Raw genomic sequence first — 144,179 nt, forward strand, 5'->3', positions numbered from 1 at the left:
GAGAAACCCTTAACTTCATTTGAGTATAAATAAAACCAACTCCGATCATGGCAGGTCAGATTCGTTCGGACTGTCAGGATAGGACTATGCCCATCCTACATCTATCGAGTTCTCATTTAAAGAGTTTAGATATGTCCCCCTGCCCAAGGTAAGGCCTCTAAACTCCAATGTTTCCAGTAAGGGAAACCTCCTAAAGGTATGATCGCCTGGACGATCAAGTGTCGAACGTCCGCTTCGAAACAGTATCCACCTCAGTTCTACTTAATTCGGTAAACGATGACGAAGGCCACCCTGACCAACGCGAGTTCAAAGTTACTACATGGCAACCGTCCCAAAATCGAACATACCGGGACTATCTCAAAACATACCACATGGCGACCGTAACAGTCATCAAACATATAACAACTGACTACAGAAAGCATCAGAAGGATACGAAACGGACTTAACGATACCGACCCAACGCAATGCCCCCGGACAACGATAAAAATGGGCTCATGGAACGTACGCACTCTTAGCAAAGCCGGAGCCTTGAAACAACTTGATGACGCCCTAGCCACACTGAGCATGGACCTCGTAGCTCTACAAGAGATTCGGTGGCTAGGGAACGGTGTGCACAACAGGCGTGGTAAGCAATGCTACGACATTGACTACAGCTGCCACGACCGCCACCACGTGCTCGGAACGGGTGTCGCCGTAGGTCCCCGGCTGAAATCCGTAATCATAGATTTCAAGGCTATAAACGATAGGCTATGTACCCTGCGCATGCGAGGCAATTTTTTTAATATAAGCCTCATAAACGTTCACGCCCCTACCGAAGATAAAGAGGAAGAGGAGAAGGACCTTTTTTACGGCCGCCTCGCTAGAACTATAGATGTGTGCCCCAGGCATGACCTCAAAATCATCCTGGGGGACTTCAACGCAAAAGTCGGTAGGGAGCCAATGTACCGCCAATACACTGGCTGTCACAGTCTGCATGAGCACAGTAACGATAATGGTAGTAGATTGGTCCAGTTCGCCGCAGCGAACAATCTGGTTGTAGGAAGTACCAAATTTGCGCGGAGGGACATCCACAAAATGACGTGGGCGCACCCGGATGGCGAATCCTTCAACCAGATCGACCACGTGTTAATAAGCCGCCGACGACAGTCGAGCCTGTTAAACGTCAGAACTTATCGAGGAGCCAATATCGATTCCGATCACTACTTGATTGGCTTAGTGATACGTTGTAGAATCGCCCGCCCCCGCGCCAATGGGGGCGGAGAAAACACGCAGCCTCGGCTCAACACGGACTCTCGAAGGGACATTACTGTCCAACAGGAATTCAAAGCCGCTTTAGACGAGTCTCTACTACCAGAAAACAGATATGAAACTACGAGCGAGAGGTGGAACGCTCTAAAAACAAAAATAATAAACTGTGCAAGAAATATACTCCCACCACGTCGTGGCAACACCAAATCTGGCTGGTTCGACGATGAATGCAGACTAGTGACCGAACGTAAGAATACTGCATACCGAGCAATGCAGCAACGGCATAGAACGCGGGCATGCGCAGAGGAATATTCACGGCTCAGACGCGAAGAGAAACGAGTTCACCGCTCCAAGAAGCATGCTTTGGAAGAGCAAAACATGCGGGAACTCGAGCAAACCAGAGAGGCGTACGGACCGACACGAAAGTTTTACCAAGCGATAGCAGGTCACCGAAACAACGTTGTATCTAAGGTAACCTGCTGTCGCAACAAGGATGGAGATCTGGTTAGTAACCAGCCAGAGGTCCTCTCGCGGTGGGCTCAGTACTTTGATGAATTACTCAACGACCAGTTAAACGAACAGCTAGAAGCGCCACTAGCAGATAGTGTCATGCTACTGCCACCTAGCATAGAAGAAACACGAAAGGCTATCCGTCGGCTGAAAAATAACAAGGCACCCGGAACCGACGGAATTGCAGCTGAACTGGTCAAGAATGGAGGTGCACGACTAGAAAACGAGATTCATCAAATTGTTACTGAGGTGTGGGATAGCGAATCGATGCCTTGTGATTGGAATCTCGGCATCATCTACCCCGTTTACAAGAAGGGAGACAGGTTGGACTGCAACAACTACAGGGGTATTACGGTGTTGAATACTGCCTATAAAATATTCTCCCTGATCCTTCAGGATCGCCTTGTCCCGCACGTCGAAGAGATAGTAGGAAACTATCAAAGAGGATTCCGAAACGGAAAATCAACCACTGATCAGATCTTCACCATGCGGCAGATCTTGGAGAAGATGGCTGAATACAGAAACGACACATACCATCTCTTCATAGATTTCAAAGCCGCATACGATAGCATAGCCAGGGTAAAACTGTACGACGCTATGAGCTCATTTGGAATCCCGGCCAAACTGATAAGGCTAGTTAGAATGACTATGACCAACGTCACATGCCAGGTGAGGGTGGATGGAAAACTCTCAGGACCTTTTGCTACCACCAAGGGTCTGCGCCAGGGGGACGGGCTTTCCTGTCTCCTAACTTGGCGCTAGAGAGGGCCATCCGCGACTCGAGGGTGGAGACTACGGGAACCATCTTCTATAAGTCAACCCAGATCCTGGCATACGCTGATGATATAGACATCATTGGTCTGCGGCTCTCCTATGTACCAGAAGCTCACCAAGGGATTGAGCAGGCGGCAGAGAACCTCGGATTGCAGATAAACGAGGCAAAGACCAAACTGATGGTGGCAACATCAGCGGACCTACCAATAAATAATTGGAATCTACGTAGGCGTGATGTACAGATAGGTGAACGCACTTTTGAAGTCGTCCCAGAATTCACCTATCTTGGGTCAAAGGTCAGCAACGACAATAGCATGGAAGCTGAGTTGCGCGCAAGGATGCTGGCTGCCAATCGGTCATTCTACAGCCTGAAAAAGCAGTTCACTTCAAAGAACCTGTCGCGACGGACGAAGCTGGGACTATATAGTACCTATATAGTACCGGTACTCACATACGCCTCTGAGACATGGACACTGTCCAAATCTGACGAAACCCTCTTAGCCGCGTTCGAGAGGAAGATGCTCAGAAGGATACTTGGCCTCGTATGTGCGGAAGGACAATGGAGGAACCGCTATAATGACGAGCTAACCGAGGTGTACGGCGACCTCACTGTCGTACAGCGTATCAAGCTCGCCAGGCTGCGGTGGGCTGGCCATGTTATACGCATGGAAACGGACGACCCAGCCCGTAAAGTCTTTTTAGGCCGTCCACAAGGACAGAGGAGGCGTGGTAGGCCCAAATTGAGGTGGCAAGATGGCGTGGAGGCGTCCGCCATTAAGGCCGGGATAAGGGACTGGCAGACGAAGGCGCGAGACCGTGAGCGGTTTCGGACACTCCTGAGGCAGGCCAAGACCGCAAAGCGGTTGTAGCGCCGGATAAGTAAGTAAGTAATCTTTCAACACAATGCAGGAATTTTGACATTTATCGGTGCTTTTACCGGTAGCCAGTGAAAAAAAATTACAACGTACCAAAATAACCTAAAAACTGTAACGATCCAAGAACCCACGGTGGATTTAAAAATATCAGGTGGTGGCATCTAGAGCATTTTGACAATTCGTCACATGACGTAAGGTCCCCAGGATTCAAACTTTGTTTACGTTTAATTAAATTTCTTCGTATAATTTATCTACCCCATTTTTTCGATTGAATGTTCTTTAAACATATACTTTGGGATTTGAGAGTTCGTATTTAACATTAAAACATATGTTAGCGTGTTATTTCATGTTATTCCGTTAATTTATTCTAAAATTCATTGTTTTTTTTTCGACATTTTTGAGAATAAAAACTAAGAAATCGTTATCTTTTTTTCAATTTTCACATTAATTTCTCATTATCCACGAGCCGCATCGACAATTTAAATGAGATTAGACGTCTTACTCACATAATTTTACATTTTGTGCATAAACAAATCATCAAATCTTTTGTTAATATGTCTCATTTTTTCGATAAATTCAATATACTCACAAAAATGCTCGTAATAACATAGACATCTTTTCCATTCTTTTCCGTAAACTCCCTCAACTATGGCGACCCCCCAGGTAGTTTTTCACGGGACATTTTTCATGTCATATGAGCGAGACAGCCCAATGTAAGGATATCTCTTTCTTTCACGAAAAAAAGCTTCGGACAAAATTTAAATGGCCAAAATTTTTGACCACAGACTCTCTCTCTCTCTCTCTCTCTCCCGGTGCCTTCCCCTGTCCTCTCTTCCTTCAGGTCCCTTCCTCTTATTTGCGCGCGCCGCTCGCTTGCGTGTGATAGATCATCAGCTGATACTGGTATATGGTTGGGCTGTAGTTGTATCTTAAATTGGCGATTGGTTCATATACATGTAGTGTATTTGGTTTTACCTGTGACCTTGACGATGCGAGAGCCGATGCATTCTGGTGTTGAAGCATTATTTGTGCTTTGCTGGTGGTTGCCGTTCCGTGCCGTTTCTGATGCGGCCATTTGATCGCCATGTCGATCAACGGTTATGAAGCCAATTTCAAACGAGCGAAGGTGAAGGAATAGTTTTGTACCAGATTTTTTTTATCATGTGTGATATTCCAAAATTGATCTCGACCCGATGTAAGCTGGTTTTAACGGCCGTATGAGATTATGTATTCATGTGTTAAAAAATGTCGCAATTTTTTTCTTTCCTTAGTTTCCCGGAAAATTGACCCACAATTCAATACGATTTGACTATTTTAATTGATTCCTCATACAACGCATGGAAAGAGGTAAACTGGCTTCACCAACTCATTTATCTCCGCTCCCAACCATTCATCACCCGAACCACCCATAACCTCATCATTCCATCCACATGCAACGACATTTCCCTCTTCTTTAGCAGCAAAGGTCTCATCCGAGATTCTACTAACTGCTTCTTTTCATTTTCCTTCTTCTTCTACTTGTCGTACCCATCTACCTGCTCATGCCAGCCAATGCAAGCTTTAACGTCTTTTTAGTACGGTCTATATGAGGCTTCAGACTATGACATGATATAGGCATGATATTATCATCCTTTGTGTATCTTTTATTCACAACCCTTAAATCTGAAATGCATCCAGATACCTTTCCTTCCGTGTTCGCCCAACAATAATACAAAATGTGCGACAAAACGACACATAAACGTCGTTGTACACCTCCTTGGTTTATTTCTTTACTACATGATTATAAAGCCACATACATAAGCGCTCGGCCCTCCTACCATCAGCGGTGCCTGCTTCTCGGACTTGAACCACTCTACTCTCGACGTAAAAACGCCCAATGCCTTTTTATATTCCAGCTCCTTAATCTCCGGTGAGATCGATTCCCCGGCATTACTAGCCAGCATCAATTTGTTCGCTCCCTGTCGGATTCTTAGATCTAGTTTCCATCTCCGTGTACCGCGTACCCGCAACAACCATAGCCAGGGACACCCTATTATACGTATGTCCCTCGAGTTCGTGTTAGAGTGTTAGAAAGTGTTAGATTTGTTCGATTTTATTATGTATATTTCCACGTTCAAGGAGAAATTGCGTCTACGTCACATTTAATATTTGCTTATAACTAGAGGTTTATTTATATATCCTTAATTTAATTATAAGGTTGCCGATTAGACACGATGGTCCGTCGGTTATATATGAAATAAATAAATAAATAAGGAAGAAGAAAAAGAAAGCCAAATCCAAAAACACACGCGGGAGGGGGAGGGGGGAGAGAACGGCCACTCTCGGTTCCGTGTCAACATCCTCACTGAGGACATCACACGCTGACAGCGCCTTTTTCAAAGGTGAGCCCTCAGGATCGGGCCGTGATCTTTGCACATCCATTTGAACTTGTCACCAACTGATAATAAAACGTTAGAAACGGACTCTCTCACCCGCAGGTACCCATTTTCTGCCATCTGTTATACATTTTTTGACACACCATGAACAGCTTCCTTATGTCTGTCTTTGCGAACGACGATCACGGACAGGCGAGTATGGTGCGCTACAAGTTGGTGGATCTGATACCAGCTTAATCCAATGTAATGATAGACTAGCAGCATCCTTGCTGTTGGGGTTTGTAAAACACAAGACGAGGCAAAGCGACATGCGCAATCGAAATGCAGTCCGCAAAAATCCAGACAAAATCAACTAGTGAACGTGCATACGAACCTTCTAACAAACTAACATTATGTCATCATGTTTATTCCCCCTTTAAAAATGCATTGTGTTTTATGAGAATATAAACTAGATTTATTTTTCTTAACACTTTAAGCGCCGTGTCATATAAATTCGCATGACGGCTTTGTTCACCGCTCAGCTCTGTATCTGACGCTCACCAATTCTCTTGATAACGAATGAGGTAGGAAAGAGAGAACGAGAACGACATGTGCTACGACGCTTATCGCAATGAAACAAAAGAGTGATAACAATCGCACGAGAAACTGTCGCTCTCATCGCTCTCTTGCCATGCGCTACGTGCTCACTCAAAAACTGTGACGTCAGGCTGGCGGTCAAAGTGTTAAATGTAGTGTAAAACCCGCACATACGAGTGGAGGCCCTAAGCAGTAACACAAATGTAAATATGGTTGAAGCGTCTAGCAGGGAAATGTTCTTAACTAGAGAAGGATTGAGTAGCAATTTTACTTGCGAGCGGAGGGTGGGTTCCATTTTTGGGGTCCCTCAAGACCACGAGGCAAAATTAGCGTTTATTCCGCCCCTTCAAACGCACGCGCATTTCAAAACACTTTTATTATTATTATTATTATTATTATTATTATTATTATTTAATCTTCAACGGGTCGTATGGCCTAATTAAAATGTAACAATTCATTTAAAAAAAAACATAACAAAAACAAGATTTGCATCGCAATTCACTGCGGCCACGGAAAAAGCCGGAGACGTTCCTTGAAGCACTGAGTCGAGATGTCGAAGTCGAAGCAATCCGAGACAGTATTGAAGACAGCCGACATGCGGAACATAGGGTCAGACCGACCAGCGCTGGAACGGGGTTGAGCGAGCCGTAAGTGTTCGGGATGGTGCATAGATATCGACTCGATGCAACAAAGGCGGTGAGTCGATAGAGCCACTTAGCAATCCAGCGATGAAAGAAAACTGTGCATTGCGTCTTCTAACCGAAAGAGGTTCAAGGCCTAGAAGACGGCACCGCGTAGCATACGGAGGAAGATTATTGCGATCCTGCCAGGGAAGTAGGCGTAGGGCATATCGCGTGAGTTTACGTTGAATCGCCTCAAGTCGACCAATTGAAGAAGCAGTAGTTGGGCTCCAGACTACGCACGAATATTCCAGAACCGAACGAACGATACAGTTGTAGATAGCTTTGATGAACATGGGGATGCGGAATTCATTTGTTGTCCGGATAACCACGCCAAGTAATTGATTTCCTCTGGCTACAACGTCATCGATATGCTGTTTAAAGTTCAAACTAGAGTCAAGCAGAACGCCCAGGTCTTTGGCATGATTCTGTCGATTAACTGCAGTGCCGTCCACGAAGTAGGTACCAGTGACTGGGCTCCTGCATCGACTAAAAGACACACAGTAGCATTTCTCGATGCAGATAGTCAGTCCATTACGCTTGCACCACGAACAGAAGATTTCGATGCAGTCTTGCAGGAATGTACAATCACCTGTGTTGTGAATAGGCGCACAATTTTTTGCATCGTCGGCAAACAGACTGCAGACACTGTCGTTAACATCGTTGATGAACAGACTGCAGACAGCGAGGGTAACATCGTTGATGAACTATATGAAGAGAAGCGGGCCAATATTGCTTCCTTGTGGCACACCCGAGCTGCTGACTATTTCTTTGGACATGTGCTTATCAATTTTCACGATGTATGTGCGATTAATTAGGTAAGACTTTAGCCACTGTACGAGCGAGCAGGGAAATCCTAGCTTATCGAGTTTAGCGAGAAGAATTGCATGCGGAAGAGAGTCGAATGCTGCTTTTAGATCTGTATAAATTGCATCGACTTGAGCTCCGGCATCAATTTGGCTAGTGCAATAGGTTACGAATTCAACCGGGTTCGTGGTAGTCGACTTTTTTGGCACGAATCCATGTTGATACGGGCTTAGGTAGCTGCGGCATGCATGTAGCAGATTTTTGTATATCACTAGTTCGAACGCCTTGGCAATGGCACACAACGATGTAATACCCCGGTAGTTGATGGCATCTGTCCTGTCGCCCTTTTTGTAAATAGGAACCATCCAAGATTTCCTCCATGTTTTGGGAAAGTAGCCATTGGCTAGCGATGCAGTGAACATTTTTGCAAGTATAGGTGCTACTGTCGTTTGACAGCGTTTCAGCACGGTGGAAGGAATTCCGTCGGGTCCAGGAGTGAAGAAAGGCTTTAGTTGCATTAGGACTGATAAAACGATCTCACTGTCGATGAAAGGAGTACTCATGTTAATTGCGCCAGCCGGAGTGTTGACGAGAGCAGCATCAATGGTATCGGTATCATTCATGGCCGGTGAAAAGCAATCTGCGAAGCGATCCGCGAAGAGATTGCACATTTCATTAGTGTTGGAACTTGTTGCTCCTTTGTACGTAATGGATTTCGGTGTATGCGTGGATTTTGTTTTGCTCTTGTAGAAGCGCCAAAACGAGTCAGGCCACCTGCAGAGGTTACGTTGAATCTTACTTAAATATGTGCCATATCGAAACCTGTTATAGCTGCAGTATAAAGAGTGCGTGTCAAAGTAGATCGAGCGAGATCTTTGGCAGCGGCGCGTTTGGTAATGACGATAAGCAGCTCTTTTTACACGAGTCGTTTGAGTGTGCGGTCCGCCCAGGCCCAAGTAACAAAATCGACATGCTTTCTCATTCTACCCAATAGATCAGTAAACCTGAGAGAGCGAGAAAGCATGTCGATTTTGTCGCTTGGGGGGGGGTTAGGTTTAGGACGCTGAACTGGGACGCATACAATAAAGGCTTGCAGCATAAAGGACCAGCATGAACATACTGCTTCGTCAAGTGAAACAAAGTTGGAACAATGAAGGCTATTGTTAAACATTGATATCATGTCGTTCAGTTTCATATAGTCAGCTTTAGCAAAGTTATAACGATAAAATGCGGTTGTCGTCGAGTTTTGTCGAGTCGTCGAATTGCGTCGGGTCGGCGAGTTAATACGTATATTGGAGTCAAACGCCGGATGGTAGGAGTCAAGAGATACAAGCGGAAAAACACTTGGAAAGACAGGCGAACACGATTTAGCTGCAGCATTGTTAGCGTAGAGCAGGTCAAGCATGCGTCCGTGCGAATTATTGATGTGATTAAGTTGCACTAATCCGTTACATTTAAATCCATCCACAAAGGTGTTGTTGGCCAGTGAGCGCGCAGTTGGTTCATAATGCGTGATTGATGAGTATGCTGGCGAGGACGAAGGTTCAGCTGTGGACCAGCTTATGCTAGGCTGATTGAAATCGCCAATAACAAACAGCAGATCCGAAGGCTTCAGTGTGAGAGTGAAGCCGCTGATACAATCATGTAGAGAGCGAAGAGTCGATATCTCGGAGCTAAGCTGCAGTGGAATGTATACTACCATGACGTACAGATGAGCGTTATTGCAGGCGACGCGCACACAAATATACTCGAGAGAACGATCACGGGAAGGTAATTTTATCGACTCGTATGCGTTAGAAACGACTAGCAAAACACCACCACCGCGAGACCTAGAGCCGCTGAGAGAGCGATCATAGCGGTAAACAGAGAAGTTGTTGTTGAAGAGAAGAGCAGATGGAATGTTGTCAACAAGCCAAGTTTCCGTGAGGGCGATGAGATCGAAGTCAGCCTCCGAAACAGCTCGGTGAAATTCTTTTGTTTTAGTACGCAAACCTCTAACGTTTTGATAATAGCAGCTTAAATACTCTGCGGTAGCGTTGTCATTGTGGCGGTTGGATAAAGCGAGTATACGGTAAGTCAATTGAGCTGCGTTGTCAGAGCATGAGGCTGGGCGTGTTTGTTGCGTGCATTGAGCGGAACTTCGTCTAGTTGAGAAAAAAGCGATCGATTGTAGACTGGTGCAGGTGCGGAGATGAAGCGCGGTGGTTTTGGGGCGGTCCGGAAACAAGTGTTGAGTTCGGTGCTTCCAAGGTATCATTCACCGGGGGGTGATACTGTTGTGATGATGTTGTTTCAAGACCAGGTGGAGTAGACGTGCGTGCGACTAAACGGTGAGTCGTTGATGTTGTGCGTGTGGTGTAGCGGTGATCAGTACTAGTTGCTGGTGTGCGTGTTGTAAAGCGGTTTCGGGTGGCTATAGGAGATGAGGTTTGGTGGTCGTGTTGACGGGATGGAAAAAAACTCACGTACACCGATACCGATGGGCCAGGTGGATGGTGTGAGTGCCGCATCTCGAAGGATAGCCGGGACTCTCACTTTGAAAGCCAATTCATGCTGTCCACACTAACCCCTCTTCTCAGCAGGCAATACGCTATAACGTTTTCGGTGGCTAAGCGACGCTTTACAGAAGCGACCACTTCTTCCACAGTGACGGCCGTTGATAAGCGGGATTGGCGGATCCAGATCCTATCTGTGAATGGCTCACGAGGTGCAGCTTGAAGCGGTGATGATAACGGATCGGTTCCCACCAGTTCATGCGGTTGTGTAGGTGCCGGCTGGACGGCAATCGTGGTATTGGTGTATGCGTTTGGCGATGACGCGGCACAAAGGATGTTACCGCGACTGTTTACAATTCTGTTTACACCAGGAGATGCCGAATCCTCGATTACGCGCCTCCGCTTTCTACCAGTAGCCGGTCGAGGATCAGGATTCCGAATGTGAGGTGTGGATGCAGTTTGAAGGAGTTAAAAACCACTGCGAACTTCAGCGACGATAGGCTCAACGAGCTTGCCGATAGCTGCTACAGCTGAGGTGAGGGCGGCTTGGAAACCGACCTGGGCACCTATTTCTTTTACCGAACGGCAGCGCGGTTTTTAAGAATGTTAATGCAGCCAATGCAGCTCCAGTGCAGGTCGAGATTGGACAATACTGCGTCAATCAGCTCGGGGGGCAATTTGCAACAGCCGCGGTGGAACGTAGCGTCACAATATGCACTACTGATGATGCAGCCGGTGGCCTCTAACGGTTCAGCACACGAGAAGCAAATAACCGCCATCGCGAAATCACGCGTAGTCACAGCACAACACTGCTAAGCCGAGCAGGAAAAAACAGCACGAAACCACAGTTGCGGTGCAACTAAACAATTCGCCAAGACGAAACGATGATGTGAAACAGTTTAGTAGTCCGTAGAATAGGCAACAATGCGATGCGACGCAGAAAACACAAGGAAATTACTGAAAAATCACGGAGCGCGACGGGAGTGCGGCCGAACAAATTAAACGTCAAACGTCAAAACCTTTACCTAAAAATAGGCATATCGATTTATGCCTTAAAGCGCACTTAAGATTAAACTTAACTCGTTAACATCAAGTTTTTTTTTTATAATTAACACAATAACACTATTAACGTGATGTCGTGTAGATGTGCAGAAGTGGGTTCACGTTAGCAATTTGCCACTGGAGATGAGTGTTTGTCGCCTTTCTGGGGTTATTCAGTGGCATGTTGGTGCCTCCAGCGAGCGGCCGTCGATGAAATCGATACACCTGAGAGAATATAAAACATTTGTTTTAGAGGGAAGATAAAACAACAGATCTAGATGTAGCGAAAGTGCATCTAGATGGAACTCACTTGTGGATTTTTTCTCCTGCCAGGAAATTTGACCGCAATCAGTAGTGCGGTCGGTTCGGTCCTGTTGTTGCTGCAGCTATTGTGAGACAGAGGATAATAATCCGAAGGGTTGAATTCCTGCCCAGAACGTTGTGAACGAGCGCTCGACACCGTCCAGCGGCGCAATCGGGACACCCGGTGCCAGCTGGGCTTCTAGCGTGTTGTGCTAGTAGAGCTTGCTTCGTCGCCGTACAACTTCCGGAGGATGTTCTTAACTGGTTCCTCGTTAGCCCACGTTCCAGGATAGAAAATTGGCTCCAAAAAAGGAATAAACACCATGATTAGCATCCTAGACGCTAGCTTCGCCAAACAATGTTCTTCTTCTTTCGTGGTCCGCTTACAACTTACCGAATCATACACAACGCAACACACAGTCGCAAACACCTGCGGCAGGCCCATATCGTTTCTGCATTATATCTGCAAGTTAAAAGAGGCCATAGTCTATTAAAATAGTGTTTCTTTATCACGATTGTCGAAGGATAACACTTACCCGCTGTCTTGTGTTGTGTTGTCCAACACACCACTTTTCTATGCCGGTACATGCACGTACCGCTTCCGACGGAGCCAGCACGCATTGGGGCGAACTTCTACCACTTACTTTAGCTAAAATGGCACTTCTTCTTCTTCTTTGGCTCAACAACCGATGTCGGTCAAGGCCTGCCTGTACCTACTTGTGGGCTTGGCTTTCAGTGACTAATTGATTTCCCCCCATAGCAGGATAGTCAATCCTACGTATGGCGGCACGGTGTATTTGGGGCTTGAACCCATGATGGGCATGTTGTTAAGTCGTACGAGTTGACGACTGTACTACGAGACCGGCCTAAAATGGCACTTACTTACGTAAAATTAAGAACTTAATTATTAAAAAACTTACCACACTTGATCAGCCAACAACACTGTTTACGTTTTATTACACTTCTTTCTTCTTCTTATTAGGTTTGATGGAATAATATTCTCCTATGTTTTCTGTCATACGGAGCCATAATCAGAGTTTTGACCATCTGTTTATAGGAGGGGGATTCAAGGTCCATTCTCCTTTTCTGTGTTCTCTTCTTTGGTTTACAGATTATGGTTGATTTCTTGTGGCTTTTGATTTTTCCGTTAATTATATTTGTATTTTTTCCTTGTATCGGTTTGGTTTATGTATAAATATTATTTGTTTGTTCGTTTATTCATGCATTCATTCAATTGTTTTGCAGAGTTTTTGTTTTGTTATTCAGTTTTTTTTATTTTTTATTTTTTTTATGGTGAAAAACATTGTTGTACTTGTGTATAAGAAAAAACGTGGTTTTGTTTTTGTGATTATTATATTATTTAACCTTTTTTTGTGGTTTTTTGCTTTTTTTATCTACAATTGGTTTGTTTGGACTGTTTGATTGGAGTTGGTTTTGAGCAAGTTAAAAAAATATATGTGTATATATGTATGTACATATATATATAAAATATATTTTGTTTGGAAGAATATTTTCGCGAGAGATCGAAACTGGAAGTTGAAATATTTGTGGTAATTGATGTGGATTTCCGAGCAGGGTTCTTTTTGCATCTTGTTTCATAAAGCTAGTTAATGGAAGGATGTATTTGGATTTCCCTGGCTTCGTTTGGGATTTTTTTATGTATAAGATGCCTGATATAAAGTATAGAAGCTGTTTTTTGTTTTATTTATTTATTTTGTTTTTGCTTCGGGAGTGATCGTTTCCCTTTTACACAGTTATTACCTTAAATGATAATTAACAGTATTTGTATAGGTACGTACATGGATAAATATATTTTAAATGTTTATGGCGGTATAAATTCAAAAAGATATAGAAATATAATATATGAACTTAAACAACTATGTTGTGCACATATGTGATGCCAAAATAGCAAAAAACATGGGGGAGTTCTGTGTTGTTTACTGAATTTTTGGAAAGTAAATAATAGATAAATAAATAAAATGAATTATGAGTTAAATTAAATAATCGTATGTATAAGTATAATGTGGTAGTGTATTTTTTCCGTTGTTACTATAGTGTTATGTGGTTTTTTGCTATGAATTGTAATATTTGTTTACATGTGTTCCCACTTTTTCTAACCAGATTTTATATAACCATTCAGATTTTGTATGGTTATATCTCTTTCACGTTTGTATTTTTGGCATTCGAAAATTTTATGTCTTCCTGTTTTAGCGGTCTGGCATATATCGCACGTACCGTCATCTGTTATTTTCATTTTGTGTAGCCAAAATTCAGATAGGTCATGTCCTGCTAAAATCTTGTTTATTATTTTTATCTCGTTACCTTTTAAATTAATTCCTTTGTGCCACAACTCCAGTCTAAATTCTTTTTGGAATTCTAAGAATTTTTCCCCTTTTCTCTTGATGTGTTTATGAACCATTTTTGAGTGTTTTTTTTCCATTTCGTTTCTAAATGTTTGGATAGCGTCTGTATATTTTATTTTATTCTGTATTGTGGTTGTTGAGAGAGTTCCCTTTTTCGCTAGGTCGTCGGCTTTGTCATTTCCATCAATTCCCACATGTGATGGGATCCAAAAAATGTCTGCTTGTATTTTAGCTGCTATTTTTAGTATGTTGTACAAGATTTGTTCTATTTTGTTTTCTATTAATGCGTTCTGAAGAATGTTACAGGATGTTAGACTGTCGGTATATATAATGGGATTTTCTATTTCATTTTCTTCTGCTATTTGTAAGGCTTTCTCTATACCGATTAGTTCAGTTGTAGTTATGGATGTAGTATTTTTTAAGTTGTAGCTGTAGTAGTGTTGATGTTGTTTGTTTTTAATGTAGATACCTATACCCGCTTTTTCTCCTGCAATACTTCCATCTGGGAAAATTTGTGGTCTATTTTTGTCGTTTTTGTTAATGTTTTCTAAAGTGATTTGTTTGATGGTTTGGGCGTTTTTGTTGTTTTTAGATGCTATATCTAGTATGAGGCTTGTGTTTATTTTAATTTGTGTTGTTAAGTCATTATTCTTGGCTGTATACATATTTTTTAGTATATGTATGTCTTTATCGTATGTTTGTTCTTGAAATGTTTTTTTTTCTTTTTGTATTGTGTTCTGTGTTGTTTGTTTAATTGTTGTCTGATTGGTCTAGAGAATACTTTATCTTTGTCTAGTTCTTTCCTTACGATAAAATGGCTTCTGACATGGAACGGAATTTCCGATGCTATGGCGTGTAAGGTGTTGAGTGGGGTAGTTTTTGTGCATCCTATCGCCTTCCTTATTGCTTGGTTTATTAGGGTGTTAATGGTTTTTATGCTGTTTTTCCTGCTGTTTGATATGTATGAAGTTCCTGTTTCTAATATATTTCTAATTGTTGCCCGGTATATTTTTAGGCTGTTTTCTGGACCTAAGATGTTTTGTTTGGCGCTTATTATATTTAAGAAATTTAATCTTGTTGTGGCTTTATTTCTTATGTGTTCTATGTGTTTTTCAAAGTCTAGTTTTTTGTCTATTATTGTGCCCAGGTATTTGTACGTATTTGTGTTTTCTATGTGTATGTTTTTTATGTTGAGCTGGATATTGTGAGTGTTATTTCCAAAAATAAAGAATTTAGTTTTATTTATGTTTATGACTTGATTCAATTTTTCAATTTCCTGAGTGAAGGAGTTTAGACTTTTTTGTAAGTTATTTTTGAGTTCGTTTTCGTTTTTTCCACTGCTAAGGATTACAAAATCATCTGCATATTGGATTATGATATTTTCCTGGGTGTCGTTTATGATTGTGTGTATGTCTTTGGTGTAGATGTTAAAAAGTGATGGGGACATGACGTCTCCTTGAGGTAATCCGTCAGTCACTAACATGTTTTGTATTTTTTTGTTGCTTTCTATTTGTAGATTTCTATTTCTGAGAAATGAGTATACCCATATGGTAATTTGTAGTGGTATGTTTACTGCTATCATTTTTTCAATTAGAATTTTTGTTGTTACTTTGTTGTATGCTTTTTCTAAGTCTATAAATATTGCACCGCAAAATCTGTCCTGTCTTTGGTTGTGTTTGATATGGTTGTTAAAAAGGTTTATACATTGGTTTATCGTTTTTTTATTTCTGAAGGCCAGAGAGTTTTCTGGTAATATATTTTTGGTTTCTATGAATTTTTTTAATTTTAATAATACTGCAGAATTTAAAAATTTTATCAGGGTTGGTAATAATGCTATCGGTCTGTAATTATTGGGGTTGTTCACGTCTTTATTCGGTTTAGGTATTGCTATTATTTTAATTGATTTTAAATCTTTGCTTATTTTTCCTTTTTTCCACATGTTATTTTCATCTTGTATTATTTTCTCTAATGCTTCTTCATTTATGTGTTTCAGCATTTGATATGTAATTTTGTCGTTTCCGGGTGCCGTATTTTTTTTTCTGTTTAAGAATTTTTTTCCACGAATCTTTATTGATTAGTTCATTATCCATGGGAAAAGTTGGGTCTATATGTAGTCTAAATCTAGATTTTTTGTTTTTAGTAAAATTAAGGTTCATAAATATTTTTGCTTGTTTTTTTTCATTGTGTATCAAGTTTGATTCCTTATTTTGGATGTTGTTGTTGCTTATTCTTCCCAGTAAATCCCATAATTCTTTAGTATTTGAACTAGAGTTAATATTTGCTGTGTTTTTTTTTCTGTTTGTTTTATTTTGGCTCGTTTGATTTTTCCTTTGAGTATTGCTATTTTTTTTCTTAAATCGATTGCGTGTGTAATATTTCTAGTGGTATTAAAAATTTGTCTGGCTTCATTTCTATCCTGTAGTGCCTGTCTTAGTGTACTGTTCCACCATGATTTTGAACGAAATTTTATTTTTTGTTTGCTGTTAAATATTATTTTGTTGATTTTTTTGTGAGTTATTTTATGTTCTTAACATCATTTCCTTTCAACGTTTTGATGTTTTCTATTACTTTGTTAATATTGATTATAGTATTGTTGATAGGTCCAGTTTTTTGATTTTGTATTTCTATTGTTATTATTTTGTGGCTGCTGGCTCCGATATGTTTTTCCAATATTTCTTTTTTAGTGGTTGGGTAGATGTCTTTTGAAATAAAGGTCAAGTCTATTGCTGTTTGTCGTTTGTTGTGGTCGGTGGGAGTGCAAGTGTAAGTATTATTTTTTAGAATTATAAGATTTGAATTATCTATTTCGTCTAAGATAGCTTGTCCTTTTTGGTCGATTTTATCGTCTCCCCAAAAAGTGTGGCGTGCATTAAAGTCTCCAGTGATTATGATTTTTTTATAGTTTCTAGTGTTATGTATTATTTTTGTTATTGTATGTTGAATTATTTGTTTAGTGGGCACTTCACTATGTAAATTGAGACTATAACTAAGTTTCCTTCATGTAGTAGTATGGCTGTTGTTTGAATTCCGTCTGTTTCGTCTGTTAGGCTTATTTGTTTGTATTTAATTTGTTTTTTGACTAAGATACAACTCCCACCATATCCGTTATCCCTGTCTGATCGTATTATGTTGTATCCTGTTATGGTAATTTTTTTTATCTCTTTTAAGCCAATTTTCTTGTAGACACGCTACGTGAAACTTTTCCTCATGTAGTATATGATTTAGTTCTTCTCTGTTTCTTCTCAGGCTTTGTATGTTAGTTTGGATTATTTTTAAATTATCCATATGAGTAATTATATGTGTTCAGTGTATTGTTTTTGTGGGTATATAACATGTTCACCAATTTCTAGATTTTGTACTTCTGTGTCACTGAAATAAATTTCATTTTCACTTAAGTTTGTATTGTTGTTCTGATTTTCGATTGTTTGTAGTTATTCTGTTTCTTTTTGTTCAATTTCGTTATTAATATTTGTTTCCTGAGTATCTCCGTTGGAGTTTTTATTATTTTCATCTTCTTCGCTTGTAATTTCTAAATTTCTTTTTTGTGTTACGTTTGTGTTTCCTGTTACTATTGTTGAATATTTTTCGTTTGTGTATTTGCGTGGTACTAATGGAACTGTTTCGCGTCTAATTTGTCTTGCTTCCCTCATGGTAATACGTTTCTCTGTCTGTATTTTTGTAATTTCCACTTCATCCTTCCATATCGGACACTCTTTGTCTAAGGCCGAATGGTTTTCTCCGCATTCACTACATTTAAGTGGGTTATTGCAAATTGCGTGATAATTTTCTCCACATTTTGCGCAAATTTTCTCCCTAGAGCAATTATTTTTTGTGTGGCCAAAACGCATACATGTCATGCATCTCATCGGATTGGGTACAAAAAGTTCTACCCTTTCCGTGAAATATCCTATCTCTATATTTCTGGGCAGCACTGTAGTTTTAAAGGTGATGATGGCGGTACGTGTGTTATATGTTTCCCCATTTTGTCCCTTTCGCTTCATGATGTAAACATCGGTGACTTTTTGGGGTCGAAGACCTTCTAAAAGTTCTTCTTCCGATAAAAACTTGCAAGCGTCACATCTGATGATGCCTTTAGTGCTGTTTAGAGTTTTATGTTCATATATGTTCACTTGGATATTATCAGTACCGTGGTTAAGGTTGAGCTTTTTTAATTTATTTGCTTCGGTTTGGTTTTTTAGGCGCATAAGAATTTTACCATCCCGTAGCATTGTTGTTTGCAATGGCTTTCCTCCCAACGCCATCTCGGTTGCTTTCGCAAATAGAAAAGGATTGTATTTTGCCAGGCTTTTACCCTTGGTATCACTTTCAATCACCATAAATACCTCTTCAGTCCTGGACGATTCGTCGAAGTTGAGGTTGATTCGCTCCCCTCTTATTTTCCTTTTTTTCCTCGAGTTCCTATTCGGCGGTTCTCCCAATATACTGAAGTAGGACCCGAAAGTCCTGCTTCCTCCCGGGTCCACGACCCCCATCTTCTTCTTTGCACTTAACCACTTTTTTTTCTTGTACTAAGCAAAAAAAGTTTAACACTTTGTATTATTTTTCGTAATTTTACTTAATTTTACGTAAAATTAAGAACCTAATTATTAAAAAACTTACCACACTTGATCAGTCAACAACACTGTTTACGTTTTATTACACACACAACCTAACTTCTACAGTGACAGCAGCCGCAGAGTACCAACGCAACGAAAGGTGTCAGGCGAAACGTCAGACGATCTTAGGCGAGGGGTAGGAAGGAGATCAGTGGTGAGGGACGTGACGGGACGTGAGGAAGCGAGACAACTAGAAAAATTAGAGCGAGAGGTACCTCACCAACCCTCGCATAGTGTGCCGGGGAATGACCTAAGGATTAGGAATCGGGTTCCTCATCATCGCGATTAAAACAGTAGCATCACGACAGCGAACGAGACAAGTTAGAAACTTTTTAAAGGTGTACAAAAAACCGCGAGAAAATAAAGTTTCCACCCAAAGCGAAACTCGGCGTTTTAAACATTTTTGATCCCTATGAGAAAGTGATTACTTATTGTTACGCGACTAGTTCGAGAGCTAACACTCCCCACTTCTCGTATATAAATCCTATCACATTGTACCCTTCATACATATTGGTTTGTTGGATCGCGTCTACTTATTTTTGAACATCAGTTCTAATTTGGACTCATCTGTCCAAATACCAGTTTTTCAACAATCTAACGATATATCTGCATGTTCTTGATCATATTGAAGCCACTTGGCTTTGTTAGTCTTGCTGTAGCTCGGGCGAGGATCTTGAGGGACGCCACATCTAACGGACATTAAATTAAGAAAATGGCAATGTGATAGCTAGGGGGTGTTTATCTTCAGGAGTAGCGGGAAAACTGGTGTGCATCGGAAGTAAAACTATGGCAGATAGCTATTTAAACATCTTTAAAAAAATGGGTTTTGAAAACTAAAAACATGTTCCTACAGGCTAACATCTTAACACACACAATCAATACAAACATATTTTTCAACTCGTATCGTATAAAACACCTTGCATGTCCTCCATAAAGTCTAAATCTTGGTGCAATCGAGAATTTGTGGCACATTATAGGTGCGAAGGTGGATAAAACTGGTGTAACAAACAAATAAATTTAAATTTAAAGCTCTGGATAACGCTTGAGAATGATGCAGATACAAAAACTAGATGCAGAACTAAATAAACCTTTTAAAATAAAATAAAACACGCCAAAGATCCTCGAACATGTAAAGAATGCCAGTGGATTGCATATAAACTATTAGTTTTATGTTCTTTCGATCGCGAAGGTAGTCGCATAAAACTCACGCGTTACTAATAAACTTAATAACGTATATATTCAACTTCTCTTGGTTACAATTGGTCTTGGCTCCGAGCACGCTTCCTTGTTGACCGCTATTTCTTCAGTGCGCGCTGGTGTTTGGCGGTCAACGTCCGTGACCGCGCAACCGATGACCCCCGGATCGATCACACGCATACATTTACGGATGACCCTTTAACTCGGGCTCATTTCATGGATGATCATTTCGTTGCACCTAAATTTGTTGGAACTTCATTTTATTTGATTTTGAACTAATTTAAAAATTAATTATTTCTTTCGATGCTATCAGGATAAATTATTGCCCAAGAAATTCAAACTATTTTTACAAATGAAGCAACAAACAAATCTAAACTCCATACAGAAAACCGATAAAGTTAGGGGTATCACTTGTAAGTTCAGAAAAGCATCAGTATTTCAGTTAGACGACAAATGTTTTCTTATAGTTGAACAGTGTTCAATAGCATCTTAACATTGTTTATTTAGGCTCGAAAACGGAGAAGAACGTAAAAATAATGCATACCGAGCAATGTAGCAACGGCATAGATCGCAGGCATGCGCAGATGAATACACACGACTCAGACATTCATCAGAGTTCATCGCTCCAAGAAATAAGCATGGGAATAGAAAAACATGCGGGAACTTGAGCAAACTAGAGAGGCGTATGGACCGACACGAAAATTTTACCAAGCAATGGAAGGTCACCGAAACAACGTTGTACTTAAGGTAACCTGCTGTGCCTGGCAAAGTCTGACCACCACCTCCACGCGGTGCCGGGCGGGGTAGGAGTTCGTCCTAGCGACGGGCTCTGAGCTAACGGTGGCGGTACGCTTCGGGAAGTTGATGCAGAACAAGCTACGTACCAGGCTAATGTAGTGGACGTAAAGCTATGACGATGGCTATAGGTCTGGCGAAGAACTCAAACTGAGGACGGGTGAAACCTTCTTGAAACGGCGTGAGGGTTAATGAGTGATTTGTCCCCGTCCTAGTAAAACCTGGAGAGTCTTCAGTAGCGCTCTTCGTTTGTTGTCAGCCTAGTAAACCGACAACTATAGGTACAGGTGAGCTTTGGCCCTACTTAGCCCTGCCTGGCTCTGAGCTCACACCTCATAAGGGTAGTGAGCCAACCCTCGAGTGGAGCTCCCTGATCCAAAGCCAACCACGGGGCATCAACAAGGGAACTATAGTGTCGAACAAAGATAGTGGATTGAAGTTTGGACCCAATAGACATGGAAGCAGGAAAACTAAAGTCCAAGAAAAGCGTTGAGGATGAAGAACACGAACGACTCATTGATGAGTTCATATCGAAGCTCAAAAAGAGCTACAAGAAAGGCTCAATGGCACAGAAGGATGGAGTACCAACCTCCAAAAGTCTCCCATAAAACCCGACTCGAGCGCTTCAGACATTACGCTAACAATCTGGCGATTGAAGATCTGCATGGTGGCATGATCGCTCAAATGGTTGAGTTTTTGGAGTTAATGTTCAAGGAGATAAGCGAGTTGAAGAAACAACTCAAGCTGAAGCAAACCCGGGAACCGAAGTTCAAACGGCACAACCAATCGAGCTGGCAGAAAACGCTCCTTTTCTGCCTCAAACACGAAAAAGTCGAGTCCCAAAAGAGGCTCGCAAACAAGATACCAATGCGCGTCCAAGTTCCGCGCAGAGAGAGAGAGACCCCAAAGAACAGCGTGGATCAAAACAAGAGACCCAGAAAAAAGAAGCAAAGACCACAAGTAAGACCCGAAGCGGTGGTCATCGAGAAGTGTAAAGACATCGATCTGGCGAACGTACTCAAAAAGCTCACCCACGACGAATCCCTCAAAGATGTCGGCGACCAGGCTGCCAAGGTGCGGACAACGCAAAATGGTGACATGCTGCTGGTGTTAAAAAGAGGCAAGGAAGCGGTGCAGGTGGAAGCAGGCATAAACAATGCCTTGAGAGACAAGGCGAGTGTCAGGTCACTTGCGCCCACGGTGATGATCGAAATCGCTCGCCTAGACCGAGATAACCGTTGCTGAGGAGATAGCTGAAGCCCTCAAGCAACAGCTGGCGATCGGCGTTGACCACATGAACATAAAAATCTGAGAAGGAAGAACAAAAGGTACACAAAAAGCAACATTCAGAGTGTCGTTGTCAGCGAAAGACCGTGTCCTTAACCCGGGAAAGCTGAAAGTTGGTTGGTGCGTATGCAGCATGAGAGAAGCTACAGCCCCGGTGAAGTGCTTTAAATGCTGGAAAGTGGGCCACAAGGGCTTCGAATGCACAGGCCGAGATGGAAGCAAGCTCTGTATCAAATGTGGTCAGGAAGGGCACCAGATCCGCGAGTATGAAAACGCTATGGTGTGTCTAGATTGCCGTGGGGAGATGGTTGAACCCCACTACAGAGGAAGCTACAGATGCCCCAAACCGGATCTCCAGAAGACAGCATCATGGTTAAGTTTATACAACATAACCAAAACCATTGTGGAGCGGCCTTTAACTTGAAGTGACAAACCGCTTGTGAAAGAGAAGTTGATGTTTTTATTGTCGCCGACCCTGTTAAAAACCAACGGCATAACAACAATATAGTATACAGCGAGGACCAGTTGACAGCAATCATTACATGTGGAAACTTCCCTATACAAAAGATTGTCAATAAGACATCGAGAGGAATGCTAGCCCACCTCTACGGGAGGCATTCTCGTCGTAAGTGCTAACGCCCCACCAAACTGGACCCTGCAAGAATTCGAGCAACTGCTAGACAATATTGTTCTGACCGTCAGTGGATCATCGAAATTTATTGTAGCAGGAGACTTTAACGCATGGTCGGCAAGCTGGGCAAACACCCTTGGAGCTAGAGGAGAGCTACAGCGTTTGAGAGGAGATAGACTACTAGCAGCCTTCGCCGGATTAGAGATGGTGATAATGAACGACGGTAAAGACACCTTCGTTACGCCAGAACGGAAATCAGCAATTGACCTAACGTTCGTGATCGATCTCTAATGGAGATAACAACATGGGAAGTATTGCCAGTCTGTTTGAATTCAGACCATAAAGGTATTCTCATCACCATTGGCCAAGAACAAGTCCATAGTATGCAAGGCAATGCAAAGAAGGGATGGAAGACCACCCTTTTCCACAAGGAACTATTCGCTGCGGCATTAGACAGGGTCCTTCACGAGATGCGAGTTAACACGCCCGATGACCTGGTCATAGCCCTTGATAAATTATGCGATGCTACCATTTCCAGGCTAAAGAAAACTTGCAAGTGGAGGGGCGTCTACTGGTGGACGTCCACGATAGGCATATATGCGTAAGAAATGCAAGACCGCAAGCAGAGTTGCCCAAAGGGCATACAGCACTCCCGAATTCCCAGAACGCAGAATGGAATATAAGCTTGCAAGAAATGCGTTGAAGAGGGAAATCAAACGGACCAAAAAAGGGACTTGGTATAAGCTAGTCAACATGTCTGACACCATCCTTTATGGCGAGGTCTACGTTATCCTGAAGCGCATGGTTGGAGGCAATAGAGTGCCCAAAGAACTGGACCCTGAAAAACTCAGAACCATCATAGATGAACTATTCCCGGATCGCTCTGTCACAACCTGGCCATCATACCAACCAATGACTGGCCAACCAATGACTGGCCAACCAATGACTAAATCATACCAACAAACCAACCAATGACTAAATCAAGTAGCAGCAAGCGAAGAGACTCCCCCTGAACGTGCGGGAATCAGCATGGATGAGGACAACTCCTGACATGGCCGATACATTGACGTGATCCATTCCCTTCGGAACGTGCGGGAATCAGCTGAGATGCCAAAGACCACACGCACGCATGTCTCTTTTCTTTGTTACCTCGACTTACGAGTAGAGGGACCTTGATGGTGAGCTTGTCTGCGGTTGTTATTCCCGATGTGGCCAGCTGGCTAATCACCGGACTTTGACATTACACTAGGACAGGGGTCTCCAAACTACGACCCGCGGGCCTATTTAATTGATTTGTATACAAATAATCTAAAAATGCGTATTTCAATTTGCAATACGATGCAAAAGGCCTCTAAAAAAACAACTTGAGCGATTTAAAATTCATATTGCGCTTGTGAAAAATAGCATCGGTGCGGTGAAACAACAACTTTTGACAGCAAAACTGCATCTTGAGCTTCTGAAATTGTTTTGCTGACATTCGTTTCGGACTTGTAAAACCCTGTAAAAACGTAATATTTCCTAAATATAATGCAAGAAACGCACTAAATAATTGATTTGTATACAAATAATCTAAAAATGCGTGATTTAATTTGCAAAACGATGCAAAAGGCATGTAAAAAAAAAACAACTTGAACGATTTAGAAATAAAATTGCGCTTGTGAAAAATAGTATCGGTGCGGAGAAACCACAATTTTTGACAACTAAACTGAATTTTGAGCTTCTGAAATTGTTTTTCTGACAGTCGATTCTGACTTGTAAAACCCTGTATTAGGTGTAAACAATAATTTTAGAATTTCCAAAATTTCATTATTTTTCCTCAAAAAACAATCAAATTACACGGTTTTTGTGTAGTAAAATTACAATTGTCAGAAATCTGCTCAAATACCTTGTAAAATTCTCATGATTCCTACAAGAGTTGAAAATGTATGACTTACAGACAAGAATAGGTGCGTGAGAGTCAAAAATTGATGCGCACTTTCCAAAATTAGGAGGCAACGATTGTATTTTATTGCTTTCCCTGATGGTTAAAACAGACTACAATTTCTATAGAATAGAGTGTCGTTTTAAATTTATCTTATTGATATGTGTTCCACTATTTCCAATATACTAAAAAACTTCCTTCTAAATGCAACGATTCAACGAGTAGTTTTGTATAGTGTTGACTTGATTTTATTCGAAAACCATCAAGCCATGCGTAAAAAAACTGTTTAGAATAGTAAAGGGGTCTATTACTTGTAGGGGAAAGCGGTGCAAAATGGGCATGTTAAGCAGTTTACTGAATATTCCTTTGAATATGCCATAAAACACAATTATTCTTGCATTATTGTATACCTCTACCATTTATCTATGGATTAAAATTGCCAAATAGAATGAAAACAACTTACAATCATGAATACAATGTAAAATAAAAGTTGATATTTTACGATAGGCCATTTTGACACGCGGGGTAAAATGGACATTGCCCTGGGGCAAAATGGGCATATGTAAACAAACTGTGAAACGTCAAAACACTGGGGCAATATGGGCCAAAACAACTGCGCCTAGGTAATGGCATATGCTTTTGCGCACCGTTTCATGAAATGTATTTTCGTTCTATCTTTTGTTTTGCTATTCAAGAAAGCCCTTAAAATTCTTCCAAAAATATGTTATCGAAATTAAAACAGTTTTTACACGCTTTAATCTACAAAATCGAAACTTTCCAAGCTGTGTCTGTCACCATTATTGAGGCGACAAATATAACACCATAACCTCACCAACCGCCATTTGTCAAAAGCATCTGCCCATTTTGCCTCAAGCGTTACAGCCCATTTTACCCCACGTGAAACATTTTTGTATGTTTTGTTATATTAGTAAAAATATGCATTCAATCGCTTTGCTTTCTTCAGACAAATTGTACAGAAATATCATATCTTTAAAAATATATCATGTAAAACTTCAACGCATCCCTGTGACACTGGTTTAAGCTTATTTTCGAAGTGGCAAAAATTACATCAATATGCTATTAAACCTTATTTTGCATTTTTCTTGGTTATTTGTTAAGTAAGGGTTATGAAACATACATGGTGTTCATAGAACACTCTAATGAATACATTTTGAGCATTGGAAAGTATCTTTGTAGTGAAATAATGCTTAAATAGAGGGTGCCCATTTTGCCCTACATGCCCATTTTGCCCCACTTTTCCCTATGTGAATTGTTCCTAAACACACGAAAACTAATACGGTTAAATGAATCTGTCAATTGGAAGTGGAAAACTTGGAAAGTTGGATGATCAATATATTTTCATTTGCCATTTCTTTCTCTATATCCAAAAGGCAGATAGCTAATGCTACCCAAGGAACAAAATCAACATGAAATTCTGTTTTTTTCCAACAGATCGTCGAAGGCTAAGCAAGAAAGCATGTTGAGTTTGTTTCTTGGATAGTGCACTAATCATTCAAATATTTATTGTTTGACAATACGACAGAAATTGCTTTGAATGAAGTTATGACACAGTTTATTGGACACATGACCATGGACGTACCTTTACTCCAACGTCAAATACGGTTGCAAATTTTCTCTCTTATATTTTATAGCATCGATTTCAAGTTTCGTTCAAAATATACAACAGGTCTGGTGGATTGAATATAGCTTATTATTAACTTACAAACTACATTTCCTTTTTCATAACTTATCCTGTATAAGTAAAATATCAAGAAAAAATCTGTTGATAATGTATCTACGAGTCTTCCGATGGTAAACGACGGGTCTTAATACGGGTGACAATTGTCCCACTTGCATTTTTTTTTAGCTGGTTTTGTGTAGTTTTGATCACAACATGCCTTTCTGCTTCGATTGTTCCTGTAGTAGTTTGACCTCGATGGTATTTTGACTTGTGTGTCGATAGTGACCATTTCGTTTTGAACCGAGCCTCACACATGGCACATACGTAGGAATCCTGCAAAGCGAAATGTTTGGCCTGCCGGTGTCGCTTCATAGCATTCATGGAGCAGAATGTACGTCGACATTCCGGGCACTTATGCAGCTTTTCATCGGAGACGATTTCAATTTTTTGTAAACTCACTGCAAAAGTAAGAAGAATATACATTTATATATATATATATATAAAAAGAGTGTTCAAAATAAATAAATTTCAGAATCAGCTGCGGAAAAAGAATTTTATTTTTGGGAAAATTAGTAATTTAGGATATGTTTGTAGTATACAGAGCAGATTCCTATGCTATTTATTGAAATGATTTGAAATATTCGCCCTCGGCATCAATAACGATCTCGATCCGGCTCCAAAACTTGAACCTAGTCCAAGCGGGCGCCTTTGTAGCGGTCAAAGCGAACATCGATGGTGTAGTGGGTGGTAAGAGGAAAAAATTAAATCAGGTGATGATTACTGTTCTGTTCGCAGCATTGTAGCAATACCTCGCTGATACGGGGGTGGATTCGAAGCCTCTAGAAGGTTAACATAATCTCTCCTCCTCCTACTCTTACTCAATTCGTCCCCGTCGCACAGAACGGTAACATGCCTCTCAATTATCCAAGCTTGGGTATACGGGGAAACCCAACCCCTTGGGCGGATGGGTTGCATGGCTAAATTGAGAGGGGGGTAAATGATGGATCAAATGATGGAAAATCAAATAAAAATGTTCACGCCCCTACTAAAATAAAAAAGGTATAAGATTATGACTTGTTTTACGGCCGCCTCGCAAAAATCATCTATACGTGCCCATCATCTCAACATCTTCAAGGGAGACTTTAATGCCAAAGTAGGTAGGGAGCCAATGTACCGCCAATACACTGACTATCACAGTCTGCATGAGCACAGCATCGATAATGGAAGTAGATTGGCCCAGTTCGCTGCAGAGATTGTTCGCTCGTCGGTCGTCGAAAGTACCAATTTTGCGCGCAGGGACATCCACAAGATCACGAGGGTGTCCCAAGATGGAGACACCCTCAACCAGATACACCACGTGTTAGTAAGCCGCCGACGATAATCGAGACTGTTATTGGGCATCCACACTAGTGATGAGAATAGTTCCGAAAATTGAGGAACGGAACGAACCTGCCAATCTGGAGAAAAAGAACTGAACGCGGAACGCAGGTTCAAGATAAGCTGCCCTGATTAAGCTTTTTTCAGTGGCTCACTTCATGTATGGATAACTTAAAAGTATCCATTGAATATTGTTTAATTGGTGCATCCGGTGCACTACCGGAGAGACAAATTTAATTACACTACAGCGGTGAAGAGAGTCCAATTTCATTGCGGTGCACTACCGGAGAGTGCACTATAATTGTCCATAAGAATAGCGCTATTTCACGGGCCAATAAACGGTGTTCAATAAGTTATTGCGGAAGGCCAAACTTGTGGTACACGTCCACGACCACGTACAAAGATCTAATGTTAAAATTCAAGAGCGTTCATTGAAGATGCATGCGCAACGAGCAGCTTAGCACCCAACACATAACAATTCATTGATTGCCACAATTCAGTCAAAATAACGCACCAATTTAATAAGATGTACATGGCAGAAGAAAGGCAATTCATTCATTACGTTTACCAATAGCACAGGATTGTCCCTTTTAAATTTTGGCGATCAACTTCTCACCTCACCAAAAATCTCTATCCTTTTCTAGCTTCATGGCGCTGGAGTTTTACCGTTATCTCTGTGATAGTGTATGACTTGGGCTGTTATCACTCACATAGACAGAATGTGTATGTGTATCCATATTAGAAACGAGCAAAAGAAAAGAGAACGACGTTTTACGACAAATCTAAAAAAACGCTGAGAGAAACAGGTTCAGATTTCACCTGCTTCCTTTATACTTGGCAAATCGGCCCATCGTATGAAAGAGGCCCATCGAGCGTTCCAGACCGGATCGAAAATAACGCTGAGAGACACGGGTTCATATTGAACCTGGATGATTTGTTTACAACAAACCGACTCATCAAATCAAAGATAGTAGAATGTCGAGCGTTCTAGGTCGGACCGCAAAAAGCACTGAGAGCAACCGGTTCAGCACAGATCACAGAGAACGCTGATAGCAGCCGGTTCAGATCGGATCGATAAGATCGTTCATAGCAGCCGATTCAGGTCGGATCGCAAGGAACGGTGGGAGCAACAGGTTCAGATTGGACTTACTTGGGTTAAAATTAAGAATCGCGATCCGGACGCTTGCATGTTGGAACGGATCGCACCTGGCAGGTTTGAAACGCACCGCGAATCATTAATCCACACACTTCGGGCTAGCCCGCTATATTTTTTTTCTTTTTCTCAGTTTAAAATAACTGAGTCAGTTTTCGTCTTCGATCTGCATGGCAAACCCTAGCCTCCTGTCATACCGTACTGTCAAAAATTTAACAGCCGCGCAACTAATGTAAACAAGGCATAAAGCTATCCGGTTGCGTAGATTAAAGTAGCTCAGTTCTACCAATCAACCTACTTTTTCTTTTGTTTAAAAATATTTAAAATAAGTTCATATGCGTTCAAAATTATTTTGTTTCGATTGGCATTAATCTAGCTCGTAAACAAACTGAATAATTCGACTGCTTTGGAAGAGGCAGAAATATCGCGAGGGACAAGTAGCACTGTTTGAAAAATTTAGTTACTTTTTGTCACTAGAGACGTTGTCATCTGCTATTGGAAAGTCTTTTATATGTACCGAGCTCGTGTACCTTACCGTTTCGTAAACTCCATTCAAAAAGGAACAGTACAGTACGTACGCTAGCCCGAAACGTGTGGAGGCCCAATTAAATATCAGAACTTATCCAGGAGCCAATATCAATTCCGATCACTACTTGGTTGGCCTAGTGATACGCTGAAGAATCGCCCGCCCCCACGCCAATGGGGGCGGAGAAAACACGCAGCTTCGGCTCAACACGGACTCACTAAGGTACAATACTGTCAAACAGGAATTCAAAGCCGCTTTAGACGAGTCTCTACTTAAAGAAAACAGATATGAAACTACGAGAGAGAGGTTTTTTTAATGCATAAAAAAACATAATAAACAGGCAAAAATTACACTCCCACCACGTAGTGGCAACAACAAATCTTGCTAGTTCGACGAAGAATGCAGACAAGTGACTAAACGTAATAAATACTGCATACCGAGCAATGCAACAACTTCATAGAACGCGAGCATGCGCAGAGAAATAAACACGGCTCAGACGCCTCGATGCCTTGTGATTGGAATCTCGGCATCATCTACCCCATATACAAGAAGGGAGACAGGTTGGACTGCAACAACTACAGGGGTAATACGGTTTTGAATACCGCCTATAAAATATTTTCCCTGATCCTTCAGCACCGCCTTGTCCCGCACGTCGAAGAGATAGTCGGAAACTTTCAAAGAGGATTCCGAAACGAAAAATCAACCACTGATCAGATCTTCACCATGCCGCAGATCTTGGAGAAGATGGCTGAATACAGAAACGACACATACCATCTCTTCATAGACTTCAAAGCCGCATATGATAGCATAGCCAGGGTCAAACTGTATAACGCTATGAGTTCTTTTGGAATCCCGGCCAAACTGATAAGGCTAGTTAGAATGACTATGACCAACGTCACTAGAGCGTCGATGGTGAAACTCTAAGGACCTTTTGCTACCACCAAGGATTTGCGCCAGGGGGACGGGCTTTCCTGTCTCCTATTAAGCTGGCACTAGAGAGGGCTATCCGCGACTCGAGGGTGGAGACTACGGGAACCATCTTCTATAAGTCAACCCAGATCCTGGCATACGCTGATGATATAGACATCATTGGTCTGCGGCTCTCCTATGTACCAGAAGCTCACCAAGGGATCGAGCAGGCGGCAGAGAGGCTCTGCAGAAAAACGAGGCAAAGACCAAACTGATGGTGGCAACATCTGCGGGCCTACCAATAAATAATCAGAATCTACGCAGGCGTGATGTACAGATAGGTGAACGCACTTTTGAAGTCGTCACAGAATTCACTTATCTGGGGTCTAAGGTCAGCAGCGACAATAGCATGGAAGCTAAGTTACGCGTAAGGATGCTGGCTGCCAACCGGTCATTCTACAGCCTGAAAAATCAGTTCACCTCAATCAGTCGCGACGGACGAAGCTGGGACTATAATAGTACCTATATAGTACCGGTACTCACATACGCCTCTGAGACATGGACACTGTCCAAATCTGACGAAACCCTCTTAGCCGCGTTCGAGAGGAAGATGCTCAGAAGGATACTTGGCCTCGTATGTGCGGAAGGACAATGGAGGAACCGCTATAATGACGAGCTAACCGAGGTGTACGGCGACCTCACTGTCGTGTAGCGTATCAAGCTTGCCAGGCTCCGGTGGGCTGGCCATGTTGTACGCATGGAAACGGACGACTCAGCCCGTAAAGTCTTTTTAGGCCGTCCACAAGGACAGAGGAGGCGTGGTAGGCCCACATTGAGGTGGCAGGATGTTTATTGTGTGTGTGTGTTTGCGCGCGTGTTTGTATGTGTGCGTGCGTTTGGAAACCCCAAAACTATTTGATTCTGATGCGTACATTTTCATCCGCTGCGGCTACAAAGTCCATGCATTTTCGATCTCGCTACCTGAGAGACAACACAACCATTGGCATTGGCATCTTTGCGATCGGCTCTGCTGTTGGGGGTATTAAAAAGACACACGATCTAATCAAACGTGCGTGTGATATATTGCACATTTATTTCTAATTAAGCTAGCGGGTGCAAGTGGAAACAACATTTTGAAGTGAATCCATACAAAAGAGGATTCTGGATTTGTTTATTACGGTGCGCGTATGGTGCTGCACCTGTCCGTCCAGAATTTGGTGGCTTGTTGGTTTGGAGTAGTTATCATGACGCCGATTGACCGGCAACGCCTTGGAATGGGTTCGGATCGGTAGGTTCATGTTTTGGTCGAGTGCATTCCGTGCATTTGTCGCGCCACAGCAGTAGACCCGGCAGCACCAAAGTCAAAACAAAAACCTTCCCCGGGTGTGGACTAGTGATGGGTAAATTCAACAAAAATCCGGAATCGCTTCCGAATGACTCCGCCAAAATTGGAAGCGGTTCCGGAAGGTAGGTGCAAAACTCCGACCTCGGAGCCGTCCGGAGCCGTTGGAGCCGTCGAAGCCGTCCGGAGCCGTCGGAGCTGTCCGGAGCCGTCGGAGCTGTCCGGAGCCGTCGGAGCCGTCTGGAGCCGTCGGAGCCGTCCGGAGCCGTCCGGAGCCGCTAGTCGGCAACTGGAGCCGTCCGGAGCCGGCGGAGCCGTCGGAGCCGTTGGAGCCGTTGGAGCCGTCCGGAGACGTCGGAGCCGTCCGGAGACGTCGGAGCCGTCGGAGTAGTTGTAATAGTCGGAAGTATTCTGAAGCGCATTAATTTCTCGATATTAGTGATAATATTAGTGATAGTCTTCTTCATTTATTGATATGAAGTTTTTTGTGTGTTTTTTTTTTTTCAAAAAAAAGCCAAAAATAACTGTTTGCTCCGTATATATAGCAATAGAACTATGACGGGAGGTGGGTTTGATAAAATACGAAACAATGTAACGTAATTATGGCAGTTTTGCACGGTTGTTTACATCGACTAACGTGTATGGTTTAGGTCGCACTTGTTTTTTACCGAATAACATGATGGCACATGGACAAGACAAAGAATATAACTATCAATCATCCGTCCATCTTTTATGAAAATAAAGATCAATAATAGTTTGATTCATAGTTTTTCCTTATATATACGGAGCAAACAATTGTTTTTGACTTTATTGTTTAAAGAAAATACAAAAAAACTTCAGAGCAATAAATGAAGAAGGCTATTCTTTTACTCGTAAGCTGTTTTTTTAAATGAAATCATCGCTGATATCGGGAAATTAAAGCGCTTCAGAAGACTTCCGACTATTACAACGACTCCTACGGCTCGAACTGGCTCCGTCGGCTTCGACGGCACCGACGACCCCAACGTCTCCAACCGGTTCCGTTGGCTCCATCGACTACGACGGTTCCGACCGGCTCCGGACGGCTCCGTCGGCTCCGTCGGCTCCGGACGGCTCCAACCGGCTCCGTCGGCTCCAACTGCTACGACGGCTCCGACCGGCTCCAGCTGCCGACTAGCGGCTCCGGACGGCTCCGGACGGCTCCGGAGCTCCCGACGGCTACGACGGCTCCGGCCGGAATCGACGATTTGAATTTTTCGGAATCGGAGCCGGAGTAGCAATGCTCGGAAGCGATTCCGAGCCGTGGGTGCGATTCCGGTTACCCATCACTAGTGTGGACTGCTATGCTAAGTTCTTCTTCTTCTTATTATTATTATTATTGGCGTAATGGCCTACGCGATCATGCCGGCCTTTTCAGGACTTGAGTACCGCGTAGCCGGATAGTCACCTCTTGCTACGGCGGACGGTTCATACGCGGTTAGAACCCACGACGGGCATGCAGATGTGCGGAATGATGGCGTTGCCGCGCGACCGCTCCTATCCAGCGGGTAACTTGCATACTGCCACACTGTCTCCTGCTCGATGCATACGCTGCAGGCAGTGGGAAGGATGCACCTCCACGATAAAAAAACACCGTCATGAACCAGCGGTGGACCTAACGGTAGCCGGACTAGGCGGTCGCCGAAAATCTCTAGTCTGTAGTATGCCGTATGTCTACAAGTGGACAGAGTATTAGCGACAAGGGCCCCCGGAAAGATGGTCGTTGGTGCCCCGTGGCTGGAGAACCATCTTCATTCTACCACCCCCCCCTCCCCCCCACCCCACCACACATGCCGGCAACAATTTTAGGGCCTGTGACCGATGATCGTAGGGGTTCCATGGCCACCCCCCCCCCTCCGCCTGCAATTTAAGTATAATGTTCAATCTATCTCCCAACAGCTGTGTGCCAGTACCCCCTGCTCCCGGTCATCAGTTACCATTTACAGGGGCCTCAATTCGTCTTTCCGCCTTTCATGAACACCTTCCTTTCTTTGACCTATGGATCATAACATTCCGGAAGAGCATACATTCGGCGACAGTTTTGCATACACACGCACACTCACAACCATGCGCAGGATGCTTAGCATATCTATGTAATCCACAATAGACGACAGCAAAATCTTAGTGCTAAGCTTACTCCTTAACACGTTCAGCACGATTGCATGCCCCAGGGACTGCCAGTGGACTTTCCAGTATACCGGTTCCACAATCAGCTTGCGTTCTAGATGCCGGCGGAACGGTAAGCTCATGAAAATCAGCGCCGGACTGAACGTGTTAATGCGAATTAGGGTTCTGCCCGTTGCACAGCAAACCCTCCTGCGTAAACTAGCGATTCCTTAATCATTTTTATATTGCAGTGTTTGAACTCATTGCGATTTTTTGGTTTGATTTGTGAAAATGCAACTTCATCGCCGCAATGTTTGTTAACGGCATTTTTAGGAGCCACAACAGCTCGCGAGCATTGACCACACGCGAGAAAGAGATGGCGCTATGGAGGGAAAAAGCACGGACGACGGCTGCCAGCGATTGGCCGTTTGATGCACCAACACATCCAAACCTTCGGCAGCGCGCTCAGGCGAGGGGTATGAGGCGGAGCCAGGGACGGGAAGCTCGACGAGCTGCTTGACAAATTTGCCGTTGGAGGGAAAAGGAAGGCATGATAAAATTCTCCGAACGGCATGATTTCTTCCGTCGCTTTGCACAGCGGTTATAGAGAGATCGGTCGAAATACACGTGTGAAGCATATCTGCTAATTAGAACTTATTGTAAACCACACTATCAGCTATTGACACATTGTAACACACTGCGGAAAGCCAAATCGCACTATTGCAACACATTCATTATATTACATCAGCAAATCAATCCATACAATAGCAACATACCCAGACCATACCGTTCATAGAAAAACCCATTGAGACATTTATCGAAAACAACCGAAACGCACAACATAAGCAATTCAAGCGTTACTGCAGCAAAGTGGACAAACAGAGAACGCATAGCAACTTATTGCTAAAAGCGCAGTGTAGGCAATGATCGACGAACGCACTCGTTCTTTGGCTAGAACAGTTTATATTTTCCACAACCTTTGTAAAAACACTAAAAGCGCACCATAGGCACATAATGACAGACACCTCACTCCGATACAATGTATAAATTGCAGCTCATATCAATAACCTTTAATTAAGACAAAAACACATTCCAAAACCAAATGTACGAAACTTATTGAGTATAAATAAAACCAATTCCGACCATGGCAAGTCAGATTCGTTCGGACTGTCAGGATAGGACTATGCCCATCCAACATCTATCGACTTCTCATTTAAAGAGTTTAGTTATGTCCCGCTACCCAAGGTAAGGCCTCTAAACTCCAACGTTTCCAGTAAGGGAAACCTCCTAAAGGTTTCTATGATCGCCTGGACGATCAAGTGTCGAAAAGTCCGCTTCGAACAAAGTGTTATTCTACCTCGATACATGTCAGCGAAACACTGACCTACCGCGATGGTATGCGTTGATCAGTTGTACCGTATGTACGCTCATCACATTACATGGCGACCGTAACCATCTCCAAACTTACTACACGTGCTTTGTGATGTACCAAGCTATGTGCTAAATAAAAATGAATTACAGTGATTTTGTTTTAATTATTAATTATACACCAATCCATAACAATATAAACATCAAGGAAACAAAACATTAAAGAAGAATGGATGATTTCCCTTCCAAAAATTGGTAGTCAAACCTCTGATTATCAGGCCTATTATATTGCATTCGACATTCGAGAAGATTCATTCGCACGTTCATTTTATTTATTTTGTTATTGTTTTCCTAGTGACGTTCCCCGTCGAGTAACCCTTCGACAGATTCGAAAAATGAAGTAAAATTCGGTACCGTATTGTTCTAACAGGAAGGCACATTCAAGGGATTTTCTGCCGACAGCTCAAGCTGTCGGGAACGAGCAAATCAAACCACACAATGTAAGCCAATGTCTACGTTTTTAATAAGGTTTAACATTAATTTATAAACACTCTCATCACTCATATTTACCCCATTGTCAACAAAATTATGGAGAGAAGATTTTAAAGAAGTGCTAAATCCATTTGTTTACGCTCATTCCGACCGCCGGTTGCTTCAACCAACTGTCAAGCACACAGATGATAGAATTAAAATGTCGACGAAACCTAAATCGATTCGAATGGTGAAAACGATACCTATTTTCCTCCCGCTCGTCTCGAGTGCTTTCATTCGAGTAAAATTATAGGCCTGTATACCTTCTAAAAGCGGATGGTATAGGAGGCTTCAACGTACCAACTTTATTAAGAAGAAGAAGCTTTCGTATTTGAAAACAATTCACATTTGTTTTTTAATTAGCTACCAAATAATAAAATGTTTTTATACAATGTAATTCTCTCATATGTAGTTTATGCACATACACAGTGAAAGGGCTGCAGTGATGAAGTGAATTAACCACTGACATTAAAGCTAACTTCGTCGAGAAAAACCATACCACTATCAGAAAACTGGTGAGATAAAGCGTACAGCTGCGTTGTATACTCTTTTCGTTCTTGCACTGTACTCAGATTGTGTACTTTTTCTTCTTTTTCAGGCTTTCAGTGACTTACGGATTACCCCGCATAGCAAGAAAGCCAGTCCCACGTATGGCGGACTCCGTCCATTTCCAAAGCGATTCAAAACGCTGAAAAGTAGCGAAAAGAGTAGCTTATGAAGTAGCTTCTACTTCCCATGCTACTTTGGTTGCCTAGATTCAGAAAAATGTAGAACATGATGCGCGTTGCGTTCCGAACCTGCCAGGTGCGATCCATTCCAGCATGCAAGAATCCGGTCCGCGATCCTTATTTTTAACCCAACCAGGTTCAAACTGAACCTGTTGCTCCCACCGTTCTTTGCGATCCAACCTGAACCGACTGCTATCAACGTTCTCATTGATCCGATGTGAAGCAGCTACTCTCAGCGTCCTCTGCAGTCTGTGCTGGACTGTTTGCTCTCAGTGCTCTTTGCGATCCGGCCAAGAACGCTCGACGGAGAGAGTTGCTCTTTGATTTGATGGGCCGATTTGCTGTAAACAAAGCATCCGGGATCATTTTGAACCTGTTTCTCTCAGCGTTCCTTTCGATCCGTTCTGGAACGCTCGATCATCGGCTCTCTTTCATACGATGGGCCGATTTGGTACGTACAAAGGAAGCAGGTGAAATCTGAACCTGTTTCTCTCAGCGTTCTTTTCGATCCGGTATAGAACGTTGTTCTCTTTTCTTTTGCTGGTTTTTGTATGGAGATACGCTTCTGTGTATCCTGTGTATGGATACAGCGCAAGTCATATTCTCTCAATTTCATAGATAACGGTACAACACTAGCGCTTTGAAGTTAGAAAAGGATAGAGCTTTGTCATGAAGTGAGAAGCTAATCGCCAAAATTTTGAAGAGACAATCCAGCGCTAGCGGTAAATGTAATGAATGAATTGCTTCTCTTTTGCCATAAGGATGTTATTAGTATTGGTGAGTTATTTGGTCTGGATTGTGGTGATCAATGAGTTGCTATGTGTTTGGTGCTAAGCTGTTTCGTTGCGCATTCAATAAACTCACTTGAATGTTGACATGTTTAATTTCTTTGTGCAAATAAAAACTTAGGGTGCTCGACACGTTAAGCCTTCTGCAATAATTTATTGAACACCGTTTATCGACCTGTGGAATAGCGCTATTCTTATAACCAATAAAAGTGCACTACCGGACAAATGAAAACCCCGTTAGTGCACCGTAAAGTACAATGTCAACCCTACGGAAACAACTTAACACTCTATGTATTTGTTATAGACCGATGATTCGATGCTGGCTGGTTCTATTGAGAAATATTAATTCAACAAGTGTAGTGTGGGTTGCAAAACATTTCCAATTGAAATCATTAATTAGAAAAATAAAAAAGAGAAAAATGGTCAATATTAGTTTAAAACAAAAACAACAAAATATCTTGACCTTTTAATATAAAATGCACTGTACAGCGGTATACTTAAGTTTAGCGTTTTTACTTTAACAGTAGAATAGTTTTACACATTCAATAAACTGTTATTTAGCTTTGCTTGAATTGAAACTGTGTGATTATTGCAAATAAAAGATGTTACACAATATTAAATGAATACTTTCTAGTTATCCATAAATAAAGTGAGCAACTGAAAAACGCGTAAACATGACAGGTTATCTTGAACCTGCGTTCCGCATTCCGTTCTTTTTCTCCAGATTGGCAGGTTCGTTCCGTTCCTCAATTTTCGGAAATATTCCCATCACTAGTACACACACACGGGGCGATTCACGCTTACGTTCTTGTTTTTGAGAGTGCACGGTGAGTTTATGTAATGTGTGCGGGAAGTGGAATTAGAAACAGAGACAAATTTCGCTGCACATAAACACACATACATTCTAACTACACTGGTTGAACTGCAAATACATAACATGGAGAGAATATAGTTAAGCGCTCGCGCATGAATGCAAGCAAGAACGATGTATGACATAGAGGGAGATACACGATTATATTGCTCCAGGCTTTCTATTTTTATCCCTTTATGTGGTGGTTTCAGTTTTTCTTCCTCTCGAGTTGTCAACTCGCACGACATAGCAACATGCTCGTCATGGGTTTAAGCCCTGAATGGATCGTGCCACTATACTTAGGACTGACTATGGTAATTAATCAATCACTGAAAACCAAGCCCACTGGTGGTACAGGCAGGCCTTGATCGACAACGGTTGTTTTACCAAAGAAGAAGAATATTTTTGACAATTTCTTACACAATTGTTTCACTAGGCTATTTGCCTGCCGGTTTGGAAGACCGATACCTCAAATAAAGCGCTTGAAACAACGGACAGTATATTTTCATTCCCGATTGGATTCACCATGATTTTGTTACATTTAAAAATAAGTGAATTTACGAAAAAAAAAGAGCTTTAATAAAACAGCACCAAGCATAGAATCAGTGCGAGACACAAACTGTGCAACACACAGTTATTGGCTAGCTAGATGATAGGAAGTACTGTTATTGTCGTTTGGTATTTTTCTATCAAACTCAAGCTTAGATACAAAAAATCCTGCGATACGAGTAACAAGACATGACAATTTGGCTGTCAATTTTATTTATTCCATTTTATTTTATTTTATTTATATATTTTATTTATTTATTCATCCTGTTTAATGATTTCCTGAGTAATCACACTATCACAAGTAATCAATAATTATTTATCATTCTTGTCGTTTTTTTTTAATTTAATATTTAATATTTTAAACAATAACAATAACTTCAAATACTAGTATCGACTTGGACAGAAAAATATTTTCCGGAGCATATTGGGAATAAGCAAATCGAATTCCAATTTCCAGAGCTGTAGTTAGGCCGGTGGCAACGCTGATCGGATGCGATTTTATCGGATGAGATTTATATGGGATTTGACTGATAACGTCAGACGTGCGATTTCGTCGTCCGACGTTATCTGCCAAATCCCATATAAAAATTTGACAGGTCGTCCGATAAAATCGCAAGCGAAAAAGCGTTGCCACGGCCCTTATCGGTCAACTACATGAAAGACATGAAATTTAAATGCCAAAAGTAGGTGGAATATCAAGGACTGTGTAGGAACAAGGTCAAATATTAGCCAAAATCGGTTATTGGATGCCATTTGACAGCAGAAAGCCCTTTCAAATTCATCAAACCCACGAACATATATATCTATTAAAGGTATACATAATTTTACTGTAACATTTATAAACGAATAGATAATTTTCTTGCTTTTACCAGCACGATTCATCTTTAAAATCATAATTAAAATTTGAATCGAAAGGGCTTTCATATGTCAAACTGCTGTAACGATCTTTTGGCTACTTGTTAAATCGCTCTACATTACTTGACCTCGTTCCTACACAGTCCTTGGTGGAATATAGAGGAGATGTCTTTGTAGATGTTGGCAGGTTGCCATTTTGAGATTCAGTTTGACAACAGCCGTCGAAATTTGTTTACGGGCAGCAGTCGCACTGTAATGAAGAAAATGCCGTAAAGTACAAAGTGTGTTTTTTTTTCTAAAGCCTGGATGGCCAAATGTTAACACTTTAACACGTTGTCTGCCACCATATATGCCCACTGAACTGCCCCGTCAGGCCACGGAATCACTCTTTGAAACGAATGCATTTGCTTTTGCATTTTTTCTCTTTTAAATCAAATTCATCAATTCTCTTTGTTGTCTCAGTCGCTCCACAATGTCGTTTGTTGGGCTAATTCCATGGAATTTCATTCTTGGAACCCCCCCCTCCCCTCCCTACCCTTCCCTTTCTTTACCTCTCGCAAAAGTTGGTGACATTCCGACTCCAACGCTTTGCAACGCTTTGGTGACGCGCATGCAAACGATGCTACAACAATGACAGGCAAAGCATGGGCCGATGAAAGGCACGTGAAACTGTGAAAAGATCGTTTACGTATTGTCCAAGCTGTCCCGATCAACCTCAACTTTGTGAAGAGTGTTTTAAGATTGTGCATCAAAAGTAAAGGATGAATAAATGAACTCCAAGATCTTTTAATTATTGTTCATTCTCATTCTCATTTATATTTATGAAAACATAATAGAAACTCATTTTGATATTTGAATCATTTTTTTGAGAAATAATAACCGTGAAAGAAAAGCATTGTGAAAGAACCGATCAAATACGTGCAAATTTATCTTTTGTAACACGTCTTTTACAATGTGTAATGTGTCAGCCACTATGTGGCTAACGTGGCCCGATCGGAAAAAAACCCGTCAGCTACTTAGTGGCTGACGTGGCAGACAACGTGTTAAGCGCCGCGTCACTTTATGAAATTACTTTAACACTTTATGAAATCGCATGACGGCTTTGTTCACCGTTCAGCTTTGTATCTGAAGCTCAGCAATTCTCTTGATAACGAATGAGGTAAGAAAGAGAGAACGAGAACGACATGTGCTACGTCGCTTATCGCAATGAAACAAAAGGGTGATAACAATCGCGCGAGAATTTGTCGCTCTAATCGCTCTCTTGCCATGCGCTACGCGCTCAATCGAAAAACTGTGACGGCAGACCGGCGGTCAAATGGTTGAACATAGCGAAACTTCTTTTATACTCTTTTTGAGTGACAGTACTTTCCATCGTCTAATAGGCCTATTCCTGTGTGATTCTTCAGAAACTGTGCGCCAGCACAATCACTGTGCGTAAAATGTTTAAGTACATTATTGAACTGTTAATGTTTTACAACGGACATGCGTTTAAAATTTTCACCTTGTTATTTCAATGAATTTATGATCATACTTTAAATTAATGTGCATTACTTGCAAACTATTTGTGGAATCTTACCCTTGTGGCCGATTATTCATATAATCTATAAAAATACTTAATTTTCCAGTTGAAAAAAATGGGCGTTTTGTATTGCATCATGGTACAGGTAAGACGTGAAACAGATAACAGTGCACCAATGGAACAGTGTCGTTGTTTTAGTCAATGACTGCCTGAGCGCCGCCTAAGCTTAAACATTTCAATTTAAGATTTTTCGACAAGAAACACAATGGACGAGCAGAAATCTAAGTGTACTGGATGTAGTGATTGGCAGAGGAGATCCAACTAATTTGATCTAATCATTCTATAACTCTCTATTTTTTTTTTTTCATTTTAGCGATGATCTAGTGTATTTGAGCGTGGAGTTTCAATCTGTCACCTTAAACAATTTAAAGATACATTGCCGGACAGACTCTTTTAATTGGTTTTTAAAATTTATTACAATAGAAGGAAGGCCATAAAATACGCCTCAAACAGTTTCATATAAAGAGTTTATTTTTATTATGACGCCAGCTTTTTGTACTACAACTAACCCTTCAGATTTAAATCAATATTCATCAACTAGTTTTTTGCCTTTTTGCAAGCAAATGAAAGCAATATCGCAAGATTGATTGAACAGATTGATATTGTAAGCCTTAAAATCGGTAGCGCATCTGAGATCTCGCACGATTGTACCAAGCTGTGCTAAGCTGGGCTTAGCTGGGCTAAGATTAACAGTGGGAGCCTTTCCGTTTGAAGCTCGTAGGCTGAAATTTCAGCCTGTCAGCTGATTGCATTGTATAGCAGTTTTCGATCAACTATCTAATTGAGTAGAATATACAGGTGGGCTTATCCCAAGGTGTATGAATTCTGCTATATCGCTTCTGCTTCTTAATGAAGATTTTAAGAGTGTTTTGAGTATTCGTCAAGCCTCCAGAGAGCATGTTTAAACAAAAATTTTCACCTATCCTTTGAAAAAGTGATATTCAAATTTGATTATAAAAAGCCACCTGGACTACATACACTTTGATTCTGGATTCCATCACAAGATCTCTTTAATGCACCTTGGGATAAATGTACCTGTTAAACATTGCGAGGGTTGCGTGTGGTATCATCTACTCGAGATCTTATAGTATATGAAATAATCTTTGATTTTTGCTCATAAATTATATTTTTTTCGGTGGTATTCATCGAAAAGATCACTAGTTCTAATTTTGAGGATATTTGCAAAATAAAATGTCAAAATTCAGCTGTTTTGTATGCAACAAATCGCACTGTTATACCTGCTCTGGGGGGCTATAATTATAACTGCTAAAAATAGGGGTGAAAAAACTACCAAGGCTCGCAAGCTCTTTAATGCGAGGGCTCTGGGGCAGTGAACTCGTATGGCGTGCGAGCCCTCGCGCGCCCTCGCAAATCGCTGTCAATTGCATGGCGGGTAAACACCACCTTGTTCTGCCATTTTTCGAGCAGCTACTCGAATCTAATTCTAGCTTTGAGGCTAGAATAATCTAGACTGAAAATTGCAGGCTAGTTTTTTGTGTGGTTTTCTATGGAGTGTTTACATGATTTCAGCCTCCAACTGTCAAACTCCATACAAAAAACTGACTAGAATCGTGAAGGGCCCCAGTATCAGTAATATAAGTAACAGTAATATAATATACATAGCAATGGTGGTAATTGAAATTGAAATGCTACTGAAGGAGCTTTAGGCACCACACCAGATATTCCTAATTATCAGATATTTGATAAATTAAACAAGTATCAAAACCGTTAGGAAATATATTTTGTTAACTCTATGGAGTTGTCTGGTCTATATTATGTTGCTTTATGTTCTCCTCCCGAGGTTGTTTCGACTCGTGAGTAATTCTTACATGTTCACGTAAGCTATATTTGTTCTTAAATTGTTTCTTGCAGTGTTCACATCGTTTTGGTTCGAGGCGGCTATGCTGAGTGCGCACATGACGCCAAAGATTGCTTGCAGTGATTACCAATCGACAAATTTTACATCTCGACCATTTGTTTTCGCTAACAATATCTAAAAGTAAACAAAGGAGAAAAAATATTGTTTATAGAGAAATGAGCAACAAATTGAGCACACATTGAGAAATACAAGCAAAGAATATTATTTCTGTAAAAAAAAATATCTTTTATAAAAATGGCTTGTGTATATACTTATATGCTTATCGTACCAAGCAGATATTTTGTTCGCAGAGAAACTTTCAGTGCTTACTTTGAAGTTGAACCTTTAATATGAATTTATCATTTTTCTACGAAATTTAAATTAAAATAAATAACAAGTTCGAGCATAGGGTGCCGCTTTTAACGATTATTTCTACAACTTCCTAAAAGTTAGTCAACAAAAATTGCAAATGCTGCCATTGCTCTTTTACACTTATTTTTAACTTATTAATACTAACAGGCATTGTCACTGTACGTACTTTTGTCTCTTACCAATTTTTGACGGCGTGTCACAATTATTGTCTCAAACTCGCTAAACAATGCGAGGGGTTCGTGTAATATCTCCTGCTAGAAATCTTTTGCAATCGTTGTTTTTCTTTGTTATTTTCATAAAATTTATTTTCTTGCCAATCATCGTCGTGAACTTTTCACTGGTTGCAATAACTATACTCGCTAACATTGCCAGCATTTCTAGTAGTAGGGTAATTTGCCAACTGTTACACATCGCCCAATTATTGCGCACTGCGTGTAAGTGGTTGTGTATCCAAATATTTGTAAAACATTCATGAAAGTTAGCATTTTTCCTTAAACATTCAGTTTTTTTACAACATATTCCACTATTTTATTTTTTTTACAAGAGCGCTTTTTTGATTTTTTAAACACAAATGAAAATATTTTGACTGCTTCCGATCAAAACGTATAGGATTTCTTAGCAAAACCGCTAAGATTGTGCCTCACAAAATAAGGTAAGGACAGGAATTGGATGAATATCGATAAATTCGACCAAACAACGCTACGAAAAAATCAAAGAAGATGATTATGTAGCTGAGGAAACTGTGTACAGTACACAGGAATCGCTACAGAAATAAGAACCATTCGATGGGGTTATTCGCAATTGGGCATTAAAACATAACCACCAAATTAAGCTGTAAATGGTACAGGCTAACGATATTAAGTAAAACAACGGACTACCGCTGTCAAAAGATGCGCGCACTTTGCTTAAAATAAAAACATGTGGAAAAGAAATATACCCAATAGCAAGGAGAGATTTTGGGTTCATAGGGATACGATAAGCTCTCAAGAATCACTAACGACAAGAAAGCATTAGTATTAATATTTTGACGGCCACGCACACCAATGTGGTGCGATAAACATTTGTTTACGGCCTAGCAAAACAGAGTGAACATTGAACTAGCACCGTTATAAAAATTGAATTACCAACTTAACCGCAAATTAACGCCAAATACGTTTCCTTAAGATACTGACTTAAATTTATTTAAAACCAGAATATTTAACTTTTTTACATAAACTTGCTGAGGTAAAGGCCATCGAAGTACAAACTTATTTTTTTGTCCGAACTTAGAGCTATTTTTCACCTTACCTATACCAAATTTTGTTAATTATAGTGTCGTGGGAAAGGTTTCTACACATAATTTTTAGCTGTGGCCTGAAAGAATGAAGCCTGAAAAGGATTCAAATTTTTGGTGAGGTAAGAAGTTGATCGCCAAAATTTAAAGAGACAACCTTGTGCTATTGGTAAGGCAATGAATGAATTGCCTTTCTTCTGCCATGTACATCTTATTACTATTGGTGCGTTTTTTTGACTGGATTGTGGCGATCAATGCAGAAGCTTAAAAATATCCGAGCTTGAGTGATGATCAGCTCTCTGGCGAGCTCCTCCAACATGGAGGGGAGAGCCTAGCTAGAGTGCTTCATTTGGTCATAGACAAAGTTTGGGAGATATAAGAACTGCCCCATGACTGGATGACCGGTTTCTTTGTACCAGTCTTTCAAAAAGGGGAAAGGGTGGACTGCGAGAACTACCGGGGCATTACCATTCCAAATGCCGCCTATAAAATCTTCTCTCAACTTCTGCTTCAACGGTTGCTACCCTTGGTTGAAAACTTTGTAGAGGAGTATCAAGCAGGCTTCATGGAGGGACACTCGACAACTGTCCAGCTGCTCCGTTAGTACAACTGTAGAACACATAACGTTATTATTGACTTTAAGGCGACATATGACAGCATTGACCGGCAACAGCTGCAGATGCTAATGAAGGAGTTTCGGTTCCCAAATAAACTGATCAGACTGTGTAGGGCGACTAATAACATCGCCGCAATGCCCTTCGCAGACCACTAGCGTATGGTGGAACGAGCCATCAGCACTGCAGCCGAACACAAGATCGGCCGCTTACCACGTAGAGAGAAAAAGGACTGCAGACGAGCACTATCTGAGAAGAATGCAGCGCGCGCCCGCATGCTACGGCATGAAACCCGTCAGAACGTGGAGATGTACAGACGACTGAGGAATCAGCAAACCCTGCTCTTCCAGGCCAAGCGGTGCCGTTTTCAATAGTCAGTCGAACAGCTGTTGGAGCAGCTTTCCCAGTCGGGGACACACGCTTGTTCTACAGGAGATTGAAGGAGGCACAAAGCGGGTTTGCTCCTAAAATGCGGAAGGTAATCGCCTGACAGACGGGCGAGAGGTGATCGAAAGGTGGAAGTGGTACTTCGAAGGACACCTGAATGGAGCAGGTGCAGGAGAGGCTGACAACCACCACAGCAGCAGCACAGCAGCGACAGCATCGGCACAGACGACGAGGTGCTCCTGAAATCTCTGGATGAGATTGCCAGCGCCATTAAGCAGCTTAAGAGCAATAAGTCTGCTGGCAGCGATGGACTGGCGGCCGAGCTCTTCAAGATGGGGCCTGAGAGGCTTACCGTCGAAATGCATCGACTGAACGAGAAAATCTGGGAACAGGAGGAACTACCGGAAGAGTGGAAGCCAATTTTTTACTCCACGAGAGATCCTCCAGAGAGCGCCAGATCCCTACGATTGCACTACGATTGTTAAGAACCCATCCGAAACGCAAAATCCACAAAAGCTCTGACAGCTCTACATTTTGATGTGACCCAACGCATTGTCCAGCGAAGGATAACAAATGATGAAACGTAGATGATGAAACGTGACATGCAAACAAGACAACAGTGATTGGCGTATAAACTAAGACAAAAATAAAGACAAAATCTTAGACAATTCGAAGTGATTATTATGCGAATCGTTTTTATTTTTCGACTATCGTAGAATATTGCACTTGGAGTTCGTTCTAATAATTTTATAGTGAACAAAAACTTATTAACTGTGATTGCCAAAGACAAGTAATGAAATTCTTGAGAGAGAAAATGCGAGTAACAGGGTTAAGGGTTACGTTTTATTGGTTGGTTACCATTACTTTTTTGGTTGGTTACCATATTTGTTTATGCGTTCTCACCATTTTTTAGCATTTCCCAGAATTGTTTGGTTCAATTGTATTGATATCCAATCGGACGATATCAATCAACTATGTGAACGAACCAAAAATCTACGGGATACGATGAATAAATCGTGAGACGAGCCCAACAAATTGTAGGAACTGACCAATAAATCGTGGGGAACCCTGTAACAGTATGAGGTTAGCAAAAGCCACGTTATATGTTTAGTTACATCGTTGTCACAAACCGGACAGCAAATATGGACGAGTGCCATCCCGCTGTGCAAAGCGACGGAAGAAATCATGGCGTTCGGAGAATTTTTCCATGCCTTCTTTTTCCTTCCTACGGCAAATTTGACAAGCAGCTCGTCGAGCAACCCCGGAGCCAGGGCCGCCTCATACCCCTCGCCTCTGCAGGCCCGTCAAACATTACGAGGGTTGCAAGTGGTATCATCTGCTCGAAATCTTAAGATATTTTAAAAATATTTTAAAATATTTATTTTTTATTCATTAATTATTGTTTTGCTGTGTTATTTGTCGAAAAGATCGCTATTTAAATTTTTGTGGATTTTTTCAAAATAAAATCTCGAAATGTAGGTGTTTAGTAAGCTAATATTTGCAAGATTATACCTGCTCTCGGGGTGCTATAATTATAACTGCTAAAACTAGCGGCGAAAAAACTGCCTAGGCTCGCAAGCTCTTTAATGCGAGGGCTCTGGGACGGTGAACTTGTGTGGTGTGCGAGCCCTCGCGCGCCCTCGCAAATCGCTGTCAATTGCATGGCGAGTAGGCTCGCAAGCTCTTTAATGCGAGAGCTCTGGGGCGGTGAACTTGTATGGCGTGCGAGCCCTCGCGCGCCCTCGCAAATCGCTGTCAATTGCATGGCGGGATCTTACCAGGTTAGCCGCCCCCACATGTGCACAGCCAGAAATTTAGCAGCACCCATACTACTTTTCTGCAATAATTATGTTCCGATCGCGGTTAGACAATCCAACCCCACGTTATTGCAAAGTTGAACTTTCGGAACTCCTCCTACTCTTACTCTTTAGTGATGGGCGCTTCGGGGCGCACCAACGCTTCCGAGCCGGTTCCGAATCAAATTTCCTTTCAAACAACCGCACCGACAGCCCCGGAGCCGGATGGTTTTAAAGATATTTTGTAATAGTATATGCCGACATGCGCCTTAAATTATATTTCACATGTGGCTTAGTATATAATGCATGTTTTACAAATTATGAACAAAATCGGATCTATTTGCAAGAGTTTTGGCTGCATCTACGACTCCGGAACCGATTCCGCACCCACGGTTTTAACACAGTGGTCCAAAAAAACCTATTTGTGAGGTTTCAATCGAGAAAATCCGTACATAGCCGCCGAGTAAGTCATGTTCAAAGGAATTTATCAAAAAAAAAATTGATATGTTTTGAACATTGCTAACAAATATAGGACAAACGAATGCCACACAACATCATGCATGTCAATACTGCAATTACATCGGGTTTTAGCTTTCATACTTGCGAGAAGAATATTCGTTTTTTACGCTATCTATCTATCTTTTTACGGCGTCTTTATTGAACCGTTAGTTCGGAACCGTTGGTCCGATGCCGTTGATTCGCCGCCGGCGACGGAGCCATTGAGGCGGAGCCGTAGGTGCGGAGCCGGCTTCGGAGTTGTTGATGCGGAGCCGGCTCCTGAGCCGTTGGAGCGGAGCCAGCTCCTGAGCCGTTGGTGCGCTCCGAAGCACCCATCACTAAAGAGTAAGAGTAGGAGGAGTTCCGAAAGTGCAACTTTGCAATAACGTAGGGTTGGATTGTCTAAACGCGATCGGAACATAATTATTGCAGAACGATGTAACTAAACATATAACGTGGCTTTTGCTAACCTCATACTGTTACAGGGTTCCCCACGATTTATTGGTCAGTTCCTACAATTTGTTGGGCTCGTCTCACGATTTATTCATCGTATCCCGTAGATTTTTGATTCGTCCCCATAGTGTATTGATATCGTTGTGTACCGTTCTGATTTATGACGTTGTGTAGCATTCGTTTGTCCCGTATTTGTTAGCAATGTTCAAAACTTCTTCTTCTTCTTCTTCGTTGGCTCAACAACCGTTGTCGGTCAAGGCCTGCCTTTACCACTTGTGGGCTTGGCTTTCAGTGACTAAATGATTTCCCCCATAGCAGGATAGTCAGTCCTACGTATGGCGGCACGGTCTATTTAGGGATTGAACCCAGGACGGGCATGTTATTAACTCGTACGAGTTGACGACTGTACTACGAGACCGACTCATGTTCAAAACTTGTTCTTTTTTTGATAAATTCCTTTAAACATGACTTACTCGGCGGCTATTTACGGATTTTCTCGATTGAAAACTCATTAATAAGTTTTTTTTGTCCACTGTGTTAAAACCGACTCCGGAGCCGTGGGTGCGAAAGTTTCGGGAAAGAAATGCATAAAAATTTACAGTTGTTAAAAATTAACTATTACTATTACGAATCAAGGTGATTATGGATTGTTAAATAATAGGCGAGCCGTTTTAATCGAATATACTTTAACCATCAAATACGAGCTTCCTATACGGTTCTGTTGACTAACAAAAATAGTTTTTCTAATTGTTTAATTCTTAAAACATTATTTTAAGTGCAAGTGCTACAACACTGTTAACTGCAATTTTATCATTGTATGTAGTGGTAAAATCATTTTAACATTAATTTTAACGACAGACCCTAGCAGATTTTAAATGTACGATCGTCAAGAGCTTGTTCAATATAGTATGATAATCGTATTTTTTATAAGCAAAATAAATTTTAAAAATTAAAAAAAATTGAATCCCAGTACTGTTGTGCCAAAATGTGCAAACGTTCTCCCTTTGTTTACCATAAATGTAGGATTAACTCAACTGACCATACCAGCAATAGAGCCAATTATGTGACTCGAGTGACAAAGAAAATGTATTAAAATGCTGATTTTCTACTATGATCTGTTTTGCAGAACTCGATTTGTCTCTGGTTTGATATCCTTGATGATGATCCTTGTTAGAGAACTCGATTTGTCTCTGGTTAGATATATCTTACCGAACAAAGGAAATTTTACCATTACCATTTTACCATTTTACCATCTCAAACGGAGACCGTTTTTCGTCCGACAGCTCTTCGTCAGATTAAAGCTATCTAAAACGTATTATTTTACGGTTTAACTATTAATATTTTGCATGGTATTACTTTCAGAATGTATTTTTTGTTATTCTTTTCTGTAAAAAGAGTAGGAATAACAAAATGCAGACAAAGTAGAGAAACATAACAAAAGCGCTATCATGCATGACATCGTCAATAACATTTAAAGAACCGCGAAACAGACCATGGAGAAACATGAACAGAGCAACACTCGGCCGCTACGATAAGCGATAACGTTAAGTTTCGATAACGATAAGTTAAGTGTAGATGCGTCTCAAGGCGGCCTTATCGGCACCGGCGGCTAGAGTGTGGGGTTCCATGATCGGAAGTGATGATGATGATAAGTCCCACCTCTTACCCTAACACAGGTTTGAGAAGGACGGAAGTATCCACTTGTATGGGTGCGTGTTTCAAATTTATGTTGTCTTATATATTTTTTCTAATTTGTTTTAATATATCAAAAATCTGATCATCATCATCAAGCTCAAGACGACAAGTGCAGTTGTACATAACATAGTGGCATAGGATTTCTACACCAATACAACATTACACAGTTTGTTTAACATATGCCACACACCTACGTTTGAAGTCGTTTGAAGAAGTTTGAAGTGAAGTAGTTGCTCCAATTCTTGATTTCTCCGGGTAATCTATTATACCATCGAATCCTCTTGAAAAACAAAGAGTTTCTGGCACCATGTGTGCCCTGTGTTTTTTTTTTTTTGTGACGTTTGACGTTTAACGTAAAAGTCGCATTCGCGTTTCGCTCAGTATATTTTCTTGAAAATCGCGCTGTTTATCACACTATTTTCCGGTTTCTGTATAATCACAGTATTTTAGAACACCGTTCCATTATCGTTCAATAGTGCGTTTATCTCTGCTTACCAAAAAATTCGCGTAAATTTCGTTTTTCGGATCGCATCTGAGTTCGCGCGTCCTAACCGCCATCGCTCTTGTTGCTGCAACGAAAACCTGCACCGCTCCCGTATAATGTGGCCCGTATTTGCAACGCCTGCACTATGGAAATTGTGGAGGCATCTATCAGCTGCTGCCTGTGCGACTCTCCATTTCACCATTGCTGCACTTCGGTTCCTGCTGATCTGTTCCTGCGCATTGCGGAATATAAACAATTACCAGCGGCGGACCTAACGGTAGGCGGACTAGGCGGTCGCCATTCTATAGTATGCCGTATGGACAGAGTACTAGCGACAAGGGCCCCCGGAAGGATGGCTGATGGGGCCCCGAGGTTGGCGAAACATTTGCCCCCCCCCCCCCCCCCCCCCCGTCAGCAAAAATTTTAGAGTTTGCGACAGATGATTTACGAAGGATTTGATTTGCGAAGGGGGCCCCGCTGAATCAATTGCCACCCCCCGTCAGCTAAAATTGAAGAGTTTGCGACTGATGATCGAAGGGGGCCCCGACGGCATTTCAAGTTTACTGTTCAATCTCCCAACAGCAACTTTAGTGCCGCTACCACCCCCCCCCCCCCCCCACATTTACCATTTACAGAGGGCTTCAACTCGTCGTTCCGCCTAGGGCCCCCGATACCCTTGATCCGCCACTGACAATTACACTGGTGCTGTGTAGGCTGCAACAACGTATTTATTTACAATCTGGCTTCCAGGCGGCAATAACAACAGTCGCCGAAAGCATCAAGATCGTTTAGGAGCCATTGACTAATGAAATTAAAACTGGGTTTGCACGGATGAGCCAGCTCCATCTAAAAACTCCACGAAGTAGCCACCCCCCTGCTAAAATTCGTCGCATAAATCGGACAAAACGTTTGTTCTCGGAAGTCGCCATTGACAACCGTACGTTGTTTACATTTGGCGCCAGACCCATCAACACCCAAAACAATAACAACCAGAACCAACATATTAAGCCGATAGATGATATGTATCGCAAAAATCGAGCTTCACCCATGATCACAGGCACAAACAAAGATACAACTACATTTCCGATCAAAATAGTCCCCGCTCAGTCTACAGTACAAAAGTGCGCATTGTATATTTCCCGGCTCGCTCCGGATACATCCAGTGACCAAATAGTACAAATGGTCAAACAAGCTTTGTCCATTGACGATGTCACTGCATATTGCCTTATACGACAAGGCACAAACAAAGCAACACTCTCATTTCTATCGTTTAAGGTGTTAGTGCCTCTTACTCAACGTGAACGCTTGGTCTATCGGTGCGTGAATTTGTCGACTACCGAGCTCAACAACCAGGTGCAAATTTTCGTCTACCGCCAATGAGACTTTCAACACCTACAACCCTATCTACAGCGCAGGATATTCTATCACCACAGCTGTTGGATCACACAATACTTTCAGCACACACTCCACGCACTTCACCCACACCGCAAACCCACTAATTATCAACACCGATAAACAATTTACACACATCACGCACACTCGCACGCTCGCTAATCAGCTGAACACCGCATATGAGCCAAATAACGCCGAAACAACTTTTGTTGATAATTTACGCACTCACCTGATGATTGTTCCTTCAACAACAAACAACTTTACCACCACTGAAGCAGTCTGTAGTAACGGCATCTCGTGCAGGCTACTTAACGATCGTGAACCCAACACTACGCAACATCAGCAGCACTATTGCTACAGTACAGATCCTACACTCACACAAACGTACGACGGTCATGTCATTCCTGCAGGGGTTGCCTCCTTAAATAATACTGACGATTTGTTATTTTTATATCAAAATGTAAGAGGACTAAAAACTAAATGTCATGAGGTATTCGATTATGTTTCTACTACTCATTACGACGTCATTATCCTGACTGAAATATGGTTGGACTCCTCTATTAACTCGTCACAGTTGTTTCCGGACCATTATATCGTCTTCAGAAAGGACCGTAATGACAGAAATTGTAGGAAAACCAAAGGTGGTGGGGTTCTCATAGCTGTCGCCTCACATTTGCGAGTTATCTTATGTTTTACATCAGACACTGTCGAGCAACTTTGGTTAAAGATTTACAGCATTAAGAAAACGTATGTTATCGGCGCAATGTATATTCCTCCTGACATAACAAATAACACGTCGGTTATTCACACAATCTGTTCAACTATTGACGACGTAGCGTGTAAAGCTAATGAAATGTGTTTGTTATTCGGGGACTTCAATTTGTCAAACCTGAATTGGATACCCGATGAAACAAATCCACTTATGCTCCAAGTTGACTACGAAAGCTCGAGGATCACGGACAACTGTCGCATTCTTCTTGATTGTATGAATAGCAACGGACTGTACCAGATTAACAAAATTCATAATGCGTCGAATAACTACCTCGATTTGATCTTTGTATGTGACGATATCCTGCAACAATGCTCTCCACCGGCAATAACACCCTTCCCCATAGTTGCTATTGATTGCAATCATCCGCCTATAGAGCTATACCTGCCGAACAGCTTAGCCAAAGCAGAACATCATACAACATCACATCAAGAATCAGGCATGCTCGACTACAGTAGCACAAACTTTTTGATTCTAAATGATCTACTGCAATCCTCTGACTGGTCATTCCTTGATGGAAACCCGGACGTAAACCATGCACTCGATATGTTCAATAGGAAATTTACGGAACATTTATCTGCTTGTTGCCCTATAAAACGTCCACGACAGTAGGGTAATGCTCAATTACGCCGCTTAAAACGAAACAAATCTTCCTGCTATCGGTTTTACCTAAACAGTGGAACGCAACAATCGAGATTGCGGATCATCGCTGCACACAATGTATATAGAAGCTATAATAGACAACTTCACTCTCGTTTTTTGATTCGTATACAGTTCAGCTTAAGAAGAAAACCGAAAAAAATTTGGAGGTATGTCGACACAAAACGGAAAAACAGCTCCCTGCCAGCTATAGTTTCCTTTAATGGAACAACTTCGTGTACTAAAGAGGAAACCTGCAATTTATTTGCCAATCGTTTCATGAGTTCGTTTGCCACTGAAGCTCCTGGCTTCTCATTGAATGCTGCTCTCATCAACGTGCCCTCCGACGCTGTCGATGTTAATGTGCGTGACATAAACATTTCCTGAGATTCTGAGCTAAAGGCGCTCAAGCAGGTCAAACCATCCTACAACCATGGACCTGATGGTATTCCAACCGCAGTTCTTGCCAAATGCAGCGAAGTTTTGGCCGGACCTCTGGTTCGTATCTTCACACTCTCGCTCAAAAAGCGTGTGTTTCCAGCAGCATGGAAATCGTCCTACATGTTTCCTGTGCATAAAAAGGGGGATAAGAGCTTAGTGGAAAACTACCGTGGCATTACTACTTTGCCTGCAGGTGCTAAGGTTTTTGAAGTTGTCGTCCAGAACTCGCTCTTAAACTGTTGCCGCTCGCTGATATCAACACGCCAACATGGGTTCTTCCCTCGCCGCAGTGTGACCATCAATTTGGTGGAGTTTGTATCTCACTGCCATGCTGCATTCGCTTCGGGAGCCCAGATGGATGTCATATATACCGACCTTAAGGCTGCCTTTGATCGGGTGAATCATCGCTTGCTGTTGGCGAAGCATGCTCGTATTGGATTCTCTACCCTTTTAGTGGAATGGTTCGAATCTTACCTCACCAATCGTCGATATCGCGTCAAAGTTGAATGTATGACATCTAGGGAATTCGTGAGTTGTTCAGGCGAGCCACAGGGTAGTAACCTTGGACCCTTGTTGTTTTCTCTATTTTCCAATGACGTTACTACTGTAGTAAGGGAATCTGAATGTTTATTGTATGCGGACGATCTTAGACTTTTTTTTTCCTGTGAGGTGTTTTGGTGATTGTCTTGTCCTGCAAGCATCGATGGACTCTTTTCCGACTGGTGTCTGAACAACGACCTACAAATTTCTGTTGATAAATGTTTGTCCATGTCGTTTCACCGTTCTAATTGTCCAATAGTGTTTAACTACTGCATCTCCAGTACACAATTACAACGACACAGTGCAGTAAAAGACTTAGCAGTTACTCTTGACCGTAAACTTGACTTTCATGTGCACCATAACGAAATTATTGATAGAGCGAACATAATGCTAGGATTTATACGCAGCCAGTCGAGAGATTTCTCCGACCCACATTGTCTTGTCGCACTCTACAAATCACTAGTCAGATCCATCTTAGAATACTCCTCAGTAGTTTGGTGCCCATCGTCGTCGTTATGATCGAATAAGATTGAGTCTGTGCAGAAAAAATTCACCCGTTTGGTCTTACGGTTCACACCCTGGCGTAACGTAGCAGCGAGACCTAGTTATCATGCCCGGTGTTTAATTTTTGGACTCGAGTCTCTCGCTACTCGTCGCAAAACGGCGCAAATCTTGTTCATGAAAAAAATCATCTGAGGAGAGATAGATTCACCGGACCTTTTAGCTAGAGTTAATTTCCACGTACCTGCTCGTATTTTAAGAAACTTTAGACTACTAAGAGTTTACCAAAATAGACGTGCATATAGCGACAATGAACCTTTGACTGCGATGGCTATCAGATTGAATGCACATTATGACTCTTTTGACTGGAATTCCCTAAGTTAACCTGTTTTTCTTGCTGTGATACTCTGCGTTATTTATTTTGTGCTGATGTTACATTGTACCGTGATGCTTTATGTTGTTATAAGTTTAGTTTATAAAATCAGTGATAAGGCCAATGATGGCCAATCACTTAACATTTACAAATAAACAAATAAACCATGTGAAATGAAGTTGGGAACCCTTAGCTCATTTGCGCTGCGTTCCACCAAATACCCTGGCAAAAAGCCTCTCAAAAGATTAAATATGAAGGTCATGGTTTGATACACCATCCTCTGCTGCACCGACATCCGTTGAAGAATATCTAGCATAAAAACAGACGTCGTACGTCGACCGCGAACGGCGATAGTCGTTGACACAAAATTTTACAAAATGATACTTTTTGAAGCATCGCATTCTAGATACACGCTTTCGTTCGACAATCATGGAAAAAAATATCATTTGACACGGTGATAATTTTTTGTTGTATTCATTTGATTGCGATTTTCCCGGGATACAAGCAATTTAGGTCATGTTGAACGCAGTTGGCTTTGCGTTTGTCGTCCTCAGAAAATCAGTGGCGTTAGTGAACAGAACAAGCTTATTCTGAGTGAAACAAGGTAGTAAAGAAACACATTCCAATTCCAATATTGTTAAATAAAAATGTCAAAAACATCGGGAGAAAAGTGGAAACTCCGTGAAATTCTAGCAGAAGGTTGTGTGGGTTTCGAAAATGGACACTTCGTTTGTACTATCGACGAAGTAAATGGTTGTAAATATAGGCAAAAGAATGAAAAATATGAGCCGGGTAATTTTATACGCCATATACGATCGGTGCACCCAGATTTGGCAAAATCCCGAGGATTGCTGCAAGAGGACGGTGAAGTCCCCATAAAGAAGAGGAAAGTTTCCAAAGTTCCGGTAGCCATTGACCGGCAAAAGCTCCTGGAAGGTATTTAATATATTTCATTTTTTTTCTGTGGCGATTACGTCAAATAATATTTACTCAAGCTTTATTAATAACAATAAGTATTAACTAAATGTTATTTAAATATTAAACGCTCTCTAAATTGTCGTTTCTAAAGGTATGATGAAGCTAATATATTGCCATAACGTACCTATGATGTGCGTCGAATGGGACGGCTTAGGGTTGATCCTGAAACCTATTTGTGATGCGTTGAAGATGAACCTCAACCGTTCTAATATTGTTTGTCATCTTGGAGCTGCTGCTCGAAAAATTCGCCAGGAACTTACCACAATTTTGAAAGGAAAACTCTTATGCTTGAAAATTGACTGCGCAACTTGTCTTGGACGCCACATATTGGGGATCAACATCCAATATTATTGTGAACTACAAAAGGATGTCGTCATTTATACAATTGGTAATAATCCTCATTCTCAAGTTAATCTTTTTAAAAACACGCATGCGAGTTGCAGCGAATTTCATGTTTTACCTATCGTGAAAGTTTTGATGAAGTATGAATAACACTTTGTTTAAATTAAATTCAATAGGAATGGTTGAGCTGAATAATAGACACACCGGAAAATTTTTGAAAAGAAAGATCCTAGAAATACTCAATCAATACGAAATTTCATTGGAACAGATTTTCACGGTGACCTGTGATAAAAACTGCGTTCGAACATGACCGCTGCCGTTAAGCATCTTCAATCTGATGCCCAGGTCATGTTCAACCCACTTGAGGACACCCACAAGAAAACTGTTCACTTCCGAATCATTATTTAGATTTGACAGAAACCATTGAAAAAGAATTTTACCAGTATATCACTCTTGTAAGATGTGCCGTTCATATCATGCAGCTTTCGGTAGTAGATGTGGTCAAGACATTCGATGGAGAGATTCGTAAATGTACTGCAGTATCAAATAACTGCCGGAAAATTATGTACAAGACTGTTTCCAACAATGAATCTCTCCCACCGCTCTATTCAAAAACCAGGTGGGGAGGAATTTTCGAGATGTTGAACCATTTTTTTAAACAGGAGGATTTCTTCAACGAACTGGGTCAGCAACATTCGGAATTAGGTGAGATTTATTATATAAACGAAAAAGTTTTTCAATACCTCAACATTTCATTGTTATTTTTTTCAGATTTAACAGAACAATGGGATTTTATAAAAGAATATGTAGCGGCGTTTGAGCCTGTCTATATTTCAACAAAAGCCATGCAAGCCAAACATACATCACTGAACGATTTTTATCTATCCTGGATGAAGACCATTTTGAAAGTCGGTTCAATTCCAGGAAATCGTTTCGTTGAACCGCTTACAAAAGCCCTTAAAAATCGGTTAAAAAATCTTAAAGAAAGTAATTACAATTACTTAATGTTGCCAGCTTAGCCTTTACAAACTATGTTTGGGACACAAATTAAAGCAGTACAAATCGAGTTGTCTTATGTGTTAGGCAATAAGTTGATACATGTGACGTGGATCCAAGATGACCACAAATAACTCAATATTTAGATTAATTTTGTTTTCATATAATAATTATATTTACGAATAATTATAGAGCTTCATCATGCTCCGAATGCGACACTAAATAGCTCCAGTGATTTTGATTTGTATTTTACTGAACTTTACGGAGGATCATTGCCAGAACCAAAAGCTGAAGAAATACAAACGAGCGCGAACAAGATTCTACGGCAGCTGATATCAATTGACGCAAAAGCCCATCAAAACTCGCATTTTGATGTTTGGAATTTTTGGTTAGTGCGAAAATCCACTTATCCCCAACTATATGAAGTAGCGACATTACTTTTGTCAGTACCATCAAACCAGGTATCATTGGAGCGTGCTTTTAGCGCACTTGGTTTGGTTTTATCTGATAAACGGACCAGAATGAAAGAAGATACGTTGGAAAACATTTTACTGATTAAGCTGAACCAGCCCTTGCTTGAACAAATTCTACCTGATTTATATGAATGGAATAAGGAAGATGTTTAATTACGTTAAGGGGGTTTTAATTGGGGTTTACATTACACCTAATCTAATGAAAAAATATAACAGTATAAGTATAACAATAATAAAATAAATAAAACCATTTTTTAATTGAATTGGCCTTTGTTACATAAGAATTTAATTGTGTAGGAAATCTTTTTCAATATCGGCATCATAAAATAAAAATATTCCGAACCCTCCTAGAACATTTTTTTAACCGGCAAGTCCAAAAAATGCAAATGTAAGCTTAAACTCACGCTAACATTTAATTACAACTCATTGATATTTTAACAAACCACATTGAGACATTTAAAAGATAAAAAAGAAAAATCAGATAAGACTGAAAAGCTCAGAGTTGAAAAACTTCCATGTATTCTTTTTTTATTCCGGGCCATGGTGGCAGGATATCTTGGAAGTGGGTGCTGTTTGTGTTAGGCAATAAACTACCAAGCAGTTTTATAAGCAACATTTCGAGGATTTTTGTACCCAAGTTCCTTCAAATTCCAGTCAATAAATTGTTTTGTAATGCCTGAAAAATGTATCAATCTGTAAAATTGATGAAATTAATGCTATGTTAAAAGCTTACACTGGAAAAGTTAAGAGAAATTTTTTTTTAATTTTATGTGAACACCTACAGCCGACATCACATTTCAGCGATTTGTATCGAACAAAAAAAATGTCAAATGACATTCATTCTACTCTTTTTGCAATCATGTCATCGCAAAAGCATTGATTGTTATTGCACAAATGATTGTCACTCTTGAAAAGTCGTGTCATGGTAACCATGAATATAATGAACCAAAAATGATTTTGACAGCCGCTTACTGCGAATATCATAAAAAAATATCGACAATTAACAACACTGGTCAGAGACTCTGCTTGCTTGATGTCTTTGTGCGAGATAAACAAAACAGTATAATCGGCAAAAAGATTGATCTCACAAGACTTCAAAACCTGTTTCATAACATTGATATACATTATAAACAGAATTAGTCCAAGAACACTTCCTTGCGGAACTCCAAGGGTATATTCTATAGGCTCTGATATAGGCTTTCCAAAAACTGTTCTCTGAGTTCTGTTTTTTAAATAATTTTTGAACCAATTGAGCTCCTTCCCCATAATACCAAAACGCCTTAAGGTCAACAGCAATAACAGTCTATAATCTCAGTAGTTTAGTGCGGTGCTTTCCCGATAAAGTAGTTTTAGTCGTTTCACATGTCATTTCATTTGTCTAAGGTGCATTCATGTTAGGTTTCATAGGTAAGGATTCATATTGCCCTGGAATGGAATATTAGTATCGTTTTCTCAAAGGATGCAAAACACGTCATTATCGAGTCATCTCCAGTTCGCTGGCGTTCGACAGTTCGACGTCTCAAGTGAACGAAACAAATTGTAACGGAACTCAAGGCTTATGTAACGACCTTGTATAATACGAATGTTGAATCCGTACGTTATTAATGAGTTTGTTTGAGATATATCCGTTTGATTTAGCTAATTGGCATTACAGGGTTTACCAAGTCACTTTGCGATGTGAGCTGCACAATTCATCTTACTTGAGACGTATTTCTATTCTGACGTGCTACTTCATTTGGCCCGAAATAATTTTCTATTCCGCCGCATTCATTTTCATCCATTATATGAAGTCTTTTCACAGAGGATGTTAGCTGGAGCCGTCCGCGATGTTTACATCTTTTTCAAAAATAAATTTTTGGGCTTTTAGTGCTGATTTATGATACAACTATGTTGTTTAACAAAGAATAGAAGTTTACCTTTGCTCCGCTGTAGCATTCTAGTCAAAACATGGGTTATTCATTGAGTTATTAGCAGATTTGACTGAGCAGGTTCAACTGCTAATATCTCAACGAATAATCCATTTTTCGGCTAGAATGCTACAGCGGAGCAAAGGTAAACTTCTATTCTTTGTTAAACAACATAGTTGTATCATAAATCAGCACTAAAAGCCCAAAAATTTATTTTTGAAAAAAATGTAAACATCCCGGACGGCTCCAGCTAACATCCCCTGTGAAAAGACTTCATATAATGGATGAAAATGAATGCGGTGGAATATAAAATTATTTCGGGCCAAATGAAGTAGCACGTCAGAATAGAAATACGTCTCAAGTGAGATGAATTGTGCAGCTCACATCGCAAAGTGACTTGGTAAACCCTGTAATATGGCGTTCTTTATTCCGGACGTCACACGAAGCGTAAACTTTGGCGTAAACTGGATTTCAGCCATACAACCTTATAATCTTTTGACAGGAAATTTACGCTCTCCCATACAAATATAGCGTAAACTTTTTGAGTTTACGCCTCGTGTGACGTATGTATATCACTCAGAGTGCGATAGATCTTATGTTGCTGTGGGTGATTTACCCAGCAGAAACAAAAAAAGGGGCAGTCTATAACAGCGGCAGCCTTTCGATTTTGCTTGAAGTTTATTTTGTCTATATCTGTAAATGATGTACGAGCACTTATTACCATGTGCGCATCGCACACTAGCCACATGTAGAAAACCTAGCAATTCACTCCGCATTATCCGCATATCTTAGTGCACTGATGTGTGGTCTTGCCCAATAATCATATTCTTAAAGCAAGGTATCCAAGCTCGAATTTAGCTTGGAGTATGCGTTTTATGGAATATCTGCCACTATTTGTTCTTCTTAATTGTATTTTATATTATTTTTTCACTCAAAAACCCTCTAAACATTATGAAGGTACATCTGAACAGTACATCTTAGCTCGTGGACTGTTTGATCTTGTTTGAAGGTACATCTGAACAGTACATCTTAGCTCGTGGACTGTTTGATCTTGTTTAGCGGATGACCAAAACAAGCAAAATAGAAAAAATGATACTATAAAAACATTTATTTTACATCATAAATAATGTTCAATCAAATTCATACAAAAACTGTACAACCTTGGTTGATTTCAATGCCCATCTTCAGCCATGAATTGATTTGCGTGCTTCAACTGGTAACACGAAACATATGCAATAGATCGCAAATGTTTTATGCAATATTATTCGTAATATGTAATATTATTCGTATTAACCAGTGTATCTAGTAAACTGTATTTGGCTGATAAGATGAGTCAACACTGTGTCATATACAATACCTGTTACAATCGATAATACACGGTGATGACCCCTTGTTCAAAGCATAAGGGCAGGTAGCAACCAAGTGGCAGGATAAGACCTTAATGAGCCAATTATGATATAATTTTCTCGTGCTTCAGCTTCATATGTCGCTTGAGATTGGCCGTGCGTGACAAGATTGCCCCACAGATAGTGCATTTTGTGAGACCCCTGTGTATATGCTGATGCATGGTGAGCGATTTCCAGGCGGCGAAGCTTTTGTCACAATCTTTGCACTTGTATCTTTTGGTTTTCAGTTTTTGTTCAAACACTTCTGCAAGAGAGAAGAGAGGAAAATGTCATATGAGCTGCTGTAAAGGTATTGGTATTGCTTGAAATGTGTCTTGAATTCGTTTTCAAAGACAAAAATTGTAACATGGTGGGATAATGAGTCTGTAACTGAAGAATATAATGTATTCTAGGTGTGTGTGTGTGTATGTGTGTGTGTGTGTATGTGTATGTGTGTGTGTGTGTATGTGTGTGTGTGTGTGTGTGTGTGTGTGTGTGTGTGTGTGTGTGTGTGTGTGTGTGTGTGTGTGTGTGTGTGTGTGTGTGTGTGTGTGTGTGTGTGTGTGTGTGTGTGTGTGTGTGTGTGTGTGTGTGTGTGTGTGTGTGTGTGTGTGTGTGTGTGTGTGTGTGTGTGTGTGTGTGTGTGTGTGTGTGTGTGTGTGTGTGTGTGTGTGTGTGTGTGTGTGTGTGTGTGTGTGTGTGTGTGTGTGTGTGTGTGTGTGTGTGTGTGTGTGTGTGTGTGTGTGTGTGTGTGTGTGTGTGTGTGTGTGTGTGTGTGTGTGTGTGTGTGTGTGTGTGTGTGTGTGTGTGTGAGAGGAGGGGGGGGAGTTACAGGACTTTTATTCCAATTTACAAATGTTCGCCATATTTGTTTTAGCAATGTTCGGTTTGAAAAGATCGATTGTCTTTCACTAACAACACAAACAAGTCATGCCGCTTTTGTTTGGAATTCTACAATTGTCAAATTCCAACGAACAAAGGGCAGATGCAGCACGAATTGGTTTATAAGAAGGAAGCGGCACTTGAAGACGAAGTAGGTGCAACAAATCAAGCAATCAAAGAACCGGAATCAAAGGCACTCATTGGTCGGTGACCAATGGAAAATAGTAATAACTAGGCCCATTCGGCACTGCTTGGTTTATTTCTCAAGCGTTTTTTAGTGTGGAAATAGAAAAGTAATCATTGTTAACATGTTCTTTTAGTTTTTCTTCCATTATAACATTTGACAAAATTTTAAAGAAATTGTCATTTGATTAAGTAATTTGTCACATTTTTCAGACAATATGGATGACGAAGAACATTAAGCTGGAGTACCCGAAATCGCTTTCGGTCTCTTTCCAACATCTGGTAACATTTTAAGCGTTACGACAAATAAATTCGCATGACAGCTTTGCTCACCGTCCAGTTTTGTATCTGACGCTCAGTGATTCCCTTGAGAATGAATGAAGTAGGAAAGAAAGAACGAGAACGACATGTGTTACGCCGCTTATCGCAATGACACTGTTGCGACGAGTCTGGCAACTGTTCGATGTAATAATAATAACGCGTATTGATGACTGATCGGTGTAAAAGATAACACACGGATAGGATACTTGATAACACAAGGATAATGCGAACGAAAAGGATAAGGCGGATGTACGGAAAGAAACAGAGTGCGGCGGCTCTTTTCTATTCTAACCGTACGACGAGCCAGAAGTTTTTTTTACTGTTTCACCGTTAGTTAAGCTTTCGGCAATAAATATACTTTGTAAAGATGTCTGGAAAGTCGTCGCGTTCGTTTGACTGTTGCTCAACGTAACAGACACAAAAGAGTGATTAGAGTCGCACGATAAATTGTCGCTCTCATAGCTCTCTTGCCATGCGCTACGTTCTTCTTCTTCTATTTGGCGTAACGTCCTACGCGGACTTACCGGCCTAAACAGGCTTTCGAGACTTAATTCATTACCACGTGGCGGGATAGTCAATCCCTGCTACGAGGGGACGGTTCATTCTGGGCTTGAACCCATGACGGGCATGTTATTGAGTGGTCCGAGTTGACGAATGTACCACGGGACCACCATGCCATGCGCTACGTGCGCACTCGAAAATCTTTGACGTCAGGCCGGCGGTCAAAGTGCTGATCCATTATCCCGGCCTAATTGGCGGAAGTCTTCACGTCATCTTGCTACTTGGGCGTCTTCTTCTTTTATGGCGTAGCGGTAACGTCAAACGGAGACATGCTGGCCAATACAGGATTTTGAGATTTATTCAGTACCACGCAACCGGATAGTCAGTCCTTGCTACGGGGGGATGGTCCATTTGCCCGCATACACACGACGCCCAGTGGCCTGCTGATGCCCGAATGCAGAGCCGATAGCATACGATTATATCTTCACCATTAACGTAAGATGGATAGGCTTATACCACGAACGTACCCGTAAGGTATCATCAGGATCTGAAGCAGACATGTCAAACATGCGGCCCGCGAAGGCTTTCATTCCGCGAAGAACTTTTGCAGTTAATTGAATGTAATAGGTATTGGTTGTAGATTATAAGATAAGAAAAACGGTTGTATCAATGATTATACACTGAGGAAGAAGGTTTCAACATTTAGTCTTAATAGTTCGATTAACGAAGAGTGAAGTAAGTTACAAATTGTTGCTTGTTTGAGAAGGTATTCGCGAAGATGGCATGTAGCATGTATTTTAGTAATTATTTCCTGACTTTATCTTCAAGTTGCTCTCCCCACATTTTTACCCAGTTTCTGACTTTGAGGTTTTCTGGGAAGTTCGAAATCCATTTATTGTTTAACGTAACGTAACGTTTTCTTCACTTCATTTATGAGGGTACACTTGAGCTATGTTTCTACAAAAATATCTAGAAACCAAACACTTTCAAATGGCGCGAATTGTATGAGGTCAACTGAAAGATAAGAATCTCTTTTCCTTAACAAAATGGCCATGTAACTAGCCAACATTTGCCAATGTAGTGCCAAACCGCCCCGTGGGGCTTATACTGGGTTAAATTTTATTAAGTTTATATAAAAAGCATCCTGCCTACAAAAAGGGCGACAGGCTAAACTGCTAAAATTTTCGAGCAATCACGTCCTTAATACCACCTACAAGATTTTGTCCCAGATCCTGTACAGCAGAATTGCGCTCCTTACTACAAATTTCGTCGGCAGCTACGAAGCTGGGTTTGTTGGAGGCATATCCACCACCGACCAAATTTTCACTCTACGGCAGATCCTCCAGAAGTGACGACAGTGCCAGATCCCTACGCACCACTTCAAGGCGGCCTACGACACCATAGACCGGAATGAGCTATGGAGCATCATGCAGCGGTACCATTTCCCTGGGAAGTTGATCCGGCTGTTCCCAAGCGAGTCAACACGCTCGAAAGTAGTAAGGAAAGTGGAAAAGAAGTAGCCTTCTACTTCCCGTTCTACTTTTGTTGCTTAAAATCAGAAGAATGTAGAACATGTGGGTTTCAGGAAAGAGCAAAAATGAGTTTTCGCGTGTACACACACACACACACACAAAACGACTCACTCACGTTTACGCGTTCTTGATCTACGCCCCTCCCCCTTTTCACTCGCCCCACAGATCTATTTTTAGATCATTACACTTCCATCGACGGCGGTCGATGTGACGATGTGTGTCGTCGCGTGTGTGTTGTCGATTTGGTCAGAAAAACTTTTTCTTTCACACCAAATCTCTGACTTGGAGTGTCGGCGTTCCGATTGAACCATCGCGACATTGATCAGTGCTCGCGGTTAAAACGACCTTTTGTATTGTGTTGTACGTAGCGTGCGCGCCAAAATTTTAAGAGTGCGCGGAGAGTGAATGTGGTTTTTTGGGGGTGGGGGAATGAGATACATAGACAAATTTCGCTACACATTAACATATACATTCTCACTGCACGGGTTGAACTGCGAATACTCAGTTCTGAGAGAATATACTCGAGCGCTCGCGCATGAGTGCAAGCAAGCGCGGTATAGAGGATAGAGAGAGACAAACGATTATTTTGCTCCAAGCTTTCTACTTTTGTCCCGTTGGGTTAGAGGCCACCATGAATGGAGTGCAGTGCAAGGTGAGAGTATCGAACTTGACGTCGGAATCGTTCGAATCTCACAGGGGTCTGAGGCAAGGTGACGGACTCTCCTGTCTGCTCTTCAACATCGCCCTGGAAGGTGCCAATCGAGGCGCGGGGCTAGACAACGACATCCGTGGCACGATCCTCTACCGATCTCTCCAATTTCTTGGCTTCGCGAATGACTTCGACATCATCGGCAGGACAACAGCGAAGGTGTGTGAGGCGTACATCCGACTCAAACGCGAAGCAGCAAGAATTGGATTGATAATCAATGCGACGAAGACGAAGTACCTGCTTGCCGGTGACTCAGAACATCTGGGAAGCAATGTATTTGTTGACGGCGACAGGTGGGGTAAAGGAGTTTTGCTATCTCGGGACGGTCGTTACTAGGCATGTGTAAAATGAACGAGAATCGAACCGTTCGAACAGTTTGGTAAAGTGCACGAACGAACGAGATTCTTAAAAAAAAGAACGACCAGGACCTTTAGAAGAAACTGACTACACCGTACGCGTTCGAACGTTCCATTCAGTGTTCCACGGCACACATACATAAATGTGATGAACAATGAAACGTTCAAAATCGTATTGCTTTCTCGCTCTTTCTCGCACCGTGCGAACGGTTCGTCAGAGATCAAAATGTACTCTGTCGGTGTTGAAATCGCACCCATACAACTCAATTCCTCGAACGCCGTCGAATTTGTCCAGCAGTGTTCGATACGTGTGCTGTTGGTGTGGAAATCGTATCTATACGACTGAATTCGTCGAACGCGTTCAAACTGGTCCATCAGTGTTCGATCTGTGTTCTTTTGGTGTGTAAATCGAACTGAACTGAATTCATCGAACGCGTTCGATCTGATCCGTTAGTGTTCGATCTGTGTTCTGTTGGTATGTAAATCGTACCTACACAACTCAATTCATCGAACGCGTTCGAATTGGTCCAGCAGTGTTCGATCTGTGTTCTATTGATGTGTAAATCGTACCTACACAACTCAATTCATCGAACGCGTTCGATCTGTTCCGTTAGTGTTCGATCTGTGTTCTATTGGTGTATAAATCGTACCTACACAACTGAATTCATCGAACGTGTTCGAACTCATTTGCGTTCCATCTGTGTTCTGTTGGTGTGGAAATTATACCTATGCAATTCAATAGATCGAGCGCGTTCAAACGGATTCGTCATTGTTCGCGAATGAACTGAACAGAATGGATTGTGCTCATCATGTTGATCCATATTTAAGTAGTTTTTTTTATAGAATCCTTGAGTGTGTACAAGGCATAGGGTACAATAAATGCTGGATACATTTTTGCTCGTATTAGTTTTTTACATGCTAGTTTTTGGTCGGTTGTGCGATAACTTGTGTTGACTAGACAGCAGATGGGCCGAGTGTTTAATATTTTTAAATTATTGGTTTCAACCGCAAAATGAGTACTTCTTTAGCTACAGTATGCGTCTTTGGTGGGTCAATGAAAAAGATAACGAGCGTTCTTTGTGAATAAAAACCCTATGAAAAAAAAAGAACGAAAGAATCGTCGTTCACGTTCGGTTCTTTTTGGTGAGTGAACTAGTTCGTTCGCGTTCGGTGAAAAGAATCGTTTTGCCCATGCCTAGTCGTTACTTCGGACAACGACATAAGCAGCGAAATCCGGAGACATTGTTCAGGGGAATCGTGCATATTATGGGCTTCACCAACTGCTGAGATCCATTAGACATCAAGCCTGCACGAAATGTGAGAAATATCGCACATTGATTCGCCCGGTGGTCCTCTATAGACACGAGTCCTGAATCATATGAGCGAAGGATGCAAACGCTCTGGGCGTGTTTGAGCGACGCATCCTCGGGACCATCTTTGGTGGTGTGTTCGAGCATAAAGCGTGGAGGAGAAGGATGAACTACGAGCTTGCTGAGCTGTACGGCGAACCGAGCATCCTGACGGTGGCGAAGGCTGGTAGGATACGATGGCTGGGGCATGTTATGAGAATGCCGGACTCATGCCCCTACAAGATGGAGTTCGACAGCGAACTCGATGGCTGAACCAGGTGAAGCGAGACCTGCCGGAAATCGGGTTTCTACATGGATGGGAGGCTGTACCCAGGGACCGAGCATCCAGGAGAACGATTGTTGACCGGGCCATGTCACACCGACGTGCTCTATCGTGAGCAGGCCAACAAGAGAGAGAGAGAGAGATAAAATGCTTCGATTGTAGCTTCCTGCTTTAGGGGTTTATGTTTGGTAAGTTTAAAAGAGCTCAAAATGAGAAAAAAAATTGAGTAGCACGCTTAGCAATATTGAAATTATCAAGACATCGAATACGACAAAACATCAGCCGAAAAGATTAAATCCGGTGTTTTCCTTAATACGCACTGTGCAATGGAAAGTCCTTTAATATATAATAGAATGATGTCAAAAACTCGGCAATACTCTCTTCAATGTGCTTCATGCCACCTTAAGCTCTGTTTACAGGTCGAGGTAGAGTGTACGTGAAATTGCTTGATTATTTGTTATTATTTACATTAAAATCTGACAAAACAGTCGTTCTGTCGCCGAGGAATAAAGTTCAAATCAAAATCAATTTACAGATTTTACCATACTAGCCAGCTGTTTTGTTTGAAGTTACAAGCTTAGTGGCTGAAATCATGTTAACATTCCACACAAAAAAAAAAAACACGTAAACATTAGCCCTAATTCACTAACCAGATTTCAGTTTTCAGCCTTAAAATATGTCAATAAACGCCGGTTCGTTGCAAGCTCAGTTTCGCTCAAAAAGGTATGATATTTTTTTCTTAACCATGAATATTGTGTCAAAAGAAGCTTGACATTGGGTGGAATAGCAAACCGTAACGACTATCGTTATCGTTAATTTTTGTATGGGTCTCCTAGCAACATACGATCGTCAAATTATAAACGACAATGCAGCTAACAACAGTCGTTAAGACTGTCATCAGAGAAATGTCAAATACGAACAAAATTTTCGAAAAGTTCGATTGACGATCTTTAATAGCCTAGCGACAGTCGTTAACCGAATTGACAGCAATTGAGCTGTCGTTTACTTGAAAACATTTTTATTTTTATTTTCCGATTTTTTTAAATTACAAATCGCGCAAAAAAAATAAAAAAATTGTCTTAAAAAAAATTGGAAAAAGCTAAAATATTTTTAGACCCTTTTGGTTAAAGTTGGAAATCTATAAATATTTAAGAATTCCAGCAACTAGAATCTGACCATCCCTCCGCTCATTAATACATTTTCATCACGATCTTTTTGCAATTGAGAGTCCCCTGCATTAATTATGGTTTCGCCCTATATTTTGTTGATAAGTCATACCCGCCATATCAACGAGGCAAAATTCACCATGCGGCAAATATTGAATAAATACGAGACACACATTGACTTCAAAGATGCATATGATAGCATAGCCAGGGTAAAACTGTACGACGCTATGAGCTCTTATGGAGTCCCGGCCAAACTGATAAGGCTAGTTAGAATGACTATGACCAACGTCACTTTCCAAGGTAAGGTGGACGGAAAGCTCTCAGGGCCTTTCTCTACCACCAATGATCAGGGCCAGGAGGACGGGCTTGCCTGTCTCCTATACAACTTGGCTTTAGAGAGGGCCATCCGGGCTGGAGAGTGGAAACTTCAGGAACCATCTTCTATAAGTCAACCCAGATCTTGGCATACGTTGATCATATAGACATCATTGGTCTGTGGCTCTCCTATGTAGCAGAAGCTTACCTATGTATGTAAGAACGCTGGCTGGCAACCGGTCATTTTACAGCTGGGACTACCCAAGCTCCAGACCGCAACACACGTGAAGGATGAACCCATGCAAAAAAAAGCTAAAAATAGAAATGATTCGGATTCACTCCCTCCGCTCATGTTCCAATTCACGCTCATGCTTCATCATTGATGCTACCAACCACATCGCTAGTTCTACTTCGAATCACTTTGCCAGTTGCGCCACCACATTATTATTCATGATCGTGCTATTTACTGGTTTTGTTGTATGAAGAGGTAATGATACTAAATGAATTCAAAGAAATAAATAAAACAATAAAAATAACAGATTGACTATTAAACACGCACTTCTAACAATGAGTAAATGGGTCTGAAGTTATCTGAAGGAAATAAAACTTCAAATCATCAATGAAAACAATAAAAATGGAATTGAACTCAGGTCGACCATGGTACAAATATTATACCATTATCATTGGACCATAACTACTTCATGAACATAAATCGTTATCTATCAGTTTTGAACCCTTCAAATATAGTACAATGAACAAAAAGATGTGTAAAAGTTCATGGATGCGTGTGATAGAGTAGGGCTGATGAATAAAAATTTATTATCTTAAAGTTTATTATCCCCGAAAAAAATCGCTTGGGTATATAGCACCTATATAGTACCGGTACTCACATACGCCTCTGAGACATGGACACTGTCCAGATCTGACGAAACCCTCTTAGCCGCGTTCGAGAGGAAGATGCTCAGAAGGATACTTGGCCACCTATGTGTGGAAGGACAATGCTATACGAGATGTAGGGTGACATCACTGTCGTGCAGCGTATCAAGCTTGCCAGACTCCGGTGGGTTGGCCAAGTTGTACGCATGGAAACAAACGACCCAGCCCGTAAAGTCTATTTAAGCCGTTCACAAGGAAAGAGCGGGCGTGGAGGACCCAAATTGTCTCCCATTAAAGCTGGGATAACGGATTGGCAAACGAAATCGCGAGACTGTGGACAGCACTGTAGACTTGTACTGACTCAAACGATTCATTTCACGGCGCAACCCGAAGTCGGATGCGAATCTATCGGAATCGATTCCGACCCACGGGTACAGCTTGAGTGTAAGGTTAGAATCGAAATCAAATTCGACCCGTGGTACGGCACATTCGGTGCAATGAAGCATAAGTGACATCGATCTGTTGGTACAGCGAGTTCTGGTCGGGCCTTGAACCTACATTGGCTTGACCAAACCTTAACATAACAGGCGAACACCACGCAGTAGTTATAACGCCGGATGAAGAAAGTGGGCAAATAAGCTACAGCTACAGGCTGCGTAACGGTTACAGCTTCGCACAACATTTCATTCAACAATCGTTTCTTTTTCTCCTTCCTCTTCTTCTTCGTCACATTAACTGTCGCTAGTCAAGACCTGCCTCTACCACCAGTCTTGTCTTTCAGCGACATATATTTTTAACCATTGCAGGATAGTCCCAATGAAAAAATGATTATGTATGGAGGCACGATCTATTAGAGGCTTGAACCCATGATGGACATGTTGTTCGTTTGAAAAATGCTAACACATGAATCTACATTCATAAATACACAAATGCACAATAAACACACCTCAATTTAACTGGAAAACAAACGACTCTTTGCCTGCTACGATTGTTCATTTGACGATGAAACACTGCAATCGAACAGATGTCTTTTTTTAAACCGTCGTTTATTTTGACGACTTCCATCAACACTTTCTTTGGTAACCTCTTAATCTTTCTCTCGAATAACTTCCCCTGAATCTTTTGAGCAACTATACATTATGCTTCTTAATTTTCCTTAAGGCATCAGTATATTAACATAAAAATCAACAAGTTTTCGGTAAAATAGAGTGGGGACAGGCAAGGCGAAAACTTAACGTCAAAACACGTCGGGGAACCGTACCCTAGCTTGAAAAAATGATTTCGTAAAATTACCAAAATTCATTTTGTTCCTAAACCACATGTGTTGTGATCTATTTTGATTTCGGACCCTGGATCAAGAAAAAATAGGGTAAATGTACCAATACCGATGTGTTTTAATGCATTTAAAGTGTGAGGAAGGATAATTTCTGAATATTTTAACACATAGCAATTGGAATATGTTTTATCTACGCAATCACAACCATTTTTATCATGAAATACATCAAATTTACGAAAAAATACATATTTTTGTGACTGCTTCGTTGTACCTATAATGGTGGTATGGTTCCTATAGTCGTCGTATTGTGTTCCTATAGTGGTGGTAAACAAAGATGCATCAAAAACAGTGTATAATATCAATGAAACTTAGTTTCGAAGCTGTTTTCGTATGAATATCAAGGATTACTGCCATAATATAGGTTTCTTGCGTAATTTAATCGTAAAAAAATGTATAAATTTGATCAATGAAACTATTGACTAAAGTACTGCATCACACCTGTCATCAACCTACACCCGGAAGAGTGTGCTTGATTTGAAGTCAATTTTTCATTCAGCCATATAAGCGAATTTTTGCCTGTTTTTGGTAAATTACCTACATAAAACTCATTTCTGTTGCTTATTTTAGTGAAAACAGTACGACATGTCAAAAATATCCTCGAAAAAATCTAAAACGACCTGTTTTTATTGACTTTATAACTATAACCACTATAGGAACATGCCTGTTTTGTGTACCTATAATGGCACTATGGTAAAAAACACTCAAAAATGCATAAATATGGTCAAAAGGCAAATAATTTTAGTAAAACAATAACATTTCATAACAGTTATGTTAAAAAACTAGTAATTGCGTGGTTATGTGGTCATTTAGAATTCTAACAGAAAAATGAGTTTCGTTATGAAATCCTAAGGATTTTGGAAAAAATGTTGACTCATTTCACAAAATAATGAATTTTTCGGTCACTAAGTAACGAAATGGCCCCATTTAACTCTTAAACCCTTTGTAAAAGGCTAAAGAACATTTCACACTAATTTAAATAACTTAATTACTTGTAATTTTCCGTATGAACCGCATTTTAGTGCAATACCACCACTATTGGTACTACCACCACTATAAGTACATTTACCCTATTTCTTGAATATATTAATCAAGAGAATGCCTTTCAAGCGCACAACTCTTGAATCGATCGAGTCCCTACTATCCAAGATACTATGAGTAAACCAATTAACTGACTAGTAAAGTTATACGTTAAAGGAATTGGCAGACGTGTTAGTGTGTAAAAGCTTGGCTACAATTCACTGTACTTGATGAAATTTCGTGGTATCTGTGAGCGCTTACTGAACCATCAAAACGTGTTGCTGCAAAGTACAGTATAACAACTGTATCAATCAACATAAAACATGTATGAATATGAACTGAGGGATTGGCAATCATTGTGCATCAATAAAAAACTCAATTTAAACGAAATATTTCGTCATTTTTTAATCGCTACCAACTACTGAAAAATCAGTAATATCCGAATTGCTTTACTGGCACTTCAGTAAACAAGCTGTCATTTTGGTGAGCACTCGACATTACTGAATGATTCAGTAACATTCAAGTAAACATTATTTTTACTTTTTACTTTTTTTACTTAACTTCAGTAAAATTGTACAGATTTTTTTAGCTTCAGTTCAAAAAAAAAATCTGTAAATTTTTACTAAAGTTCAGTAAAAAAAGTTATCTGTGTAGGTTGAACAGGTTTTTTTTAACCATATAGGATACACCATTTTTATGGGCGCACTGCAAATTATTAAAAATAAATAAAAATCAGAAAATTTCAATAGGTTGTCACGACGGCAAGCGGAATAACACACCTTTTTCGAGTGCATTGGGACAAAAAAGTCTCATCAGCAGTTCTTTTCATTTCATTTTGGAATGATAGTTACAATACAAAAGTTAAAAATTTGTTATAAAAAAATGCTTTAGCATATTATTAAACGCACATGCACATACGCATACACACGGACACGTTAATGGTGCGGTACAACAAAAATGCCCTTTTTATTCACAACGTAACAGGTTAATGACGATCACAAATAACATTAAACTCACGACCTGTGTTGTACCGTGAGGTACATTTTACCCGGTATTTATTTTTTTGGGTTTTTACCGGGTTTTTACCTTTTTCGTTTTTACCCGGTTCAATATTAGATATTTTCGATTTGATTGAATGTTTAATGCTTTTTATCTCTTATATTTGAAATATTCCTGCAAATTGTTTATAAAATAGGCTTCTCCATATTCCTTTATGCAGTTTGAACAAGTACAAGGTTTCTTTGCCTACATATTTAATAAGTGTTGTTCTATTGCTAACGAGACTATCATTCAACACTTAAGGCCGGGCTACATTGATCGTACTCGCAAGTGTTGGTTCGATTTTCACTAGCGCACCTGGCCAGTCGCCGACTGACCGAAGCATTTTGCCAAAAAATTTGGAGCCGCTCAAGAAAATACGTTATTTTTCCATGTTTTTTTACTTTAACTGGACTGAAAAAGCTTTTTAATTGATATATAAATATGTTGTGCAAGTATTTCAGCCGTTTTCGCATCAAAAAACGGTGAAAAAAACTAATAAATTTTGAGATTCAACACGACCGAAAAAAGCTTCCACCAGCCGCCGCCAAATGTGCAAGTGAATGTCCCCTGGCCTTTATTTTTTCATTGAAGATGTTGTGCAATCAGATCTTGGTTTGTAGACGATTTGTTCGATCAAAACATCTAATAGGACAACTTAATATTTCACAAAGTTTTTAACATCTTCAATCAACAAGAGTAAATACTATTTCTTTGAATTGAGAACTATTTTTTTAAACAATAAATTGAAACACAATTAATAAAAACGTTTCACCCGGTACATTTGACATCTTTAAATTTAAATCAAAAAGAAGGTAGGGGCGTCCCCGTCGTACAATCGTCAACTAGAACGACTCAATGATATGCCCGTCATGGGTTCACGTCTAGAATAGACCGTTCCCCCCGTAGCAAGGATTGACTATTCGGCTGCGTGGTAATTAATTGAGTCTCGAAAGCCTTATAGGATCTGATATAGGGGTTTCTGATAGAACACAAGACCGCAAAGGACACTTTGATGAATCGGCGAGAGTCAATCGCAAGAAACGCATACGGGATCTGCGGATTTGTATCGCAAAACTGCGTCACACTTTTTAGACACATTGTCACCTTTTAGTGACATATGAGGCCCGATTATTAAACACAAATTGTAAAGACAAGTTGTCAAAATCGGAAGATTTGTATTATGACATCCGTTTGTGTTGTGTGTTGGAAAAATAAAATTTGACGAAACACAAACTCACAAGCACACTGCCAAGATAGGTATTATGAAACACAAACGGAAATTCAAAATTGTCAAACTGCTTTCCGTCAGCTTTTTGTCACGGAAAGCCGCCAATCTCAGATTGTTTGACCGACACAACACAACAACAGAGTTGTTACTGGTGCTTTCATGACAAAATATAAGTGTTTTATTTCAGAAATAATCAAATTTTATCATTTTAAACAAAAATATGTGTACTGCCATATCCATACAAATGGCGATAAGCTGGAGACACTGGTAACATGCTGCTATTTTGGGTTAAGAAGCTGCTGTTATTTCCTTCCTTTGTTGTTCTTCGATGGTAGCCGAAAGATGAAGGGCTCACGCACCCGGTTTGCGTTCAACAGCATTGGATTCCAGCAACTTCTTCAGTGAGTGGCTGCTTCAACAACCAACAGCATACGCACATGAAATTATCACATCTAACTGCATACACTTTTAGTTATAACAAATATTCGGAGGGCTCGATCTCCGCCAGAATGTCAAGGAAAATTTCCTTCGACACACAAATTTTTTTCTTAAATCTGAAATTAACAACCACGAAATGAAACATGTATAACACGGTTTGCACAAATGATCCGTATGCTTAACTGACGCTTGGTTATTCTTCACTGCTAATATCTTCATTTACGAAGTGGGAGAAAAACATTTCAAAGTTTTAAACAAGGATTGTTAGCTTGATAAACGATCGTGTCTTAAATAAACTTGTTTACGTTTTTTTATTTTGATTTTGAACATTTTGACACATCGACAAAGGCTTTGACACAGCTTTAACGAAAGAAAAAATAAAACGAAACTTGTGTAACACAAGAACGGTTTCAAAATGCATATCTATTTTCCGTTTGTCTTGACGCACTTGTCTTATGTCATTTCCGTTTGTGTTTAATAATCAGGCCTATGGTCTGACAGCAGGGATTTTTGAATTTATGATTTTGGGCGCTTACTGGTTGAGTTTTTGCTAACTGTATTGGCTTATTATTTGTTTGTAAGCGAAGTTATTATTCAATATTCAATATTCGGGTAGAAGATTGAACCTACTTCTCGCATTCGGGTCAACCCGGACTAGCTATACCCAGAGGTCGGGCTAATCCTACTTTTGGATGACCCGATCCGAAGTTGGTGGTGCATCTTTGGGTTGGAGTCGTTTATGGTGTCTTGCACCTACCGGAATCGTTGCATAGACTGAACATAATGTACCTTTCGGGTCGACTCGTGCGACTACGGGTCGCTTACAGACGGCTCCAGCCCTGTAGGTTTGAATTTGAATTGATGACATCACTAATAAAAGTGATTAAGCGCTTCATGTTACGAGTTGTAATTTTAATGTTTTCTATGTTCTACATTTAATATATGTTCTACTGGAATCACTTGCACTTCGTGCATCCATGCTTGGCACTCTCACTTCAAATTTCCTTTGGATACCATTCCATGTCATAGCCATGTCATAGATACCAATTACATCCAATATGTAAAAACTCTCATTAGCTGTTGCGCGATTGAAAAAAAAACCATATCCACCCAGGAAAATATGGTTTTTACCGGGTAAATAAACGTCGATTTTTTCCCGAAATTGAAAATACACGATTTGGTACATCCCACAAGCTCACGACACCTACGAATAAACGGATCAGGGGAGCCAAAGCGAGTGCGGCGTTCCTCCACGTAGAGTAGCGATCAAGCTCGGAGCGATATCGGCAGGACTTACATGTTGAGCTTCGAAAAAAGCACCGGCGAATCGATCCGATTGTCAAAAAGTCCCGCGACAAACAGCCTCTGAGCGCTGCAGCTCAGTTGCTTCAATGCCTCGATGCCAAGCAACGCACAGCGTCCCTCATATTTCAGTTGGAAACTCCAGGAGCGCGTGAATTTGCGCTGGATCGACTCTAAACGAGCCAAGGGGGGGGGGGGGGGGTCGAGCAGCTGTAGGCCACCATACCACCGAAGCGTATTCTAGCACTGGCCGCACCAAAGCGCAGAATAGTGTCATGATGCAGACCGGGTCAGTGATGTCGCGTGCTTTTTCATTAATCATACACTAAGGGGCACGCTTTCTCGCAAACGTAACGATAACACACTTCTGTCTATTAGACGCACAATTCAAGTCCATTCAAAGAGCACCAAGACTGGAAGGCACTTAGAGTGGCTTGAAGGCGGAGTTGGTCTGACAGGACAATGATAGGCAGCAACAGCTTCGCGTCGTCGTACAGCACGTGGCTATCAGGAGGGAGCAATCGAGTTACGTTATTTTGAAAACTGACGAACAGCGGCGATCCAAGGTTACTCCCCTGCGGCACCCCCAAAGAAGCATCAGGGGCCTCATTTTTACGCAGTATGAGCGACCAGCAAGATAGGAGCGAAACCAGACCAGGAGCTGCACGGACAGGTCATACGTCTGGAGCTTTGCGAGCAACAAGGTGTGTGGAACACTGCCGAAGGCCGTGTCCAGCGCGTCGATCTGCGAGCCGGCATCGAAGATCATGTGGCAGAAGCTGACGAACTCAGCCTGATTGGTGGTGGTTGAACGTATTGGTACAATTACCCGAGTCATTTTCAAAATAATGTATACAGGGTTTTGAATTACTTAAAGAACAGTTAAATCATTTATGGTAATGTTGCAAGCATACTTTGGGAGTTTGCAATCATATAGGGATGTGTTGCAATCGACTAGGGGAATTTTGCAAGCATACTGTGGAGCTGTCATCAGACTGTGGGTACCGCCATTCCCCTTAGAGATTGAACTATTCCTTTACATGAACTTTGAAATCCTATATTTTCAGTCTTAAATATTTTGCGCAGGTGTATTGATTGTCCTTCTTTCTTGATTCAAATATTTCTATCTGTAATAGATAACGCACAGCACATGACATTTCGAATGTACAATCTACAATTTTTTTTTATTTAACTGCACTATTCTTCAAACCCCAGGAGGATACATACAAACGGTAGCAAAGTTTGTAAATGGCAAAAAATTATTATTCTAATAAGCTAATTCAGGTTATGGTTCCAAAGCCAAAATCAGATTTTTACTGATTGTCAAATGAATAATCGTTTTTCATTTTTTGCTTTTTAGGTAATACAAAAAAACAAGTTCTGCATATTATACATGTTTTAAATTTTTCAACGGACGATAATAACAGTTATAATTAACGAGTTTCCCGAGGATTTTTTTTATTTTTCCTAAATGTTTCAATTGCAATGCTTTACTTATCAGTTTTGAATGTTTACAGGATAATCCAACGCTCTTCAGGTGGATTTGAAACCCACAGTAGTCACAACTATTAACATATTTTTCAAAAACAATCTCGTGCGCGATGAACACCGCTATCAACATTGAGAATTGACTTGCCAACAGACTAAGCATATTTTTACTCTGATTTCATATTTTTAAAGTTGAAACGAGCATCTAGCTTCAGTGTCACTTGGTGGATTTTGTTCAAGTGTATGCGCATGTCGTAACTGCGAGAGAAAGAACGCAAACAAACCGGACACTTGGTTTTTCCCGAGTGTAAATCCTTGTGCAGGGTCAACGACATCGGGTGCTTGAAGCCCTTCCAACAGATACTGCACCGGAAGCGAAGTTCTGTATCTGGAAGTTTAGAGATACAGAGAAGAGAAGAAATAAAGGAATGGAGGCATCGAAGAAGCGGATGAAATGGAATGAACAGAGAAAGCATCAATACACAGAATGTCGACGGCGATCAAGCGACTACTTCACTATGCCACTATGACTTCACTATCAAGTTTTATTATGAATTTCATAATATATTTTGACCAAAAAACAAATCCATATCAGCGTCATGTACTCAATTGTGGTGATCAGAGCTGATACTCAAACTTTGTGTGACTTTTTCAAGGCTTTTTTGGCTGTGATCATAAGTCTCGAGTAGCACTGTATTCAATGTCTGTCAATGTTATGCTCGAACATAACACTCGCGAAACATATCTATATCATTTTCACATCCCTGAAACAACATACCTCTCCAAACCCTTAAAATTCAAGCTCCGAACGGACCGTGCCCTCATACGTAGGACTGACTCTCCTGCTGTGGTAAACAATACAGTCGTTGTCACCAAATTTTGATTCTCAATTATCAATTCTTGACCGTGCGCATTAATTTTTGACTGTGAAGCACCTATTTTTGTCTATAAGTCATCTATTTTTGACTCTTGTAGAAATCATGGTAATTTAACATGATATTTGAGCAGGTTTTTGAAAATTTAATTTTACATCACATAAACAATATAAAAACGTGTTATTGGATTTTTAGAAAAAAGTACAGGGTTTCAAATCATATAAAATAATAATTATATCACTTAGAGGAATGTTGGAAATCGGCAGGGAAATGTTGCAAGCATGCATGGCAGTTTGCTATCATATAGGGGCATTCAACCGGGGGAATTTTGTAATTGGAATTTTGTAGATGATTTATTTTATTGTCAATGATGTCCTAATGTTAGCAGATGTTTTAAAAATAATTTGTCCTATCACTGACTCTAATTCGTGTTTCTCACTTCAGTGTCTATTAAACTCTTTCGCCTGTTGGTGTTCTGCAAACTTTCTCTCCATGTGTATCGATAAATGTGCGTGTATATCTTTCTCACAGTCTCCCAATGTGTTGTCATGTAATTATTCATTAAATTCTGTTATATTAAATCGTATTAATGTCATTCGTGATCTTGGAATTCTCCTTGATGCAAAACTGTCATTTAATCAACATATGGAGCGTATCATTAACCGTACCAATAGTGTGTTATGAATGATTTGTGCTACAGCAAATGATGTGCGTCATCCTATGAGCCTCAAAGCCCTTTTCTGTAGTTTAGTCTGCCCTATCTTGCCGGTCTCGTAGTACAGTCGTCAACTCGTACGACTTAACAACATGCCCGTCATGGGTTCAATCCCCAAATAGACCGCGCCGCCATACTTAGGACTGACTATCCTGCTATGGGGGGGAATCAATTAGTCACTGAAAGCCAAGCCCACAAGTGGGTACAGGCAGGCCTTGACCGACATCGGTTGTTGAGCCAAAGAAGAAGAAGAAGAAGAAGAAGAAGTCTGCCCTATCTTAGAATACGCGAGCATTGTGTGGTGCCCAGTTAGTCCGGTGTGGATTGTAAAGATTAAAAGCGTTCAACGCAGATTTGATTTTCATATCCTCCCTCAATCCCTTTGTTCCCTCATCTTACAGTTTTTTGACTCCCTATTCGTTTCCCCATCCTAGCTCTATCATTCTAGTTGTGTTGCATGTGTTACAAATTACTTGTTGCCTAGTACACGTTTTCAGGTTAGATTTTAGTTATTTGTTTGTTATCATTGATTTTACGTTTAAGTTAATAAGTTTCCCTATATTTATCCTCTGAGGTAGATATTTGTATCAAAATAAAACAATACAAAAATAAAATGAAATGTACGGCATTCAGCACGACTGGCAATCAATACTAGAAACACTGATAAACCACTATTCAGAAAAAAGAAATAGTCAAACGTTATTACCTGAACTTTTCAATGTTAAGCAAAATGCTTCCTTAGAATCCTTCTATAACGATGTGATTAAAATACTAATCCAACTTATTAACAGTGTACAGTTTGATGTAAGTGAGGTAAGTGTGCGTGAGGATCGGATTGCAAATTACCGTGCTAATGCACTTCATGTTTTTTTGAGTGGAATCCGGGAACCTATCGGCGGGGTAGTAAGATCTCGTAAGCCTACCACTTTACGTGAAGCGTATGATGCGTGTATTCAGGAGATCGGCTGTAGAAAGAGAACGAATAATACATCCACACGATCGATAAATTATTCGCTCCCAAATACTCGTCCCTTTTTTAATATGGCAAATGCAAACACTAATACTTCTACAAGATCACAAGATGTGTCGAATCGCGCCGGTGCGTATTCTCAATAGACACCAATGGAGTTAGGCTCAGATAGAACCAGACAAAGCCTTGCTCAACACCCTTCTCACAACTACCAGAATATAATGTTCGCTCCAACCGGTCCCCCGCAATTCCACGCAGAGGAATTACAGTATACCGATACCAATTTTTTTTCCCGTCGCTCACCCACACAACGAACCGTAATAAATAAGAACTATTTATCCTACATCACGGTTACACACAGAGAAATAAAAATGAAATTGTTGGTGGATACGGGTTCTAATGCCTGCGCCTAAACGTATGGTCCAAAACAGCCGAAGTCATACAAAATCATGAAATTGTCTGCGCCCTTGTGTTCCGGCGTCCTCGTGAAGTTTACCGAGCCGTACCGAACAGTTGTGTTCGATAAATATGTGTGCGTATCAGGTAGCAGCATTTGTACTGCTTACCTGCCGTATGCCGCTGTGATACCGAGCGAGACGCATAGACAACGCATCAAAAGGACATGTGTAGCCGTGAGGAAATTTTTCTTTTGCCTTGTCCTTGCCTTTAGATCCTGATGAGTGAAGCATGCATACCTTTCGGGTACGTTCGGGGTATTAGCTCTGTCCCTCTCATGTTAATGGGTAAGATAGAATCGTATGCCATCGGCTCTGCATTCGGGCGTGGGCAGGCCCGTGGACGCTGTCTGTTCGCACACAATAAGAATTATATTTCTCCTACGAAGGCAGAGCTATTTGTGAAAAAAGCCTGCAATCCGTTATGTGTTCATGATGTGAACGGCATTCACTACGTAACACAGTTTGTATCACTTTCACTGTTTGAAAATGGTAAATCATACCTATCATACCTTTACATACCTATTTTGATGGTTTAATAGGATATGAAACGTTGCAGGAATTAGACGCAGAAATTTTTTGTTCAACCAATACACTCAAAATTGAAAATAGAATTATTAGCATGCCCATGAAGTACCCTGACACTCATACTCTAGCGATTAACGGTAATGAGGAAGTTACGTGTGAAATCATTACTTCTATCCCAAATGGAGATACACCGCTGGACATAAAAAAAGGCAAAAAAGATATGTTTTTTTTTGTTTTTGACTCAATGCATGCGCTAAATGTGTCATCGGCAAGAGTGCGAGGCGTACTGAAGTTACAATCGCCAATTTTTGCCTTTTATACTCCCATTTTTGGTGCGCTACTAACCTGAGTTACGAGTGCCGATGACGTGTCACGGCTGTATAAAAGGAGAGCCAAATAGTTTTGCACTTCATTCTTCAGTTCTTCAGCTACGGGTAAGTCGACCGGTCGTCCGCGAAAAACTACGGCTGACGTTGACGCGCAGATTGTTGAAAAGATCAGGGCGGACCCTTTCACTACTTGCACTCGCATCAAGCAAGAGCTTTGATTGCAAGTATCGCCGAAGACGGTGTCTCGCCGTTTACGAAAGGCTGGGTTCTGTGCCCGGAGACCACGGAAGGTTCGGAAGCTGCAGCTGCAGCCGCACCACGTAGAAGCGCGCATTCAGTTTGCCGAAGAACATCTAACTGCATCCATTACTTGGTGGATGAAAATAATCTTTTCGGATGAGTCCAGAATCAATCTGGATAGTTCGGACGGCATAAAATACGTCTGGCGCCTTCCCAATGAGGCGTATTATCCGAAAAACACGATAAAAACCCTTAGTCACGGAGGCGGCCACGTAATGGTGCGGGGTTGCTTCTCCTGGTACGGCCCGGGTCCTTTGTTCCGTATCATCGGGACACTGGACTCGGAAGGGTACAGAAAAATACTTAGTCGTAAGATGTTGCCATACGCTCGACAAAAATTCGGCGACGAAGAGCATTACATCTTTCCGCATGATAACGACTCAAAGCACACATCACGAACAGTTAGATGTTATTTGGCAAACCAAGATGTGCAATGTTTACCGTGGCCTGCGTTGAGTCCTGACCTCAATCCAATTGAAAATCTGTGGTCAATTCTTAAGGACCAGCTCAAGAATCAGCAAGCATCATCAGCGGATGACCTATGGGCACGCTGCAAGGATTTGTGGAAACGCATTACTCCAGAAAGATGCCAGAATCTCATCCGTGATATGGCTACTCGCTGCCAGGCAGTGAAAGACAATAATGGTCAACACATTGACCGTTAGAATGTGTTTTCGCTCTGTGGAACACCGCAACACCTCCTCCCAACCACCACTTAATCAGCTCTTTTCAGGGCTACCAAAAAATTATGAAAAGAACTATCTCTTTCGGTCAGAAAAAAAGTTCCTATTTTTATGTCCAGAGGTGTATTTACATTGACAATTATGTTTACCTTACTGATGATATAGTGTTACTTCCAGGCATTTATCATTCCAGCGAATATTAATCTCAGGTAGTATTAAAAAATATTACCAGCAGTTTAGCATATTTAAACCCACAAGAAAAACTTAATGTAGAGCTGAATAATTTTGAGATAATAAAACCTTCACAGGTCAATGATACGGTCAAATTTAAATCTTTGACCGATAAGGTGAATTTGGCACATTTGAATAAGGAACAACAATCGAAGTTAAAAGAATTTTGGAATGAGTTGATATTTTCCATAACAAGGCTTACGCTTCACGAACGTAATTAAACATAAAATGATAAAACAAGAAATAATTCGACCATCCAACAGTCCATAGTCTTATGCAATATGGATTGTACCAAATAAAAGCGCGATGAATGACACTCCTAACTGGCGCTTTGTAATTGATTACAGGAAATTAAATGCAAAAACTGTTGAAGATAGATATCCGATTCCCAATATCAATAAAATTCTGAACAAACTTGGGCGTTCAAATTACTTTTCCACATTGGATTTCGCCGCAGGCTATCACCAAATTGAAATAGATAATAAAAAAGATATTTCTAAAACAGCGTTATCCGTAGATCACGGACATTACGAAATTTTAAGAATGCCATTTGGGCTTCGTAATGCACCATCTACTTTCCAACGTGTAATGGACAATATTTTGAGGAAACACATCGGCAAAATATGCTTGGTGGATGATATTATCGTCTATTCCACAAGTCTTACGGAACATATTCAAAATATTAGAAAATTTTTCATTTGCATGAGGGAATATCACATGAAAATTCAACTACTAAGCCAATTTTTGCAAAAGGAGGTCTCATTCTTAGGGCATATTGTTACAGCAGAGGGTATTAGACCGAACCCTGATAAATATAAGCTGTTAAACGATGGCCGATCCCCTCAACGGAAAAAAGAATAGGTAATGACAAACCTGTTGCATATGCATCGCGTACACTATCAAAATCAGAGAAAATTGTTCAACCATCCATCGAGAAGGATTTATTAGCAATTGCGTAGAGCTGTAGCTATTTTCGACCATATCTGTTCGGTGGAAAATTTATTTTATACACGGATCATCAGCCTTAAACGTGTGTACTAAATTTATTATCTCCAAATAGTAAATTGATTATATGGCAACTTGCCTTGGAAGAATACTATTACGACATTAAATATAGAGCTGGAAAGCAAAATGTTGTAGCTGACGCTTTGTCACGCATAAAAGTGAACGTGAACGAAAATAATCTCTCGGCGAACGCTACCATTCACTCTGCCAACACTGACGATAGCGAATTCATTCCTATGACCCTACTTCCAGTTAACCATTTTTTCAATCAAATTATCCTTCGCATTTCGTCGATTGAAACTCATACAATAGAACTCGTGTACCCTAGAACTCAGAGAAGAACCATAAGCAAGACACCGTTTACAGAAGAACAACTTATTGAAATTTTCTAAAACTCCATGGATTTAAAAACAGTGAATTGTATTCATTGCACCACAATGCTCATACCCATGTTACAAAAAATGTATAAGCAGTACTTTAATCAATGTAAATCATTTAAGATAAAAATTGCTCAAAACATGTAAGAAGATGTTAAGGAAGCTCATGAACAAGACATAATAATAGAAAAAATCTACAATGAGGCACACAGAGGGATTTGGAAGAATCTAAAAGCAATTCAGAGAAAATATTACTTTCCACACATGAAGCATAAGGTTAAAAAATTATAAAGCGAGACTGCGACTAAATTAGACTAAATTAGATGCGAGACTTGTAAGACCGCTAAATTTGAGCGTAAGCTTTATCGAATCACTATCGGAGAGATTCCAGTGTATAAGAAACCTATGGAAATTATGCACATCGACATATTCATAATACAACCTGACAGATTTCTAACAGCAGTCGACAAATTTTCCAAATACGCCGTTATTATGCAACTTAAATATATAAGCATACCCGACGCCAGAAAAAAACATAGTTAAAAATTATTAGCGCTTACGGAAGACCACAAATGATAGTGAGCGATAATGAACCGTCATTGAAGTCCATCGAAATAAGGGGGCTATTACAAGATCTAGGCATACAAATGTATTTCACCCCAACGAATAACAATGAAACTAATGGAATTGTCGAATGGTTTCACTCAACTTTAGCCGAGATCTTCAGATGCATAAAAGAAAAGTATAAAGGATTGTCTTCAAAGGAAATGTTCAAAATAGCATGCATGCTATATAATGAAACAATTCATACATCGACATATCTAAAACCGCGTGAGATATTTTTTGGCATCAAAGATAATGAGGAAAGAACAATAAAAATTGAGAAAATTATTGTAAAACGAGATAAATTGTACGACGAAGTTGCTCATCAATTAAAGGAGGTACAACGGAAAACGTAAGAACAAAGAAATCAGAGTCTTGATAGGTGGATTTTTTAAAAGAAAAATCAAGTTGTATATCATAGAACTCAAGGAATCAAGGACAAAAAAAGAAATGAATTTCAAGAAACAAAACAAACAGACAACCAAAAAACATTAGTTTTTTTTTGTAATGGCAGGAAGTTGCATAAATCTAAAATGAAGCGAAATATCTAATCGGGACTATTAGAACTTCAAGGGGGAGTAGTTACGAATTCCAATACAATATTTGAACATCGAACAAGCAAGTTCATATTTCCTCCAACTCATAACTTATATGCTGGCGGTTAGCAGACGAGTTGACAGACGAATTAGCCTGACGCAGCAAAGAACGCCCCTACGGCCAGGCCAACTCAACATACCACCATTATTCAACCAACATAAATACCTGAGGCTTTAGCTAGATACTTTCATGATACATCGGCAACACATAATTGTCCGTCTCATTTTCTAACTCATAAATTTATCTCTGAGTCCAGACCCCCATTAACGCTTCCGACCAAATTTACAATAGTCTTTTTTCTCTTGATGTGCTTCATTGGGCTCTTAACAAATGCCGTGGCATGAATTCTGGCCTGGGCAACATTGGTTATCCAATGTTTAAAACCTCCCTTACCGGTCCAAAACAGTCCTTCAGATTTACAATAATATTTGGTCTTCCGGGAACATCCGGATGACTGGAAAACCTGTTTCACAATTTCCACTCCAAAACCCAATAAATCACTACATGCAATAGATAGCTACCGCCCCATTTCTCTCCTGAATTGCATTGGCAACATCATGGAGAGAATGGTAAATAGAAGACTAACACAAGAATTAGAAGACCGGTACCTCCTTAGTACCAATCAACACGCCTTTAGAGGTGGGAAAGGTACTGAGACATATTTTGTTGAACTTAATGAACTCTTAGAAATGAACCCCAAAGGCCACCACATTGATCGTGCAATATTAGATTTATCAAAAGCTTTTGACAGAACCTGGCGACATACAATTCTTGAACAGCTCAATATGTGGACACATTACAGCGTACTAGTGATGCGCGTTGCGTTCCGAACCTGCCAGGTGCGATCCATTCCAACATGCAAGAATCCGGACCGCGATCCTTATTTTTAACCCAACCAGGTTCAAACTGAACCTGTTTTTCCCACCGTTCTTTGCGATCCGACCTTAACCGAGTGCTATCAACGTTCTTATCGATCCGATGTGAACCGCCTATTCTCAGCGTTCTCGGCGATCTGTGCTGGACTGAAAAATTCGAGCAGTATAATTAAACGACTATTAATTTGTATCGCATACGTTCGCGATGCCAAATTCTAGCATTTTTTAACGACTCTGGTTAATTTTTAACGACTGTTAATTTTAAACCAATTCTTTCGCGATGCCAGCTATTAATTCAACAAGTGAAATATGCGTTGCAAAGCATTTCTAGTTTAAATCATTAATTCGAAGAATAAAAAGAGAAAAATGATCAATTTTTATTAAAAAATACACAGTATAGCTGTATACTTAAGTTAAGCGTTTTTCTTTTAGCAGTAGAATAGATTTACACATTCAAAAAGCTATGATTTAGCTTTGCTTGAATTGAAACCGTGTGATTATTGCACATAAAAGATATAACACAGTATTGAATGAATACTTTCAACTTATCCATATATAAAGTGAGCGACTGAAAAAAGCGTAACCATGGCAGGTCATCTTGAACCTGCGTTCTGCGTTCCGTTCCTTTTCTCTAGATTGACAGGTTCGTTCCGTTACTCAATTTTCGGAACTATTCCCATCACTTGTTAAAACCGCTATATATATGGATACAAGTATTAATTTAGTATTTAGGATTATTATGGCAGATTTTCTCTATTTCTTCAGCTAGCTTTGGTACTTTGTATTTGATTCGTTTTTTTATCATAATGCACGTTCCTCGGTATCTATCTTCTCTATAGTTTTTTATTACATTATGCCTGGCATTTTTACAGTTTTATTTTGTTTTGTAGGCAGTTCGTCGTAGATCCCTTCGGTTTGTGTAAGGTGTTATGATTCTTCTTTATTATTATTATCATTTTTTTTTTTTTTTTTGAATGATTGTAGGTGGGCTGGGGGTAGTTTCGACAACTCAAGGTTTTTCTCGGTTTGCAATACTTTTGCCAATTAAACTTAATTGTAGGCAACGAAAAAGCTTTTTTGATTCATTGTGTTCCATCTTACGAGAAACTACGGTTCCTGGATTGATTTTGATGACATTTTGATAAAATTAAAGTGTGTTTTATGTTTCATCAAGACTGCAGAGCGGGATACAGATGGGGTAAAATTTTCACCATGTGAGTGATTTCGACTCATTATTTACAACTTTTAAAATAACTAACTCTGATGGCCCGTTGTTTTTTTATTGAAGTTCAACAAAGTATTTCATGCCAATTTTAAGAAAAAATAACACAAAACAATATTGTAACATGCGAAAGAAATGAAGTTACAACGCAAATTTCGTTACAAATAGCACGAACCATGTCTACCACATACTAGAAGCTGCTGAGATAGCATCTGGTTAATGAAATGAATGGTTAACATTACTTTTAAAAAATAACCTTACAGCTATTATATAAGCCGCAGTATCGAACCTACCCTTACTTCCCCTATGTTCGCTTGTATGATTGTAAATTGATCCAGATTATATGTTTCAATAACTTAATTTAGGTTTTAGGTGTAGACGGTATATATGTTTGACGGGTATTTTCATTAGTAGTTAGGTTGGTTGGGCCGGTCTGGTGGTACTTAACTCGAACGACTTAATAACACGCCCGTCAGGGTTCAGGCCCCGAATAGACCGAGTCCCCATACGTAGGACTGACTATCCTGCTATGGTAACAATAAGTCACTGAAAGCCAAGCCCACTTTACTAGAGGGTACTGGCAGGCCTTGGCCGGCAGCGGTTCTTGTGCCAGAAGAAGAAGTTAGGTTGGTAAAATTTTGTAAGTGATTGTGAGCTGTTACGTTGACAAATGGAACTTTAATATATATTCTGGGAACTAGTGGAACTACATCTCTTTTGATTTTTCTGGCCTCTCTTTGTGGTAAGGGGAAAGTGGGGCAAAATGGGCCCTCTATTTAAGCATTATTTCACTACAAAGATACTTTCCAATACTCAAAAAGGTATTCATTAGAGTGTTCTATGAACACCATGTAAGTTTCATAACCCTTACTTTACAAATAATTAACAAATAACCAAGAAAATGCAAAATAAGGTTTATTAGCTTATTGATGTAATTTTGCCACTTCGAAAATAAGCTTAAGCTAGTGTTACAGGGATGTGTTGAAGTTTTGCATGGTATATTTTTAAAGATATGATTTTTCTATAATTTTTTTTCTGAAGAAAGCAGTTACGCTTGGGGCAAAATGGACAAGTGCTTTTGATATACGGCGCTTGGTGAGGCTATGGTGTTGTATTTGTCGCCTCAATAATGATAACAGGCACAGCTTCAAAAGTTTGAATTTCGTAGATTAATACGTGTAAAAACTGTTTTAATTTTGATAACATGTTTTTGGAAGAATTTTAAGGGCTTACCCATTTTGCCCCACGGCTATGCCCATTTTACCCCGCGTGATAAAAAAGCTCCTCGTAAAACGTCAATATTTATTTTACAGTTTTTTTTTTCATTTTTAAAGTTATTTTTATTCTAGGTGGCAATTTTAATCCATAGATAAATGGTGTATGCATACAATAATATAAGAATAATTGTGTTTTGTGACATATTCAAAGGAATATTCAGTAAACTACTTAACATGCCCAATTTGCCCCGCTTTCCCCTACTCTGTTTTCCGTTTGATTTTTTTATTTCTAACTCGTCTATGAATGGGGGCCTTCACGATTCTAGTTAGTTTTTTGTATGGAGTTTGACAGTTGGAGGCTGAAATCATGTAAACACTCCATACAAAACCACACACAAAACTAGCCTGCAATTTTCAGTCTAGATTATTCTAGCCTCAAAGCTAGAATTAGATTCGAAAAACAAGGTGGTATTTACCCGCCATGCAATTGACAGCGATTTGCGAGGGCGCGCGAGGGCTCGCACGCCATACAAGTTCAGTGCCCCAGAGCCCTCGCATTAAAGAGCTTGCGAGCCTTGGTAGTTTTTTCACCCCTATTTTTAGCAGTTATAATTATAGCCCCCCAGAGCAGGTATAACAGTGCGATTTGTAGCATACAAAACAGCTGAATTTTGACATTTTATTTTGCAAATATCCTCAAAATTAGAACTAGTGATCTTTTTGATGAATACCACCGAAAAAAAATATAATTTATGAGCAAAAATCAAAGATTATTTCATATACTATAAGATCTCGAGTAGATGATACCACACGCAACCCTCGCAATGTTTAACAGGTACATTTATCCCAAGGTGCATTAAAGAGATCTTGTGATGGAATCCAGAATCAAAGTGTATGTAGTCCAGGTGGCTTTTTATAATCAAATTTGAATATCACTTTTTCAAAGGATAGGTGAAAATGTTTGTTTAAACATGCTCTCTGGAGGCTTGACGAATACTCAAAACACTCTTAAAATCTTCATTAAGAAGCAGAAGCGATAAAAATCAGTCTTCTAAATTCATACACCTTGGGATAAGCCCACCTGTATATTCTACTCACTTAGATAGTTGATCGAAAACTGCTATACAATGCAATCAGCTGACAGGCTGAAATTTCAGCCTACGAGCTTCAAACGGAAAGGGCCCCAATATTGGACATTTTTTGTCTAAGATGAGTGGTTTTCTCCATATTCTGACCATTTTAGAGGATTGCTGTAATTCTCATGAAAATTTTCATTTCATTTTACACACTTTTTCTCTTTTTGACACCCTTGTTTAGTGTGTCCAAAAGGCATCTACTTCATGCACCTCATCGGCATCGGAATATATAGTGAAATTTTTTCTTTTAAGTATCCTATTTCAATATCTCCTGGAGGGTCTTGTTTTATTGAACGTAAGGATCGCTGTTGTAGTCTTAACTTAATACCTATTTCATTTTCCTTTTGAAAAGGTATGCCTCTGTTACTTTTTCCCCTATTGAACCTTCCAGCACTTATTCTTTGCATTTAAACTTATTCAAATACATTTAAACGCATCGCATCTCATAATTCCTTTTGATGTATTTAGTAATTTATATTCTTTGATTGCTGTTTGGATTGTGTTAGCTCCCCAGTTTAACTTTTTTTTTCAATTTGCCAGCATCATTACGGTTTTGCATTTTCCTCAAAATGGTTTCGTTCCTTAGCAGGGTCGTCTGTATTGGTTTGTGCCCAAGCGCCATTTCTGTTGCTTTCGCGAGCAGGAATGGATTGAAGGTAGCTTTACTTAGTCCCTTTGTTGCGCTTTCGATCGTCATGAAGACTTCTTCTGGCTCTTACAGCGCCTACCACAACTATATGGACAATCGTTTTTTTTTTGCGATTTGCGGAAAATCCAAAAGAGATAGATAAAAACAGTGAATGTATAAGTTGTGCAGAATACTATTTCACATCTTCGTATATTTCTTTCAATTTTTTAACACGTTGTGAAGGAGATTGTCTCCCCCTTCTCCTCATCATTAACACTTTAAGCGCTGCGTCATATGATATCGCATGACGGTTTTGCTCAACGCTCAGCTTTGTTTCTGACGCTCAGTAATTCTCTTGTTAACGAATGAGGTAGGAAAGAGAGTACGAGAACGACATGTGTTACGCCGCTTACCGCAATGAAACAAAATAGTGATAACAATCGCTCGAGAAATTGTCGCTCTCATAGCTCTCTTGCCATGCGCTACGTGCTCACTCGAAAAACTGTGACGTCAGGCCGGCGGTCAAAGTGTTAAATTATATGAAAACCACTTGCTATATCTCCTCCCCTTTCTCCCTCTCCTAGAACTCATACAAATGAAATTCTAGAGAGAAGGGGGAGAGAGGGAAGAGCATCTGCTTTTAACTCGCTCTAAAAAAAATATGTCCAACATTGTCTGCCTTTGGGTACCAGTATGGGTAATGAGAGAGGGCCCCATCTCAGGTCCATAGTTTTCCCATTCATCGCGTTTTGGTTGTTTGGGTGTGTCGCTCTCACTGTGTATAGAGATGTTTCTCCAACTACTGCTAGAAAGCGAATGCTACAATACACTAGTGATTGACTATTGAATGACAGAACATGGCGAACATGATCGTGCGAACATTTTATATCGTTGAATTGAACTTCCAATGACTCAAATAATAGTAATTTTTATGTTGCATTTGTCATGAAATGTTTATTTTTATGTTCCATTCTTCTTCTTCTTCTTCTTCATTGGCACAACAACCGTTGTCGGTCAAGGCCTGCCTGTACCCACTAGTGAAGTGAGCTTGACTTTCAGTGACTTCTTGTTACCATAGCAGGATAGTCAGTCCTACGTATGGGGGCACGGTCTATTCGGGGCTTGAACCCATGACGGGCATGTTGTTAAGTCGTATGAGTTGACGACTGTACCACCAGACCGGCCCCAACGAAAAATAGTAGCTTTAAAATCCACATATTTTCAACCTCCTGTAGGTGTATGTGGGTGATACACGTCTACAGAATACAACAACTGTCAACCAAAATGTGTCCACACCTAGACAGTTATAAATCTTAGCACGCCTGCTGGACTGTCAAAACCATAATGAAAGTGGCAATTAACGCTTGGCGAGCAGTTAAAAAACATGTATAATTCTGTGTCTGATGTCCTTCGGTCCTTGAAAATAATGTTTTACGTTGTTTACGCTCCCATAAAAATGTATCTCGTACGCTGGTAAGCGATTGTAGAAATTCTGAGTAATTTTTTTTAACAAATTTAGAATAAGTGGAAAATAAATAGAAAAAGGAAAACGCCACAGTAAAATCTAAAAACTTAAACAACAAATAAAAAAAGATACAAATAAAAAGAAGATAAGATAATTCATGCAAATACGAGGAGCAGATAATCCAAGCTTTAGAATCTGCAAAAATTGAATCCCTCATACAAAAGAATTGGGCCTACTCGTATAGTCGGTGGTAGAACAACGAGTATTTATTTGGTCATAGACACTACGGTAAAAGTAAAACAAACCCATTGCAATCCATCCACACTTGAAAACTTCAAGGCAAGTCTTAAAAACTTTGATTGCCGCGAGAATTGCGAGATATAGCCACCATTGGCTTAGAAAAGGAAAATTTGGAACTTTATCAACGATTTATTAAATAAAATATATACAACAGCCAAAACTAAAGCAATGATTTTCACCATCAATACAAATTCTTTACGAATAATGAAAACGGGATGTCTAAAAAAGTGAACAGTCATACCTTGTAAAATGTTAGATTTCGTCTGCTCATCAGTTGATCCCTGGAAAAGACGACCTAGAATACATTAAGAAAAAATAGGCATACATATATTACACTCGCGTTGAAAACCCGCAGAACTAATTCGAGCAGTTTGAGAGCTCGCATGAGGCCTCGAAATCGCGATAGCTTTATAACGCCAGATATCTCGCATGAAAGCAAGTTGTAAAGGTAAGCAGTTTTTTCGACCATAGTTTTAGCAGTTAAAATTAGAGCACACCGCGAACAGTTCTAACAGCGCAAATCATAGCTATTCAGCCGTACCGGCGAACTCGTTCGTTCCTGGAAACGTTCGCCGCGACGCTCATTTTCACTCAATTCATAGCCCTCTAGATAAAAAAAATATAAAGCCGTAAAGATGTTGTACTGGCCATCCTAGTAGTACAACCCTGTCCACTCATCAGCGACGAATGTTTCTCATCGAACGAGTTCGCCGGTACGGCAGATTGACTTGAAATGATACATTTTTTCTTGCAAATCCAAAAAAAGCTGTAAGTGGGACCTTTTCCGTTTTAAGTTTGTAGGCTGAAATTTCAGCCTATCAGCTGTTTGCATTGTATAGCAATTTTCGAGCAGCTATCTAAGTGGGTATAATATACAGGTGGGCGTATCCTAAGGTGATGAATTTAGAAGGCTCATTTTATCGCTTCTGTTTATGAATGAAAATTTTAGGAGTGTTTTGTATATTCGTCAAGCCTCCAGAAAGCTTGCTTGAACAAACGTTTTCGCCCATCCTGTCAAAAAGTGATATTCAAATTTGTTTATAAAAAACATGCTCTGAGACCACCTGGACTACATACACTTTGATTCTGGATTCCATAACCAGATCTCTTTAATGCACCTTGGGATAAATGTAAACACCACCTTGTTCTGCCATTTTTCGAACAGGTACTCGAATCTAATTCTAGCTTAGAGGATAGAATAATCTAGACTGAAAATTGCAGGCTAGTTTTGTGTGTGGTTTTGTATGGAGTGTTTACATGATTTCAGCCTCCAACTGTTAAGCTCCATACAAAAAACTGACTAGAATCGCGAAGGGTCCCAGTAATCATTTTAACGAATCACAGTGAAGAAAAAAGATTATTTTAATAAAAAATAAATAAAAGCTAAAACTTTAATAAATGTCCAGCATAACATACTACTCGCAACTCTCGCAATGTTCAGCGGAAAGACTTGCGGTGTACGATGCTGCCACAATTATCCCATGTGTCAAAGCAGAGATGGTATACTTTAGTTATTTGGGAATACAGTAGAACGTCGATTATCCGGGGACGGATTAACCGGCGGGCGGCTTAACCGTGCACATAAATGTGATAGCTGTTCAAACGTACAGCGAACATTTGCAGCGAAAGTCAAGTGGGCAACCAGTTTTTTTTTTTGCAGCTTTAGAGTCTAGTGGTATTTTCGAAATTCAGTTTTGTTCATGAACAGTTGTTAAACCTATAGTTATTGATTTAAATAATATTCTACTCACGATTAATCGATTGATTCAAAGTGAATTAATTATAAAACTAGTGAATTTTATAATTTTTATATGAATTTGACATATCTCGGACCATTATCCGTGCAAATCGATTAACCGGCAACCGTCCGGTCCCGAGCTGCCCGGATAATCGACGTTCTACTGTAATAAAAAAAGATAAGCTATTTCGCTTTGACATATTTGAAATTTTACGTTCCAATACCTTTCACATTTTTGGTTATTAAAGTTTACCGTTAAACTCACTCGCAAGTGTATTCGTCATTTTTTGTCACGGTTTTTTACGGTCAATCTAGTAGTGAAGCCTAGCCACTGACTGATTGATTGACTGACTAGCCAATTTCTATCTATATATACAGTGGAGTGCCGTTTTTCCGGGCTAATCGGGACCTGACTTCACCCGGATACTCAAACACGGATAATGAGAGGAAATATATTTTTTATTACAAATTCCTAAGTGTTTTTGAAACTTATATTTAGGTTTAGTAAAACCTAGCCAGTGTTAACTTCACATTATTCCAATGGGATTATTTTAAATGTGCCGTGAATTATAGTTCTTTATATTATGACAATGTGCTCTGAAAACCATTTTTTCAAATATCCTCCTCAGCACTACATGTCACCTTTATATCGAACTGTAATTTTTCAACTGCACAGAAAAAAAGGTACCCGGATTAACAGAGCTCCACTGCACGATATGTGTATAAGAGACTAATAGAAGTTAGTTGTTTATAACAATAATATAATTAAATGTAAATACAAGGTTTCGAGTTAAGGCAGCGGTCGGCAAATTTTACGACCAATAGAGCCAAATTCTACAATACATTTCGTAGAGTTCGTAGAGGCGAAGAGCCAAATTGTTAACCCAAGAGCAAAATTGTATGAAAGTTCTTTGAAACATATGATCTTTTAAGAGCCGCCAGCCATGTTGATAACAACGAGCCGCATGCAGGTCCCGAGCCGCACTTTGCCGATCGCTGGGTAAAGGGAATGTTTTAAACGGGTAGTGGAATCGTGCAAGCATTCTGTGAACACTCATATAATTGAGTGTTGCAACCGAGTTGTGGAATTTTGTAAACATACTGTAGAGCGGCTGTCAGACTGTGGGTGCCGCTGTAAATACCCAAAAACATTTTCGTTAATTATACTTATTTACTTACTTATCCGGCGCTAAAACCGCTATGCGATCTCGGCCTGCCTTAGGAGTGTCCGAAACCGCTCTCAGTCCTGCGCTTTCGTCTGCCAATCCGTTATCCCGGCTTCTATGGCGGATGCCTCCACGCCATCTTGCCACCTCAATTTGGACCTACCACGCCTCCTCTGTCCTTGTGGTCGGCTGGGTCTTTACGGGTCTTTTTAATGACTTTACGGGCTGGGTCGTCCGTTTCCATGCGTACAACATGGCCAGCATACCGGAGACTGGCAAGCTTGATACGCTGCACGACAGTGAGGTCGCCGTACATCTCGTATAGCTCGTCATTATAGCGGTTCCTTCATTGTCCTTCCGCACATACGGGGCCAAGTACCTTCTGAGCATCTTCCTCTCGAACGCGGCTAAGAGGGTTTCGTCAGATTTGGACAGTGTCCATGTCTCAGAGGCGAATGTGAGTACCGGAACAATATAGGTACTACATAGTACCTACTTCGTCCGTCGCGACAGATTCTTTGAGGTGAACTGATTTCCTTCGTATTGATTTTTACTTATTTATTATGTTTAATTATGACTCCGCGGCAGGATTTATTTAGTTTACCATGTGTACAGCTGAATTCCATACAAAAACAACTCGAAATTATGTTTTATGGAAAACATCATCGGTATCAACTCGAATCTTTTTACAGTGGCACCCACAGTCTGACAGCCGCTCCACAGTGTGCTTGCAAAATTCCACAACTCGGTTGGAAAACTCCATTACATGATTCCAAACCTCCACAGAATGCTTTCACGAATCCATTACCAGTTTGAAACATTCTCTTAAACGATTGAACTATTCTATGATATGACTCGAAATATATCAGTATATCAATGCACGTTGAAGGCCTTATTAGACGGAGGAAAATACTGTCATTTCTCGATTGGCATTTATCTGTCAAACTTAAGTGTCGATTATCTAATTCAAACGGAAAAGTATCAAACAAAGGGCCTCATCGCGAACGAAAGTCGATAACGGAGTGGATAATTTAGTCGATCGGTTAGCAAAATTCCAATGTTATCCAATTGCGTTTTCTCAATCAGAATCTTCGCTAACCGATCGGTTTGGCAGTGGAGTGGAATGGTGTTTGCCGCCATAGCAACGTGGTTAAAAAGTCGAGCAGTGGGATATGCAGTTGAAAACTTCATATAAAAAAAACATTTCAGTCGGTTAGCCATATCTACTGCTCCACCCCAGTTGATATAACAGTGGAAAACTAAAAAATATTAAAAACCATGTTTAACAGCTTGCAAAAAAGGATGTTTTATCGCTGTTTGAGTTATTTGAGATGTTTTATCACTCGATTTAGGTAAAATATTATTTTTTAGAAAATATAAATTTACCTGTTTTTTAAAAACAATCAAAACACATAAATTTAGGTTTATAACAGGTATCTAGTTTTTATAGTTCAAGCTAAGAAATAAGAAACCAACACAAGAAATCCTTTTCTGCTAATCCTTCTCTTTTATCCAACCTTATGTTATGGTTTATTATGTTTTGTTAGGGCTTTATGGCATGTTAGATTCGCTTCCGACACGTACATACAACGAGATTGAGAAGACCAGTAGGATCACTTGGTACAAGAAAGTGTAAGCAACTCATATCCGTTGGAGCGGCGAGTTCCGGTCAGAATCGTATGCGTTGCTTTGTACCTATCGAAGGTGTTGTGCTTATTTGTACCTTCTGGACTATCCCCAAAAACTCGGGGTTACTTATGGATGGATACAGCTCGAGAATGCTCGGATTGACTCACACATCGCTAAGTTTCACGCCTCGTGACAAACGTGTCACCCAATGAACTTTTTTTGTTCATCCATTTAAACGAATATGTACACTTGAAAAGCATTTATACTGAATCACATAGATTACAATTTTAACGTAGTTATTTTATTTTTATCAAATCTGACGAAATCATCATCGTATGTGTGGAAGCACACTCATTGTCGTATCAAGCTCGCCAGGTTTCAGTGGACAGGCCATGTTAAACGCATGGAAACGAACGACCCAGGTGTTGTGCGGAAGGTGGTGGGGAGTGGATTTCATCACTTGGTTTTGAAACAAATACACTTTAATTTTTTTTTTTTTGGGAAGTGGGGGATGTTGGTTGGGATCCCTCATATATGGGCCCCTTGTAGTCTTTGAGTCCCTTCGTCCGTGGAGCCTCTATCGTTCACGGAGGCCCGGGATGAGACTACTGTACACACCATATATGCTGGACTTGATATCCACGGGACCTCCCGGGCCACTCAGTCCGCTTACCGTTAAATCCGTCATTGCGGAGGGGGCGTAGTAGGTTTAAAGTTAAGTGGCCAGATGACTTGGAGACTTCAACCATTAAGGCCAGGATAATGGACTGGCGAGGGCAAGAGACCGTGAGCGGTTTCGGACACTCCTTATTGCACGGAATAAGTGTACCGCGTTGTTTCAATATATTTTTGCACGAGAGCGTAAAATACGGACGTTCACGGATCCAACGTTCGCGGTGGCTGGAGTTGATGGACGCACATGGTACATGGCACAGGAAAAGGGTCAGCGAAGGCGACACGTTCAGAAAGGATTCAAACCTCGTCCTCCAGTTCATACAATTTTGTTTCAACTAGACTTGTTCAGCCAACAACCCGTTTTATACTTAACCCGGATTGTTTGAATAGGCCTACAGTCAGTACTGTCTAAGGCCACTTCTGGTGTGGATTCTTCACTAGATGGTCCGTAAATAAGCCAAACTTACTATTTTATTCATTCCGCTAAACAACACCTCTAAATGTAAACAAAAGTGTGATTGACAGATAGGCAAAACCAATGGCTACTCGAATCAGAAAGAGTTATCCACCAGTGGAGAAATTATCCACCGGTGGAGAAAATTATCCACCGGTGGAAAACAAATTCCACCGGTGGATTCGAGCATATTTACCGATCGGATAAATTTTATCGACTATCGTTCGCGATCAGGCCCAAAACCGCGCTACACGAACTGAAACAAAATCGGTATTATACAAGCTTGTTAGAGACTTCTTTCGTTGACTCGAGACATTGCTGCCAAATTGATCTCAAATGGCTTAGTTGAAACAAACTGCATCGCGGAACGCAGGAAGTATCGTACCAATTTATAATTATTTATACGTGTGGCGTATCATTGTTCTTAAAATATTTTTGGCAATGCCATGCAAAGTAGCGTTTTTGATGCGTTTCTCAAATTTCTGTGCATTTTGTTATTTCCACTCTTTTTAAGTAAATAATTACAAAAAATCCCTTCTGAATGTAATTACATATTTTTAAACCAAACGTATTGCATGTATTTAGTAGTTAAACCGTAAAACAATACGCTTTCCGTAGCTTTAACCTAACGGAAAGCTGTTGGATAAAAAACGGTCTCCGTTTGAGTCAGGTAATGCAAATGACCGTCGTTCAGTTCGATATATCAAACCAGAGACAAATCGAGTTCTCTAACACGGATCATAATAGAAAATTAGAATTTTTGATACTTTTTCTCAAGCAGTTGAGTCACATAATCGGCACTTTAGTCTTTGGCACAAAAATACCTCTCGTACGAGTAAGAAGACGAGAGAATTGTTCTATCACTTTTCACATATATTATTTAATTTATTGATTTTTTGGCTTTATCCGTAAGAATCATTCGTTGTTTCCCATTTTTGCTGTTTTTATTCTCCATAAACAAGAAATTCAAAACGCTGTATAGACTTTTATAGAAAAAAATTTACTCAGGAGCAAATCAGAAATGAGCATGCCGAATTCTGATTTTCCAACTGGCATCTAACTGTCAAACCCTGTGTGAAGGGTGGATTCCAAAATCGAATGACAGTATTTTCCTCCGTCTAATAAGCCCTTAATTGGAACTGTTAAAAAGTATGTTCTGTACCATATTAGTTGTTCAATTAACGTCAATGATATGAACACATAAAAAAGTAATGAGTACTCAGACACCTATATCTACAACTAATAAAACTGTGATATATTACACTAATATATTACACTACAACTAATAAAAAATAATATCTAATATATATATATATATATATATTTAGATATATAAATATATATATAGAGAATAAAAACAGCAAAAATGGGAAACAACGAATGATTCTTACGGATAAAGCCAAAAAAATCAATAAATTAAATAATATATGTGAAAAGTGATAGAACAATTCTCTCGTCTTATTACTCGTACGAGAGGTATTTTTGTGCCAAAGACTAAAGTGCCGATTATGTGACTCAACTGCTTGAGAAAAAGTATCAAAAATTCTAATTTTCTATTATGATCCGTGTTAGAGAACTCGATTTGTCTCTGGTTTGATATATCGAACTGAACGACGGTCATTTGCATTACCTGACTCAAACGGAGACCGTTTTTTATCCAACAGCTTTCCGTTAGGTTAAAGCTACGGAAAGCGTATTGTTTTACGGTTTAACTACTAAATACATGCAATACGTTTGGTTTAAAAATATGTAATTACATTCAGAAGGGATTTTTTGTAATTATTTACTTAAAAAGAGTGGAAATAACAAAATGGACAGAAATTTGAGAAACGCATCAAAAACGCTACTTTGCATGGCATTGCCAAAAATATTTTAAGAACAATGATACGCCACACGTACAAATAATTATAAATTGGTACGATACTTCCTGCGTTCCGCGATGCAGTTTGTTTCAACTAAGCCATTTGAGATCAATTTGGCAGCAATGTCTCGAGTCAACGAAAGAAGTCTCTAACAAGCTTGTATAATACCGATTTTGTTTCAGTTCGTGTAGCGCGGTTTTGGGCCTGATCGCGAACGATAGTCGATACAATTTATCCGATCGGTAAATATGCTCGAATCCACCGGTGGAATTTGTTTTCCACCGGTGGATAATTTTCTCCACCGGTGGATAATTTCTCCACTGGTGGATAACTCTTTCTGATTCGAGTAGCCATTGGTTTTGCCTATCTGTCAATCACACTTTTGTTTACATTTAGAGGTGTTGTTTAGCGGAATGAATAAAATAGTAAGTTTGGCTTATTTACGGACCATCTAGTGAAGAATCCACACCAGAAGTGGCCTTAGACAGTACTGACTGTAGGCCTATTCAAACAATCCGGGTTAAGTATAAAACGGGTTGTTGGCTGAACAAGTCTAGTTGAAACAAAATTGTATGAACTGGAGGACGAGGTTTGAATCCTTTCTGAACGTGTCGCCTTCGCTGACCCTTTTCCTGTGCCATGTACCATGTGCGTCCATCAACTCCAGCCACCGCGAACGTTGGATCCGTGAACGTCCGTATTTTACGCTCTCGTGCAAAAATATATTGAAACAACGCGGTACACTTATTCCGTGCAATAAGGAGTGTCCGAAACCGCTCACGGTCTCTTGCCCTCGCCAGTCCATTATCCTGGCCTTAATGGTTGAAGTCTCCAAGTCATCTGGCCACTTAACTTTAAACCTACTACGCCCCCTCCGCAATGACGGATTTAACGGTAAGCGGACTGAGTGGCCCGGGAGGTCCCGTGGATATCAAGTCCAGCATATATGGTGTGTACAGTAGTCTCATCCCGGGCCTCCGTGAACGATAGAGGCTCCACGGACGAAGGGACTCAAAGACTACAAGGGGCCCATATATGAGGGATCCCAACCAACATCCCCACTTCCCAAAAAAAAAAATTAAAGTGTATTTGTTTCAAAACCAAGTGATGAAATCCACTCCCACCACCTTCCGCACAACACCTGGGTCGTTCGTTTCCATGCGTTTAACATGGCCTGTCCACTGAAACCTGGCGAGCTTGATACGACAATGAGTGTGCTTCCACACATACGATGATGATTTCGTCAGATTTGATAAAAATAAAATAACTACGTTAAAATTGTAATCTATGTGATTCAGTATAAATGCTTTTCAAGTGTACATATTCGTTTAAATGGATGAACAAAAAAAGTTCATTGGGTGACACGTTTGTCACGAGGCGTGAAACTTAGCGATGTGTGAGTCAATCCGAGCATTCTCGAGCTGTATCCATCCATAAGTAACCCCGAGTTTTTGGGGATAGTCCAGAAGGTACAAATAAGCACAACACCTTCGATAGGTACAAAGCAACGCAAACGATTCTGACCGGAACTCGCCGCTCCAACGGATATGAGTTGCTTACACTTTCTTGTACCAAGTGATCCTACTGGTCTTCTCAATCTCGTTGTATGTACGTGTCGGAAGCGAATCTAACATGCCATAAAGCCCTAACAAAACATAATAAACCATAACATAAGGTTGGATAAAGAGAAGGATTAGCAGAAAAGGATTTCTTGTGTTGGTTTCTTATTTCTTAGCTTGAACTATAAAAACTAGATACCTGTTATAAACCTAAATTTATGTGTTTTGATTGTTTTTAAAAACAGGTAAATTTATATTTTCTAAAAATAATATATAAGCTAAATAGAGTGAAAAAACATCTCAAATAACTCAAACAGCGATAAAACATCCTTTTGCAAGCTGTTAAACATGGTTTTTAATATTTTTAGTTTTCCACTGTTATATCAACTGGGGTGGAGCAGTAGATATGGCTAACCGACTGAAATGTTTTTTATATGAAGTTTTCAACTGCATATCCCACTGCTCGACTTTTTAACCACGTTGCTATGGCGGCAAACACCATTCCACTCCACTGCCAAACCGATCGGTTAGCGAAGATTCTGATTGAGAAAACGCAATTGGATAACATTGGAATTTTGCTAACCGATCGACTAAATTATCCACTCCGTTATCGACTTTCGTTCGCGATGAGGCCCTTTGTTTGATACTTTTCCGTTTGAATTAGATAATCGACACTTAAGTTTGACAGATAAATGCCAATCGAGAAATGACAGTATTTTCCTCCGTCTAATAAGGCCTTCAACGTGCATTGATATACAGTAGGTGACCGCTAACTGAGAGGTAAACAAGCTCCAGTTAACGAACAATGCTCGCTAACTGGAGTGACTGGAGTGGAGTTTCTATGGATTGATTGTTTTGATTGGCGTGGACTGGAATAAACATACCAAACTTTTTTTCATTTATGTTGATATAAAGTATAGTAATTCGTGTAATAACATAAATTAATAGCAAACGTAGGTGAAAGACCCTTAATTTGTTTGAAAAATGCACATTTGCGACAAATTTTTTTTTTATTATTTTGTCGTAAAAAAATATAGATAAATATAAAAATAGCATAAAGATATTAAAAAGAGCATATAATATTCCAAAACATAAAAATATTTTCAACAAACACTCTGAGCTGTTAAATTTAGAGGAATCACGTCCTGCGAATTCGCGTATATCGAGTATATACATATATATATATATATATATATATATATATATATATATATATATATATATATATATATATATATATATATATATATATATATATATATATATATATATATATATATATATATATATATAATAATATATAATCTATATAGATCTATATATATATATATAATATATAATATATATATAATCGATAGTATTATACTTACTCATATCCACTTCAGATCCTTCTATCTCAATATTATCCTGCGCCATATCTTCCTCCTCGTCCTTATCTTCCATATTTTCTGAGACAAGTTCGTAGCTTTCTGGAATAAAACACAAATTGAACATTTTTTTACAAATATTTTGAAACATACCAGAAACAGAAGAACGTAATGAAATAAATAGTCGAAAAGAATATCTCGAAATAAAAACAAAATTTGGCCCACTTTATAGCAGCTACCTTGGAGGTATGTATTATTTGTGCCGTTACCAGTATTTATCGGCTCTCCAACGCTGATAAACTCCGGAATTTCCATCTTTAACGTAGTGCCAGAAGATTGTCCACTTTCTACGTACTGTTCGGCTGCAAAAACGAATATTTATAACTTTTAGAATTGAATTGATCATAGCCCTCGGATTCTCACATACCCTGTTCGTGATCTTCTCGTGCATCCTTCGTCGTGATAGTATAGGTATCTGTCTCATACATTTCATTGTCACCAGATTGCCCTGTCGTCGTTGTAGTAACTGTTACCGTAGAACCAGAAGGTATAGATGTGTTTGACTGTGATGCAATTATCTGTTGACCTTTTACTTTCTTCTTTCTAGGGAGAACTACGTTTTCAACGACTTCTTGTAGAGTAGTAGCTTGTTGGGATTGCGATTGAGTCTGGGAAGTTGTCGCTTGCTGTGTTTGATGTGGTTGGGTCTGTTGTACTTGTTGTACTTGTACTTGTACCTGTTGTGGCTGTTGTGACTGGGACGTTGCTTGCACCTGTATTTTGGCGATAGCTGGTTGTTGTTGTTGAGCAATTGGCACTGCAAGTGTTGATGAGGCGGCCAAGGAGGGCATTTCGGTAGGTGTATTTTTGATCATTGGCTTAGTTATGATAGGAGTTGTCTGAATCTGCGCTTGTACAAGCTTTGGTTGATGGACTATAGTAGAATTTGATGGCAATGTAAGATACAGAGAGTCAGTAGTGGTAATTGTAGCTGGTTTTTCTAATACCGCTTGACTTTGTATGAGTTGTTGAGCGATGGCTGATGTAGTTGTGCTTGCCGGTTGGCGCGAATCATTTGTGTTGTCGGTGAGTCCTCTTATAGCCAAAATTTCGGCTGTGTGAAGAAAGGAAGGTAGTTGTTCCTGCGGCACGCTCACTTCACCCTGATACATAAACTCAACTAGGGACATAAGATCGGTGTAACGCACATTTTTGAAAATTATAACTGGATGCTGGCAGGGATTCTCTTTGAAAACATCCTTAAAATATGGACTGCATGCTGAGAGAAGTATTTTATGAGCTCGTATCTTTCGCCCTTCGCAACACAATGTCACATCAACAAAATCTTCTTCATAACGAAGTGAATCGAATGCTCCAGCTATATAAGAAGTGTAATTGTTCCAACGCAAAGAAAACTGCTGTGGATTCATGATTGACACACTTTAGCCGTACTTAGTGTAACGTTGCTCATTCACATCTAATTTCATTCGAAGCTTTTACTGGATAGTGAATCCTATAATGAACTCGTGATCAAGAGAAGAAACTGTGGAAGAAACAAAAAAGGAAGTGAAATAATAAATTAATACAATAATTTAATTGGTTTATTAAGATTATTAAAATTTCGAAACTCTCAGCAGGATTTGTAGAATGCATGTTTTAAAATTTCGCCGCCAAATTATTTTTTCCGAACTTTCTGGATAGAAACCGCGTAAGTTGATTTTTACGGTTTCCTGCTAAAATATCGGTAATATTCATGAAACTTTGCTTGAAGAAATAGATTTTGGCAACTAAATAAATTATTTGCTATAATTCTGACCGCCGATTACAATTTTTCACCTTCTTGAAAGATTTATAAAATATGAACAAAAGAGATTTTATTTTAAATTTTATACAGGGTTTAGAATTCATTTTGCAATGTGTACTGCATATTTTATCGAGCACGAAATTTACTTTGGCTCCTACTACGTACTTGGACTGGTCCAATGCAAAGCAGGTAGAAATAAGGTGTCGTCATGTAAAACATTTGGCCATCAAAGGCTTTAGAAAAAAGCAAAAATCCAGAATCAACAGCAGTTGTCCAATGGGACGAGTGTTGCTGGTATTTGGGTTTGATAAACGAGATGTTTATATTTAATAAAAAGATAGCACTAGAGAAACTTGCATTTTCCACCTTCTTCTTCTATTTGGCGTAACGTCCTACGCGGACATGCCGGCCTATACAAGCTTTCGAGACTTAAATCATTACCACGTAGCCGGATAATCAATCCTTGCTACGGGGAAACGCCCCATTCTGGGCTTGAACCCGTGACAGGCATGTAGTTGAGTCGTTCGAGTTAACGACTGTACCACGGGACCGCATTTTGCAACCACACTTCATAAATAGGCATTTTCCACGTTATATTGCAGCTGCTGGCTGTAAAAAAATATCGACGGCTGTTGTTAACCAGCATCTCAAAATGGCAACATTCCAAACGCTAAGAATGTTATTTTTATCCCGTCGAAGTGTAATTTTGACAACCCCATCGAGGTGCAGGTTTTCCTACATTTTCTACATTATTTTACACATTTTGACTCATTTTATACACAGTCGTTTGACCCATAACTCGTTTTATTCACTGAGTAATTAGGATTTGAAAATAAACTCCAAATTTTATTATTTACGTTTCGTTTGGCTTGAATTTGACAGATAGCGCTACGCACTGTGGTGAACAAAACGTAAACATTTTACGCCATAATTTACGCTTCGTGTTTACGTCCGTATAAACCAGAATGGATAATTTATCAGTTTCAGAATCGGCATGGGTTTGATTTCATAGAACAACTTTGCTTTGAACTTTGAACAACGCAAACTTTTTTTAAATGTTTATATTATTTCAATTCAACTCTGTTCATCGACACTGTTGTGTATGTTGGAGGAGGTTTTTATCAACCGCAATAATTCGTAGAACATTATTATTTGACCTGCCCAACGCTGCTATGCATGTGAGTAAAGTACAATTGTGCGCTATGTTTGTTGTTTCCCTAGCAAAAGATCAGTGGCAGGCCCAGGGACTGGCTTACACTTAAGATGAAAGGGAATCTTAGAATTTTTTATGTTTTGTTGTAAAGGTCACGTGAAAGTGAACGTGAAATTTTAGTCTTTTTTGCTAAATTTCATTAAAAATTTATCAGAATACGGTTTGTCCTACACCAAAAAAAAGGAAGTTCAATCTTCCTGCTCATCAATACTATGTAGTGTGGAATGATACTTTTATCAACCGCTATACAGGGTTTCACACTTTATCTCAAGACCGCGGGACCCTTCCCGAATCTGTCTTAGCCAATGCCAAGACTGCGGTATGATGCTTGAAAACGTTGATGATACCTGAATTCATCGGATGCAATGCTGAATCTGCGGCACATTTCTCGAACACACTGGTCCGCGCCGAGGACATGCGGTCGAATATTTTTTTACACGGATAACCTTGACTGGCGATCCCTGGGGACAACCACAGAGCTCATCTAAATTAGCTAAAGCTAAAGAACTCATCCAAATTATTTGAACATCATGAGGTTGTGATGTTTTCCATTTTCTCCAGTAGCTTGCAAATGTCTCGGATATATACAAATGCACCAAGTGTCTGATTTGGAATATCCACCACTGTTACTTAAATGCACCAAGTGTCCGATTTGGAATATCCACCACTGTAACTTAAATTCTTCTCTATTCATCATTGCTGTTGTGTGTCATTAGAAAATCATTATTTTACATGCGCACCGCTTCTATTCATTTGAGTAGAGTACAGAGATTCACAATCAATGTTGTTTCCCTAGCAAAAGATCAATGACAGGTCCCAAGGCCTGCCACCAGCAAACTGGAAAATTCAATGGCAGGCCCAGGGGTCTGGCATCGAACTGGATGTTTAATAGATCTGAATTTTAGAAAATCAGTTATAACGAGCAGCATCGGGGGAAAACTGAATAGTGTTAAGTCGTTTCGAATAATTGACGATCGACCAGCATTAGAGCTGACATTGGTTCGATGTGAACGACGCCGGCATGAGAAAATATAAGACGTCGGTTCCGTATTGCAACAGAGTAGCATTTAATATGGAAATGCGCATTCTACGTAAACATTAATACATATTCTACGACTGATTTCAAATAATAAATTTACCATAAGATATCATCTACATATTTTTCGAATTCCAGTAAAATATCCTACAGTACAAGAATAATTGCAGGTAGGGTATAAACTCGCATATGTAACTCGATGCGAAAGATTAAAATCGAATGGTTCATAATTCACCGTAACTAGGAACAATAAAAACTTTGAGTAACTACATAACATAATCAGGTTGATCTTCAAGAATATTACCAAAACGGAAAAACTGTTCACAAGCAGGATATTACCATTATCACAATCGAAAAAGCGTATAAATTGCACTTTCCCAGCGTTATCTATAACAAGGCGAAATTAATTGAACTTACTTCTCAATAATTTGCCAGCACAAGCACAAGTTTTACCGCGGTTTGGTTACTGGACGCTAAATATTATTTTTTCCACTGAAGCGTATTTTCTAAAATGATATTTACTTCTTGATTTGGTTTGTACCAAGATATATTAAAAAGATCATGACTACAAAACGCCGTGCTAACCAGATATATTAAGAAAGAAAGGTGGTAACAAAAGCCTCGAAAGCAAGGTTTGTTTAGCCACCTGGTTATGAAATCAAGTTTATTAATATGAGAAGGTAAACTACTTCAAAGCAAAATGGGTAGAAAAGAGATGTTGTCAGAGTGGCCAGATTATTTTCGGTTGGCGCATCAAAATTTTATCGGTAATTTTTGGTAGGAGTTTAAGATTATTTCGGTAGTTTTCGGTAGGCTTTGAAGTGTTGAGCGGGGGGGGGGTAGTCGTAGATGGAAGCTTATCTGTCTCATGAGGAACAGCACGAGAAAATAACATCTTTCATTTATTTAAAGGAGATAGTTCAGATTTGGTTCATAACGGTCACATGAGGCCTTTCTGAAGTGTTGGTCGGAAAATTGTACAAGGGAATTTAACCCAACAAATGATTGGGACGCTCTAGCAGCAATCGAACGCGATATCGAACATGACAAATATATGGGGTTTTACATGTTCGATGTGATAACCCACAAATCGAACATGTGAACCCAAGTGCCACAAATCTACTAAACGACCACTAAACGCCTTCTAAACGACTCAAGCTCTCTACCTAAACGGAATATAGAAAGACTTCGTTTAGCAGACGGCAAACGACTCATGCATTCTAAAAATAGCAAAAAAGCTGGTGGCGCCATCTGTTTGTGGTATACCCAACCAGCGGAGCTTCCTCGCTTGGAGGAGAGCTTTCTCATTTCCTCTGTACTGTTGTATGGTTTCGCATTGAAGTTATGCATCGCTAGAACTAGAACGGCGATACGATTGTTTAAATACTAAACTCCAATGGAAACCACCAGCACTGTAGCAAGTGAGATTTGAGTAATGGTCGTTGGTGTTGATACCCACGTATCTGACCACACGACCATTCATATAGATTTTTGCTCAGTAAGTTAGAAGGCTATATAGGTCATGATAAGATGAAACTTGCCGAAACACATTGCAAGAAAAGGATAGCAATATAATGATGAGTTGTAATACGCCATCTATTGATCAAACCAATGAAGCTGTGGAGCTTTCATTTTTTTTCTATGAAAATTCAATTTTCCAGTCGTTTAAGCTTAATATGTGGCGCTTAGGAATGAATTGAATAAGAATATGAATATGAATATGAATATGAATATGAATATGAATATGATGAATTCTCCCCCACTGGAACAAGACTGCAACCGGGGAGGACTGCAGCACGAACATTCGTTTCCTATGATACGGAACTGTAACAGGAGCAACATAGAAGATCACCCTGAACCCGACGATTGTGGCGAATCGGCATGGAGCCTCGACGCTTCCCACACATCGCAGTAGGGTCACGTTCAGGACTGCATAATTTCTAACCCTTTTTAACAATGCTGCTGCTAGACGGTATAAACCCTCGTCCCCAGAAGCTGTGACTGCAATTTCAAACCTGAAGATCAAACGGAACTGGGTAAACAATGCGATGATATCCTTGACTAAACAGCAGAACTTACTCAGAATTGAACAGGTCAATAAGGAAGTCGTATTCTATTAACGATGGAAAGTGGTAGGATAAAGAAAACTTGAATCGTTAGTTTCCGCTTCTGCAATCTTATTTATGTTGTTTATTCCAAGCAACAGCTGACCGGCGTCGACATAATGATGTTAGAAAAATCCATTTTAATCGCTAAAATGTGGTCTAAAAAGTTTCTTTTACCTTTAAATAATATTTCTTCGAACGCTCGGTTAAACAAAAACTTCGCGTGAGACAAATAGCACTGTTTGCAACATTGAGCTACTTTTGGTTGCGCGAGATGTCTTCGTACGCGACATATTCGCGTTGTCTATTTGAACGGTGAAAGAGCTTTGACCGTTCAAATAGACACACAGCGACAACGTCGCGCGCAAAATAATATAGCTTAATTTTGCAAGCAGAGCTACTCATCACGCGCGACAATTTTGCTTCATCCGAAATTATCGAATTATCTAGTTTTTTTACAAGCCAGATTAATGCCAAACGCAAAAAATTAGATTACAACACATTTTAATCTATTTTTGAGTGTTTTCAAATATAAAACAAGTTGGTTGACTGAGTCAAATGATCTACTTTGATCTACACAGAGTAAAATTTTGAGCTATTTTTCGTCGCGCGCGACGTTTTCGCTGTATGTCTATTTGAACGGTGAATATTTGAATTTGAAGCAAGGTGGAATATAGAGGAGGTGTCTTCTTAGCGTTTGGCATGTTGCCATTTTGAGATTCAGTTTGACAACAGCCGTCGATATTTGTTTACAGGCAGCAGCTACATAATAACGTGTAAAATGCCGATTTATGGAGTGTGGATGCGAAATACATTTTTTTAGTGCTAAACAACTGTTTATGAAACGAAAACAATTCATTTATCATATCCAAATACCAGCAACATTCGTCGCATTTGACAACTGCCGTCGATTATGGTTTTGTGCAAGGTGGAATATAGAGGAGGTGTCTTCTTAGCGTTTGGCATGTTGCCATTTAGAGATTCATTTTGACAACAGCCGTCGATATTTGTTTACAGGCAGCAGCAGCATTATAACGTGTAAAATGCCGATTTATGGAGTGTGGATGCGAAATACATTTTTTTAGTGCTAAACAACTGTTTATGAAACGAAAACAATTCATTTATCATATCCAAATACCAGCAACATTCGTCGCATTTGACAACTGCCGTCGATTATGGTTTTGTGCAAGGTGGAATATAGAGGAGGTGTCTTCTTAGCGTTTGGCATGTTGCCATTTAGAGATTCATTTTGACAACAGCCGTCGATATTTGTTTACAGGCAGCAGCAGCATTATAACGTGTAAAATGCCGATTCATGGAGTGTGGATGCGAAATACATTTTTTTAGTGCTAAACAACTGTTTATCAAACGAAAACAATTCATTTATCATATCCAAATACCAGCAACATTCGTCGCATTTGACAACTGCCGTCGATCCTGGGTTTGTGCTTTTTTCTAAAGCCTCGATGCCCAATTGTTCTACATGACGACACCTCCTTTCTACCCACTTTGCTCTGAACAACATCACCTTATCATTTATAACACCTTGGGCAAAACGGGCTTTTGTCGTAACCTGTACAGAGTCTAATAACCTTGATTATTACAACCAAAAAAAATAAAACAAAACACGCGTAAAGCCGGCACTGTAAAAATACGGTATTAATTATCACTTTAGCCGGTCTCGTAGTACAGTCGTCAACTCGTACGACTTAACAACATGCCCGTCATGAGTTCGATCCCCAAATAGACCGTGCCGCCATACGTAGGATTGATTATCCTGCTATGGGGGGAAATCAATTACCCAAGCGCCACAGATTAAGCTTAAACGACTGGAAAATTGAATATCCCAAGGTGGAATGTATAATGAGGTGTAGTTATAGCGCTTTTGGCGATCCCCCCCCTGGGCTCCGATTTTGACAGATGGTTTTCCGCTTGTATATGTATTGATGGATTATTTACGTTTTGCATGGTCAATATTTGGTGGAGATCAATTTGGGTGAATATTTTAGTTTATTAGAACACAGTCCGTGATTTAAAATGGAAATTTTTCTTCGAGAACTTGAAGCGTTCGCCAAAAGCGGAAAACTAACTGTCAGTTTTCTTCGTCGATTCTTCTTCCACCTAGCTGTCAAAACGGGCTTATAACTTGACCTGATATCTTTACGGTCCTTGGAATATCCATAGAAAAAAAATGAAAGCTCCACAGCTTCATTGGTTTGATCAATAGATGGCGTATTACAACTCATCATTATATTGCTATCCTTTTCTTGCAATGTGTTTCGACAAGTTTCATCTTACAGGGTTTTCCAAGCCACTTCAATGTTGAAACTGGAAATTTCAATCACGTTAAATGTATGCTGAAGGCTGCACGGGTGAATTCAAGTCTGAAAAGCCAGTTCAATACAAAAAGTTTTGTTTTCAAAATCGTTAAACTATTTTTCAATATCGGTATAAGCCATTTCGATCTGTCAGTTTGGCGGGCTCTCGCCACTATGGGATAGAAAGAAATTAAATGGGATAGAAAGAAATTGAATTCGCCCGTGCAGCCTTCAGCATACATTTAACGTGATTGAAATTTCCAGTTTCAACATTGAAGTGGCTTGGAAAACCCTGTATCATGACCTATATAGCCTTCTCACTTTCTGAGCAAAAATCTATGTGAATGGTCCAACGACCATTACTCAAATCTCACTTGCTACAGTGCTGGTGGTTTCCATTGGAGTTTAGTATTTAAACAATCGTATCGCCGTTCTAGTTCTAGCGATGCATAACTTCAATGCGAAACCATACAACAGTACAGAGGAAATGAGAAAGCTCTCCTCCAAGCGAGGAAGCTCCGCTGGTTGGGTATACCACAAACAGATGGCGCCACCAGCTTTTTTGCTATTTTTAGAATGCATGAGTCGTTTGCCGTCTGCTAAACGAAGTCTTTCTATATTCCGTTTAGGTAGAGAGCTTGAGTCGTTTAGAAGGCGTTTAGTGGTCGTTTAGTAGATTTGTGGCACTTGGGTAGTCACTGAAAGCCAAAGCCCACTAGTGGTATAGGCAGGCTTTGACCGACAACGGTTGTTGAGCCAAAGAAGAAGAACTACCACTTATTTTCCGTGGTAATATTAAATTAACATTCATGTGTATAATTATGTTTACGATTGCTCGGAGTAAGGGCTTGGTACTTGTTTCGACGCAGCGTATCGCAACGCATTGCGTGACGCACGCTGGTATCTGTTCGCTGCGTTCTGCATGGATATGTCAACACATTTTACAAAGAAAAACATCAACAAACAGCAATAATGCCTCTTATTTATAGGTTCTGATGTGATTATAATGTTAAATTACAACTGTAAAATCATTTCCAGTTCTGCTCAAAACAGTGCAAAGCATGTTTTCGCTTTATTATTGCACATTGCATACTGACCCGCACACACCTGTTTTGCAGCAATTACGAAATTACTTTCTCTACATTTATTTTGTTTTGTTAATAAAATTATTTAGTAGTCCAACTACACGTCCAATTGCGCTCGAAACAATTTAAAGTGAAAAAATATCGATTTTCACCCGGTATGGTTAAACCATTTTGACAGACGCATCACGACGTGCGTCGAAATAGAAATTTTTCTACTTTGACGCTGCGTCGTGCGTCGTTAACGCATGCGTCTGTCAAATCCCATACATTTTGGCAAAATCGCAACGCATTGCGTCGGAACAAGTACCGCTCTCTAAGTCTTAAAAAATATTACTGGGGATGTTTATTTGCGAACTGCTAAACTAAGACTAAAGCTAACTTCTGGATTCGGTGCTATTTAGCTAGGCTGGTGTTTTCGGTGCTGCCAGGTTTGCCGGTCACGTTGTCATCCACGTTTATGATGATCATGTTGCCTCGGTCCGTCCGACCATACGACACCACACCTGGTCGTGGGAACCTGCTTCCAGTGGAGTTCCCGTTGGAACCTGACTCCGCGCGTTAGTAACATCGATGGCTCACTTGCGACCGTTTTCTTACTCTGCACCTGTATCATAGCGCGTAGCGCATGTGTACATATCTCCTCCTCCTTAAACATCGAGCGTCCTCGATCGACTTACCGACGTTTGCAGTGGGATGATGTTGTATTGTATTGTTGTATTGTATTGTTTATTGTATTAAGTGATTGGCCAAACAAGCGGCCTTATCACTGAATTAAAACTAAAACTTAAATAACTAACACAAAGAGCAAGTTAAACGCAGTGTACAATGACAAGACGGATCAACAGAATCTAGTAGGTAGGTGCCAGTCAAATAAAATGTAACGCTGATTAAACTTACGGGCCATCGCAGTCATTGGGTCGTTCTCGCTGTATGCACGTCTTGTAAGGTCAGTTCTTATTAGTCTGTAGTTACGGAACACTCTAGGTGGGACATTTATGTTGACTCTAGCCAGTAGTTCTGGCGAATGTATCTCACCGACAATAAGGTTGGACAAAAACGTACATTGGGCATTATCACGTCTCCTAGCTAGTGTGTCCAGACCAAACAACAGACAACGAGTATGATACGATGGACGAGGGGTTACATTACGCCACGGAGTGAAATGTAGGACAATACGAGTAACTCTCTTTTGGACAGCTTCTATTCTATTGGACCAAACACTAGAGAACGGACACCAAACTGTAGAACTAAACTCGAGGATGGAACGAACATAGGACTTATACAGAGTTAACAGGCAGTGTGGGTCATTGAGTTCTCGAATGTCGACGAATATATCCTAGCATTTTGTTAGCTTTGTCTAAAATATCACAGTAATGTTGTCGGAAATCTAGTTTGCGATCCAGGGTGACTCCTAAATCCCTGACCGTATTGCACCGCGGTAGTTGTGTCCCTGATATGCTATAGATATACCTTATCGGACTAGCTATTCTAAAGAAAGACATTGACGTACACTTATCAACAGAAATTAGCAGGTCGTTGTTGATACACCAGTCAGAGAAACATCAATTGATCTTTGCAGAGAAAGAGAGTCGGAAGTGTTCCGTACGATACGAAATAGCCTAACATCATCCGCATAAAGCACATTGTACATGATGTTGTGAATAGCTTCGGTAGACGTTTTCTTCTGTGCATGTTTGGTTTTGTGTTTGTAGATGCAAAATGCAGTTATAAGAAAGTCTGTTCGAACAACAATTACTATCCCTCCTGCAATTGTATGCGTGCGTAAGCGGAGTGTTATTAAATGGAGTTGATGTATGTTACTAATATGCATTGTGTGTAGATCTGGTATACTTGGCTTGTTTAGAATTATTTCTGTTGTGCTGCCAGTTAAGGGTAGGAAGTAGTCTTCTTGGTCTAACACATCAATATGCGCAGTAAATGTGCTATTTAAGATTTTTACGGTGCAATTGCCGGTTTCAATTAGTGTGGGTACTGCTATTATTTGGCTGTTTGAACATGAATCAATGACTGACACGCCAAAGGTGGTATCGATTAGAATGACTCCTGGTTTCATTCCTCGTATTATTATTCCTCGTGTGCTCGGAGCTCGTGGTGGTGGTACATTTAGATCAGGGGTCTCCAAACTACGGCCCGCGGGCCGCATGCGGCCCTCAAGAGCTTATAATGCGGCCCTCGATGACTTTGCCAGAGTTAATATAAATATTACGTTATTATGACTTATTCAAATAAAAATATATTTTTTACTTTTCTTAGACAAAAATCAAGCTTTAGTACCACGAAACTGTATTAGTATCGTTAGTATTTTGTTGTAAAAACGAGATTTAAACGTTCACTCATCATTTAAAGGAAGCGTCAAATGGCCCTCAATATAGTAATTTTTGAAGCAATGCGGCCCGCGAGCTGAAAAGTTTGGAGGCCCCTGATTTAGATGGATGATTTCTGATGATATTTGAGATACACTCGTCGTTTAGCGGTTGTGGGTTGTTGCAAATCGTGCACTCTTCGTTAACATTAACTTCGTTATCGTTAACAAATGGTGTTTTTATGCTTGGCTACAAATTTTACATCCGTCTATTCGTCTATGTCTTCTACAGTTGTACAATGTTATCAATGTTCAGGATAAGATTTACTTGTTCTATTTCAGTTTTTACGACATTTATCTGATTATTCATTTGATTTTCGATTTTTTTTTAGAGTTTGTGTAATTTTGTTCATTGATTTTTCTATTTCGGAATTACAGTAGAGCGTCGATTATCCGGGCAGCTCGGGACCGGACGGTTGCCGGTTAATCGATTTGCACGGATAATGGTCCAAAAAATGTCAAACGCATATAAAACATATCAAATTCACTAGTTTTATTATTAATTTACCTAGAATCAATCGATTAATCGTTAGTAGAATATTATTTTAATCAATAACTATAGGTTTAACAACTGTTCATGAACAAAAATGAATTTCGAAAATACCCCTAGACACTACAGAGCTGCACAAGAAACTGGTTACCCAATTGACTATCGCTGCAAACTTTCGCCGTACGTATGAATAGCTGTCAGATTTATGCGCACGGTTAAGCCGCCCGCCGGTTAATCCGTCTCCGGATAATCGACGTTCTACTGTATTCAAAGAATTAGCATCTCACAAATGTGTTACTGCAAAATATGTCAAAAAGCTAAATATGAAAGACGCCCATATAAACAAAAATATCAAATTACTGCCACTCCTAAAAAAACCTTCATATGGAAATCGTTCATATGGACATCTTTATAATTAGTGATAAACATTTTCTAACCCTTTGCGATAAGTTCTCTAGACTAACCATGGCGATTCCTTTACAATCAAGAAACGCTATACATATACTAAAAGCACTAACTCAATTCTTCGCTAACGTTGGAAGACCTTGTTTGCTTGTGATGGACCAAGAATGTTCGTTTAAATCCACCACAATCAAACAATTTCTCGAAGAAAATAATGTAGAATTCCATTATACAAGTGTTGGTCAATCCTCTTCAAATGGAACAATTGAAATTGTCCATAGAACAATAAGAGAATTGCACAACATAATCTCACTACGAGATTCTACAAAAAATCTATCAACTACTTCAAAAATTAATTTGGCAGTCTCAATCTACAATGATTCTATACATTCTCAAACAAACGTAACCCCTAAAGAACTATTTTTCGGCTTCAAAAACGAAGATCCTATCCCTAAGGACCTTCAAGAAAGAATTAAACAAAAAGAGGAACTTTATAGAGTGTATGCCACAAAACAAAAAGAAAAAAAAATCCAAAAACATAGAAAAATTAAACAAAACACGAGAAGAACCAGAACTATTCAAGGACAATGACACGGTCTTCGAAAGGAAAAGAAATAATTTAAAACACGAAGAAAGGTATCGTGAAACAAAAGTTTTCGATAACCTAGTTACAAATATTTTAGACCAAAATGGAAGAAAAATTCACAAATCAAAAATGAAAAGGAAACGAAAAACCTAACATACCATTTAAATTCTTTCTCATCCTTACGGAAATCACAGCTGAATATTATAAAAAACTAAAAATGAAATTTGGAATGATTCATTTCCTCATAATAGTTTTAACAAATTCAAAACTTATTACAGCAACAATTTATAGAGACTAACCTTAACTATATTCAAAATTTAGCCAATAATATTAGCCTAACCAACCATCTTAAGGACACCTTAGACTATAAAATCCTATCAACTTATAAAAAATTAGGAAATATAAGACCTAGAAAACAAAAGAGAGGCATAATAAATGGTTTAGGCCCGTGTCTGTGCTCCATCGGATGCGATTTTATCGGAAGGGCTGTCAAAATTTTATATGGGATTTGACAGTTAACGTCGGGCGTGCTATTTCGTCGTACGACGGAATCAAAAAATTTTGATTTCGTCGGACGCCGCATCCGATTTTATCTGTCAAACTAAATGTGTGGTGTTTTGTAGGAACAATCTCAACTTAATTTTTCATAATCGTTATATTATTAAAATCATCCAAATAATCGCAATATTATACGAAAAAGCGTTTGACAGCACGTGCGATAAAATCGCATGCGATGGAGCACAGACACGGGCCTTAAGAACAATTATAAAAATAATCGCAGGAAATCACAGATCAGAAAACACTTAGAACATTCAGAATTTAGAACATTCAGAAAACAAAACCATATCCAACATTAACGCTCAAGTTAGAATTACAGTAGAACGTCGATTATCCGGGGGCGGATTAACCGGCGGGCGGCTTAACCGTGAGCATAAATGTGATAGCTGTTCAAACGTACAGCGAACATTTGCAGCGATAGTCAAGTGGGCAACCAGATTTTTGAGCAGCTCTAAAGTGTCTAGTGATATTTTCGAAATTCATTTTTGTTCATGAACAGTTGTTAAACCTATAGTTATTGATTAAAATAATATTTTACTAACGATTAATCGATTTATTAAAGTTGGATTTATCATAAAACTAATAAAAAACTAGTAATAAAATAATTTTTGTATGAAAATGACATTTCTTGGACCATTATCCGTGCAAATCGATTAACCGGCAACCGTCCGGTCCCGAGCTGCCCGGATAATCGACGTTCTACTGTAATTCGGATGCTAAAGCAGGGTTTTCTGTTATGCGAGATAGTGCATCTGCATTTCCATTAAGAATACCTTTTTTATACTTAATTTCAAATTCGAATTCTTCCAAGGCAAGTTTCCAATGAAGAAGTCTTCTATTTAAATCATTTTTCTGTCTTAGCCAAACAAGAGGTTTGTGGTCAGTTCTTATTTCAAAAACTGTTCGGTTGCCCAAACAATGGCGAGTAGCTCTTTTTCGGTAGCTGAATAGTTGCACTCTGTTTCGTTAAGCGTTCTAGAAGCGTAAGCGATTGGGTGTTCCTTACCATCTTCGAATTTTTGTGAAAGTACAGCGCCAAGGGCGAAATCACTTGCGTCTGTTTCTAAAATGAATTTTCTGCTAAAATCAGGATATTCTAAAATTGGATCAGTAGTGAGCATTTGTTTACAATCGTTGAAACAATTTATAAATTCGTCAATACGTGTTATTTTAGAACCTTTCTTAAGACATTTTGTGAGGGGTTTGGTCAGTTTTGAAAAATCTTTTATGAATTTTCTGTAATAACAAAGGATTCCTAAGAAGCCTTTAATGTGGGTTGTTGTTTTTGGTATGGGCCAATGCAATATTTTTTCTATTTTGTTTGGATTGGGTATGATGCCATCTTGAGTTACGATGTGTCCTAAGAATTCACACTCTTTTCTTAAAAATTCACATTTGTCTAATTGAACATTTAAATTTGATTCAATTAATTTTTTAATTAGAGGTGGGAATAGGGTATCGATCATCGATCGTTTTTTCATTCAATTTTCTATAGTCAACCACGATGCGCCATTTCTCATTTCCACTTGCATCTGATTTTTTAGGGACTATCCAGATTGGGGATGTCCATGGGGATATAGAATGTTGGATAATACCGTCAGCAATCATTTCTTCGATTTGCCTATTCACTTCTACTTTATGAATATTGGGGTATCTATAAGTTTTTGTATGAATGGGTATATCGTCTTTAGTTTTTATTCGATGTCTAATAGCGGTGGTGCATGAAAGTTTTTCTTTTTCTTGATGGATGATGCCTAGATTTTGTTTAAGAATTTCGAAAAGTTTATGTTTTTCTTCTTTGTTTAAATGATCGGTGCGAATTAAATTTTCGAGATTTGCTATGTAATTTTGCGGATGATCATTATATGGGTGTGTGCTCATGTGATTTATTTCGATCATTTTGTCTAATTCATATGTTTTTGCTGGTTTAGTCCAATGAAATGTTAATGTGTCGCCGTAATTCCTGGCAAAAACTTTAGCATATCCTTGTTTTGCTTTATAAACGCCTGAAAGAATTATTGCATCTTTTATTTAAATGTCTTTTGGAAGAAAAATGTTTCCTTTTGTTTAAAAAACAGGAAGCTTTATAACTTGAGAATTATTAGCATTTAATGTAATTGAAGGGGGTTCTAATGTTCTTATTTCTAAGTCGATTGTACGAACTTATTCTACAAGTTTATGATTTTTTGTATCAATTAGTGTTTCCATATCGCAGAGTGATTCGTATCCGAGTATTCCGTCAAAATAATTATGACATTTGAAAAGGTAAAATTTAAATTTTTTATCTAGAATGGTTATGAATGTGCATTCTTGTGATTTGAACTTACCATTTTTATTTTTTATGGTGATTGTTTTGCATTTCACTCTTTGAGTTAGTGGAACTAATTATGGATTTAAAAAGTTTTTGTTCGCTCTGCTGTCTACTAAAAGTTTGATGTTTGAGCCATTTAATTTTGTTGTGTAAAAGGGTAGTCCGTTAATTGCGTTTAACTCGGTGGGTTTAAGTTTGTAGTAATTTGAAAATTTACATCTTCTTCATTATCGGTTTCTTCGTCTGAATCGGATTCTTCTGATATTGTTTTTCCGTCATCTTCTTCGGCTGTATGCGAGAAAATTTTGTTTCTCATATTGGACCGTAAGGATTGATCGACGTCCATGGGAACAATTTTTGTACGATCTGAAGATGGTTTCATGTTATTGAATGGTCTATTTTCAAGGTGTTTAGGTTGTGAAAATTTATTATCCCTTTTTATATTTTTATCGACAATAGGATGCTTTTCGAACCCATTATTGGTGTTCGATTTAGTTCTTTCGGCATTTTGGAATCTGCATAGAAAGGCATAAGCTGATTCCAAGTGTTGCTACGGATGTAGCTATCTATTTATTATGAGTAGAGTTAATCTTTATCTAGACCGGTTGGCCATAAAAAAAAGATTTTTATTTTACACTAACAGGATTACTCCTGACTAAAGCTAAACTATGAACTACATCTGGCTGATTCTAGACTTCGACTTCGACTGACTAAACCTAACGAGCTAATGTTCTAACGAGGCCGCTGGTTGCTGGCTGCATTGGTCCGTTCTCACGATCGGTCTGCGTGTCGCATTACTTGCGCATGTCGCCGTTGTCCGCTCGTGGCCGGTGTAGCGTTACATCTTCGTCTGCTCGTAGCCGGTGTGGAATGCCAGCTTGCAGTCTGGTTTCTAGCGGGTCGGTCTAACTCCTCCCTTCTTAGATGACTTTGCCCTCAAAGTCTGCCGAGAGCGCGGAATGTTGTGGGTTTTTTCACGAAGGTTTCTATGTTGTGGACATCCTGTCGGTTGGTGTTGTTCGTTGGAATGTTGAGGCTTATTTTCGTTCTTCTTATACTGGTAATGAAATAGAAAATTGCTATTGTTATCAGGACAATTGTCGTTAGCCCAATTGACCCAAAGATATGAAGTTTCCATGTGAGGGAATTATTAACCAGGCTGATGGTATGTAGTTTCTCTCTGTGCTGCAATGTTATGTTTCGAAGATGTTCAGAATGTGGTTTATATTGCTGCAGTTGGATGAAATTTCGGCAGTGGCATCATTTAATATAATATTCGCATTGTTAATGTGTTTAACTAATCCCGTTGAATACACCTTTTCGTACATACATTCTGTATGCTCCCCTTGTACGAGTTGTCGTATGCAGCGTGAAGGCTCTTCCAGATCTTTACTTTCGCAAAGCTGGTGGCTGCTCTGATCAATACAGGGTTGCGGTAATTCGAACATATGGGTTAGATTCCGGATTATGTAGTTATGCTTGATTAAGATTCTCTTATCATTTTGTATGATAGAGTCGATATAGTTGTACTCATAAGTTTCATAGGATAGACGTGGAAACTTTAGCATAAATATCACGTGTGTTGAATTCATGGTAACTTGTGCTGTGGCTTGTGTTAACATTTCTTCAACTGATGTATAGTAAATGCCATTTTGTGCCAGAAATTCTGCAACGGTGTTTAAGTCTTCTATTGATAGTAGCTCGCTATTCGGTATCCCATGCTTAGCGGCTAGTATGGCTTCTTGGAGTGTTTTTATATGGGCTTGTAATGCGTCTAGGTTTGCTATCTTAATGATCTGTTGTATCTCAGTTTGATGTTCCCTTTGGATCCTATTCTGAAGGTCGATAACATGATTAGCAATATGGGTTGTTTCTTGGAATCTTCTGCTGAGACCATTATTGATTAATAGCTGCTCGTTGTTTTGTAGGATGAGCGAGTTCAGGGTGGTGTTGATTATCGTTAGATCTTCTGCGTCGGACTGCCAGCTATCCACTTCCAGGCGGTACCTATACTGTTCCATCTTTTCGTTCGAAGTCTACGTGGCCTAATCTTAGAAATTGTGGCGTTAAGTTTTTCGAGCTTCAAATTAATTAAACTTTGCAATGGGGATTTTCCTGTACTGTTTGTGCTATTTTCTAAAACTCGAGAAATTATCTCTTCTAGCTCGGTAAGATCAATTGGATGAATCGTCCTCAAGTATCCGATCCTAATTTTTGCTTGTCCTAACGGAACAATAGCCAATGGGTTGTTTGTTAAGTCGAAAATGTTTATGCTAGCTTGTAGAACACCATATAGTGTGAAAAACGCGATTCAGTAATAGAAAATTAATTAAATCATAATTATATCATTAATTTGTTCTTAAATTTATTTTGTGGATTTTTCGATTGTTCGAATCTATTATATACGTTGGATGATTTTCCTTAACTACCACTGTCTTATAACGACTGTCACGCTTATTCATAGTTTTATTTTTTTCATACGCAAATTGATTCGGTTCGTAATCTTGGTACTTATCATCTTTAATCTTTTCATTTTTTTCTTCAAATATTTTTATAATTTTACTTTCAATTTTTTCTTTTAATTTTGTTCTATCTCTAAATGAAAATTCTTGTGATTGCTCTCCAATATATACTTTTCTGGGAGTCTCTTTTGTAAAAAAATGAATAGTATCATTATACTTATACACGGCTTGTTGTATTAAGGTAATTAAGCTCATGTCTGGATTCAAACCTTTTGTACATCTTGCGATTTCTCTGATCGTGGAGTGACAACTGTTGGAACCTTATAACAGCAGTTTAGGATGGTTCCAACTACCTGTCAATATTATCGTTATGAAGAGAGAAAAGAGGAAAATAGAGGAGGAAAAAAGAGAGAATATGCAACAAAATAGCATAAAAAGGGCTCGAAAGACAATCCGCGAGATTATTACAAAATAACCAGCGGAATAAAGAGACCAATTTTTTGGCAACATCTTACGATTAAAACTAAAATTATAGAAGTGTTCGGCATTAAATTATTTTTCCGCTTCGTTCTCTAACAATCCAAAAAATTGTGGCCAACTATCGAGTCGAAATATCGTTTCGCGGATCTAAGTCGAAGTAAGTCGCGTGGGCGTTTCTATCGCGTAAATAAAACCTTGTGTCGTGAGTGATGAGTGAAGGGAAGGCAGAGTACGCGTCGTATGCGGAGGGTGAAACTAGCTACCGAGAGACGAGTCCAATGGTGGAAATCGAGAACGTGGCCATTGACCCTAGCGGAGCATCGTTCATCCTGGGAACATTACGCGAGGCTGCCATCCCGTCGGAAGTAGACACCCCCGGAAGGTACATTCCTGTGTCAGGAAAATTGATGCCTTATGAGTGGGTGCAGAGTAAGGCGGGAACTTCACATCGCTTCAAATTCACCACGTCGGAAGTAGTCACCTTGAGGAGCATTCCCGAAGCGGGAAACGCAAGACCTCGCAAACAGGTGCAGAGTAAGGCGGGTGAGTTGCACGGGTACGAGACGCAAAGATCGCGGGTCGGGACGGAAGGGACGCGATCCGCGCACGAAGGTCGACGATATAAAAAATACAAACTCCAACGAATGCTGCGGACACTCAATGACGAGGATGTCAAAAACGGCTTGACGGCCACGACGCAGCACACGGATTGTGACACTCCGGTGAAATTAGAAAAAGATTTCACGATATGGTCTCGCGGCGTGGAACTTTCAATGATGAAGTGCACAGCGAGAAAAGATGGCCCTTCGCGAACCGGAGGTCATGACCTACATAATAACAACACTCACACCAGTAAGGACTGCGCGACACAACATGTTCAAACGCTGTATTCGATCTATCTAACACATATACAGTATCTGAGCAACGCAACACATTCGCGACTTATGTTGCATATCGGATATGCTACAAACAGCAAAATATCGATACGCTTGATGTATATGGTATCTTTGAGAAAAAAAGAACATTATGAACACGAAACACGCACAAGTGAGAATACGCAGCAACCCACAGAACACTTGAAGGACATTAAACACTCAGGGTTCCAAATACAGCCTTCACAAACGGCCAGCATCGCAGAAGATGATGGTACAATGGCGTACCTTGATTGGATGAGAACAAGGAAAGCCCTTGCGAAGGTGTTGATCGCTGCATTATGGAGCTGGTTGACGGTCTACGCGGTGATAGTGACTTGTCTTCACTCCCGGCACGACCTGGTACATAAAGATTCAGAAACGAACCTTTTCCACGCCAGAAGAAACTACAGCAGATCGAGCCATATGGTGGTAGGTTCAGAGGGTAGCCAGCTTGTTAGAAACTGCCGTTTTAACTAAAATAGAAAACAAAGTAAATTCTTTAGGCTAGCACTTAAGGTGCGCCAAAAAATTAGTTTTTTCCTTTATTTCCTTCGTATGTTCGTTCGTATGTATTTTTGACCGCAATGAACCAGTTTCCGCGATTTTTCTCCCTTTTTATCTGCTTGCGCACATACAAAACATCGCCTCAGCTGACAGTCCGTTGGAAACCTTACAACAGTTTCCAACATTGTCCCCCCGAGTGTGATACAGTTAGCTCTCTTTCTAACAAGTGATCTAGATCACGTTAACTGTCTCTCACTCCTAGCTCGACTGTCAGTTGATGTTTGTTTATCTTCCGCTGGTTAAACATGCTTTTCTATCTAAGCCGCTTTGTTAAACAAAGGGGTGGCTTGTAACTTGATTTGGCTCCTGTCGTCCTTACTATTGTTTCTACGCAAAATAACCCGGCCGCATATTACACGTGCGTATTGTTTCGTCTCGCACGTATCTGTATAACCGATAGCACTCGCATCCTAAAGTTCACGCAGTGTATCTTGATACTATTGCTATACGGGATACCGTGCGCTGCCTACCTCACACCTCCCTTCCTCACACACGGTCTACGCACGGATGCTCGCGCAGCTTTTTATCGACTGAACCCAGCACTAGTTTGGTCCATGGAATGCTCCGGTGATTTGGTATAAGTGATTTGGTTGACCCCAAGAAGTGTCTCCGGGCAGTGGCGGATTAAGGGTACCGGGGGCCCTAGGCGGAAAGACGAGTTGAGGCCTCCTGTAAATGGTAAATGTTGTTGTGGCGGGGGGGGGGGAGTAGCGGCACTAAACTTGCTGTTGTGAGATTGAACAGTCGGGGGCCCCTTCGATCATCAGTCCCAGGCTTTAAAATTTTTGCTGACGGGTGGGGGGGGGGGGGTGTGTGCAAATGATTCGCCAGCTTTGGGGCCCCAACGGCCATCCTTTCGGGGGCCCTTGTCGTTAGTACTCTGTCCATACGGCATACTATACAATGGCAATCTACGGGGCCCCTAAATCGGCGGGGCCCCAGGCGACCGCCTAGTCCGACTACCGTTAGATCCGCCACTGTCTCCGGGCCTTTCATCATCATACCTCTCAACGAATTACGAATTGTGCATATGCTCGTATCCCGGTTGATTAAAACTTGGTGCGCCCGATCGATCTGTTGCCCGGCACCGTTCTTCATCCATTTGGAGCTCAAGTCTCTCATAATTGTTGAGATAACACCATTCACGCTCTAGTTCTTTGATTCGTTGTCGTCTTTGTTGTTGCATTTCGTGGATCTTGCGCTTTTTCTCAGCCTCTTGCAAACGCAGCGTTTCCGCTTGCGAAAATCGAAGCATAAATTCCCGATAGTAGCGATTTAGTATGTCTCGTTGCCAAAAGGTCTCACCTTCGTTGCCAGTAGTGACTATTGCAGCCCTGGATCTATAGTTCGAATCAGTCGCGAAATGGTCCCGCACCTGCATTATTGGTATTGCATCACGGCCTGTGATCCACCTGCTCGTGCCCGCCTCAAGCGAAGATCCCTCCACACCTCCACGCGTTATAAACGAGCCGTAAGACTCCCGTTCAAATCCGTGGAAATGCTGCACCAAATCCATATTCTGCTTCACTACACAACCTCGTGATTCCTTTCCTTCCTAGCAACTCTCTATTTAACACTATCGGCAGTTAATGATTCACGGTATTTTTACGATTCGCGATTTTGTCGTGATTAGCGTCGATATGTTCTAACTAATTTTTTGGAATGTTGGAAAACGTTTGCTTCCCGTGTAAAAAAGTGAGAGAATTAAATTCTTTAGGCTACTTCTGCGCAGTGCCAAAAAAATAGTGTTTTTTTATTCTCTCTCTTATCATCGTTTGTACACTTGCTCGCTTTGTCGTTAAGAGGCCGATTTCGCGGTTTTTCTCCCTTTTTATATGTTTTGAACCGGATCAAAACATCGCCTGGTCTGACAGATGTTGGAACCTTACAAATGTTTCCAACATTGTCCCCCCCCATGTGAAGCTATCGCTGTCGCACTCTCGCATATCTGTCAGACTCTTGTTCCGTTGCTTTGTTTACTTCCGCGCTACAATGAAATGTGCATACACGCGGTTCTACCCGGCCGACGCTTCTAAAGGTAAGTTCATACGCGGTTCAGTTAATTATCTCGCTAATTCTTTTCAGCTGGTGGTTTCGTAATTCCCTTCGACCTTTCCGAATCTATTCTGCCTATTCGAGGAAGATTTCGATGCGTGTAACTATCTTCAATCAACCGCACCACATTCATCAAATCCGCATTGTTATCGGCGCTCCGGTGTTTATCCTGTTTACCGTCTTCTTTGGCCGTTTCTATTGGCAAGTGAGTATAGTGTTTTCTACTACATCCTGGTGAACCGTCTAAGACAACAATCCTGTAGGAACAGACAACAATAAGCAGGAACAGTTTATGCTTTATAACCTAAAGCAGGAACAGTAGAAGCATTAAACCCAAAACAGGAACTTAGTGACAAGAACCATTGTTCTTGTCAACAAAAGACAAACGTAACTAGCTTAGTGAAAACAATAACATTCCAACATACAACCCGGAACCAAATGTGAGAAACCCTTAACTTCATTTGAGTATAAATAAAACCAACTCCGATCATGGCAGGTCAGATTCGTTCGGACTGTCAGGATAGGACTATTCCCATCCTACATCTATCGAGTTCTCATTTAAAGAGTTTAGATATGTCCCCCTGCCCAAGGTAAGGCCTCTAAACTCCAACGTTTCCAGTAAGGGAAACCTCCTAAAGGTTTCTATGATCGCCTGGACGATCAAGTGTCGAAAGTCCGCTTCGGAACAGTATCCACCTCAGTTCTACTAAATTCGGCAAACGATGACGAAGGCCACCCTGACCAACGCGAGTTCAAAGTTACTACATTGCTATCGACCCAAAATCTAACATACTGTGACTATCTCAAAACATACCACATGGCGACCGTGACCGAAACATACCACACTGCCTTTCCTCAGATATGTACAACGCGGCGAAGTACCAAATACCGTGTTTTCTATGAAACGCATTTCTATACACGGTATCGCTGTCACTCGAATTGGTTCCCTAATTTCGACCTTTCTACGCTCTGCACTTTTGACGTCAATGATTCGCGGCGAAGATCGTGCATTCAACTCAACAGCCACGAGATCGACGGATCTCTCGCGTGCCCGTGTGTGGAAAGCTTGCAAAGAAACTCCTGGTGTATTGGTCGCGATCGGACAGGGCCCATACGCTACCCATCCTAGGCGAGTTTTTGAGACGATCGGCTGCCCCCATTTCCCTTGAACGCATTTCAACGAACGCCCAAGGATGCAATTGTCTATCCCTATGAGGATGCGTGGTGCTGCATCCGCATACGACGGCAGCTGAAGTCCCCGTAGGTGCTGATATTTTGCCGCAAGCTGGGAAGTGTTGACCGATTGTCTCGGGAGAGCCAATTCCTTCACGGTATGAACATCGTTTAGCAGATACGGCGTGGCCGAGCCCTGTCTACCCGATATTTTAACCGAGAGCTGTACCGAGTCCCTTTCCTCTCTCGTAACGTCATCGGTCCAATGAAGCTGGATAGGTTGGGGCGTGCCTTCAAGACCAAGTTCGTCCATCAACCCATGGTCCATAAACGTTGACGTTGAGCCATCGTCGATGAAAGCGAATGTTTCCACCTTTCCTCGTGGCCCGTACAGCGTCACTGGTACGTACTTCAACAGCACGCTCTCGTTCACTCCTGAATGTGTATTAAAATAATTATTATTTGCTTCATTAGACATACCGGAGCTACCATGGGTGCCTTCCTGGTGCAGCAGTGAATTATGCAAGATACTGCACCCATCTACGCCACAAGGAGTTGTGATGTTGCATCTTCCGTTGTGGTATTCGAGACATCTGCGACACAGTTTGCGTTCGTTGATGAACGCCCTCCTGGCAGCTACCGTAGTCCTGAGAAACTTCTCACAGGCGCGCAACGACACGCACGTCCCCCCACAGAGGATACACGACGATGACTCCGGGTGGCTACTCGATGAAGGTACACCGCTGCTGGACTCATCCTGGAGTACCACGGCGTTGCAGTAAGCTGGAGTAGTACATACATATGGAACGGTACGGTGAGGCTGCATTGCCGTGGGTCGATGTGGCGCATGCCGTTGCACATTATGACGCACGGGTGGTGCGCTCCTCTCAGCTTGCTCCGTGCTGGCTTCGGGCATGTCGATAACCGCGCACAGATCATCCGCAAGCTCGCCGATCCACATTCCGAACTGGTACAAGTTCACTGATCGCAATCGCTTTCGGAGTCGTGCCCATTCCATACACAGTACAGGTGGTAACTTTTTACCAGCTCCTTCAGCAGCATAACGTCGTGGATGTAATCCACCAATCCAGAAGCCTGCACCGTCGCTATCAACCTTTTCACCGCAAAACCGAACTCAACAACGGTATCTAGTCGTTCCATTTTGGGTGCTGCCATCATCATAAGCCATCATTTATTTTCTCCACCGTCCGATCCACAATCAAATCCGGCCTTCCGAAACGAGCTTTCAAAGTGTTAATAGCCGCTTTCACACCTTCCGGAAACAGTAACAAGTGACCGACTATATCCAACGCAGTACCTTTGAGGCAGTGCTGCAGCCTCTCAAGGTTTTCGCCATCAGTGTAGTTGCAGGAAATAGTGGTTCGATTATATGTCGATATGAATCGTGGCCACTCATCTACGGATCCGTAGAAACTCGGCAGATCCCGTGGGAAACCGTTTCGAGCTGTTACTTGGCTTTGGTTAAGAAATGTGTTCGCTGGTGTTCGTTGTGTGTAAGTGTGTGCAGTGGTGTGTGGCGCATACGAAGAGCGTCCTGTGGCATAGTGTGCGCTTCCCCTTCGTACATTCCCAGCTCATCAAACCCTGTGTGTTCATCGTGCAGTGTGCGTTTTCCTAGCATCGAACGTTCGGTCAATACCGCGCCTTCGTTGTAAGCACCGGATTCTTCGTACATTGCTGGTTCTCTGTACATTGCGTGTTCGCCACGCCTGCCATATGACGCCGTCTGTGCAGCGTAGTCGCCATTGCCGTACGTCATCCGCACGCCATCATTGTTTGGGTCGTGAACCTGTATCGGAGGGTTTTGAACCCGAGCCGGTCCGATTTCTCTCCTATCATTGATTTGCAACGAATTTTCCATTTCGCGAACCCATTCGTCGAAATCAGGTTCGCGTACCCTACCATGCTCGTGTACTAGCGGTGCTGATCTTGGTGCCCCCAAACGGTCAGTTTCCCGGCACCATTCTTCCGCCTTTTCGAGCTCATGCATTTCTAGCAGCTCTTGAAGCTCGTGCCTAATGTCGGCAGCTCGTTGCCGTCGTTCTTCGAACGACATTCGCGGCTTTTCACGCACCTCCTTGACCACACTTTGGCTCGAAATGCCGTTGCCCTTCACTGACTCACCGATACTGACGGTCGATGTCCTGGATCTTGCTTCCAACGCTGTCTCGTCCCGCTCCTGCCTTTGCGGTATTGCGTTACCGCCCGTAACACACCGGCTTGTGCCTGCTTCCAGCGGAATATTCTTCACAGCATCGCGTTCCGGAACCGAGCTTGACGACGCTCTTGGAGTTTGAACGCCGTTGTGCCCTGTCGCATGACTCGTCACAGGAGAGGAATAAGCCTCCTGTACATTGTAATGCAAATTCCGTGCTTGATCCATTGTTCGGTTCTCAACCTTCGTTAACTTCCCACTAAGTTATATTGTTTTCACTACGCGGACGCGGGTGTAACTCACTTACGCGGTACTTTATCGATTCGGTTATACGACTCGCGACGAATTAGCTTGCAAACTGTTAAACAAGTAATTTTTTGGAATGTTTTATTGTTTTCACTACGCGGACGCGGTTATTCCAACATCTGTCAGACCAGGCGATGTTTTGATCCGGTTCAAAACATATAAAAAGGGAGAAAAACCGCGAAATCAGCCCTTAACGACAAAAGCGAGCAAGTGTACAAACGATTATAAGAGAGAGAATAAAAAAACACTAATTTTTTGGCGCACCTTAAGTGCTAGCCTAAAGAATTTACTTTGTTTTCTATTTTAGTTAAAACGGCAGTTTCTAACATTCCAAAAAATTACTTGTTTAACAGTTTGCAAGCTAATTCGTCGCGAGTCGTATAACCGAATCGATAAAGTACCGCGTAAGTGAGTTACACCCGCGTCCGCGTAGTGAAAACAATATAACTTAGTGGGAAGTTAACGAAGGTTGAGAACCGAACAATGGATCAAGCACGGAATTTGCATTACAATGTACAGGAGGCTTATTCCTCTCCTGTGACGAGTCATGCGACAGGGCACAACGGCGTTCAAACTCCAAGAGCGTCGTCAAGCTCGGTTCCGGAACGCGATGCTGTGAAGAATATTCCGCTGGAAGCAGGCACAAGCCGGTGCGTTACGGGCGGTAACGCAATACCGCAAAGGCAGGAGCGGGACGAGACAGCGTTGGAAGCAAGATCCAGGACATCGACCGTCAGTATCGGTGAGTCAGTGAAGGGCAACGGCATTTCGAGCCAAAGTGTGGTCAAGGAGGTGCGTGAAAAGCCGCGAATGTCGTTCGAAGAACGACGGCAACGAGCTGCCGACATTAGGCACGAGCTTCAAGAGCTGCTAGAAATGCATGAGCTCGAAAAGGCGGAAGAATGGTGCCGAGAAACTGACCGTTTGGGGGCACCAAGATCAGCACCGCTAGTACACGAGCATGGTAGGGTACGCGAACCTGATTTCGACGAATGGGTTCGCGAAATGGAAAATTCGTTGCAAATCAGTGATAGGAGAGAAATCGGACCGGCTCGGGTTCAAAACCCTCCGATACAGGTTCACGACCCAAACAATGATGGCGTGCGGATGACGTACGGCAATGGCGACTACGCTGCACAGACGGCGTCATATGGCAGGCGTGGCGAACACGCAATGTACAGAGAACCAGCAATGTACGAAGAATCCGGTGCTTACAACGAAGGCGCGGTATTGACCGAACGTTCGATGCTAGGAAAACGCACACTGCACGATGAACGCGTGATGTATAATGAACGCACAGGGTTTGATGAGCTGGGAATGTACGAAGGGGAAGCGCACACTATGCCACAGGACGCTCTTCGTATGCGCCACACACCACTGCACACACTTACACACAACGAACACCAGCGAACACATTTCTTAACCAAAGCCAAGTAACAGCTCGAAACGGTTTCCCACGGGATCTGCCGAGTTTCTACGGATCCGTAGATGAGTGGCCACGATTCATATCGACATATAATCGAACCACTATTTACTGCAACTACACTGATGGCGAAAACCTTGAGAGGCTGCAGCACTGCCTCAAAGGTACTGCGTTGGATATAGTCGGTCACTTGTTACTGTTTCCGGAAGGTGTGAAAGCGGCTATTAACACTTTGAAAGCTCGTTTCGGAAGGCCGGATTTGATTGTGGATCGGACGGTGGAGAAAATAAATGATGGCTTATGATGATGGCAGCACCCAAAATGGAACGACTAGATACCGTTGTTGAGTTCGGTTTTGCGGTGAAAAGGTTGATAGCGACGGTGCAGGCTTCTGGATTGGTGGATTACATCCACGACGTTATGCTGCTGAAGGAGCTGGTAAAAGTTACCACCTGTACTGTGTATGGAATGGGCACGACTCCGAAAGCGATTGCGATCAGTGAACTTGTACCAGTTCGGAATGTGGATCGGCGAGCTTGCGGATGATCTGTGCGCGGTTATCGACATGCCCGAAGCCAGCACGGAGCAAGCTGAGAGGAGCGCACCACCCGTGCGTCATAATGTGCAACGGCATGCGCCACATCGACCCACGGCAATGCAGCCTCACCGTACCGTTCCATATGTATGTACTACTCCAGCTTACTGCAACGCCGTGGTACTCCAGGATGAGTCCAGCAGCGGTGTACCTTCATCGAGTAGCCACCCGGAGTCATCGTCGTGTATCCTCTGTGGGGGACGTGCGTGTCGTTGCGCGCCTGTGAGAAGTTTCTCAGGACTACGGTAGCTGCCAGGAGGGCGTTCATCAACGAACGCAAACTGTGTCGCAGATGTCTCGAATACCACAACGGAAGATGCAACATCACAACTCCTTGTGGCGTAGATGGGTGCAGTATCTTGCATAATTCACTGCTGCACCAGGAAGGCACCCATGGTAGCTCCGGTATGTCTAATGAAGCAAATAATAATTATTTTAATACACATTCAGGAGTGAACGAGAGCGTGCTGTTGAAGTACGTACCAGTGACGCTGTACGGGCCACGAGGAAAGGTGGAAACATTCGCTTTCATCGACGATGGCTCAACGTCAACGTTTATGGACCATGGGTTGATGGACGAACTTGGTCTTGAAGGCACGCCCCAACCTATCCAGCTTCATTGGACCGATGACGTTACGAGAGAGGAAAGGGACTCGGTACAGCTCTCGGTTAAAATATCGGGTAGACAGGGTTCGGCCACGCCGTATCTGCTAACCGATGTTCATACCGTGAAGGAATTGGCTCTCCCGAGACAATCGGTCAACACTTCCCAGCTTGCGGCAAAATATCAGCACCTACGGGGACTTCAGCTGCCGTCGTATGCGGATGCAGCACCACGCATCCTCATAGGGATAGACAATTGCATCCTTGGGCGTTCGTTGAAATATTACACAGTGGTGCTTGCGCTTGTGCTTGTGCTTCGATCGTGCTCCGTTTGTTTGTCTGTTTACGATTGCTTCTACGTTGTGCTCAGCCAAAGTATTTTGCACTTCAGTTGGTGAATGGACCGTAGTGCTCTACGACCATTGGCAGCATCTCATAACAATCGGTGTCCTGTGTATTTTGTGTTTGCATCCGTTCAAAAATTCGCCACTGCTTGCGATTTTTGTTGCTGCTTATCGTCGGATCGAGTGAGCCTGTATTAGTGTGTTACCAACTATGTCGGAAGTGTGTCCATCCTGCTCTGCTCCTGTAAACGATATCGATGCATATAAGTGTGATGGTTACTGTAAGTCTTCATACCATCTTACGTGCCTGGATATTAGTGAAGCTGCAGTACTGGAGTTGAAGCGGGTTGATTCCCATTCGCTCTGGTTGTGTCCTAGTTGCATGGATGCTCGCCGCCGTGGGAAAGGTGCCTTCTTGGAAGAGTTGTCAATTACACTCATGGACCTAAAATCGGAACTGCTAAGTGAATTTGACTTTCGTGTTTCTGCCGCTTTGGATACCATTCGCAAGGATGTATTATCCATGTTCGATACTCACACATCTATGAAAACGCAAAACACGTATGCAACCAACACTACTCTGAATATTCCGAGCACTGAAAATATCACCACTACCACCACACCACTAAGCTCGCGCCCAGGCGATGTCGACTGGGCCTCCCGTAACGCACCCCAACGCAACGCGCCTAAACGTAGGCTTGTAGACTTCACGCCACCTGATGCGAACCCTGCTGCTGTTTTAAACACTGGTATAGCCCCCGTTACACCTTCGTCTCGTGTTGTGTTGACCGTTCCATGGAACGTCCCAAACGGTCCCAGATTCTGGCTATACATTACGCGTATAGCCCCGTCGGTTACTGACGAGGAAATGCGTGAAATGGTAACTACTCAACTGGACACTGACGACGTCATCATCTATAAGCTGTTACCAAACGGCAGAGAGGCAAGCACATTGACTATCATCTCATTTAAAGTCGGGATGTCGCTTGACCTTAAGGGCAAGGCTCTGTCCGCATCTACATGGCACAAAGGAATCATCTACCGTGAATTCATCGACCAACGCAACACTACAGCCCCAAATTTTTGGCGACCAGCACCTCGAGACCCACCTTCAACGATCCAGGAGCCTGCACCTCTCCAACCTTTGAACACAACAATACACCATCCGTTGACACAAACAATAGCACCATCCACAATAGCACAATCACACAATACGCAAACAATAGCACCAGAACAAATGTAAACACCAGAGCAGCACCACAGCTGCAGCACACCAATTTAAACACCACAGCAGATTCAGCTTCCCATTCAACAACCAAAACCGATCTGTTTTTCTATTATCAAAACGTCCGAGGTTTACGCACAAAATTAAACGATCTCCGGCTCACCGTATCTAACTCTGATTTCGATGTATGGGTGCTCACCGAGACATGGTTAGACGACTCAATACCATCATCGCTCATCACCGACGACTCCTATCAGATTTTTCGCTGTGATCGTAACCCAGAGAATAGTTCTCACTCTCGCGGAGGAGGCGTTTTAATAGCATGTTCGGCTAATCTATCGTGTTCGGTACTCACTCACACCAACGCTTCGCTCGAATCGCTTTGGGTATGCATCAGACTCAGCCACCGTTCACTGTATGTCGGTGTTATATACATTCCTCCGGACCGAAGCTCATCATCAACAGTATTCGACGCTATGCATGACGATATTAGCGCGATTTGCGAAAGTATGCGCGCTACCGACTTACTAATATTATTCGGTGATTTCAACACGCCGTCACTCGCTTGGGAATTCCCCCACCCTTCATCGAGACACCTATATCCTTGCCGTTCATCGTCGAGTAATGTCGCTCTCATAGACGGTATGGTGTTCAATGGGCTTCATCAACTATCCGATGTAAAAAACGGATTGGGTCGTCAACTTGATTTAGTTTTCGCCAATGCTGCAACTACCGATATTGTTTCCTGCATAAGCCCTTCCGTTGCACCTTTACTCCCATTGGATCGACACCACCCGGCACTTGAATTATTCGTTCCTGTCTCTTCAAGTTCAACCATCACGCCGCCGCAACACCATTCCCATCGAACCACACCGGCATGCAGATTCAATTTTAAAAGAATGAACCACGCCCACTTCATCGAGACATTATCAAATGTCGACTGGTCTTTCATCGAAGATGCGGGCAGCATGGACGATGCAGTTACTGTCTTCAATACTGTTATTACTTCCACATTCCCTATATGTTGTCCTCGTCTCAAACCCCCACCTTACCCCCTGTGGTCGAATAGGACGCTCAGATCGCTGAGAGCCGAGGCACGTCGTTCCCGCCGAATTTTTCTCAATAACCGCAATAATTACACCTTACGTATCCATAATTACGCTACAAATGCATACCGCTCCTACAATCGATGGTGTTACTCATCATTTGTAGCACGGCTGCAAGTCCAATTTAGATCGAACCCGCGGTCTTTCTGGCGTTTCTGTAAATCGCGTCAGAAACAGAATGGCATCCCTTCCAACCTATCCCTTAATAATGAGTCCGCTTCTTCTCCCGAAGACTCGAGTAAACTTTTTGCCAAACATTTTTCTAGTGTTTTCGTTGACCCCAGCAGCAGTCCAGTTAATGTTTCTGATTGTCTTGTTCATACACCGTCGAATGTGATTTCGTGTAATAATGTCTCAATTCATGTTGATTCTGTGTTGGTTGCCCTATCCAAACTCAAACTATCTTTTTCCCCCGGTCCTGATGGGATACCATCAGCATTATTAAAGAAATGTTCTACATTTTTCGCTCCTCTACTTTGCCGATTATACAATAGATCAATACAGGATGGCTATTTTCCGTCACTGTGGAAAAAAGCCTGGCTCATTCCAATCCACAAAAAGGGCGACCGTTTTTCATGTACTAACTATAGGGGTGTGTCCATATTGTGTTCGTCTTGCAAAGTGTTTGAGTCAATTGTTCACTCGTCTATTCGTTCGTGTGTTACAAGTGTAATTTCAGAATATCAACACGGATTCATGCCAAAACGTTCAACCTCTACTAACCTAATGTGCCTTGTATCCTCGATCTTTAACAACATGGAGCGTGGCTCTCAAGTGGATACTATATATACCGACTTTAAAGCAGCTTTTGACTCTATATCGCTAGCTTGTTTACTTTCTAAGCTCGAGAAACTCGGAATTGGTGATCCCCTTCTATCCTGGCTTAAATCTTACCTTTACGGTAGATCTTATAAGGTCAGAGTCGAAAATAGTTTTTCCGAGCCTTTTATTGCCTCTTCTGGGGTACCCCAAGGCAGCGTACTTAGTCCCCTACTTTTCATACTGTTTATCAACGATTGTGTTAATGTTCTTCCTCCTGATGGTTGTTTGCTTTACGCTGACGACATCAAAATTTTCCTACCAGTGACCTCGTTAACTGATTGTGCGCGTCTACAGGATTACATAGATTGTTTTAATGTTTGGTGTAACTCTAACGGTCTTAGTCTGTCTCCGGATAAATGTTGTGTGATTTCATATGGCCGCTCGTCCAATAAGATCGAGCACGATTACGTTCTTTGTGACACTGTACTTAACAGAGTTACTGTCACAAGGGACCTTGGAGTGTGGATCGACGAGAAACTCTCGTTCCAAGAACACATCGAAATCACCCTTAATAAGGCCAATAAAATGCTCGGTCTCATTATTCGTATGTCCTCTGAGATCACTGATCCTATGTGTTTAAAGTCCCTGTACTGCTGTTGGGTCCGCCCGATACTTGAAAATGCGTCGGTAGTTTGGTGGCCTGCCGGCCTAGCACTGGTCGATAGGATCGAACGAATCCAGCGGAAATTCACTCGTGTCGCTATCCGTCGTTTTCTTGGACGATCGGATCGAATTCCTTCGTATCCTATACGATGCCGTTTGCTCGGGCTAGAGACATTAAGAACGCGCATTTATCACATCCAGTCATATTTCATTGCCTGCCTCCTTTCCAATGACTTGGATGTTCCCGCCCTCCTATCCTCGATTCCTATCTATGCCCCCTCACGTCGTCTTCGTGACCGACCCCCGCTCCTTATTCCTTCCCGCCAAACTCGTCATGGCCAGAATGACCCTTTCTTGCGCGCTCTTTCTGCCTTCAACGATTCATATCTCCTATTCGACTTCAACGTCCCAGTTTCCCAATTCCGCTCCCGTCTTCGTGAATCCTCATCCCTTGTGTTTCCCTAGATTATAAGAACACATTTGTAAAACCCTAGAGGCCAACAAATTTAAATAAATAAATAATAATAATAATAATAATAATAAATGCGTTCAAGGGAAATGGGGGCAGCCGATCGTCTCATAAACTCGCCTAGGATGGGTAGCGTATGGGCCCTGTCCGATCGCGACCAATACACCAGGAGTTTCTTTGCAAGCTTTCCACACACGGGCACGCGAGAGATCCGTCGATCTCGTGGCTGTTGAGTTGAATGCACGATCTTCGCCGCGAATCATTGACGTCAAAAGTGCAGAGCGTAGAAAGGTCGAAATTAGGGAACCAATTCGAGTGACAGCGGTACCGTGTATAGAAATGCGTTTCATAGAAAACACGGTATTTGGTACTTCGCCGCGTTGTACATATCTAAGGAAAGACAGGATTGTTGTCTTAGACGGTTCACCAGGATGTAGTAGAAAACACTATACTCACTTGCCAATAGAAACGGCCAAAGAAGACGGTAAACAGGATAAACACCGGAGCGCCGATAACAATGCGGATTTGATGAATGTGGTGCGGTTGATTGAAGATAGTTACACGCATCGAAATCTTCCTCGAATAGGCAGAATAGATTCGGAAAGGTCGAAGGGAATTACGAAACCACCAGCTGAAAAGAATTAGCGAGATAATTAACTGAACCGCGTATGAACTTACCTTTAGAAGCGTCGGCCGGGTAGAACCGCGTGTATGCACATTTCATTGTAGCGCGGAAGTAAACAAAGCAACGGAACAAGAGTCTGACAGATATGCGAGAGTGCGACAGCGATAGCTTCACACTCGGGGGGACAATGTTGGAAACATTTGTAAGGTTCCAACATCTGTCAGACCAGGCGATGTTTTGATCCGATTCAAAACATATAAAAAGGGAGAAAAACCGCGAAATCAGCCCTTAACGACAAAAGCGAGCAAGTGTACAAACGATTATAAGAGAGAGAATAAAACACACTAATTTTTTGACACTGCGTAGAAGTAGCTTAAAGAATTTAATTCTCTCACTTTTTTACACGGGAAGCAAACTCTCCAACACAACGTTCCACTTGTTCATTTGACTCTGATCTATTCACTGGTGTCTTAAAAATTGATACACCTAAATTTAGTATCGACTGCTCTATGACGTTCGATACAAATGTACATTCGTTATCAAATATAATTTGTCTAGGCATATTCCAATCGTATTATAATTGTAGCAGTACTTCCTTAACGTCTGCTATGGATTTTGATTTAATTGGTTTTAATTTCAAATATTTCGAAAATTTGTCCATTGACGAGATGAATAAAAAATTTGCATTATACGCAAATATATCAACATGAACAATTTCTCCTGGATATTTTGGGATTGGTGTTTTAACTGGTATGTATTCAGGGGGTCTTCTTTCGTATTTTTCTACTTTGCAAGTTTCGCAGTTTTTAACATATTGTTCTATCTTGTTTCTCATAGAAGGGAAATAGAATTTTTTTATAGCTTGTAATGAATTTTCCTTAGCGTTTCTATGGGCAAAGTTATGTATTTTACGAATTTCTTCTATCTGTTGTTCTTGATCACAAATGTCTTGAACTTGAGTTTGTGAAAATCTTGCTTTCATGGTTGATATATTGAATAGATTTTTTAAGGTTTCTTGAATGATCCCCATAGTTGGCTCATCAGTGAATATGCCATTTATTATACCAGGTATCATGAATCTCTTAAGTTTGTCTTTTATAAAGTCGGTTGAAAATTGTGGTTCTATGAAAGTGTGTCTTTTAAACTTAGGAAAGGGGTTTACAAACTCGTAGGAACTAATAGAACCTTTTTGAAAAATTAATTGATTGCGGAAAACATTAATTGGAGCTTCGGTAGAAGGGATAAAAGAAAGATCATCTTCTTCGGCAGAGTGTTGTGTAGGAGTTAGTGAGTTAATTTGTATGCGTGAAAGAGCATCAGCTACCACGTTGGTTTTTCCAGGTTTGTAACTTAGCTCATAGTTATGTTCCTCTATGAATGCTTTCCATCGCTTTAATTTTGCATTGTTATTTTTTGGTGACATTGCATATGTTAAAGGTTGGTGATCTGTTAATATTATTATTTTTGCACCGTAAATGTAATTACGTAGAGAATGTAAAGCCCCAACTATAGCAAGCATTTCTTTTCCGTTAGTAGCATAATTCTCTTCTGTTTTTGATAGTGTTCTAGATATGAATGTTATTGGTTTTTCAACACCATTAACGTTCTGGGAAAGACCAGCTCCGATTGCTTTGTCAGAAGCGTCGGTAGTTAAAATAAAATCATGATCAAAATCGGGGCATGCTAAAACATCATCGGATGATAAAACTTCCTTAAGAGTTTTGAAAGCGCGTTTGGCATCATCATCAAATTTTATCGGAAAATTTTTAGATTGATTTTTTGTAATTTTGCAATGGCCTTGGCCATCCTCCCCTCTTAAAAGTTTTGTTAAAGGTTTTGCTAAAGCTGCATAATTTTTAACAAATCTTCTGTAATATCCAGACAGTCCTAAAAATGATCTAAGTTCTCGAATAGTTTGAGGTTCGGGGTATTTTAAGATACTTTCTATCTTTTTCTCATTTGGTTTCAAGCCATATTCTGAAACAATGAATCCTAAGAATTCAACTTCTGTTAAAAACTCTTAAAAACTCTGATTTGTCTGGCTGTATTTTAAAATTGGCTTCTCGCAAAGTATTCAAAACAATTTCCTTGTTTTTCATATGTTCGTCGAATGTTTTTCCAAAGACTATTATATCGTTTCGGTTTCGGTTTCGGTTTCGGACACTCCTGAGGCAGGCCAAGACCGCAAAGCGGTTGTAGCGCCGGATAAGTAAGTAAGTAAGTAAGTATTATATCGTCTATGTATACGTGACAAATTTTTCCAATATATTCTCTAAGAACATCGTCCATGACTCTCTGAAAAATCGAAGGTGCATTTTTCAGACCGAAAGGTAATCTTAAAAATTCGTATTTTCCATTATTGGGGGCCTTCACGATTCTAGTTAGTTTTTTGTATGGAGTTTGACAGTTGGTGGCTGAAATCATGTAAACACTCCATACAAAACCATACAAAACACTAGCCTGCAATTTTCAGTCTAGATTATTCTAGCCTCAAAGCTAGAAAAAGATTCGAGTACCTGTTTGAAAAATGGCAAAACAAGGTGGTGTTTACATTTATCCCAAGGTGCATTAAAGAAATCAGGTGATCGAATCTGGAATCAAAGTGTATGAAGTCCAGGTGGTCTCATAGCATTTTTTTATAACCAAATTTGAACATCACTTTTTGACAGAACGAGTGAAAACTTTTGCTCCAACGAGCTTTCTGAAGGCTTGACGAATACTCAAAACACTCTTAAAATCTTCATTCAGAAGCAGAAGCGATAAAAATCAGCCTTCTAAATTCATACACCTTGGGATAAGCCCACCTGTATATTAAACTCACATAGATAGCTGTTCGAAAACTGCTATACAATGCAAACAGCTGAGAGGCTGAAATTTCAGCCTACGAACTTCAAACGGAAAGGGCCCCATTGATGGAAAAGGCGGTTTTTTCGATATCTTTTTCTGCTAAACGAATCTGGTGAAATCCCGATGCTAGATCGAGTGTTGTAAAATATTTATTATTTCCTAGATTGGCAAGTACTGTTGAAGTATCGGGAATGGGATATCTATCGCTTTTAGTTTTCAGGTTTATTTTTCTGTAATCGATCACAAGTCGATTTTTTTTTTCGTTAGATGCGTCAACCTTTTTGGGAACTATCCACACAGGTGAATTATATGGTGACCTAGATGGTCGAATTATACCATTATTGAATTATTTTTTTATCTGTGTTTCCACTTCCTGTTTGAGGGACAAAGGGTATGGGTATGACTTAAAGTAAATTGGTTCCGTATCATTCGTGGCTATGGTTGCTTCTACCTTTGTTGTAAAGGGCAACTTTTCGTCGGGTGGCTGGAATAAATCTTGAAACTTGTTAAGAAATAAATGTAATTTTTCTTTTTCTTGGTGGTTAAGATGTGTGTCTCTTATTTCGATTATGTTAACTTCATTAATAAATTCATGCTTCACCCTTCTTACGAGGCTGGCTGCTTCGCCTCCTCTGACGGGGTTGGTTTCTGTTGCTCGGGCCTCCGGTGAATTTTTTCCTTCTCGGTGTGTCGGCGTTGTCCCTTTCCTCCGGCAACGAGTTATTGGCTGCTACCGGCTACTGAGGTGCCCATATACACGGCTGCAATCTGCGATCGGGAGATGTTCTAGGCGCGGTGTGATTACGCTCTTTCGCGATCACTACACGGCACTTGACATTCACTTCACCGGAGGTCCCTATTCGGGCGCCAGTTTATCTAGACCGGTTGGCCATAAAAAAAGATTTTTATTTTACACTAACAGGATTACTCCTGACTAAAGCTAAACTATGAACTACATCTGGCTGATTCTAGACTTCGACTTCGACTGACTATACCTAACGAGCTAATGTTCTAACGAGGCCGCTGGTTGCTGGCTGCATTGGTCCGTTCTCACGATCGGTCTGCGTGTCGCATTACTTGCGCATGTCGCCGTTGTCCGCTCGTGGCCGGTGTAGCGTTACATCTTCGTCTGCTCGTAGCCGGTGTGGAATGCCAGCTTGCAGTCTGGTTTCTAGCGGGTCGGTCTAACTGTAGCTTAGTAGACGTTTTAAGAACTGGCTATGTATGTTTCTATTTATTGCGCAGTTTAAAATATCGTCTGTTCTTTCTGGATAAACTTTTGCTACTAATTTTGCGTTTAGCGATGGCGCCCTGTTCTCGATCAGCTGTGCGAACTTGACCCTAGTTGAACCGCTTCCTGATTGGTCCTATTCTGGGAGAACTAGTTGTCGCACAAGCTAACCCTGTCGTCCCTTTCGGTGCATCTAGTGCGCCATCTGATGGGTAAAGTGGGAGTTAGCCCAAATGACAATGGGACCCCCTAAAAATCCCAAATGACAATCGGACAGCATCTCACTATAGCGAGCCCGATGACAGCTTGACGTTTCCATACTGAGACGCTGTCTTCGGCTGCCTCCTCCATACTGAGCGAGCATTGTCTTTCTCATCGGCATGGTGAGTTACAGAAGTTTGTATGGTGAGCATTCTGGCTAGCGCCAAATTTTCTCATGAGACGATCTGGCGCGCCCCGTCGATTCGATGAGATGCCTTACCACATGATAGTGAGGTCGGATTTTGGATCGGCTGCCGATCTTGCTCATATGAGTTGAACGGTCTGCCGTATGGTGAGGGCTCCGTGTGTGGCTGTGTGATGTGTGTGTATATGTGATGATTCGCGAGACGGCATAAAGTGTTTTGTTTGGAAGAAGGTTTCATGCTGAAATTTAAAATTAGTGCGATTCCCTGTGCAATATACCGGTTTTGTGGCAATTACAGTGTTTATTTAGTTCATTTTACTGCAGTGCAAGTGTTTTGCAAGATATATCCGTGAATAGCCGAACGTATAAAGAAGGAAGAAAGCAGTAAGACAACAGGGTGACAGCAAAATGCAATAGCTGGATAAACCAGATAAGTATAAGAAATTATCATTTAAAACAGTGGAAGATGCTCGGAACAGGAATTGTTAAAAGATTAATTAGTTATGCTTTATCGTCCTAATGTTTCAGATTCTTCTACAGCGGATATTTGATGGCAAAAAGCGAGTGAAAAAAGAATGCAACTATGGACGGACGGCATAAACCAACTCGATTAATCTACTATACATCCCCGTGTTGTGCCAACAATTATAAGGGAAATTATACTGTGAAGGTAAAAAACAGACTTCTTTTTATTGAACCTACTAAAAATAATATTAATAATGCATTTTGTTTCTTTATTTAGCGTATGCTGCACAAAATTGTCCCGGTCTGCCAACCATTTCCTCACGCCCTTCTGATTCGATTGCTCATGATCAGACTGTACAATTTTAAAATGGTAAGATCATCCAAACTATACCTTTCCAGTACATGGTAAATTTTGACGTAATTAAATAATTAAAAAAATAATATGGTCATTTCAGCATACATAACGGAATGCAGCTTACTTTTTGACAACGTTTTTTTTCAAGTTTCATAAGACGTTCAAGTGCTATCGCTATGAGCTGAAATTTTAATATAATAGATATATGAGGAAAGGGTCAAAACAGTAGCTAGATAGGATAACATACAATACGAAAATCTTGCCCAGCATCGTGCTATCTATCAACCAAACACATCATTAATAGACATGCTCATTATAGACTCGCAGGACGACTACATTTGTCTTGTCGATTACAAGCAGATAGGATAATATAGAAAATAGGATAGAATATTTAGTCAAATGAGATCAAAGCTATATGTTTAATTCAGAGAAGGTATTGTAACATAATGGTACACGACAGATTGAAAAAGGGTAAGGCGGCAAATACACGACGCGCGTTTCCGCGCCCGCGGAAACGCGTATACAATCCAGCCATAGGAATTAAATGTCATTCGAATGTGCTACAACGGAAACGCAAAGATGCTCATTCTGAATATCTCTGCGGAACTGTTATGCGCGTTTGAACGCGCCCGCGGAAACGCATATCGTGTATTTGCGGCCTAATATATATTAAACTAAATCAAGCTATTTATTACACTAATATTTAGGGATAGTATAGCTGGAGTGCAAGTTCAAGTATAGCACTCAACAGGAAAACTGAAGCCGATAGCTACCCGGCCCTCTGGTACTAATCTAACACGACATCCAACATAAAAAAATATTCCATTCATTCAACAGGTTCGAGTCTTGTTTGTTCGAGATGTCTATCAGAGCACCTCCATATAACTCTATACGTTTCTTCGAGTTGGATGTCTGGTTCGATTCGTGCCAAAGGGTCGGGTTTAACAAAACATAATTTTACGGTGAATATTATACACACAAAGAACACAGATTAAGCGTATTCCCAATATATTTGACTAATAGTTATATTTACTTTACTAAACTTAAGTTCAACGTATACATATATTGCGCTCTATGATACAACTTAAATAAAACAAATCATCCCCACAAATCGGGGTTTCTTTTCAAATTTATCTCAACCGTATTAGTTTTTATCGCATTTTATTTTTAAAACTTTATCGATTAGGTGTAACGACCTGCTCGATCATGCCAGCCTATTACAACGTTTGAGACTCATTCAATACGACGCAGCTGGATAAATCAGTCATTGCAGCCGGACGGGGCTCGATCCACTCTATACTTGAACTTACGACTCCGCGACGGACATGTCCTACTCCACACTAGCCGTATTTGACAATCCCAAATTTACCATCATTAATCTGAAATACCAAGCAAAAATAATTTTAACGAAATTACATAATAAACAAAAAAACACCATAAATACCTACATAATCCAGATTTAGGTTGATCTTTGTTACTAACTATAAAATCAGAGCAGAAATCTAAAACAAACGCTTCAAAAAGCACCTACAAATAGTATAAAAAAAACCTTACACACATATAAAGCACTACAAATTATACAACAGTACCTTACCGCGTAACAGGCTATGCATGATTTTACCGCACTACCGTCGTTCATTGAGCGCCGCATTTTGCTGCTTTGTAACTGCATCGTCCTAGCGCGCGAGGAATAGCCTATGTACAGCACACCCGGGATGATGAACACCAGCACATGGATCGACACCAGCCACACCGCGGTTAAATTCAACACAAAAAGTTTACACATTGTCCCTTCCACCCACTTTCCACCAGTAACTTCCACAAGCTGCACAAAATTCACACCGACACACAATACCACACAACACACACCGCAGGTACAACAGATATGACGTATATGCAGCCATGGCCACACGAAACAAAAACGCACATTGAAAGGCGTGAGATTTGGCTTTTTTTTTCGATAATTCACTATGGCTACTCACCATGGCTTTCTCACTATTGATTCGCTCACCTCTGAGAAGATCGGATTTTGATTCAATCCGAACCAAAATCCGATCCTGTCAAAAATCTGTCATTTTTTGACCAATTTTTAGGGGGTCCCATTGTCATTTGGGCATCTCACTATAGCGAGCCCGATGACAGCTTGACGTTTCCATACTGAGACGCTGTCTTCGGCTGCCTCCTCCATACTGAGCGAGCATTGTCTTTCTCATCGGCATGGTGAGTTACAGAAGTTTGTATGGTGAGCATTCTGGCTAGCGCCAAATTTTCTCATGAGACGATCTGGCGCGCCCCGTCGATTCGATGAGATGCCTTACCACATGATAGTGAGGTC

At 40.6% G+C, this 144,179-nt stretch overlaps 4 protein-coding genes and 2 long non-coding RNA genes across 21 annotated transcripts; 2 read left to right on the forward strand and 4 right to left on the reverse strand.

Moving 5' to 3' along the window:
- Positions 1-11,360: 11,360 nt before the first annotated feature.
- On the reverse strand, positions 11,361-12,432 carry LOC120906032. The gene is made up of 3 exons (XR_005739997.1): positions 12,221-12,432; positions 11,692-12,147; positions 11,361-11,606 (listed from the first exon to the last, which is right to left on the reverse strand). It is a non-coding gene; the product is annotated as an uncharacterized LOC120906032 (long non-coding RNA).
- A 5,025-nt stretch (positions 12,433-17,457) lies between these two features.
- On the reverse strand, positions 17,458-19,722 carry LOC120906753. Its single transcript, XM_040318665.1, has one exon. It carries the CDS (start codon positions 18,538-18,540, stop codon positions 17,479-17,481), a length of 1,062 nt encoding a protein of 353 aa, XP_040174599.1. The 5' UTR covers positions 18,541-19,722; the 3' UTR covers positions 17,458-17,478.
- A 6,318-nt stretch (positions 19,723-26,040) lies between these two features.
- LOC120905760 (protein abrupt-like) lies at positions 26,041-106,910 on the reverse strand. 13 transcript variants are annotated; one of them, XM_040316854.1, is made up of 7 exons: positions 106,775-106,909; positions 102,732-103,847; positions 102,544-102,666; positions 102,308-102,406; positions 92,096-92,149; positions 42,684-42,847; positions 26,522-26,633 (listed from the first exon to the last, which is right to left on the reverse strand). In XM_040316854.1, exons 2-7 carry the CDS (start codon positions 103,732-103,734, stop codon positions 26,631-26,633), a joined length of 1,446 nt encoding a protein of 481 aa, XP_040172788.1. In that variant the 5' UTR covers positions 103,735-103,847; positions 106,775-106,909; the 3' UTR covers positions 26,522-26,630. The 13 variants fall into 13 exon arrangements, 10 of the variants coding, with proteins under 10 accessions (XP_040172783.1, XP_040172780.1, XP_040172781.1 ...); XR_005739939.1 differs by lacking the exon at positions 42,684-42,847 and adding an exon at positions 60,993-61,285 and having other exon boundaries at positions 26,526-26,633; XR_005739940.1 differs by lacking the exon at positions 26,522-26,633 and adding an exon at positions 60,993-61,285 and having other exon boundaries at positions 42,737-42,847.
- Positions 106,911-126,485: 19,575 nt separating this feature from the next.
- Positions 126,486-127,032, forward strand: LOC120906313. Its single transcript, XM_040317886.1, has 2 exons — positions 126,486-126,645; positions 126,718-127,032. The coding sequence occupies exons 1-2, from the start codon at positions 126,597-126,599 to the stop codon at positions 127,023-127,025; spliced, it is 357 nt and encodes a 118-aa protein (XP_040173820.1). The 5' UTR covers positions 126,486-126,596; the 3' UTR covers positions 127,026-127,032.
- A 13,867-nt stretch (positions 127,033-140,899) lies between these two features.
- LOC120906752 lies at positions 140,900-142,883 on the forward strand. The gene is made up of 3 exons (XR_005740156.1): positions 140,900-141,694; positions 141,767-141,859; positions 141,945-142,883. It is a non-coding gene; the product is annotated as an uncharacterized LOC120906752 (long non-coding RNA).
- A 105-nt stretch (positions 142,884-142,988) lies between these two features.
- LOC120906750 lies at positions 142,989-143,842 on the reverse strand. Of its 4 annotated transcripts, none has more exons than XR_005740154.1 (3): positions 143,434-143,842; positions 143,293-143,371; positions 142,989-143,223 (listed from the first exon to the last, which is right to left on the reverse strand). XR_005740154.1 is itself a non-coding variant. In XM_040318664.1 (3 exons), the coding sequence occupies exons 1-3, from the start codon at positions 143,628-143,630 to the stop codon at positions 143,219-143,221; spliced, it is 276 nt and encodes a 91-aa protein (XP_040174598.1). In that variant the 5' UTR covers positions 143,631-143,842; the 3' UTR covers positions 142,989-143,218. The 4 variants fall into 4 exon arrangements, 2 of the variants coding, with proteins under 2 accessions (XP_040174598.1, XP_040174597.1); XR_005740155.1 differs by having other exon boundaries at positions 143,289-143,371; XM_040318664.1 differs by having other exon boundaries at positions 143,439-143,842.
- Positions 143,843-144,179: the final 337 nt, after the last annotated feature.

Source organism: Anopheles arabiensis, chromosome X (genome assembly GCF_016920715.1).
Source record: "Anopheles arabiensis isolate DONGOLA chromosome X, AaraD3, whole genome shotgun sequence".
NCBI classification, from domain to species: domain Eukaryota; kingdom Metazoa; phylum Arthropoda; class Insecta; order Diptera; family Culicidae; genus Anopheles; species Anopheles arabiensis.

What these genes read in the sequence shown, in the direction of transcription:
- LOC120906753 (XM_040318665.1), bottom strand. Translation starts at nt 18,540, where the DNA reads ATGGGGGTCGTGGACCCGGGAGGAAGCAGGACTTTCGGGTCCTACTTC.
- LOC120905760 (XM_040316846.1), bottom strand. Translation starts at nt 103,734, where the DNA reads ATGAATCCACAGCAGTTTTCTTTGCGTTGGAACAATTACACTTCTTAT. An exon ending in ACGAGAAGATCACGAACAGG is followed by an intron (nt 102,667 to 102,731) that starts GTATGTGAGAAT and finishes TCGTTTTTGCAG; the next exon opens with CCGAACAGTACGTAGAAAGT. An exon ending in GAAATCTAACATTTTACAAG is followed by an intron (nt 26,634 to 92,095) that starts GTATGACTGTTC and finishes TTACTTTTGCAG; the next exon opens with TGAGTTTACAAAAAATTGAA.
- LOC120906313 (XM_040317886.1), top strand. Translation starts at nt 126,597, where the DNA reads ATGAAAGCGAATGTTTCCACCTTTCCTCGTGGCCCGTACAGCGTCACT. An exon ending in TGGCCCGTACAGCGTCACTG is followed by an intron (nt 126,646 to 126,717) that starts GTACGTACTTCA and finishes TTGCTTCATTAG; the next exon opens with ACATACCGGAGCTACCATGG.
- LOC120906750 (XM_040318663.1), bottom strand. Translation starts at nt 143,630, where the DNA reads ATGTGTAAACTTTTTGTGTTGAATTTAACCGCGGTGTGGCTGGTGTCG. An exon ending in CATGCATAGCCTGTTACGCG is followed by an intron (nt 143,372 to 143,438) that starts GTAAGGTACTGT and finishes TACTATTTGTAG; the next exon opens with GTGCTTTTTGAAGCGTTTGT. An exon ending in CCTAAATCTGGATTATGTAG is followed by an intron (nt 143,224 to 143,288) that starts GTATTTATGGTG and finishes TTGGTATTTCAG; the next exon opens with ATTAATGATGGTAAATTTGG.